The sequence below is a fragment of the Copadichromis virginalis genome, linkage group LG18, assembly GCF_057382275.1.
Source record: "Copadichromis virginalis isolate Kocher_CV1m ecotype Utaka linkage group LG18, C_Virginalis_male_GT1.1, whole genome shotgun sequence".
NCBI classification, from domain to species: domain Eukaryota; kingdom Metazoa; phylum Chordata; class Actinopteri; order Cichliformes; family Cichlidae; genus Copadichromis; species Copadichromis virginalis.
Genome location: NC_140635.1, coordinates 37,872,848 through 38,011,414, shown reverse-complemented (window position 1 = coordinate 38,011,414; position 138,567 = coordinate 37,872,848). Strand labels below are relative to the sequence as shown.

At 44.4% G+C, this 138,567-nt stretch overlaps 1 protein-coding gene, 1 long non-coding RNA gene and 52 other non-coding genes across 57 annotated transcripts in view; 1 reads left to right on the top strand and 53 right to left on the bottom strand.

Moving 5' to 3' along the window:
* Positions 1 to 30,691, bottom strand: part of agla (amylo-alpha-1, 6-glucosidase, 4-alpha-glucanotransferase a) — a 42,892-nt gene extending 12,201 nt beyond the window's left edge. The window contains exons 1-29 of one of the 4 annotated variants that reach the window (XM_085438774.1): positions 30,619 to 30,691; positions 27,227 to 27,355; positions 24,946 to 25,156; positions 21,217 to 21,386; positions 20,750 to 20,953; positions 18,814 to 18,995; positions 17,566 to 17,677; positions 17,260 to 17,386; positions 16,003 to 16,105; positions 14,907 to 15,004; positions 14,169 to 14,308; positions 13,835 to 14,022; positions 12,875 to 12,998; positions 10,517 to 10,680; positions 10,333 to 10,434; positions 9,714 to 9,869; positions 9,468 to 9,618; positions 8,657 to 8,781; positions 8,459 to 8,571; positions 8,242 to 8,376; positions 7,618 to 7,748; positions 7,396 to 7,532; positions 6,391 to 6,524; positions 6,079 to 6,254; positions 5,906 to 6,008; positions 5,681 to 5,804; positions 4,891 to 4,992; positions 3,908 to 4,019; positions 3,613 to 3,748 (exon numbers count right to left, since the gene is read on the bottom strand). In XM_085438774.1, coding sequence (XP_085294900.1) covers positions 3,613 to 3,748; positions 3,908 to 4,019; positions 4,891 to 4,992; positions 5,681 to 5,804; positions 5,906 to 6,008; positions 6,079 to 6,254; positions 6,391 to 6,524; positions 7,396 to 7,532; positions 7,618 to 7,748; positions 8,242 to 8,376; positions 8,459 to 8,571; positions 8,657 to 8,781; positions 9,468 to 9,618; positions 9,714 to 9,869; positions 10,333 to 10,434; positions 10,517 to 10,680; positions 12,875 to 12,998; positions 13,835 to 14,022; positions 14,169 to 14,308; positions 14,907 to 15,004; positions 16,003 to 16,105; positions 17,260 to 17,386; positions 17,566 to 17,677; positions 18,814 to 18,995; positions 20,750 to 20,953; positions 21,217 to 21,386; positions 24,946 to 25,156; positions 27,227 to 27,314 — 3,848 coding nt within the window. In that variant the 5' untranslated portion in view covers positions 27,315 to 27,355; positions 30,619 to 30,691. Of the gene's footprint in view, positions 1 to 3,612; positions 3,749 to 3,907; positions 4,020 to 4,890; positions 4,993 to 5,680; positions 5,805 to 5,905; positions 6,009 to 6,078; positions 6,255 to 6,390; positions 6,525 to 7,395; positions 7,533 to 7,617; positions 7,749 to 8,241; positions 8,377 to 8,458; positions 8,572 to 8,656; positions 8,782 to 9,467; positions 9,619 to 9,713; positions 9,870 to 10,332; positions 10,435 to 10,516; positions 10,681 to 12,531; positions 12,656 to 12,874; positions 12,999 to 13,834; positions 14,023 to 14,168; positions 14,309 to 14,906; positions 15,005 to 16,002; positions 16,106 to 17,259; positions 17,387 to 17,565; positions 17,678 to 18,813; positions 18,996 to 20,749; positions 20,954 to 21,216; positions 21,387 to 24,945; positions 25,157 to 27,226; positions 27,356 to 30,417; positions 30,486 to 30,618 lie in introns of those variants that run through there. The other 3 variants (XM_085438773.1, XM_085438775.1, XM_085438776.1) reach the window with 3 other exon arrangements.
* A 114-nt stretch (positions 30,692 to 30,805) lies between these two features.
* Positions 30,806 to 34,352, top strand: LOC146688586 (uncharacterized). The gene is made up of 2 exons (XR_014916346.1): positions 30,806 to 33,664; positions 33,754 to 34,352. It is a non-coding gene; the product is annotated as an uncharacterized LOC146688586 (long non-coding RNA).
* Positions 34,353 to 41,864: 7,512 nt separating this feature from the next.
* trnap-agg (transfer RNA proline (anticodon AGG)) lies at positions 41,865 to 41,936 on the bottom strand. The gene has a single exon. It is a non-coding gene; the product is annotated as a tRNA-Pro (tRNA).
* Positions 41,937 to 42,818: 882 nt separating this feature from the next.
* Positions 42,819 to 42,890, bottom strand: trnap-agg (transfer RNA proline (anticodon AGG)). Its single transcript has one exon. It is a non-coding gene; the product is annotated as a tRNA-Pro (tRNA).
* Positions 42,891 to 51,996: 9,106 nt separating this feature from the next.
* On the bottom strand, positions 51,997 to 52,068 carry trnap-agg (transfer RNA proline (anticodon AGG)). Its single transcript has one exon. It is a non-coding gene; the product is annotated as a tRNA-Pro (tRNA).
* Positions 52,069 to 52,949: 881 nt separating this feature from the next.
* Positions 52,950 to 53,021, bottom strand: trnap-agg (transfer RNA proline (anticodon AGG)). Its single transcript has one exon. It is a non-coding gene; the product is annotated as a tRNA-Pro (tRNA).
* Positions 53,022 to 53,894: 873 nt separating this feature from the next.
* trnap-ugg (transfer RNA proline (anticodon UGG)) lies at positions 53,895 to 53,966 on the bottom strand. The gene has a single exon. It is a non-coding gene; the product is annotated as a tRNA-Pro (tRNA).
* Positions 53,967 to 54,841: 875 nt separating this feature from the next.
* Positions 54,842 to 54,913, bottom strand: trnap-ugg (transfer RNA proline (anticodon UGG)). Its single transcript has one exon. It is a non-coding gene; the product is annotated as a tRNA-Pro (tRNA).
* An 873-nt stretch (positions 54,914 to 55,786) lies between these two features.
* trnap-ugg (transfer RNA proline (anticodon UGG)) lies at positions 55,787 to 55,858 on the bottom strand. Its single transcript has one exon. It is a non-coding gene; the product is annotated as a tRNA-Pro (tRNA).
* A 1,834-nt stretch (positions 55,859 to 57,692) lies between these two features.
* trnap-agg (transfer RNA proline (anticodon AGG)) lies at positions 57,693 to 57,764 on the bottom strand. The gene has a single exon. It is a non-coding gene; the product is annotated as a tRNA-Pro (tRNA).
* Positions 57,765 to 59,590: 1,826 nt separating this feature from the next.
* trnap-agg (transfer RNA proline (anticodon AGG)) lies at positions 59,591 to 59,662 on the bottom strand. The gene has a single exon. It is a non-coding gene; the product is annotated as a tRNA-Pro (tRNA).
* Positions 59,663 to 61,489: 1,827 nt separating this feature from the next.
* trnap-ugg (transfer RNA proline (anticodon UGG)) lies at positions 61,490 to 61,561 on the bottom strand. Its single transcript has one exon. It is a non-coding gene; the product is annotated as a tRNA-Pro (tRNA).
* Positions 61,562 to 62,436: 875 nt separating this feature from the next.
* trnap-ugg (transfer RNA proline (anticodon UGG)) lies at positions 62,437 to 62,508 on the bottom strand. The gene has a single exon. It is a non-coding gene; the product is annotated as a tRNA-Pro (tRNA).
* A 4,677-nt stretch (positions 62,509 to 67,185) lies between these two features.
* On the bottom strand, positions 67,186 to 67,257 carry trnap-agg (transfer RNA proline (anticodon AGG)). The gene has a single exon. It is a non-coding gene; the product is annotated as a tRNA-Pro (tRNA).
* Positions 67,258 to 68,139: 882 nt separating this feature from the next.
* Positions 68,140 to 68,211, bottom strand: trnap-agg (transfer RNA proline (anticodon AGG)). The gene has a single exon. It is a non-coding gene; the product is annotated as a tRNA-Pro (tRNA).
* An 891-nt stretch (positions 68,212 to 69,102) lies between these two features.
* On the bottom strand, positions 69,103 to 69,174 carry trnap-agg (transfer RNA proline (anticodon AGG)). Its single transcript has one exon. It is a non-coding gene; the product is annotated as a tRNA-Pro (tRNA).
* A 4,351-nt stretch (positions 69,175 to 73,525) lies between these two features.
* Positions 73,526 to 73,597, bottom strand: trnap-agg (transfer RNA proline (anticodon AGG)). The gene has a single exon. It is a non-coding gene; the product is annotated as a tRNA-Pro (tRNA).
* Positions 73,598 to 74,478: 881 nt separating this feature from the next.
* trnap-agg (transfer RNA proline (anticodon AGG)) lies at positions 74,479 to 74,550 on the bottom strand. The gene has a single exon. It is a non-coding gene; the product is annotated as a tRNA-Pro (tRNA).
* An 881-nt stretch (positions 74,551 to 75,431) lies between these two features.
* trnap-agg (transfer RNA proline (anticodon AGG)) lies at positions 75,432 to 75,503 on the bottom strand. Its single transcript has one exon. It is a non-coding gene; the product is annotated as a tRNA-Pro (tRNA).
* Positions 75,504 to 76,378: 875 nt separating this feature from the next.
* trnap-ugg (transfer RNA proline (anticodon UGG)) lies at positions 76,379 to 76,450 on the bottom strand. The gene has a single exon. It is a non-coding gene; the product is annotated as a tRNA-Pro (tRNA).
* Positions 76,451 to 77,325: 875 nt separating this feature from the next.
* On the bottom strand, positions 77,326 to 77,397 carry trnap-ugg (transfer RNA proline (anticodon UGG)). The gene has a single exon. It is a non-coding gene; the product is annotated as a tRNA-Pro (tRNA).
* A 1,820-nt stretch (positions 77,398 to 79,217) lies between these two features.
* Positions 79,218 to 79,289, bottom strand: trnap-agg (transfer RNA proline (anticodon AGG)). The gene has a single exon. It is a non-coding gene; the product is annotated as a tRNA-Pro (tRNA).
* An 881-nt stretch (positions 79,290 to 80,170) lies between these two features.
* Positions 80,171 to 80,242, bottom strand: trnap-ugg (transfer RNA proline (anticodon UGG)). The gene has a single exon. It is a non-coding gene; the product is annotated as a tRNA-Pro (tRNA).
* Positions 80,243 to 81,114: 872 nt separating this feature from the next.
* trnap-agg (transfer RNA proline (anticodon AGG)) lies at positions 81,115 to 81,186 on the bottom strand. The gene has a single exon. It is a non-coding gene; the product is annotated as a tRNA-Pro (tRNA).
* An 882-nt stretch (positions 81,187 to 82,068) lies between these two features.
* On the bottom strand, positions 82,069 to 82,140 carry trnap-agg (transfer RNA proline (anticodon AGG)). The gene has a single exon. It is a non-coding gene; the product is annotated as a tRNA-Pro (tRNA).
* Positions 82,141 to 83,021: 881 nt separating this feature from the next.
* trnap-agg (transfer RNA proline (anticodon AGG)) lies at positions 83,022 to 83,093 on the bottom strand. Its single transcript has one exon. It is a non-coding gene; the product is annotated as a tRNA-Pro (tRNA).
* Positions 83,094 to 83,975: 882 nt separating this feature from the next.
* trnap-agg (transfer RNA proline (anticodon AGG)) lies at positions 83,976 to 84,047 on the bottom strand. Its single transcript has one exon. It is a non-coding gene; the product is annotated as a tRNA-Pro (tRNA).
* An 882-nt stretch (positions 84,048 to 84,929) lies between these two features.
* On the bottom strand, positions 84,930 to 85,001 carry trnap-ugg (transfer RNA proline (anticodon UGG)). The gene has a single exon. It is a non-coding gene; the product is annotated as a tRNA-Pro (tRNA).
* Positions 85,002 to 86,810: 1,809 nt separating this feature from the next.
* Positions 86,811 to 86,882, bottom strand: trnap-agg (transfer RNA proline (anticodon AGG)). Its single transcript has one exon. It is a non-coding gene; the product is annotated as a tRNA-Pro (tRNA).
* Positions 86,883 to 89,665: 2,783 nt separating this feature from the next.
* trnap-agg (transfer RNA proline (anticodon AGG)) lies at positions 89,666 to 89,737 on the bottom strand. The gene has a single exon. It is a non-coding gene; the product is annotated as a tRNA-Pro (tRNA).
* Positions 89,738 to 90,619: 882 nt separating this feature from the next.
* On the bottom strand, positions 90,620 to 90,691 carry trnap-ugg (transfer RNA proline (anticodon UGG)). The gene has a single exon. It is a non-coding gene; the product is annotated as a tRNA-Pro (tRNA).
* A 1,836-nt stretch (positions 90,692 to 92,527) lies between these two features.
* trnap-ugg (transfer RNA proline (anticodon UGG)) lies at positions 92,528 to 92,599 on the bottom strand. Its single transcript has one exon. It is a non-coding gene; the product is annotated as a tRNA-Pro (tRNA).
* A 1,835-nt stretch (positions 92,600 to 94,434) lies between these two features.
* trnap-agg (transfer RNA proline (anticodon AGG)) lies at positions 94,435 to 94,506 on the bottom strand. The gene has a single exon. It is a non-coding gene; the product is annotated as a tRNA-Pro (tRNA).
* An 882-nt stretch (positions 94,507 to 95,388) lies between these two features.
* Positions 95,389 to 95,460, bottom strand: trnap-agg (transfer RNA proline (anticodon AGG)). The gene has a single exon. It is a non-coding gene; the product is annotated as a tRNA-Pro (tRNA).
* An 882-nt stretch (positions 95,461 to 96,342) lies between these two features.
* Positions 96,343 to 96,414, bottom strand: trnap-ugg (transfer RNA proline (anticodon UGG)). The gene has a single exon. It is a non-coding gene; the product is annotated as a tRNA-Pro (tRNA).
* Positions 96,415 to 97,295: 881 nt separating this feature from the next.
* On the bottom strand, positions 97,296 to 97,367 carry trnap-agg (transfer RNA proline (anticodon AGG)). The gene has a single exon. It is a non-coding gene; the product is annotated as a tRNA-Pro (tRNA).
* A 2,783-nt stretch (positions 97,368 to 100,150) lies between these two features.
* On the bottom strand, positions 100,151 to 100,222 carry trnap-agg (transfer RNA proline (anticodon AGG)). The gene has a single exon. It is a non-coding gene; the product is annotated as a tRNA-Pro (tRNA).
* An 882-nt stretch (positions 100,223 to 101,104) lies between these two features.
* trnap-ugg (transfer RNA proline (anticodon UGG)) lies at positions 101,105 to 101,176 on the bottom strand. The gene has a single exon. It is a non-coding gene; the product is annotated as a tRNA-Pro (tRNA).
* Positions 101,177 to 102,050: 874 nt separating this feature from the next.
* trnap-ugg (transfer RNA proline (anticodon UGG)) lies at positions 102,051 to 102,122 on the bottom strand. The gene has a single exon. It is a non-coding gene; the product is annotated as a tRNA-Pro (tRNA).
* Positions 102,123 to 104,911: 2,789 nt separating this feature from the next.
* On the bottom strand, positions 104,912 to 104,983 carry trnap-ugg (transfer RNA proline (anticodon UGG)). The gene has a single exon. It is a non-coding gene; the product is annotated as a tRNA-Pro (tRNA).
* Positions 104,984 to 105,864: 881 nt separating this feature from the next.
* trnap-agg (transfer RNA proline (anticodon AGG)) lies at positions 105,865 to 105,936 on the bottom strand. The gene has a single exon. It is a non-coding gene; the product is annotated as a tRNA-Pro (tRNA).
* An 882-nt stretch (positions 105,937 to 106,818) lies between these two features.
* On the bottom strand, positions 106,819 to 106,890 carry trnap-ugg (transfer RNA proline (anticodon UGG)). The gene has a single exon. It is a non-coding gene; the product is annotated as a tRNA-Pro (tRNA).
* Positions 106,891 to 107,771: 881 nt separating this feature from the next.
* On the bottom strand, positions 107,772 to 107,843 carry trnap-agg (transfer RNA proline (anticodon AGG)). The gene has a single exon. It is a non-coding gene; the product is annotated as a tRNA-Pro (tRNA).
* Positions 107,844 to 108,725: 882 nt separating this feature from the next.
* On the bottom strand, positions 108,726 to 108,797 carry trnap-ugg (transfer RNA proline (anticodon UGG)). The gene has a single exon. It is a non-coding gene; the product is annotated as a tRNA-Pro (tRNA).
* An 875-nt stretch (positions 108,798 to 109,672) lies between these two features.
* trnap-ugg (transfer RNA proline (anticodon UGG)) lies at positions 109,673 to 109,744 on the bottom strand. The gene has a single exon. It is a non-coding gene; the product is annotated as a tRNA-Pro (tRNA).
* An 874-nt stretch (positions 109,745 to 110,618) lies between these two features.
* On the bottom strand, positions 110,619 to 110,690 carry trnap-ugg (transfer RNA proline (anticodon UGG)). Its single transcript has one exon. It is a non-coding gene; the product is annotated as a tRNA-Pro (tRNA).
* An 875-nt stretch (positions 110,691 to 111,565) lies between these two features.
* Positions 111,566 to 111,637, bottom strand: trnap-ugg (transfer RNA proline (anticodon UGG)). Its single transcript has one exon. It is a non-coding gene; the product is annotated as a tRNA-Pro (tRNA).
* Positions 111,638 to 112,518: 881 nt separating this feature from the next.
* trnap-agg (transfer RNA proline (anticodon AGG)) lies at positions 112,519 to 112,590 on the bottom strand. Its single transcript has one exon. It is a non-coding gene; the product is annotated as a tRNA-Pro (tRNA).
* Positions 112,591 to 113,472: 882 nt separating this feature from the next.
* Positions 113,473 to 113,544, bottom strand: trnap-ugg (transfer RNA proline (anticodon UGG)). The gene has a single exon. It is a non-coding gene; the product is annotated as a tRNA-Pro (tRNA).
* Positions 113,545 to 114,419: 875 nt separating this feature from the next.
* On the bottom strand, positions 114,420 to 114,491 carry trnap-ugg (transfer RNA proline (anticodon UGG)). Its single transcript has one exon. It is a non-coding gene; the product is annotated as a tRNA-Pro (tRNA).
* An 874-nt stretch (positions 114,492 to 115,365) lies between these two features.
* Positions 115,366 to 115,437, bottom strand: trnap-ugg (transfer RNA proline (anticodon UGG)). Its single transcript has one exon. It is a non-coding gene; the product is annotated as a tRNA-Pro (tRNA).
* An 875-nt stretch (positions 115,438 to 116,312) lies between these two features.
* Positions 116,313 to 116,384, bottom strand: trnap-ugg (transfer RNA proline (anticodon UGG)). The gene has a single exon. It is a non-coding gene; the product is annotated as a tRNA-Pro (tRNA).
* Positions 116,385 to 117,266: 882 nt separating this feature from the next.
* On the bottom strand, positions 117,267 to 117,338 carry trnap-agg (transfer RNA proline (anticodon AGG)). Its single transcript has one exon. It is a non-coding gene; the product is annotated as a tRNA-Pro (tRNA).
* Positions 117,339 to 119,173: 1,835 nt separating this feature from the next.
* Positions 119,174 to 119,245, bottom strand: trnap-agg (transfer RNA proline (anticodon AGG)). Its single transcript has one exon. It is a non-coding gene; the product is annotated as a tRNA-Pro (tRNA).
* Positions 119,246 to 138,567: the final 19,322 nt, after the last annotated feature.

Below are 138,567 nucleotides of genomic sequence, written 5' to 3'. Positions count from 1 at the left end.
TCTGGTGGCCGGGCCTTAGTCCATGGGGCCCGGCCGGGCACAGCCCGAAAAGGAGACATGGGCCCATCTTCCCGCAGGCCCACCACCCGCAGGAGGCGCCATAGGGGTTGGGTGCATTGTGTGCCGGGTGGCGGCCAGGAGCGGAGGCCCTGGCGGACTGACCCCCGGCTGCCAAGACTGGCAATAGGGACATGGAATGTCACCTCTCTGGTGGGGAAGGAGCCTGAGTTAGTGCGTGAGGTTGAGAGGTACCGGCTAGATATAGTCGGGCTCACCTCTACGCATGGCTTGGGCTCTGGAACCAGTCTCCTGGAGAGGGGCTGGACTCTGTCTCAGTCTGTAGTTGCCCCTGGTGAGAGGCAGCGGGCTGGGGTGGGTATTCTAATATCCCCTCGGCTTGCTGCCGGTACGTTGGGGTTTTTCCCGGTGGACGAGAGGGTTTGTTCCCTGCGCCTTAGGGTCGGGGAACGGGTCCTGACTGTCATCTGCGCTTATGCGCCGAGTGGCAGTTCAGAGTACCCAGCCTTCTTAGAGTCCTGGAGACTCTGTTGTCCTGCTGGGAGACTTCAATGCTCACGTGGGTAACGACAGCGAGACCTGGAGGGGCGTGATTGGGAGGAACGGCCTCCCTGATCTGAACCCGAGTGGTGCTTTGTTATTGGACTTCTGTGCTAATCACAGTTTGGCCATAACGAACACCCTGTTCGAACATAAGAGTGTCCATAAGTGCACGTGGCACCAGGACGCTCTAGGCCGTAGGTCGATGATCGATTTTGTAATCATATCAGCAGACCTGCGACCATATGTTCTGGACACTCGGGTAAAGAGAGGGGCTGAGCTGTCAACTGATCACCACCTGGTGGTGAGTTGGATCAGGTGGCGGGGGAGGACGCTGGACAGACCTGGTGCACCTAAACGCGTAGTGAGGGTGTGCTGGGAACGTCTAGCAGAGGCCCCAGTCCGCGAGATCTTCAACGCACACCTCCGGCAGAGCTTCAACAGCATTCCGAGGGAGACTGGGGACATTGAGTCCGAATGGACCATGTTCAGCGTCTCCATTGCCGAAGCTGCTGCACTGAGCTGCGGCCGCAAGGTGGTTGGTGCCTGCCGTGGTGGTAATCCCCGAACCAAATGGTGGACACCAGAGGTGAAGGGAGCCACCAGGCTGAAGAAGGAGTCCTATCGGGCTTGGTTAGCCTGTGGGACTCTGGAGGCAGCCGACAGGTATCGACAGGCCAAGCGGAATGCGGCTCGGGCAGTGGCTGAAGCAAAAACTCGGGTGTGGGAGGAGTTCGGAGAGGCCATGGAAAAAGACTTTCGGACTGCCTCGAAGAGATTCTGGCAAACCGTCAGAGGTCTCAGGAGGGGAAAGCGGTGCTCTACCTGCACTGTGTATAGTGCTGGCGGAGCGCTGCTGACGTCGACTGAGAAAATTGTCAGGCGGTGGAAGGAATACTTCGAGGACCTCCTTAATCCCACTGACACGTCTTCCGAGGAGGAAGCAGAGTCTGGGGATGAGGGGAATGACCCGCCAATTTCCGGGGGCAAGGTCACTGAGGCAGTTAAACAACTCCTTGGTGGCAGAGCCCCTGGTGTTGATGAGGTCCGCCCCGAGTTCCTGAAGGCTCTGGACGTTGTAGGGCTGTCCTGGTTGACACGCCTCTGCAATGTTGCGTGGAGATCAGGGGCAGTACCTGTGGACTGGCAGACCGGGGTGGTGGTCCCCATCTTTAAGAAGGGGGACCGGAGGGTGTGTTCCAACTACAGGGGGATCACACTCCTCAGCCTCCCTGGGAAAGTCTATGCCAGAGTGCTGGAAAGGAGAGTTCGTCCGTTAGTCGAACCTCGGATACAGGAGGAACAATGCGGTTTTCGTCCTGGTCGCGGAACACTGGACCAGCTCTTTGTCCTCTCCAGGATACTTGAGGGTGCATGGGAGTTTGCCCAACCAGTCTACATGTGTTTTGTGGACTTGGAGAAGGCATTCGACCGTGTCCCTCGGGGTGCCCTGTGGGAGGTGTTGCGGGAATATGGGGTGTCTGGCCCATTGCTACGGGCCATTCGATCCCTATACAACCGTTGCAAGAGCTTGGTTCGCATTGCCGGCAATAAGTCGGACTCGTTCCCGGTGGGTGATGGGCTCCGCCAGGGCTGCCCTTTGTCTCCGGTTCTGTTCATAATTTTTATGGACAGGATTTCTAGGCGCAGCCAAGTGGCGGAGGGCTTTCGCTTTGGTGGCCTCAGAATCTCATCTCTGATTTTTGCAGATGATGTGGTTCTGTTGGCTTCATCGGGTGAGGGCCTCCAGCTCGCACTGGAACGGTTCGCAGCCGAGTGTGAAGCAGCGGGAATGAGGATCAGCACCTCCAAATCTGAGGCCATGGTTCTCAGCCGGAAAAGGGTGGAGTGCCCACTCCGGGTCGGGGATGAGTTCCTGCCCCAAGTGGAGGAGTTCAAGTATCTCGGGGTCTTGTTCGCGAGTGATGGGAGAAGGGAGCCGGAGATCGACAGACGGATTGGGGCTGCAGCTGCAGTAATGCGGACGCTGCACCGGTCCGTCGTGGTGAAGAGGGAGCTGAGTGTAAAAGCGAAGCTCTCAATTTACCGGTCGATCTACGTCCCTACCCTCACCTATGGCCACGAGCTGTGGGTAGTGACCGAAAGAACGAGATCGCGGATACAAGCGGCAGAAATGAGCTTCCTCCGAAGGGTGGCTGGCCTCTCCCTTAGAGATAGGGTGAGAAGTTCGGCCATCCGGGAGGGGCTCAGAGTAGAGCAGCTGCTGCTCCACATCGAAAGGAGCCAGCTGAGGTGGTTCGGGCATCTGACAAGGATGCCCCCTGGGCGCCTCCTGGGTGAGGTGTTCCAGGCATGTCCCACCGGGAGGAGGCCCCGGGGCAGACCCAGGACACGCTGGAGAGATTATATCTCTCGGCTGGCCTGGGAACGCCTTGGTATTCCCCCGGATAAGCTGGAGGAGGTGGCTGGGGAGAGGGAGGTCTGGGCCTCTTTGCTTAGGCTGCTGCCCCCGCGACCCGGCCCCGGATAAAGCGGATGAAGATGGATGGATGGATGGATGAATTGAGCCACATTTAGAAGGACCGTGGATCTGTGGGTTACACCTGTGGACAACACCAAATGATCTCAGCAGCTTCCTATGCTCCTGTTTATTGTGTTAGATGATTGAAGCCTGAAGAAACTAGATAGTTTATTTATTCTGATACATTATTACCATCCCAACCCGTGTGTGTGTGTGTGTGTTTCATAATAGCCAGCAGAGTGCACCATGATGAGACCCAGAAACTAAATATTGTGTGTGGCACCCCCACCCCACCCCCACCACAGAGAGCTGGACACCAGCAGCAGGGAGGACCCTGGGAAAGTTTCACAGAGGAGCCCGAACACCAAGCTCTGCTGTTTCGATGTGGCACTCTGTGAGGGCTGCTGTCTCAGCATGTTTAATATGTTACTTATACAACTTTGAACCTGATGGAGGGCTTCAGCGAAGTCTTTTTTGATGATTTGACTTCAGTAAAAACAGTAGAGACAGTAGAATGTGAGCAGCTGGAGTCTGCGGGTCACTTACTGCACAGCGTGAGGAGTTTGTGTTACCTTGGAGTAGCAGGCATGCCTTTGTTCCTGGCTCTCTCACTCTCTCCCATCTTGTCCATCCATGTGCCGCAGTTAAAGCGGTTTCCTCCGCTCACAAAACCTGTGGCGGGGTCGACCCGAGCAACGACGCTGAACCCTGCAAAGAGCAAAAGGTTGTGAGGTGCAGTACCCGAAAAATCTTTGTAGTAAGAACTTAGTAAAACCAGATGATGTCATCGGCTTATCAGCTGTTAGAAATTACTTTCTTAAAATGTGTATAAGTACTCTGAATACGCAACTCATTTAACACACACACCTTCATCTCTCATTTTCATGTCTATTTTGGGTCCAGCGTTTCTCTCTCTGAAGGAAATGCCCTCCAAGTGGCGCCGCAGAGCTTCATGGATCACATCATACAGAGGCTGCTCCTGCACATGTATGAACACACAGAACGTTCGGGGCATAAACACACAACACTCAGCATCTGTGTGGGCCACTCCAGTATTTGGTGACTGCCAGCAGTCGCATTAAAGAGACGCCGATGCTGCTGGAACACAGGAGGAGCAGGTGTACCAGTCCAGGTGTACACCTGTTAAATGTACTATTAGTGCTCTGATTAATAAGAGGAGCAGCTCGTTAGGATCGTGGTCTTTGTAGTTTAGCCTCCTGTTGGGTCAAAGGTTACACATCAGCTAGCTATGACGGTATGTCAGTGTGCGAGTGCTGACTGCTTTGTTAAATTGTTTGCAGTGTTTAGTGAAGCCCTGAGATAAGCATGCCGCCTGAAAATGAACTTAAGGAAAATATTTTCAGTACTGTGCAAAAATCTTGAGCCACCCCCTCATTTCTTCATATTTTAGGGACAATAGGTGCAGAGATTCATTTAAATGTCCAGAAATACAGTCAAACAGCACAAAGTGAGTATTTGGTACGATCCCTGTAACACAGCCTGAACAGCTCGTCTAAGTAACCCTAAAGAACATTTCTCTGTTCCACTCAGTCATGATGATCCCACACGAACGCTTCATGAACACAGTCTGCATCCTGTTGTACACAGGGCCACAGTCACTGGTGTCATGCCTGACTGTGCTTACAGAGGACAACTTGGACCACAAAGTCCAAAAGACCTGGTGCCACTGATGTTCCTGTCACAGCTCAGCCTTCTCTGCCCGTTTCCCTTAAGAACGGCGTAGAAATGTAGAGAGACTAATACTGGCTGAAGGGCCAGGGGTGAGCTCCAGCCTGAGGTGTGTGTGTGTGTGTGTGTGTGTGTGTGTGTGTGTGTGTGTGTGTACATACCACCTCTCCAGGTTTACAAGGCTCGCAGTCATCAGTGGGGTACATGCGTGTGACAGGGCAGCTAAGGATTTCATGCCCTCTGGGAACCTGGGTAGTGTAGTCCTGAACACAAGCACGAATGCACAAAGGTGTTTGTTTAGACACAGATTTAATGAGCAGCTTGAAAGTTAAACATTGACGTTTAGCATCATTGATCCCCCATCTCATTGAAGGGCTTTCAGTACTGTTCCACACATGAAGTTTTTAAGTCCTCACTCCGGGCGCCGTACCCTCACTCCTCACTCGTACCCGCACTCCTCACTCGTACCCGCACTCCTCACTCCCGGCGCTGTACCCTCACTCGTACCCGCACTCCTCACTCGTACCCGCACTCCTCACTCCCGGCGCCGTACCCTCACTCCTCACTCCGGGCACCGTACCCGCACTCCTCACTCGTACCCGCACTCCTCACTCGTACCCACACTCCTCACTCCGGGCGCCGTACCCGCACTCCTCACTCGTACCCACACTCCTCACTCGTACCCTCACTCCCGGCGCCGTACCCGCACTCCTCACTCGTACCCGCACTCCTCACTCGTACCCGCACTCCTCACTCGTACCCGCACTCCTCACTCCCGGCGCCGTACCCTCACTCCTCACTCCCGGCGCCGTACCCTCACTCCTCACTCGTACCCCCACTCCTCACTCCCGGCGCCGTACCCTCACTCCCGGCGCCGCACTCCTCACCCCGCGCGCCGTACCCGCACTCTGCTCTCTCTTGTTTCTAGTTTAAGTTCACAGCAGCTCCCACCTGGATGCACTGCAGCCACCACCACACAGCGTCCCTGCAGTTGTATCTGGCACATCGACCCTCCCCCAGCAGGTTGGGGATCAAACCGTGGCGCAATGTCCCTGCAAAGGCCAGGATGATGTTGCTATGGAGACCATGATAAGGAATTTAGTTTGTAAGGAAATGTAATATAATTAATACACTCGTGTGTCATGAGAATCAGATGAGGTGCACGGGGTCACGCACCGAGCCTCGACGTGTCTACCAGTGAGGAGCAGCAGTCCCCTGAGAGCGATGAAGGTGTCTCTGCCCCAGCAACGGAAAATCCCCGCAGAGAAATGAGGAAGACCTGACAAAGAGACGTGACTCAAAACAAGATTTCATCGGGAAACACAGCATCAGATGTGTGTGACTGTTACCTGCAGCCAGCGAGGCGCAGCACTGCTCCTTCTGGCCCGTGATTGGACTGATGCGGTACGGGACGTCGTCTAATTGAGCAGAAACAGGAGGCAGAGCAGGAAAGCGTCCAACGCTGCACATCTGAACCGAACCGAGCGCCAGGTGACGAACAAAGGTAGAGCCGTTCTGGACAAAGCTGTTTTCAGACGGAGGACAGGTACACGTCATCGCTCGACCGCAGCGAACCGGACACAGAGATGAAGATGAGCTGTACACTAACATTTCAGTACAACAAAGAGATCTGCTGTGTCGACAGACACAGCACAGCCTACCTGGACATGAGTTTGTAGGTGGCATCGAGGGCTGTGGTGTAGGTGGAAACTAGGATAGCATCAAAGTAGCAGGGGATGAGGTAGCGGGGCATGTGTTTGAGGAAATTAAACATGGCTGCCAACCAGCGACCCACCTGCAGACACACAGAAGATGAAGACTTGTGTCTGACAGAAACAAGCAGCCGTGTTTGAGGAAGAACGAGTATAAGGAGGAGACGCAGGAAGGCTCAGTACTCAGCAGCACCTGCCTCAAACAACTATGGTCCAGGGCAGGGACAGAAATATCTAAGCTTGTGTCTCAGTCAGCTGGGTCGCACACGGGCCTGAGCAAATGACTCGGTAGCATTAGCACTTTGTAGGATTAGCGCTTTGTAGGATTAGCGCTTTGTAGCTAGCAGCCTGTGAGTTCAGGTTTTTGGAGCACAATTTAAGGAGTCAGTCATGTTGCAGACGTTTCCTCCAGTGCTAATGTGGATTTCATTGAGCTTTAGTCAGCTTAGGCTTTTAACTTATTTTAGTGTTAGCCGACTAAATATCATTAGATTGTTGGAGAGTATAAAGTTTGTCATGTTTTTACCAGTGACAGTTTACAGAGTCTGTATGCACGCTTCTCTTCTTCTGCAGTACTGACTTTATGGGGTTTCATGAGAAACAGTATGGCAGATAGTCGTTTCACTTCCACACACCCTCCTTTATGTTCATCTTGTTTTTATTCGGTGATTAAAGTCTCAAATACATTTCATCCATTCATGGTTTTCTGTCATGTTTGTTCTCAAACAGCTGCTCCAGTCCTTTAGCACACTCAGTATTTCATCGTTATCTAAATGAACATTAGTGGCGATTCCCTCCGACAGAGTCTCTGAAGTACTGGGACCAACAGGAACAGGAAGAATGTGAAAACTGCACACAGAAAACTCAAACCCAGAAGCCGGCGGCCTGTGTGAGGTGGCCTGTGGTGGTAAGAGGTCATCACAAACAGGAGCCTTAAACCAGTCCCAGTCTCACCTCTGCCAGTGGCCCCTCCCTGTGCATCAGCCTATTGGCGACGAAGTCTATGAGCCAGTCTCCGTCTCTGAGGTTGGCACACAAAGGATGGCCCAGGTCGTTGTTGGGACGAACATCAGCAAACACAGACATCAGACCTGCAAACACAGCAACACTTTAGTAACACTCATTTGGTCTCCATCCTAGATGAGGTACAGACTGGACTGAAGAACATAAAGTTACCCTGAAGTCCTGCGTATTTGAGAGTTTCCCAGCCTGGGATACTGTAACAGCCTCCGCCTTCCTCTTTTTCCTCCGTGTCGCAGCAAAACAGCAGGACATTCATGTCTGCCAGCGTCAGCTTAGACATGAGCCTGTTAAACACAGTCTCAATAAGAAGCTGCTACAGGCCATCACCTAAAGCTAAAAGCATGAACATAAACAGCAGCGTTCATCTATCCCGTCACATTTCCCTGATGATTTTATGTTCCTACTAACTGATGGATGATCAGAGTACAGCAACCTACTAATGATGTGACTGACACCTGTTTGACAAGTCCTGGTTTTACACCATAGCTCGTGACAGCTGGTATCCAATTATATCCATCAAGCTATGACGACAAAAGCGCTCAATCTTTGGGTCTGTGTGGGTACAGAGTATGTAAGAGGTGTGTGTGCTAGCAAAAATACTGTACTACTAACAGGATGAAGTACTCTGCATATCTGTGTGTCTGATATACTAGCTTCACCTTTCTGAGTGTACCCTGCAGCTCGCACCGTTGCATCTCATCTTAGCGAGACACGTTCTGTCAGTCCCATTTCATCCATACCACAAAAAGGCCTGTGTTGAGTATGTGGTGTGCTCACTGTGCCAGGGGCTTCTTCAGTGCGTCTGGTGGGTTTTCATCTGCTACGCTGCCTCTCCTGTACTTTGGGCTAAACTGGGACAGATAGTACCTCAGCAGTCCCACCAGCTTCTGGGCTTTGGGATCCAAACTGACCCTGACAAGGAGAGAAAAGAGAAACGCGAGTCTGAAAAGTGACCATAACACACAATCACGCGTGACGTTTGTGTGTGTGCTACCTGAAGGCGATGATGCTGCCGGGTGTCAGCTTCTGGAAAGTGATCTCGTGCACAAACTCTGAACGCCCTTTTGACGTCACTCCAGCTTTCTTCATCACTGTACTCTCATCCACCTGTGCACACAGCAGAACCAGTTTAACACCGTCCGTCTGCCACTAACGCTCAGAAACACACCTGTGTTAAACACGACGCGCTCACCGAGATGTGCTCTTTCATTTCCACTGTGTATTCTGGCATGCCGTTGATGTAGTTCTCATCCTTCTTATATTTCCCGGTGCTCCTTTCCACCATCCTTGCCTCCAGCACCACCTCCTCTATTTTCCCTGGGAGAGGGAAAAGGTGGCAGCATGCACTGTGAATCCATCCAAACTACACACCTAACATGTTGTGACAAATTTTCCAGATCCGACTTTGCAGGTAACACACACACACCATATGCACTGCCTTTATGTAAAAATGTGTTCTCAAAATACACTGAAAACAATAAATAAGTAAAAGTCAGTATCAAGTAATTATGGTCCTCATGTCTCTGAACAGGACAGACTCTGGGCTCATCCAGTTCTCATGAGAAGCAGGGAGAATTTCATGGTTTGATGCAGATGTCGAAGGTGTATCAGTGTGGGACCATATCTGAGACCAGGACAGCGTTTTTAAACCAGGATTTTATCGTCTGCATCTCTTCACATATTTAGTACTGTTGGGTTACAAGACTGAACGGGGTCCTATCATGTTGTTGTTGATGTGTGTGGCTTGCAGCAGCAGCGCTGCAGCCGAGTGTGCACAGCAACGTGAATAAAGAGATGCTGCAAAGCATGAACGTGCACCCGGGTCTGCTAGCAGTACCTGATCTGAGTGAGGAGCGCACTTGTTTTCAAATGCAATGATAAGATTATTCAGATCCAACTAATCGAAAAAAATAAATCAATGAAAATAATAAAAAACAAACAAACGTGGTGGGTGTGCACAGCTGCACTAAGATTCAAAATCCACAGTAATGATGTTGTTCTACCAGGAATGAACATGGGCGGGACACTGGTGCTGTACTGGTGGGTTTTGGGATCCCAGAAGGCGGTCCTGCTCACGGTTACCACAGACTGGTGGGTGCTGGGACAGTGACGAGTCACTGCAACGATGTCTGCATCCACCTGGTCCACGTACACCTGGACAGGAGGAGTTGGACAAACTGTACCAAAAGGTTTTAGCATCGAAGCATCGGCTTTAGCACAGAAACCACTTCCTGTGTGTGTGTGTGTACCTGTGTGAATCCCTGTGCAGCTAGCTCCTGGTGCAGCTTGTTTACTGCCCCTTTCCCAGCTACGATGCCGGTACAGGAGCTAACCTCACCAGGAGAGGATGGGACTGCTGACGGGTTCCACTTGGGATAGAAGCGCTCCTCCTTCACCACAGAGATCTGTGCACAGGTAAGCATGGAGTCGGTGTGTGCTCTTATTGCAGCGCCTCTCACAGGGCCTCAAAGTAACACTTTTATTTTCTTTATTTGATGAACTGCCTCGTGAATTAGCACTATTTAAACTGGAAGTATAAAGGAATGAGGGTTGACTTGAAATTTTGGATTTTATTATATATGTGACAGATTTATCCAGTGAATCTAAATTCACTGGAACATCAGCATTAACAAAGGAAAAATCCAAAACTATAAAGTGAACTTACGATGTATGTCTGTCATGTTAAGTTTGCTTCTGCTGTTTTAGATTCTAAAGACCGTTTGTGTCCACAAAAACTCCACAAAGGACCAAAGACAGGCTGAGCTTGTGTTAATGAGCAGTTAGGCACATTTTTACAAATACGCCCCATTATTGGAGACTTTGTTCTGTCGTGTTCAGCAAAATGCTGTCAGATAAATATATAATAACCTGATGTGGCACCAGTTCATCGTATCCACGGGTGGAGCCAGTAGCGCAGCACGCCATGGCCACGATAGCAGAACTGGGCAGAGCGTCGAAGGCTGAGCGGAGCTGTAAACGACACACCCGACAATTAACCATCGTACAACAGCTCGACTCCAAGCTCACTGTCAGCTGATCTCAAGAGACCCACCTGGATAGGACACTCGTTGTCATGGGTTACATCAAGAAACATGGCGTGTGCAATGGAGGGTGTCAGTGGGCGGAGACTGGGCTGAACAAAAGCTCCTACTGGCTCACCGCCGTAACGATACACCAGGCGGCCCTCCTCGTGGCTGTCACCAGCTGACATCGCCTCTGATGATCGAGTGAAGGGGGAAAACCAAAGTAAGCGCTCGCAGACACAGGTGGACACACGCCATGCTGCATCACTGACAGGTGAGCTCACACACTCAGTTACATTTGTTTCCATGTGAATCCAAACTGAGTACAAATGACATCAGAACCATGATGGGGATGAAAAGTTGAATCTGTGCAAACGGTCCAGCAACATCCATCCATCCATCCATCTTCATCCGCTTTATCCGAGGCCGGGTCGCGGGGGCAGCAGACTAAGCAAAGAGGCCCAGACCTCCCTCTCCCCAGCCACCTCCTCCAGCTTATCCGGGGGAACACCAAGGCGTTCCCAGGCCAGCCGAGAGATATAATCTCTCCAGCGTGTCCTGGGTCTGCCCCGGGGCCTCCTCCCGGTGGGACATGCCTGGAACACCTCACCCAGGAGGCGCCCAGGGGGCATCCTTGTCAGATGCCCGAACCACCTCAGCTGGCTCCTTTCGATGTGGAGCAGCAGCTGCTCTACTCTGAGCCCCTCCCGGATGGCCGAACTTCTCACCCTATCTCTAAGGGAGAGGCCAGCCACCCTTCGGAGGAAGCTCATTTCTGCCGCTTGTATCCGCGATCTCGTTCTTTCGGTCACTACCCACAGCTCGTGGCCATAGGTGAGGGTAGGGACGTAGATCGACCGGTAAATTGAGAGCTTCGCTTTTACACTCAGCTCCCTCTTCACCACGACGGACCGGTGCAGCGTCCGCATTACTGCAGCTGCAGCCCCAATCCGTCTGTCGATCTCCGGCTCCCTTCTCCCATCACTCGCGAACAAGACCCCGAGATACTTGAACTCCTCCACTTGGGGCAGGAACTCATCCCCGACCCGGAGTGGGCACTCCACCCTTTTCCGGCTGAGAACCATGGCCTCAGATTTGGAGGTGCTGATCCTCATTCCCGCTGCTTCACACTCGGCTGCGAACCTGACAGTGCGAGCTGGAGGCCCTCACCCGGTCACCTGATCATAACTGCACAGGGTTGTTGGAGTTTATCTGGTTTGATTCCAGGATTTGACAGAGTTGTGTTTGTCAGTGGGTCACACAGCTGTGGATGAAGATCCATGAAAGCCGTGACTTTGGTAACCTGCACAGAGTCACGCAGGCCTGCAGTGTACACACCTGAATAATAAACACCTGCGTTTTGTGTTTGCCTGTGTTATCTTTGTCTAACATTTACATTTGTTTCATGAAGTGTGAGAAATGTGCAAAAAATATGGAACCAGGAAGGAAGCAAACCAGGACACAGTTATTACTGTGACCTCCAACAGGTGCAGCTCTGTGACGGGGTTTGGTGCAGTGGGGTTTGGACCTCACTACATATTAAAGCTACTTCCTATACAAGTAGTTTTTAGTACCACAACTACAAGTACTGAAAGATGTCACTGAATGCCAAAAAAAAATCTAGTTATAATTCCTGAGTTTACATTTTTGGTTTTTACTTCAAGCTTTGGGCGTGCTCCAGGAACAGCGCCACAACAAGCAGAGTTCAGCACGACTGAAATGTGGCTGATCTCCCCTTCGATGCTGGGATGTCCAGAAGTGCTCAGAATTCATTTCGGATCATCTACACAGCACGCTCTGACTTCATCACAGGCTCCACACTTTGTGCACAATCCCAGCTCATCACCAGTGACGAGAGCGGGACTCCTGGAACAGCTGAGCTCTCAGCAGTTTCAGGAGTCTGAATGTGTTTACATGGATTTATTCAAGCTGACTTGAGGATGTTCTGAAGATGTGGAATTGATACAAATATTTAAACATGAATGAAGTCAGCAGTTAACGAACATGCTGTATTTGTAGGTGTGTTATAGACACGGTACTTTACCTCGTATGAGTGATGTAATCCCTAGCTTGGTAACAAAGACATTATCCAGCTCCTCGCTGCCGGTGAACAGCTCAGCCACCACATACAGGTCAGGACGCACCGTTCTGGCCACATCCAGCATGAACTAACAAACCACAGCATGACAAACCAGTGCGGGGGGGCATGCATGAAAGAAAGATTGAAGGAGGAAGAGGAGGAGAATGAAAGTGAAGGGGACTCAGCCAGTTAGAATGGTGCAGTCAAAGAACACACGGAGAGGTGGAGTGTTTGGAGACATGCAGAACAATGCAGTGGGGAGAGAAGAAAGACAGTCACACATTTAGCTTGCACATCAGTGCTGTACCTCGTATGAGACTGCTAATTCCCAGCCGGTTAACAAAAACATTGTCAAGGAGCTCGCTGCCTGTAAAGAGCTCAGCTATCACATACAGATTGGGTCTGACCGCTCTGGCTGCGTCTAACATGGCCTGGACGACAAACATCACGGACAAGGAGAGAGAGAGCTGCTGTTAGCAGGGACACGCTCACACGGGACAACATGGCTGTAATGACGCTGCGTCTTCTCTTTGTACATGCTTGAACTCAGCATTAATCATATTTGTCACTACAGTTAGGACCGTTACAGTGTAGCACAGACGTCCTGAGATCGTTTCACTGAATCTCACTGATAATGTGTGTCGAAGCAGAAGGGTGCGCCACAGCAGCATTTGCTCGCACCTGGACTAGACTCACTGAGGCCACATCACAGTATTACTTCAACACTTGCAGATGGAACAAGCCGGCTCTCAAATGGAGCCGAAACCAGAACAAGTTCCAGAAGGACACGGTGACGTCTGGAAATACAGTTAACACGCTAAGAAGTGGCTATCCTTCCAACATCCTCTGCAAAACACAAGACAGCCAGGACATCCAATAATAATTTGCCTGGGTTATTTATATGGTGGCTACTGTAACAAAGCCCCAAAAATTCAGACCCCTCCCACAGGGCGGGTCAGCACAGGGCCACACAGCGACCTCTCTGCTGTTATCACAGATGTCTGTCTATTCAAACTGTGGCACATCAGTGATTTAAATAAACACTTTCATGCTTTGAGACTAACACAAACATGTCGTGTGTCCTCGACATGTCTGTAGAACAGTTCAACAGTGACGTTCGGCCCCAGTGAGACATCAAACATATTTCTAACATGTAAGCCTGCAGAACAACTTTACTGCAACATGGAGCTAAAGTGTTACGTGTCCTGGATTTAAACGTAGAATAATTGACATGAAGTGTGTGATGTACAGTGAGGTGTGGCGATACCTCAGCAACATGTAAAGGTGTGGAATGGCAGTTGTCCAGGCGGACTCCGTGGAAATACTTGGCTGTGATTTGCGTGTATTTCTTCATGTGATCCCACAGGTAGGGACAGTCGTCAGGCGTGTTGCCGTATCGTAGTTTGACACTGTCACCCCAGGCGATCAGCTCCCGACGAATGTACACGTTGGAGCCTTTATGGAGCAGAAGCACTTCAGTACTGATACGGTCACTTTATTACTCCCAGGTCGCAGCAACAACAGTCACTGACAGGTTAAAGCAGCATCATATTCAACATTTAGTCTTTTTTTTAACCACTTGTGTGGCTCATCCTGTTTACCTGGTTCAGCAAAGTTCCTGAGTGGATCGTCGCCCATCACCCAACCGTTGTGGGCCAGGAAATGGCACATCTTGTCTGGCTGGTCCAGCAGCTGCATTTCCTGGTCCAGAGTCATGTCCTGATAGGGGAAGGTGAAATACCTGACCGGAAGATGGGAACATGGCATTATGGCTGCCCGGGTGATGTGAACGTAGTGCAGCTGTGGACACTTTGTGTCAAAGCACTTCATGTTAGACAATGGATCATTTGATGGATCCTATTCAGTGAGGATCAATGAGTTTGTCACCAACATCCACGCTTTTCAAAGAAAACATGAATCCAACTGACTGCTACTGGATATAAAGCTTTCTATGTAGTTTGAGCCTCATTTACCTGTCAGCACATTCATCCAAGTGCTTTATTGAAATAAGCCTGAATACTTTTATCTTAATGCTCACATACTTTGATGTATGTGGAACAACTCGGGGTTCAGCATCTTGCCCTGAGTTTGACACACAGGTTGGAGAACCAGGGGTTGAGCCACCCACCTTCTAATTGGTATACAGCTCACTGACTTCTGAGACAGCGCCACCCCTAATACGTACTTATAGTATGGGCCATGATAATATCTTAGCATTATGAAGTGTTCAGCTAACCTGCCTCGTGTCTTTGTTAAAGCTTTAGTAAATGTCCTGAGTTATTAACACACTTCACTGTACTCTGTCTTCCTCTCATTAGTCAGCTCTTTAAACTGGTTACCTGGTGACCATTGGGTTTGTCCTGGTAACAGGGCCCAGCCTGGGACCGTGCTCAGCAAGTCGTTCATAGACGATGTTTCCAATAAGACAGTTGACAGCCTGGAGGGACAAAGAAGAAGGTTGTGACAGAGCAAAAGACAAATCAGACACTTGTTCGAAAACAAAGTACCCGCACACACGTTAAAGATTTTACATGTCACAGAGAAGGTGTTTGCTGAAAATGACCATGTATAGAAACAGTCCACACAGGAGCCCAGCGATGGCGACAGTTCATCTTACAGAGCAGTTATCAAACAGCTAACAGATCAATGGTTAATCTGGAGTTGCAGTCAGGTTTCAGAGCTCATCACTGTACAGGAGGCTGAAGGTTATGAAGACCTTACAGCCTCTGACCGTGGACCTCAGTGCAGTGGTCCATACGTTATTACAGCGCTGTTAGTGTTAGAGGTGCTGTGCTGCAGTGGTTTGACCTGAATCACCTGCAGCTTCCTGCTTTGACATTCAAATGAAAGCGACGTTTCTTGTAAACAGCCACAAACATCAGGATAGCATGAACTTTGCCTCCACGCTGAGCCATGTTCATTCATATTTTTATCAATCTAACATTTTATTTCATTTCACTAACGAAATGTTAGGAAACCCCTGAGCTCGTGCGGTACACCCCACGGCCCCCTTTAGCTCCGCCCCTGTTTGCAGCAGGGTCCTGTGTCCTGCCGTCAGCGTTCAGCATGCTGCCTGTCTGTATCAGTTAAACGTAACTTCTGCAAACAGCGGTGGCTGGAGCAGCTTTACACTTCTGTTGAACAGGTGCTTTGAAGGACTACTACCAGCTTTTTCATGTGAAGCTTTTAATGGTGATTACTGGTCACAGCTCCGCCTCTTTGCTCTTCACGGCGTGTCCTCAGACTCTGGCTCCAAGTTAAAGTGACAGCATCGTCTCAGGCGTAGCTGTTATCAGTCGTTTTGCTCTAAACCTGGGGCTGCATTGGCCCGATGCTGACTGACAGACGGACGTTAATTCACAGGTTTAACAGCTTTCGATGCTTTTCCCCTCTAGCTAACACGTCAGGTGTGGCCCTGTACAGTGGCAGCCTTACCTGCTCCTGATGCTGGTGCACTATGTGATACTGCTCTGCATTCAGGTCAGTCAGTTTCTGATTGAGCCAACCGCAGCACTCCTCGATGTGTTGAGGTGACAAGCTACAGAGGGAAGCAACATTACATCACACTGCTGTGTGCCGCACACACAGATATACACACTTTACATTAACTACACTGGTCCATGTCAGCGTCACAGAGGTAACTCATATCTGAACAATGAAGAAACATTACAATGTAGTTTTTAAATGTTTGTGGGCTTATTTTTTTCAACCACGCTGTGCTGAGTGATGAGCATGGAGGAACAGGGATGTGCTCCCTACAGATGCAAACATCAGTCTTCTTTTCACAACAGAGGTCCTGATTCATTTAATACTGAACTAACGTTCACACTAAGTCAAAGGGACTGTGTGGCGTCACCTGAATGACTTATTTTGGACTGGAAACCAAACAGAACCATCATATTTAAGAACAAATCCTTTCACACACTCTGGACGATCGTCAGCCAATCACAGGGGTCCATGGGTCTGAAATGCAGGGTAAGCTGTACCCACACACGGTGTGTCAGATTAGCTTGCTGAATGTGGTTAATGCTAACACGCAAGGACAGGAGGCTGCTGCTTTTATCCCCACACAGGTCCACACCTGTGCAGGATAAGGTTACACATTGGTCTAATCGGGTGGTGATGTCACCTGACTCTGTCCACATTGCATGTTTAAAACTTCCTGTTGCAGCTCTAATGTGATGGCTGCGTAACATCTTCGAGCCAACTGTCAACTGCATACTTACAATGCTGTGAAAGCAGAGTTCTTACATTTGAGCAATATTTGTCACGTTTTTCTTTAATATTAGACAAAAATAACCCATTTAAATACAAAACGCTGTTTCTGAATGATGAGGCAAAAAGACCTGGTCCGATGTGATTGTTGAGCTCACTTTGTCAGACAGACATTAAAGTTACGTCCTGATTGAACAGGCGTGGCTCGTTAATCAGTTCATTCGTTCGTTCCACACATGGCGGGATGGGTTTGGACAGCTTCATTTCCCCTTAATAAATGTAATCTTAATTTAAAAATACTTTTATAAATGCCAACAGTCTTTTACGACTGTCGGGTGAAAACAGCACATTTACTCAGCTCATCTTTGTCCAGGATTAAAAACGTGTTTGACGATCTGAAAAGAACAAAGAAACTCAATCGCAGCACGTTGACCAGCAGCCCAACATCACACTCGTGCCGTGGACCCCGAGTCTCACCTGTGAGGCACAAACGTCTCCAAAGCAGAGTCCATGTCTGCTGTGTTGCCATAGCGACGGTATTGTGGATCCTGAATGATCCTGAGGCCCGTCTGCCCTCCAGTCTTGCTGTGGTCTGGCTTGGTACCTGATGGCAGGCACACACATGTTAACGACACAGTGAATGTGGTTTAACCCTCTGCTCATCTTTGCACACACCGTAAACACAAGTTCTTTTTTGGGGCTTCAAACTGAAAACATGCTGATGAGTTTTTGAAGCTCACATAACGACTCTTGGCTTTGGGACGTCTGTGTGGATTTACACACCGTTTTGCAGCAGGGTCCTAAACTCCTCCACAGCACTGTCCACTTTGACTTGGTAGAACTCCCACAGTTTGATCTGAGGGAACACGTCCTGCCACATCACACTACGGACGGCCTGAAACACAACAAATCAAACACACGTTACACAAACGCGTCTTTAAAGCGTGTACGATGCTGCTGAGAGAAAGTGCCTTTAACCATCTGATGAACTGACCCAGCTCAGTTCATCTGCATAGACATGAGGTTCATTATTACCTGGTTTATTCTGAGGAATTCTACAAACCCTCTTTTAGGTCAGGACTTCTGTGAGCCACTGAAGTAGTAACACACACACACACTTCAAACTAGCAAAGATTTATGCACCAAATTACAGCTTGCAAGGTAAACGCGGCTTGGTGCTCGGTTTTGGTTGTCTTAACTGTCGGGTGTAAGAGTAAAAAAATAAGGGGCAATGTGCAAATGTATATAAATAAATGACAAAATGATTATCTTTACTATAAAATAAAATCTAAATATAGAAACTGAGTATTCTCCACAGGCGTTACTCAGCAGTGCAGACCGTCAGGTGCAATAGTTTATGTCTCTGTAAAAACAGGTTATTTTTTTAATTGACATGTAAAAGTTTAACAAAAATTTTATTGAAATTGTGTCTAGAAATGTCACACAAGATATGTTCTGCTGTTTTACAGCAGGCCAGGAAAACGCCCCTTAGCTTTGATCGAAATCCCTCATAAGTTACTCAGTAAAAAAAAAATAAAAAAATAGTAAATGGCCTGTATTTATATAGCGCTTTACTAGTCCCTAAGGACCCCAAAGCGCTTTACATATCCAGTCATCCATACATTCACACACTGGTGATGGCAGCTACATTGTAGCCACAGCCACCCTGGGGCGCACTGACAGAGGCGAGGCTGCCGGACACTGGTGCCACCGGGCACTCTGACCACCACCAGTAGGCAACGGGTGAAGTGTCTTGCCCGAGGACACAACGACCGAGACTGTCCAAGCCGGGGCTCAAACCGGCAACCTTCCGATTACAAGGCGAACTCCCAACTCTTGAGCCACGATCGCCCTGATACTACTGAGTAACTTAAAGAAACATTTTTAAAAAAGCTAGCTGCCTTTGGTGATGAGGCTGTGGATAAGATTTCAATTCATGCTCTCAGGCAAGGCTGTCATTGGCTCACACCACAGCCTGTGACATTTGTGAAAGTTCAAAGGTGAATGAATGTGCAGGAACCCAGAACTCACATTCAGATGACTCTCCGTGGTAATGTCAGCAGGAAGTCCTTTAGCTTTGTAGCGTCCCTCTGCTACTCTGGTGGTTAAATGCCACAGAGCTCTGTCTAAAACCCAGGCTGGGCGCAGGTGAGGAGAGTTCACCAGGTTGTATCCACATTCTGGATGCTCCCTTATCCACACGCTGTTAGCAGCTGTGCAGGAACACAGACAAGAAACCATTGAGCTGTTTAAATACTTTATTCATCAATGTTTTACTCTTTTTACAGATCTAATAATAGTCTGACAGTGAGTCACACATACTGTATAAATCAGAGTTCAGTCTGTATTTAACCTTCATATCAGGCTCATTTTACTGCTCGACCTTTCCTGAGCGAGGATGAGAGGGATCCACGGGTGGTCACTGCCAGCAGGACAGCACAAACACTTTGATACAACGAGCATGTCAAATGAAAAGTCTCGACCTGAAAAAACACTTTCAGAGTAACTGTTAACCAGTTTTGCTATAAGATGTTTTACCAACAACCTAAACCATACCCAGCTAACTTTTTAGTGGTCTTTAAATCTTGACCTGATTCTAAATAGATTTCAAGTGAAAGCCTTAGACAAGGCTACAGCAAGAGTACGGGAGCGTGAGCAAACCTTAACCCTGACAAAGTGTGGCAAAAATGGCACTTTTAAAGCTTAGTGTATCGCGTTAACTGCCATGTTGGACACTGTGGCGTGAAGATTTCTCCTGTTTTGGCTTCCCTTCATTGGCTCCCTGTTAAATCCAGAATTCAAAATCCTGCTCCTCACATACAAGGTCTTAAATAATCTTCTGTGCAAACTACAGATGACCAAAATGATCACAAGGACTTTGGTGCAGCAACCTCTTTGCAAACAGTTTCATCCAGCAGCAGCCAGCGACTGGCAGAAACCATCTGCCAACCAGTCAGATGCATATTCCTGCCTTGCACCTCGTGGTTATAGTGTGTGCTTGAGGTCAGGGAAGAAACCTGTGAGGCTACACTTCCACAGAGGCCGTACTGAGCCCACTATAAGAAAGCAAATGTTTCCAGTCCTCCCCACAGCACAGTGTTCACCTGCTGTGCTTCAAAGGTAACAAAACCAAACGGCTTCTTTACTTCCCTTTATGATTGTGAGTCAACAACAATCTTTCCTGTTCTGTCGAACTTCACAGGATAAGGGTAACGATCTGTCTGAAAGTCCTGCCTTTGGGACAGTTTAATGACACTTTCAATCCTTGGAACTGTGCAGACTCTCGGTGAAAGCATGTGTTGTTGTGAAACCTCTCGTACTATAACATGTGGTGGAACAAAGACATGTGATTGCATAAATGTTCAGGCCAAATAAAAGTGAGTGTGTGCAGCATAACAAACCATGAGCTGTAAACAAAGATCACAATAAAAGAACGTGTTGCATGTACGCTGAGTGCACACATGTCGACTTCTCCATCCTTAGTCCATAATCGAGTCCATGCATTATGAAAAGTGATGCACAGGATGTTCCGTCAGTGATCGGCTCCATGGACTGGCTCAGGAAGCCTTGTGATTCACTTCCCCTGCTATCCTTTAAGGCAAGAAAACAGGTGCATTTTTGCTCTTTGTTAACCAATTAGCACTCTTCAGTAACATGTTCTGCTGTTGGTGTGCCTAGTTAAGTTAGCTGCTGTGGGTAACTTGAAGCGTTTAACTTGGTTAGTGGTTGGTACGAGCCAACCATGAAATTTCTGAAGGATGTCGCGTCGCTGCAGTCAAAACAATATTTGGTACGTCTGATTGCAAAGCACAGGGTAGAACGCTTAGAGGGGAGATGTCAGAATCTAAAGACAGCAGTGAACAGCAGCCGTCTCACATCAGATGCAGGAGGTGGCCTTTTACCTTCGAAGGGAAGGAAGCGGTGTTGCAGTACACTAATGAACGGCCCTCCTCATGGCTCAACTCACCAGTATGGTTATACACCACATCTGTGATGCACAGCATGTCCCACTCTGTCTTTAGCTTCTCCACCAGCCCCCCCACATCTGTCCAGTCGTAGCTGCGACCCGCTGGGCTGAACTCTGGGTTGACGCTCAGCTGGTCAGCTAAGGAGTAGCAGGACCTGGACTCCCCCAGAGTCTGCACTGGAGTGAAGTGGATCATGTTGTATCCTGGAAGACAAACCCACAGACGTACTATTAATCCTTCTATACGGCATTTTGTTTGATAGTCCTGACATGTGATGAATCCCCTCACACACTGCACTGTCCATGTGATGTAGTACCTGCACACACAGGAGGATTGATTCAGAGAGTTTAGGCCGATGACAGGAACCATGGTCGTCAATAACAACCAGAAGTGACCGAGTTTGCATTTTATGATTGAACACAAAAGAAAGAACCAGAGTCCGTGTGGGCGTGCCGTGCTAACCTACCCGACTCCTTGGCCACTCTAAGTCTATCTGGCCAGTCGTCCAAGTGTCCCAGACATTTGGACAGGTAGGTCTGGATGGTGATGCAGTCTAACGGCAAAGTATGGTCGTCGGCCCCGACACGGAGAACTGGATCCACCACAATATAACCTCCTCCTATACGCTCCGAGTCTCTGATGGAATTTAACAAAGTACAGCAGGTTAAGGAAATATACAAACGTGTCATATCACAATATGATTGATAGACTGACACCATGTATTTACTTTCTCTAGATAACAACAGTGAGACAAGCGCAGGCTTATCTGAGAGCCACGAGTCCGTTTCAGATGATGATGGAGTACCTAACAGTGAGGAAGAGGAGGTGATACTTGTAGCTGCTGATATGCAACCCAAAAGCAAACAAAGCGTTTAAGAGAGTGTTGCTGGAGCACTTCCTACTTAGAGTCCATGACAGGAGGAGCAGAAAGGTGGATGAAATGACTGATGTGGCTACACGATGGGAACGGAGGGCAAGTGGTTAAAACGCCTGAGCCAAGTAGCCACATCGCTGGGAGAAGTTTCACTTTAAAAATATGATTCCGACTGGGTGACATCACTTTAGATATTTTAATACTTAAAGTGTTAAGCAGTTATCTTACAGTTTTTCTTCATTTGCTGGGAAAAACTCAGTGCAGCGTTTAATACTTGACCATAATATTTTATTACGATATCAGAAAATCCCACAGGTACTGTAGTACTGCAGTGCTTTGAATCATACCCATCTAATAGAGTCCAGTTTGTTAATGTAAACGTGGAGGCTGCTTCATATACAAAGGCTAACTGTGGCTTCCACGGGTTGCTGTGGGCTTTCCTTAGTATTAGGTATAGATACGCGATTCCCACTTTTATCTATCCATGAAGCAAAATAACACACATCACTACTACTTCTAGATTCAACTCTTGTAATTCATCGTTAAAAAAGCCTCCAGTTGATTCACGGTGCTGCAGGATAAGTACTGACAGGGACTACAAACAGCACATTTCTCCTGTATTGGCTTCTCTTCATTGAATCTAACTTAAAATCCTTCTCACATACAAGGTCTTAAATAATCAGGCCCCATCTTATCTTAATGACCTTGTAGTACCATATCACCCTATTAGAGCACTTCGCTCTCGCTCTGCAGGCCTACTTGTTGTTCCTAGAGTATTTAAAAGTAGAATGGGAGGCAGAGCCTTCAGTTTTCAGGCCCCTCTTCTGTGGAACCAGCTTCCAATCCTCCCTTAGTTATGCTGCAAGAGGCCTCTCTTGGTGGAACGGAGCTTTGAGTCAGTGAACTGGACCTTTCAAGCACACCTGTTGTTGGTGCCTCTTGGAAGATTTGATATCGACTGCTGAGCGGTACAGAGTTCCACAATTAAAACGATCTGTTAGAATGAATCTGCAGGATGTCTGTGCATTGCACCAGTACACTTTGTGCATGAACCCTGTCGAGTAAACTATACTGGTTAGTACTTGGCACTCCACCCACTGCTCTAAATGTTGTCTGAATATTACTGGATCCTTTCTGGATGGCGTTACACAGAAAAGCTAACTGAGGTTTCGAGATGTCAGAAACCATTTGGTGACATCAAAGTGGCGACATCCATTTTTCATTTACATGCTATAGTAAACATGAGGGCAATCCCAAAAGTAAGGTGTCCTATTGTTTTAGAAATACAAGCAACCGTTTATTTTCCATAGTATGTGCAGCATTTTAAAGCTTAAAGACTCATTTTCCTACATAATCGCCATTTCGGTCGATGCGTTTTTGTAGACGCTGTGACAGTTTTACAAAGCCCACGTCATAGCCGCTCGCCGCAGAATCACCTTCCTGACAAATGTTTCTTTGGGAACAGGTGGTAGTCACTGGGTGCGAAGTCTGGACTGGTGGCTGATGATGTTTAGGGATGGGTACCGGTGTCCGGTGCCATGATGGCACCGGTTCTGACATAAACGGTAGTAACCAGACCGAAAAGCAGCGCACATTTCGGTGCTTTATTTCGGTGCTTTTTTTTCCTGAGCTGTGATACACTTCTAGCCAATCATTTTACGTTTCCGAGAATAGTAGGCGGGCCCAGGTACGTACGTTCTTTTAGAGCAAACTCAGCAGCAACAAGTGCTTTAAGCTGATACTGTGATACTGTCAAAGGAGGTAACACCTCAAATCCGATGAAACACCTGGCGACGCATAGCGTTTTTTTTTAAAGCCCAGAAATGCGCCGTATTTGATAGCTTGCTGCGAGACCTCACACCGAGCACATCTACTGCGGGTGGGTTGCCTGTTATGCAACATCCCCCAAAAACACGAAGAGGAGAGTCCTGGCCCCTAGCCCTGCCAGTGTAGCATAAATGATGACGGATGATGATGGCAGCAGCAGCCGCTCTTCTCTGCGTGAGTAGCTAAATGTTGTTCGTGTGCAATTTAAGTTGAGTAGGCTAACCACGTTATTATATTAATGCATGTAAGGTGAACTAGCAAACATCATCATAGCTACATGCGGCTGTCTTCTTGTTTGATGGCAGATACTCCCTTCACCCTGGCCAAAAAGGCTAAAATGACCAAAGAAAAAGTGGAAAACAGTTAAACATGAGAGGTTTTTGGACAAAGTTTGTGTTTTTTCCATTGTTTAAGCACTGCTTCCAGCCAAGAGTGATACCATATATGCCCCATAGCTGCAGGAAAGGCACATATTGTTATCTTTTTACAAAAAAACAGCTGAGCATGAGAGGTTTTTGGACAAAGTTTGTGTTCTCTATTCTTTAAGCACCGGTTTGAGCACCGTTTGAGCACCGGCACCGTTTCAAAAGTACCGATTTGGCACCGGTATCGGATAAAACCTAAACGATACCCATCCCTAATGATGTTCCAACCAAAGTTTTGCAGGAGAGCGACAGGTGGACGGGTGACGTGTGGACACGTGGTATAACTGCAAATGAACGGTTCATATGCAGCTCCAGTTAAATAAAGACAATAAATGTAATATTCTTAACATTGTCTCTAAATGTTACAAACCTGAAAGTGCTCAAATTAGTTAAACTCAATTGTATTTATACAGCACCAAATCACAATTACCCCAAGGTGCTTTATATTTTAAGGTCGACCCTACAATAATGCATCCAGAGAAAACCCAACAATCATATGACCCCCTGTGAGCAGCACTTTGGTGACAGTGGGAAGGAAAAACTCCCTTTTAACAGGAAGAAACCTCCAGCAGAACCAGGCTCAGGGAGGGGCGGGGCCATCTGCTGTGATTGGTTGAGGTTGCTGCTCTAGTCTGCATGCCAAATATCCTTGGGCCAGATACAAACCCCAAGTGCTCTGGGAGATTGCTTTCAGCTGGAATATTAATTTATAACCTAAAAAATAGTAATAATTAGTTCCTGGTTTGATTTCCACCTAGCCAGACCTATTCAGCATCTTATTCCGGGACTGGCCGGCATCTCTGACTGACACCTTTATCACGCTGTTTCACAAAGTATTCACTTCTTAAACAATTTATAGAGTTCTACAATAATTTTTAATAAACATGGACAAATGAAGAACAGACTGTCTAACATAAAGACATGCTATCACAGGCTTTAGTGATAGCGTGGATGATTCCAACAAAATGATTTAACTGTTGGAATATTTTCCACTGCCATTTCCTGAATTCAGCTTTGACATTGAAACCCCGGATTTATAAAATGTGGGCGACTGTCAGGAGGGTCTTACACATATCCAAAGTAGTACTGATAGGACCCAGCCAACTTGAGGTCCAGAGAGCAGAACTTATCAGAGTCTTCTTCCTTTCCTGTTGGGTAGGTCCATGGCAAAACACGGAAGTTGTTTCGGTCAAACAGCTGTCCTTCAAGTGGATAGTTGGTGTGCACCATAACCTTCTTTCCCTGAAGGCTTGGACCGAGACGGAACTGCAGCTCAAACCCTGGGCAGACAGAAAAGTACGACACAAACTGAACAAACTGTGTTGGGAATTTGAATTGTAAGGAAAATTCCACTTTGTCTTCACCCTGTTAAAATGTCACAACTGTTTGTGTCTCAACAAGTCTGAAAAGATTCCCCTCTTGCAGTAATCATTACTGCTACCCACTCACAAGACAATCCCACATCCCTGACACACACACGCACACAGTCATTAGCAGAAAACTGTAGGTCTTGTTGGTCCTCCAGAGTTAGGACAGAGTTTAATTGTCTGTCTATAAATAGTCCCATATGACAGGCAGCCAACAAAATCCTTATCAGATGCAGAGCCCTCTAAATGCCAAGTGGCACATCTCTTCAACCCTTTCAGCCAAGCCGACACGCACACAAACATTTCACGCATGCACAAACGTGCATACACGGTGCATCCCAACAGAAAGGCCACACTGTTTTCTGCACAGCACTCAGCCAGCAGCTGTGCTGACTGCAGAGATGCTCAGAGCAAACTACAGAGATCATTTTAGCAAAGTTACACAATGATTTAAATCATTCTGCTGACCACCAATTGACACATTATTGCTGATGTGAATTACAAGTTTACCTGACCTGTGTTTCCCCTCAGACAGCAGTTTCAATGCTCTGACCCCGGGAATACATTTGACTGATTCTCTAGTTTCACACTTCAGAGAACAGAGTCACCAATAACCAGAGTTTGTTCCTGGTGTTTGTGTTGTCAAATGAGGAAAATCAATTTTAACAGTGGACAGGCTGACTGTAGGGCTACAATACCTCCTCAGTTACCTAGCTTGTTTCCCGACTGCGCGGGATGATTTGCTAGGGAACAGCTTATGGTGGCTTATCTACCATTGCCCTCACCTAGCTAGCTGCAGGATTTTTGAGGGCGAGAAGCCAGGTCTCCAATTCACTGAGCTTGGCCTCCAAAGCTGGAAACGCATCTTTAACACTAAATGAGGCTGAGGAATAACTACACATTTGATACACCGAGTCAGAAAGTGATGAAAGGTCACATGACAAAGCCACACCCAACTGATTTCAGCTAAGAATTAAGCTAAAAGCTATGCTGCACTAACAAATCCAAAAGACAACATGAGAAATAAGATGAATATAATTTTCAGGAAGTGTATTTCTGAGAAAGCATGTGAAGGCTGCACTATGAAATAAGACGTAGGAATGAGTGGACACGGGAACAAAATGAAATGGCTTTGGTTTATATTTTCTACATGACTTTGTATACATTCAGAAAAGCCCTTCCTAACTTGTGATTTTTTTTTTTTTTTTTAATGAAACTGAGTGTTGAAGCTGAACCTTGGTACCTTCCACATAAAACAATGGTTCCCTCAATTGCTTTCCTCAGAGTGAGGACTATAGCTCATCAGTATAACACTGGTTCCTTATGCAAACAGAAAAAGATTGGATCAGTGCATCCCTACACTTAATATATAACCACCTGCAACTGCATCTGCTTACAGTAATGCAATCACCACCATTCTTCCAATGCAGACGTCTGTGCCATTTTCTCACCGTCATAACTCTGACAGGCCACACATGACTGTTTCAGTCTTATCCCCTTATTATGTTTCATTTAAACTGTTTAACCTACATTTATTTGAGCCATGTCCAACATGAACAAATATAAATGCAACTAACAAACAAACAAAACACAGATTTTTGCATTTGTAGGGATTGTTGCAGAATTTTTAAAGGTTTATGCTTCGTCTTGCATTGAAACCAAGGAACAGTGTCTACACTGTGTGTGTGGATAGGTCTTCAGCAGTGATTTACCGACTATTTGGCTTAATATTAATACAAATATATATGTGGATTGAACATTTCCGACCTTTTCAACCGAAACAACAGCAAGACACACACATTCAAATTTTCAATGTATAAGATTAGTAGCATATAAAAACATTATCAACCAACTTAGCAGCTTAGTAGATGGAGCCACTGCAGCATAATCCCACTGCATAATATTAAACATTAAATGCAGGATTTTATAAAGTAACTGCTATTGAACAGTGCAGTACATTCAGTAATACAGTCAGGTTCTTACCTTGCTCGAGTCTGAACAGAGTTCTCTCTAAATTCTGCTTGTCGTTGAGCATGAGGACTCTAATCTGCTTCAGGTGTTGAGGCAACATACTGGGAGAATCGGTTCAGATTTAGACTGATCCCTGCCCTCCTGTCAGGACAAAAACAGGCAGGTTACTACGTGACCTACCGTGAAACACACTTTCTAACTAAACACAGTGAGAGCCATCTGTCCAATCAGCACCAGCGGGAATCTTAATATTGGAAGTGTATGTGCCATATCAGCATCGCAGTCCAACTGGCCTCAGGTAGCACCAAGTGTAATGGAAAAACCCAAGTTCAAAACTTTGGTTTAATAACTACAAAGTTCTTAAACACTGTATTGACAGAGAGGTGCAGGGTCTTAAAGGCTTGTCTTTGTGCCTGCCGTCCTTAAACTGGCTGATGTTGATGATTAAAAAAAAAAAATCAGTTTGTTTTTTCCTCCAGGAAAGATGATTTTATAAAAAGTGTCAACTCAATAAATAAACACTTTTTCCAGCTATTCATTGGAAATGTGTCACAGATATACAGCACTCACTGGTATCTTTAAATGGCATCTCATTTTCCAGTATGCCACTATCAGACTGAAGGGTGAGTTTCTTCATCCCTACTGTGAACCTCTAAAGGTTAAATACAATCAGTGCTTTCAGAGTGTAGTTCCTCACTGCCACTGTGGTCATATTCACATTCAATTTTGTTATTTACCAATAAATTTCAACAGGTATCAAAATCTTTTCCAACAAACAGCAGATAATGTTTCAGTAACTGAAAAGCATGACTGCTAACATATACTACTTTACATTTACTGTGAGTTTGGTTTCAGCACTTTCTAATCTTTGTTACACGCCATGTTACAAAAGCAGGATCACAGGGATTCCCGGATGGCAAACAGAGAGAAAACCAAGATATCAGCAACAAGTCCTTCAAGTCCCGGGAACGGTGAAGCCTGGGTTCCATGGATCCCACATGTTTAGGGCTGGGTATCGTCACTGATTCCTAGAATCGATTCGAATCGAGGAAATTTTGCCTCAGAAAGTCAGAAATAATATAATTCAGATCAGTACATTTACATATTTTTCTATCTATAAAAAGGAAGCTGACACTTTCCAGACTTTATCAAAGGTGTGAGCATCACAGCAGAGGCCTTTGTGTCAAAGTCGCTGAAGATAAAACACAGAAACACATGATTTTCCTGGCCTGGGATTTTATAAAAATATTCTGCAGTACATCAAAAATGAAAGAAAACCATTAATCAGCATATGAACATCACCTCCGAAGTTACAGCGGTTTTATTAGAGACACGGCTAAGCGTTTTGCATTTTGTATAATTTTAAAAAGTTTACATTTGTTCAGAAGCCTGTTGAACAGCAGAAATTAGGTTTTCTTTTCAGAAGTAAGTAAAAACAACATCGGCCGACAGCCTGTAAACAACGGTAGACTTGTGCGTAACAAGCAAGCGAATAATGCAGGAGAGAGAGAGAGCGCAACAGCCAAAGTCAGAGTGAATTCATGACGATGTTTATGTGAAGCGTAGTTTGGATCTTCTTTTGCTGCTGGTTCAGTCAATATTGTTTGGAGAGAGATCAGACTAACAGCTTTAGAATCGGCGCAAAAAGGGCGTAAATGCCGACGCATCAGAATCAGCGAGCTGTCGGCTTTCACCCCCGACCGTGTCCGTGCCGTCGGTGAGAAAGACAACATCTCACCGATTCTGCTCCGCGCTGTGTGTTTACGTCTTTGTGCAGAAGCCGTGTTCCTGCTCTCATTCACTGTCTTAGCTGTTTGGTGGTTGTTGAAATTTTGTGACGTTTCACCTGAGATTTTGGAATTTTGGGCAAAATACATTTATATTAAAAAAAAAAAATCGATTCAGGATTTTAATGAATCGATAGCACGTTATCCAAGCCAGAATCGATTTTAATCGATGAATCGATTATTAAAACCCACCCCTGCACATGTTTTTAAGAGTTGCTTGATCAGGAACAGATTTGGGGAGTTAGGAAGCAAAGTAAACAACTCCCTCCTGTCTCCTGCACATACACAAATCCACTGTTCTGTCTGTACTACTACACACTCAGTAATTAGTCTTGCAGTTAGTGGATGGCACTGCAATAATCATGGTGATTCGGGTTTCCCTGGCAACTGGCATGATGACAACAAAGGGTGATGTGGTTAAAAGGGAAAAACAAACACTTCAGGTAGTGAGTTTATTAAGACATGCTTTAAGCAATCCATTCTTACACAAAGTGAGGAAGTTCGGGCCTCATTTCACATAACATACAGCAAGTAACTACAGTTAGTTTAAAGTGACAACGACTCATGAATTTGGACATCAACTATCCTCTGTGAACTGTGAACCTTGTTTTTTTACACCATAAAAAATATATTTTTAAAAGAATATTTCACAGCACGTCCTACCAATCAGATCTACAGGATAACATACATGTTTAACTGAGTGCAAAATGAAGCCCATTAAACACCCGACAGAGACACTACAGTACGCGGATATAGTGAGTCTTAATATTCCTGCTAGGTTTGAATTCAGGGATTACTGCGATGTAACTGCAAACCTCGCTCTGCACTGACAGGAGCAGGTTAACGCGTCTGAAGTCACTGAACCCCACTGACCTCTCTTCCGAGTCTGCGCAGTGCTTCGAGGTGGCCAGGATAAGGTCAGGAATTCTGCCGTTAATGTCACAGCATCTATTTTTAAAAGCGTCCAGCTCATTCGGTACATTGGGTCCACGCCATTACAAACTCAGAGACATGGACATTTACATCAAGTTAATAAGCATTTGCAACGGAAAAACACGAGTCTGCACAGCTAACGTCCTTCATGTGGCTGCGCTCAGTTTAAAGGCGAGCTCGTTTCTTGTTGCCTCGCTTTGCTGCACAGCACCAGTGTTTAACTATTTCACAGTTCGGCACAGCGTGTCTGAAGAAACACGGTCAACAAAACAGCGGAATCATTGTGTTTCACACGGTGTGACAGCCTGCACACACACACCGTCAGCCAGTAGCACAGCGCGCTGTAGTGGGCGCTGCTGTCAAGCGACAATTTCACTGCGGAAAATAACACAGTAGAGCGATTTGGCCCCAATACTTCAATAATAATCCGCATTTACAAGCTAACGAGGTCAGCGGGGACAGAAGAATGAAAATGCTGTTTACCAGCAAACAGCTGACACTCCGTTTAACCACAGCAGGCTCCAAAAGTGAACAGACAACTGCAACGTGAAAAGGGTCACGTTACAAATAACATCACAGCCGTTAGTTAAGCAAACGCCGCTGAGCTAACGTAGCTAGCAACTTGTCTTCCAAGCTAGCATCGTCATCGTCTAACAACACGAGCAAAGGCAAAACGCCGTTCACCTGTCCGTTGTGTGTCCGGGGTCCGTCACAGCAACAGAACAGTTTGTGGTATTTTCCCGGATAGACAGCAGCTGTAGGGAAGGGGCGTGGCTACAGACCGTACAGTTTAGTGCTTTCACCGTAATGATGCGAAAAAACGAGCAATAAACGTGTAAAGCGAATTTTCCGTTTTGAAAGCCCTATTTAACAAAAACAGCACACAAAGATTTGAGCTAAAGTAGAAGTCTGGGTTTGTCTTTATATGTAGCACTGTGCAAAAGCTTTATGTTTTGTTTCCCACAGCCAGCGTCCGCAGCACAACACCGCCTAAACTTGTTAGTTTGAAGTGTTGTGGTGAAGTTTACAGTGTTGGGCTGGTACAAGGCAGGCTGCGGTGTTAATGGCCAGTATTAGGTATTATAATACAAGACTGGTATTTATGCTGATCTGTCTGTTTTTATCCTGTTGGATTTACCTAATCCACAAAGAGCAGTAAACACAGCGGGTTAGTCTGTATGCAAAGAAGAAAAATATAGAGGAGTTCACATTATACATATTTATATGTTTTATTTTTATTTATTTGCTGCACACCAGCTGTTAGGTTTTCCCCACCCACTAATTCCCAGGTTAACCCCTGGGCACAATGTATCTGCTCCTGTTAACACTGGTGTCTGAGACTGCTGCTGACACTTTTAAGAGATGCTGATAATAAAAGCTTTATTTTGTGGCATGTCTACTTTATTGGGCAGAAGCAGTAGTAGACAGAAGACACAGCAGAGACCTGTGGGACATGACCTGCAGGAAAGAGCCGATACTGGACTCGATCCATGGCCACTGCAAAAACAATATGTGGTACATGTTCTACCAGCTGTTGGTATTGTTATTTGGAACATTTGCAATGAAAAGAGTGAAAGAGTTTATGCTTCTTTAACTTAGGAGCATGTATGTCCCTCTGTCTTCTTTCATCTCTTGTCTCACCTTCACTTCTCACTGGGTTTGCCAGTAGTTAACATTTATTTTGTCATATCTACCCTTCGGATCAGGTACTAGTCTTGTCAAGGATAAATAGATGTAAGTGATTGAATTGAGTTCAGTGTATGATAATGTAATAACAGATCTTTAGGTTTATCTGCTTTTGTAAGCACTGTGTAGCCATTTCATGCTCAGTTTATGCATCTAATGAGATTTACACAGTGCCAGTGTTGTCCATTATAGTCCCTTTATCCAACTGTCTTGGGCCTTTTCGGTCACCTACTATATTAAAGATATATTAGTCTTTAATGGAGACTTAATGGAGCAGCTTTGTCCACTTACTACAGATCCACAGGTTGTGCTGGGGGCATTGCAACTGTTCATGAGAATCACCTCCGTCCTGTCTTTTTTCTGCTTCAATTTCTAACAAACATTTACAGTGGTGTGAAAAAGTGTTTGCCCCCTTCCTGATTTCATATTTCGTTTGTATGTTTGTCACACTTCAATGTTTCAGATCATCAAAAATTTGAATATTAGACAAAGATAACAGAAGTCAACACAAAATGCAGCTTCTAAATGAAGGTTTTTATTATTAAGGGGGGAAAAAATCCAAACTTACATGACCCTGTGTGAAAAAGTGAAACCAGTTCATCAGAAATTCTGCTCCCAAATGAACAAAATGAACATAAGAAATACACAGTACATATAGTTATAATTATAGAAGTTATAGTATATTATACTGTATATAAATGTACCTGTCCACTTGTTAGTTACATACTCACGTGGAGGCAGGGACCTCGCAGAGGAAGCATTACTCCCAACCTATCATAAGATTGTGTTGTACATTGTTATATGTAGTTTTTTTTTTTATTAATAAAAACATCAAGAAGTCACAAACAACAGTAGAACACACCATGGTACATGATTAAACAAGGAAGGCTTATTCATCAAAATTATTTATTATTAAAATAGACACAACATCATTTTTTCACCCCAAAAAACACATGTTCAAAACACCAGCCAGATACCAGACAAGCTGTTACATGATATCAAACAGAAGCTGTCAACTCAGCTCTGTGGGCAATCATAATGAAGCAGTTCATTAGAAGTTGTAGATTCAAGCTGCTCTTCATACCTTTGGCCACCAGATGTCACCAAAGAGGCTTGTGTTGAAAAGCTTGGCGTAATGAACCACTTTTCTCTACAAACGTCAGTGTTTCAGCCTCATTTGGCCATCACTGCGGTAAACTAAAAACCTTTATTGCACTGTAGCAAATATACTAAAGAAAAAAACCAAAAACAGGAAACAGTAACAGAAATCTGGAAACTAGCAACTATGGATATAACACACACACAGAACAATAAGGAGAACCAAGACCAAGAATAACAACAAATCAAAGACTATAACTTCAACTAGAATCATACTGGGTCACAGACCCAGTAGACCCAGTAGTCGTAGTCGCTCAGCAGGATCGTTGATATGATGGAAGCACACAGGTGGTATCAGATCAGACGCTATCTGTAATTGGATGCATCGAATTTTCCGTTATAACTTATGACATGTTTATTTATAAGGTTAGCCATTATGCTAGGAACATTAAAAGCTTCCTTCACAAACAGTCTTGGTTTTTTTTCCTCATCAGCATCATGTATCTAGATTGCTGTTCGTGGTTTCAGTGTTGTTTCTTGCAGTTTTGATGAACATTTGAAAATTAATATTAACACAGATATTTTGTGCATTCTTTTCTAGGAGGGTTGTAGTGACCTGTGTATTAAAAAAGGAAAAATTCTATACATTCAGGACTTATATGTGGTCTAAATGAAACTTTGTTTGAGGGATGTGACAAATATGAAAGATTTGTTTAACTGAGATGGAAATACCACAACATACAATAATACAATTATAATAACAATAGCAGCATGTATTTTTAACCAGCATATTATAGCATAATGCTAAAGTATTTTACTTATTTTACTGTAGTTTTTTCATTTTGCTCTCTCTCTATCTGTTTGAGTGTTGGTGTTGTGTTTCAGGGACAGGTGCTCCTCTGGTTTCCCACCCTTGAATTCAGCATAACTACAAACACATCTGTTGGTAATGACCTGATTCTTACTGTCTTCATACCTGCCTCTTGCTTTATTTTTGCTCTGCTCTTATCTTACTTTCTTTTCTCACCTGTGCAGAAAACCTCAGAAGCAGAATCTGACTGAGCTGTAGGAGAGAGATTCCCGAGAGGAGATCATACTGTGCATGTGTCTGTGGGAGCCCGGGCCTTGCTAACTCAAACTTCCTAAATGCACCTTTAACTATTGCACATAAACGTGATGAACTTTTCTTCCACACTAAGCCCATACTGGTTATGACAGAACAATTAGGTCAGAAAATGACCTCTGCAGAGTGCTCGCTGTGTAAGTCTGTGAAGGTTCTCAGTCATCCAGGTCATCGTAGTCAAAGGTGAAACGTCTTCAAGTAACTTAAAGAAGTCCAGACGCTTTTCTTTGCAAGGTCCTTTGGCTCGCTCTGTAAGAACACCAGCTAAAATTCAGGGAATTTAAAATAGAAAGTAGCTCGTCCACAGAAGGACTGGTAGCTCCCCTTACGATGAGGGTTCAGATCGCGCAAACAGGTGTGAAATGTGTGTTTAGTTAGTTTGTTTGTTTGCTTGTGTTAATCAATTTTAAATCATACTTTTTATTTGTTTTTGTTTCTAATGTCTCTGTAAAGCACTTTGAATCACCTTGTTGTTGAATTGTGCTATACAAATAAATTTGCCTTGCCTTGCCTTGCCTTGCCTAAAATATGCGCCGTCACAGCTGTAGACAATAGGATGTAATTGGAGGTATGTTAATATCGTCAGCTGCAGTCAGTACCCAGCCTCAGCTTTTGTTTGCGACCACCTGAACATCTAGGGAGAGCTCGTCCCACTCCAGAAGTACTCAGTGGTGAGTTGGATGAAGGTGGAGGATTCTCAGTGTTTTTGGTGTTTAGACAACAGAATCAAACCTATGCTCCATATAGTGCAAAGACTGCCTTCCTGGTGGTGTTGTTGCGTGGACATGCTTTGAGGTGGGTAGCTTCACTACCAGGTCCTTTCTCTGTCCACGTGCTCACCTGACTTCGATCCCGAGTAAAATTCCCGGATGGCAGCCTGGCTGCTAAATTAAACATCCCATTGGAGGATTTACGTGGACCCTTACAGGTTTCAGCACCTTCTTGGTATCGCTCACAGAACACAGTCTCTCTCTCTCTCTTTGTCTGTTAATCACTCATATCAGATGCAGTTATACATTTTTGAAGCCCCTAATTCACCTGTTATAACCGGCAAAGACGGGGCAGATGTGCATCTGTCTGTTTTACTGGATTACACATAGTTGCAGTCCAAAGTCACAACTGTCCTTGCTAATGTATCAAATGATTTTACAACTTGGTGACATTCAGTTTCCAACATGGCCACGGTGGTTAGCAAGATGAAACTCATCAGTGTCAGGCCAAATCACTGAGGCTTGTTTACTTGCTAATGCTAGCTGTGCTTCCATACAAAGTGCAGATTGTTACTGATCTTAGATCAGTGAAAGCTGAGCACCAGCAGCTTGCCTCCCAGCAGTTTAGAATAAAAGACCAGTGCTTTATCCACAAGTTTATGTGCAAGCCACCAGAACAAAGCTAATGGGCTCTCAGCTTACTCAGGTGTAGTCTTTGTTGATGGGAGAAGGACACATCTGTATGACAGAGAGAGCTTCAGTTACCTATGGGATTGAAATAAGCATAGCTTTCAGTGACAGTAGACGACTGTGGCTAAAGGCTGGTTGCATATATTAACTGACAGACAAGAAGGTTCATGAAAGCACTGCTTCGGATGAAAGGAGATGGCTTTGGCCATGTCCACAGTTACGTTTTCGTTTGAAAACGCATCTTTTTCTCTCCGTTTTGGCCTCCCATCCACACTGAGACGGCATTTTCAGTCAAGGAAAACGCAGCGTTTTGAAAACGCTCTCCAAAGCGGATACATTTGAAAATGCTGTTTTCACATCACAGTGTGGACAGTGAACCCAGAGCCTTTTTGAAAACAATGACACATGTCATGTGACCAATTAAACTAAGATAGCAGAGGGCATTATACAGCAGTTGTTTTGTTTGCTCTCAATTTTGACAACCCTATTAAAGATTAATATCAGTTTGTACATGCTCCAGATATGTCATGGTTCTCAATATCTGGAGAGGTTGAGGTGTGTTTTTTGTCTTCGCCTCTCCCACCAGGGCGGAACTGGACCTTGATTCCCCGCCTCTGAACCTGTCCTGAACACACACCACACATTTACACTGATGCTGGCAGACTACTTAAGATGGCATGAGAGCCTGCTTTTTCACCGGATTGTCACACTACCCAACTGTCCGTGACAGAACGACTCACCCATAATGAACCCAGCTGACAGAGCACAGAGGAAAATGTTCTGGACTTGTAGCTGGTGATGTCAAAACAAAGCTTTATGAAGCTCTGAGGCTTTTTGAAACACGGTGTCACAATGGCCACGGGCCGATAGCTAAATTGGACTCAATTGCAGATAACCACAAACAGAGACGGCTCAAACGTTTTGCAGTGTTTATTATTTAGTCATCAAGTGAATTCGTGACAAGGTGTTGCTAACGATGTAGCCGTGGGTCAGTGGGGGTGAACGTTGATTTAACAGGTTGCGACGGGAACAGAGTGGTTGCATCTGGGAAGAGAACAGGGTTAAGAAGGCGGCAGGTTCAGGGTATCCTAGCAGAGGTGGAACTGACTGATAGCGCTTACTGGTGACCGGCGTGAACCTCGCTTTGAGGGAGAGGTGGTGATAGTCCAGGGGAGTAGTGGAAAGGCTGGCAGACCTGAGTTCCGCTGTGTCCAAGGTGGTGAGGCTGGAGGGCAGGCAAGTGAGGGTCCTTGTATTCTTCCTGAATATGAAGATAATCCAAGGAGAGCTGGGGTTGAGGGTGATGACAAAGAAGGTCCAGAAAATGTGAGGTCGTTGAAGAACTGGCGGTGAAGGAGAGTCTGAGGGGGCCTTAAATCCTCAACCTGATTGCCCCGAATCAGTCTCAGGTGTGCAGGACTGCAGCAGGGATGATGGCTCCGCCTAGGGGTGGAGACCAAGGAACTCAGGTGCCTGATAGAACTTTCCAGTCGAGTCTCCAGATCCTGACAGTACCCCTCCCTCAAGGGACGCCTACAGGCAGCCGACCTGGCTGCAGACTCTGTCGTGACCTGTAGAAATCAGAAATCAGAGCGTGGTCAAGAATAAAAGAGCGAGGAACCCATGAGCGCTCCTCAGGACCGTAGCCCTTCCAGTCAACCAGGAACTGGCGACCTCTGCCACGCTGGCGCACATTAATGATCCTCCGGACTGTATGAGCTGGGTGACCATCGATGAGTCGGGCAGGTGGAGGGGTGTTGGAAGGTGGGCACAAAGGACTGGTGTGGACGGGTCGAATCTGCGAAACATGGAAAACTGGATGGATCTGTAGAGATGCCGGAAGGGTGAGTTTGACTGCACTGGGAGAAACAATAGAGTGAATGGTGTACGGTCCTACGAACCGAGGTGCCAGTTTACGGGATGACACTTTGAGAGCAATGTCCTTAGCCGCCAACCATACCTTCTGCCCCGGGGCGTATCTAGGTGCTGGAGTTCGACGGCGGTCCGTGTATTCGCGTTTAGGGGTGGGTTTTAATAATCGATTCATCGATTAAAATCGATTCTGGCTTGGATAACATGATATCGATTCATTAAAATCCTGAATCGATTTTTTAATATAAATGTATTTTGCCCAAAATTCCAGAATCTCAGGTGAAATGTCACAAAATTTTGACAACCACCAAACATTTAAAACAGTGAATGAGAGCAGGAACACGGCTTCTGCACAAAGACGTAAACACACAGCACGGACACGGTCGGGGCTGAAAGCTCTCTCTCTCTCGCCGTGTCTCTAATAAAACCGCTGTAACTTCAGAGGTGATGTTCATATGCTGATTAATGGTTTTCTTTCGTTTTTGATGTACTGCAGAATATTTTTATAAAATCCCAGGCCAGGAAAACCTTCATGTGTTTCTGTGTTTTATCTTCAGCGACTTTGACACAAAGGCCTCTGCTGTGATGCTCACACCTTTGATAAAGTCTGGAAAGTGTCAGCTTCCTTTTTATAGATAGAAAAATATGTAAATGTACTGATCTGAATTATATTATTTCTGACTTTCTGAGGCAAAATTTCCCAGATTCAAATAGAATTGAATTGAATTGAATCGAATCGAATCAAATCGTGGATCGAATCGATTCAGGACCTTTTGAATCGGAATCGAATCGATTCTAGAAATCAGTGACGATACCCAGCCCTATTCACGATGGCAGGCGGCAGCTTTCTTCAAGGCTTCACGGGTTTGGGTCCACACATTCCGGCAACGCTGGAGATGGTGTTGGACCGAGGGCACAGCCAAATCAGCCTCTTCGGTAGGAAACAGTGGAGGTTGGTAACCTAGGGAAGCTTCGAAAGGGGAAAGACCCGTTGAAGCTGAGACATGAGAATTGTGTACATACTCGACCCATGGTAGGTGTGCAGCCCAGGTAGCCGGGTTATGGTTGGTGACACAGCAAAGGGCAGCCTCCAATTCTTGGTTTAGTCTCTCTGTTTGACCGTTTGTTTGCGGGTGGTAACCGGAGCTGAGATTGACTTGAGCACCCATGGCAGAGCAAAAAGATCTCCAGACCTGAGAGGTGAACTGGGGTCCTCTGTCTGATGTGATATATGCAGGGATTCCATGGACGCTGGACGGATCAATCGGTGGCCGCGTTACAGGACGCACTCGATGACGCAGGCTGGGGCATGTTCAGAAACAGCTCCGATGATGATGTCAACGTGTTTACGGAAGTGGTTGTGGGATTCATCGGGAAACTAGCGGATGATACCGTGGAGACAAAGACTATCACAACGTTTCCCAACCAGAAGCCGTGGGTGGATAAAACCATCCGCAACGCTCTGAGATCCCGCACTGCTGCCTACAACATGGGACTCACGACGGGGGACATGGACCCGTACAAAGCCGCGTCATATAACGTGCGGAGGGCGGTGAAAGAGGCGAAGCAGCGCTACGGGAGGAAACTAGAGTCACAACTCCAACAGAGTGACTCTAGGAGCCTGTGGCGGGGACTAAGGACAATAACGGACTATAAAGCACCAACAACCGGTATGACGAATGCGGCCGTGACTGTGGCAGACGAGCTGAACACTTTCTATGCTCGCTTCGAGGCTGCAGCTAAGGACTCCAACAATGCTAGTGCTAGCGGCGCTAACGGCTGCAGACAGGAAGATACTGCCAGCACCGGAAACGTGCTCGTCATCTCCGAGCATGAAGTAAGGAGAGCCTTCAAGAGAGTGAACACCAGGAAAGCAGCAGGACCAGACGGCATCCCAGGTCGTATCCTAAGAGACTGCGCATACCAGCTAGCTCCTGTGTTCACTGAGATATTCAACATCTCTTTATCTCAGTCGGTGATCCCCACATGCTTCAAAGAGTCCATCATTGTTCCTGTCCCGAAGAAACCCCACCCTGCTTCTCTCAATGACTATCGCCCTGTAGCCCTCACCTCAGTAGTGATGAAGTGCTTTGAACGCCTGGTCAGAGACTTCATCATTTCTTCACTACCAGACACACTGGACCCACTACAGTTCGCTTACCATCCAAATCGTTCCACAGACGATGCCATCTCTCATCTCCTCCACACATCACTCACTCACTTGGACACTAGAAGGGGGAATTATGTTAAAATGCTCTTCATAGACTACAGCTCTGCATTTAACACCATAATTCCCTCCACACTCACCACCAAGCTGGAGCATCTGGGACTCAGCTCATCTATGTGTCAGTGGATCTCCAACTTCCTAACTGGCAGACCACAGGCAGTAAGGATGGGTGGACATGTCTCAGCCTCCACCACTCTCAGCACTGGAGCCCCCCAGGGGTGTGTTCTGAGCCCCCTGCTGTACTCTTTGTACACATATGACTGTGTGGCCACTACCAGCTCCACCACCATCATCAAGTTTGCTGACGACACCGTCGTGGTGGGCCTGATCTCTGATAACAACGAGACGGCCTACCTGAAGGAGATTAGGAATCTGGAGAACTGGTGCCAGAGGAACAACCTCCTTCTAAACGTCAGTAAGACAAAGGAGCTGATAGTGGACTTCAACACTAAGCAGGAGAGGAACTACCAGACCCCCGTCATCAACGAGTGCCAGTGGAGAGAGTGGACAGCTTCAAATACCTCGGAGTTCACATCACGCAGGACCTGTCATGGTCCTGTCACATCAACACCGTGGTGAAAAGGACTTTTGGAAAGATGTTATCAAATATCTGTCTGAAGTGTTTAAGGTAAAAATCCCTTTAAAAGGAAAACTCTCTGTACTTGGAATATATCCAAGGGAATTTAAGCAATCGGGGAAAAAACTGAATTACTGGACTATGGACTACCTCAAGCCAGAAGAGCCATTGCGCTATGTTGGAAGAGTATGGATGCTCCCTCCATGGGACTCTGGAAGAAGGAAATTGCAGTCTCTCTAGGCCTGGAAAGACTAACATATATTGCCAAGGGCAAACAATGGGACTTTGTGAATATGTGGAAGCCATATATGGATATTTTAGGGAGTGGAGGTGAAGGACATTTATGAAAAAGAAGAAAAGGAAGAAAGGAAGGAGGGGAGAATCTTGTCTATCCTAACCCATTGTATTTTTGTATTACTGTGAGAACTATGCTCATTTCTACATTTGAATGTGAGGTAGGCAGGTTTGATGTATGGATGGATGTGTGAATGTGAGGGTGTTCAACATTTGTTTGTATTGTACTATAAAAAATTTCAATAAAAATATATGGAAAAAAAAACACCGTGGTGAAAAAGGCCCGTCAGCGTCTCTACCACCTCAGACGCTTGAGAGACTTCCAATCATCTTAACCTGGTTCGGGAACAGCACCACGCAGGACAGACGAGCTCTACAGAGGGTTGTGCGGTCAGCTGAGCGCACCATCCGCTCCGAGCTCCCTGACCTGCACTCAATCTACAGCAGGCGGTGCTGGACCAAGGCCAGGAAGATCGTGAAGGACCTCAGCCATCCCAACAACAGACTGTTCTCTCTGCTGAGGTCAGGAAAGCGATTCCGCTCCCTGAAGACCAACACAGAGAGACTGAGGAGGAGCTTCTTCCCGCAGGTGATACGGTCTCTCAATAACACCACCACACAGTACTGACCCACACATATGGTTCTTACACACACACTGGACTTTCTGGACATTGTTTTCACTTCATCACTTAAATCACTTTAAGCATATTTGCACTGCACAAGACATAATGTGGATTGCACAACACTGGTCACTATATTCTTCATTTCCAGTTAATACTTGTACAGCTGCTGTTATTGTGTATATATTTACTTATATTTCTTCATACATTCTTATATAGTTCTATATTGTGTATTTTGTTGTACAGTTATTTTATTTTCAACTTTAATTTATATTTTTTATCTTATTCTTTCCCAGTTAAATTTACCCTTCATTCTAATTTGTGTTGTACAGTTATTTCATTTTTAACCTTAATTTATATTTTATTCCTTCCTAGTTAAATTTACCCTTTTTAATTTTTCATATTTATTTCCTATCTTATTCATAGCCTTTTCCCTTTTTGTTTTCTTTAGGTCACGAGCAGTTGTCCAAGCATTTCACGACATATCGTACTGTGTAAGACTGTGTACGTGACAAATAAAATTTGAATTTGAATTTGAAAAGGGTTCCCAGTCATCCAGGTCATGGTAGTCTGATGATCTTTGAAAGAAAGCAGCTGGAATTCTCTAAGTGCCTTGAAGACCTTTCACCTCTCCTCTGAGAACCTTCGTTAGATCTAAAACTAAACGTTGGAGAGTCCCAGGTATTTAAAACCCAGCGCGGGTTGTCTTTACCAGGGTCGTTGACCAACTATGAAACACATCACATGAGCCAAGGGGTGGAAAAAAGGCGTGGGTAATTATCAGCAGAGGTGAAACCATTATGAGACCTTCACATATGTAGTTTAACGTCTTTACACCGAAATTGAATGGCCTCAATTTCGATCAGAGTTTGTGATCTCTAACGCTTTTCCACTTGCACCTACCTAGCTTGGCTTAACTTGACTCAGCTCAATCTTTAAAGTTTCCATTAGGCACACAACACATTTACAATGCCCCAGAAGGAATGTGTCTTACCAAAGAATTCCATGAAGGTAAGAGCTTGTGATCTTAAGGGGGCTCGTCCGGGATTTGAACCCGGGACCTCTCGCACCCTAAGCGAGAATCATACGCCTAGACCAACGAGCCACAGGAAGCCTGTGTTTAAGTCTGGAACTCTGAAAGGATAGACTTAAATCGGCCTTCAAATTCAAGCAGGAATGGTGTTAAGCTCTCTTCAGTATTCATTTTTGTACCTTCAGGCCTTTGCTACTGACAAGCTCCAACAGGGATGACTCCAGAGGGACTGCACACAGTGAATGAGAAAAAAGGGTTCCCAGTCATCCACGTCATGGTAGTCTGATGAGCTTTGAAAGAAAGCAGCTGGAATTCTCTAAGTGCCTTGAAGACCTTTCACCTCTCCTCTGAGAACCTTCGTTAGATCTAAAACTAAACGTTGGAGAGTCCCAGGTATTTAAAACCCAGAGCGGGTTGTCTTTACCAGGGTCGTTGACCAACTATGAAACACATCACATGAGCCAAGGGGTGGAAAAAAGGCGTGGGTAAATATCAGCAGAGGTTTCAGGTGAAACCATTATGAGACCTTCACATATGTAGTTTAACGTCTTTACACCGAAATTGAATGGCCTCAATTTCGATCAGAGTTTGTGATCTCTAATAGCCCTTTTCCACTAGCACCTACCTAGCTTGGCTTAACTTGACTCAGCTCGATCTTTAAAGTTTCCATTAGGTGATAGTACCTGGTTACAGGAATTTTTTAGTACCTGCCCAGTAAGGTTTCCAAGGCAATCTCAAAATGTGACATATACAGATTGCGTGGCAGGGACTGTGCAGTCAATGGCATCACTCAATGAGTCATGAGAGTGACTCCTTCACAAACGTTGTTTTAGAAAGACAAATTGGTGTCACACATCACATTGAACGGTTTGGCACACAACACATTTACAATGCCCCAGAAGGAATGTGTCTTACCAAAGAATTCCATGAGGGTAAGAGCTTGTGATCTTAAGGGGGCTCGTCCGGGATTTGAACCCGGGACCTCTCGCACCCTAAGCGAGAATCATACGCCTAGACCAACGAGCCACAGGAAGCCTGTGTTTAAGTCTGGAACTCTGAAAGGATAGACTTAAATCGGCCTTCAAATTCAAGCAGGAATGGTGTTAAGCTCTCTTCAGTATTCATTTTTGTACCTTCAGGCCTTTGCTACTGACAAGCTCCAACAGGGATGACTCCAGAGGGACTGCACACAGTGAATGAGAAAAAAGGGTTCCCAGTCATCCACGTCATGGTAGTCTGATGAGCTTTGAAAGAAAGCAGCTGGAATTCTCTAAGTGCCTTGAAGACCTTTCACCTCTCCTCTGAGAACCTTCGTTAGATCTAAAACTAAACGTTGGAGAGTCCCAGGTATTTAAAACCCAGAGCGGGTTGTCTTTACCAGGGTCGTTGACCAACTATGAAACACATCACATGAGCCAAGGGGTGGAAAAAAGGCGTGGGTAAATATCAGCAGAGGTTTCAGGTGAAACCATTATGAGACCTTCACATATGTAGTTTAACGTCTTTACACCGAAATTGAATGGCCTCAATTTCGATCAGAGTTTGTGATCTCTAATAGCCCTTTTCCACTAGCACCTACCTAGCTTGGCTTAACTTGACTCAGCTCGATCTTTAAAGTTTCCATTAGGTGATAGTACCTGGTTACAGGAATTTTTTAGTACCTGCCCAGTAAGGTTTCCAAGGCAATCTCAAAATGTGACATATACAGATTGCGTGGCAGGGACTGTGCAGTCAATGGCATCACTCAATGACTCATGAGAGTGACTCCTTCACAAACGTTGTTTTAGAAAGACAAATTGGTGTCACACAGCACATTGAACGGTTTGGCACACAACACATTTACAATGCCCCAGAAGGAATGTGTCTTACCAAAGAATTCCATGAAGCTAAGAGGTTGTGATCTTAAGGGGGTTCGTCCGGGATTTGAACCCGGGACCTCTCGCACCCTAAGCGAGAATCATACGCCTAGACCAACGAGCCACAGGAAGCCTGTGTTTAAGTCTGGAACTCTGAAAGGATAGACTTAAATCGGCCTTCAAATTCAAGCAGGAATGGTGTTAAGCTCTCTTCAGTATTCATTTTTGTACCTTCAGGCCTTTGCTACTGACAAGCTCCAACAGGGATGACTCCAGAGGGACTGCACACAGTGAATGAGAAAAAAGGGTTCCCAGTCATCCACGTCATGGTAGTCTGATGAGCTTTGAAAGAAAGCAGCTGGAATTCTCTAAGTGCCTTGAAGACCTTTCACCTCTCCTCTGAGAACCTTCGTTAGATCTAAAACTAAACGTTGGAGAGTCCCAGGTATTTAAAACCCAGAGCGGGTTGTCTTTACCAGGGTCGTTGACCAACTATGAAACACATCACATGAGCCAAGGTGTGAAAAAAGGCGTGGGTAATTATCAGCAGAGGTGAAACCATTATGAGACCTTCACATATGTAGTTTAACGTCTTTACACCGAAATTGAATGGCCTCAATTTCGATCAGACTTTGTGATCTCTAATAGCCCTTTTCCACTTACACCTACCTAGCTTGGCTTAACTGGACTCAGCTCGATTTTTAGAGTTTCCATTAGGTGATAGTACCTGGTTACAGGTATTTTTTAGTACCTGCCCAGTAAGGTTTCCAAGGCAATCTCAAAATGTGACATATACAGGGACTGTGCAGTCAATGGCATCACTCAATGACTCATGAGAGTGACTCCTTCACAAACGTTGTTTTAGAAAGACAAATTGGTGTCACACATCACATTGAACGGTTTGGCACACAACACATTTACAATGCCCCAGAAGGAATGTGTCTTATGTTAAGGTTCAAAATTGAGGAAGGAGAGTACAAACCACCCTTGTTCCAGAAGCTCTTGGTCAAACAATGATTTTTAATGAATACACACGTGTGGGAAGAACACTCTGTGCGCAGACAGCAAGTGGTCTTCAACTTACTCAAAGCATACACAGATTTTTATACTGTCAGGGCTTAAATTTAATGACGCCCCTTTAACGTCACAGATACATTTTATACATAGATCAGATCAACACCACAATGACTTTTAACCCAATTTGAAAGAACATCATCTTCTATTTTCATAGCCGGCACTTCCTTTCTACCTTTCAGTTTCTCTTTCTTGCCGAGACGACAAGGACGGTTCCTCTTTTACCGAGACACTTTCGCAGTTCCAACCAGACATGACGAACCTCTTTCCTATAAATAATTCTAACTCATGTGTGTGTGTCACGACCTCACTCAGCCTCTATGTCACCTCTCGCACTTCTGACCTTTTACCAGACCAGAGGCTCATCCTTATGTGTTACAACCTAACTGAGACTATGTATATGTCCTCTACTAAATAAATGTTTTAACCAAGAACCTCTGCTAAAACCTTAATATAAAATGACCTGATATAAGTGTTTTGTAAGCATGTATTGCAATTCCTTCTATGTTCTAGTTTTCCCTCAGCATGTATCACCTGAACAGTCACGTCAGTGAAGCTTAAGACCTTTAAAGAACCTGAACATCAACTCAAATAAGCACAGATATGCAATGTGTACAAAATAGCCATAACTGCACCTGAAATACAAAGTTAACATCATCATAAACATCTTAAGGCCATCTTAAAGCTATCTGTTACATTGTTAAAGCAATGATCGTCTTAGCCTGCTGCTCAAAATAACTTCCTGCTTTCACTTCTGCAAACTCTCTGCAACTTCCTGTCAGCCTGCCACTTAGTCTTTCTGAAAGACACACACTGTTCAACCTCTGAATGCAATATCCATGCTGCAGATTATATTTATTATTTAACAATAGCAGTAAAATAATTTCCCTGCTCCACACTCCCTCTCTCGACCTCTGGAACACCAGAGGTCGCAATACATTGCGTCCTCGCTCTGCAAATCAGACAACCTCATGTCATCTAATTGGTCCGGTAATAAACACCAGCTCCCCTTCGAGAACACTCCATGTGTAAGCTTTAGGTTTTCTCGGTCCCTCTCTTGTGGTTCATCAGGCCTCGGACCTCCCTGTGGTCGCCGAGATCTTCTGCAAAGGAAGCAAAATACCTTTTCCTGCACCTCCCTAACTTATCCTATTTGGGACTCTTTAATCAAAAGCATGATCCTAATTATCTTCTTTAACTTATTGACTTGTATTTATGTATATTCTTCAACGTTACTCATCACCTTAAAACTCTTTAAGCGCTGCTTTCACGTCCGGTTGCTTGCTCTATTTTCCCTTATCTGATCATCAACATCCTGTACACACAAACTGTCGCTGCTGCAAGTGCCTTCACTCTGATCTTAAGTCACCTTTTTAACAAGAAAATCATTATAAGCGCCTATTCTACTAAAAGCTCCAAAAGAAAACAACCACTTTAATCAATTAAGTTTAAGCATATAAGCAATTACTCCTGTATACATTTCATCATAGTTAAATGCTGCCTTGAAACAACTCCTGTGTGTTAACTTCATCTTAACCTCACATTTCCTATGTTATAACCCGTTTTGGTATAGCCTTTTTATTTCATTTGCTCCTTTTAATGTAACAATACCTTCTAATTCTAGTTTATCAGACTTAACCAAAATATATGCTTTCCTTCCTCTTTGGTCCTTCTTTAAGTTCAGTTAAAAGCTAAATGAATTTGAGGCCTTTTGCCTGGAATCAATACTGTCATGTGTGTTTCTGTGTAATATCTGTCTGTGTAAGCCTACATTATAACCACTACTTCTAGAAATCAAAAGAAATCAAACCTGTTCTCCTCCTTCAACCCTCACTAATTTTCCCCAAAGGATATCTTTTTGTCAACGTGTCCCACAATTTCCCTCTAAGATTTGTACACAGCTTTAAAACCCTGGTATTGTATCTTCTAAACAGGATTCAGTTCTTTAATCCTTTAACCTTAACATAAAAATAACTGTTTCAGTTTTACCATACCCAAATGACCAAAAACCCCAAAAAGTCCTAAAATGATCCTAAATTATTAAACAATTATTAAACCCTAAATTCCCCCTTTATTTTGACACATGAAATGTGTCACAATACTATACAAAACTTAAAATGCTCAGTTTTCCCCACTCATGATCCAATCTGTGTCTTACAAATAAACTTAAAACAGAACAATTATCAGTCATGTGTTCCTCCAATTAAGAAAATGTTTCCCCTTTAACATTTGGCATTCTCCCAACCATATACTATAATCCCATAATCTAACCCCAGTCAACAAAACAGAAATTTTCTCTGGTAAAAGCCAATTGTTTGTCCACATTTATTCATCCCCCGTCATCCAGCCACACATTCACATGCAGTCACACCATATATTGCTAATAATGGAGCAAGTGATCAGATTCTCCACCCTCAGCAAAATGAGCTCAGTCATTTTTTATTTTCCATAGGAAAATATTTCTTTATGCTTTTGGACTGGATTGACTCGCATAAAATCCTTTTTACAGGGACTTACGACCTGAATAGTCCCCACAGGTAGCTTTCTCCTCAGCCAATTGTAATCTGGAAAGCCCCCTTATATTTGCTCTTCCCGAGAATTTTCAGCGCCGTTACTCACTGTTGCAGGCCTGCTTAAAACAGAAATGAAAAAAATAGAGCTGATTATTAGCTCACAAAACACAAAACAAAATCACCTGACAGGTTTTCTTTAAGTGCACTGTTACAAAATAATGGGCCCAATTTTAGACATGTCGATGTTTCCTAAAACTCCCTCTATTAAAAACAAAAACAACAACCCAAACCTAACTGACAGAATCAACCCATCACCACAACAACCTCAACAACCTTAAGCACACAAAAGTTTTGCCATCACATAATTTCACCTCCTCAATACACCGAAAGTCTCGTTAAAACCACACAATTTGCACACAAAAATCACCCCCTTTAACATACTTAAATTCAGCATAAAACCCCCTTACGACAACATATAATCACTAAACTATAAACTATTTCCTACCCAAATCTGTACTTCTCTTGTCTGCCATGCTTCCTCTTCTGAAAGTCACTTCCTCAGTCACACACACACACACAGGAAGTTCCTCCGTCACCACTCACTCCAGCTAATTTGCATACTGAGTCATCTCTCAATGAGTTGCTGTAACAACAGAAACATATGTTTAAACATTACCACCTTATTAAATCATTTTATTTCTTTCTACAGTGATCACTGGTTTTGATCACTCAGTACGAGAGAGCACTCCTAAGTCACTCTTTTTAAAACTACTTTAATCACTTTTATTTTCATAACTCCCTTTGTCATATAGCTTCTTTGAGTTATTCCTCAACTACAAACTCAAATGTATTCTATTAACCAGTCACACCATTCTACCACTCATATAAGTAGCAAGCTGATCTTCATTACATATCTTTGTGTTCTAAGCCAGGTTTAATCAGTATCTATACAAATAATCATCATGAGCTTGTCTTGTCTTTATAAGGTTAATGCATTTTATGTTTGTGTATGTTGCTTTTGCAGTGTGTCAGACTCCTTCATAATTCTCCACTTAAGCCGTCAGTTTCTTTCCCAAATTTACTAACCCTCATTTTGATTTCCCCTTAAATAACAGCATTCCTTGTCCTCAGCCAGAAGTTAGGGCTCCACTTGCCACTTACCCCCTCCGCCTTAGCCCAGCGGCTTTACCCTTGAGGTCCCGTCTTCTTCACTTCATCTCACCAGTGAGTCTGAGCTCACAGGGACTGAGTGAGGCCGAGTAATCGTGACTGTGCCTGCCTTAGGTTGTCCCAGGGTTTCGAGGTGGGATCTTACCCGTCATGGGCTATCCAGCCTTCCATACTCGCCTGATACGGGGCCCAAGTGGGCAGGGGAGGGAACACACTGGCTCTGGAAATTAAAGGAGTGTAAGCTGCTTCCTTCATTGCATCTTATATTAAACTATCTCACTTCTGATTCCTTCCTAGAATAATTTCACATATGGCACTTTGTGTATGTGTGTTTTCTATTCATTAATGTAATTGTCAGTTATTTTCTCTCTTCATTTTACTTTTTTATCTGTTTGTTTGTAACGTTCTACTTTGGTTCTACTAAATCTTCATGTAAAAACAATACACCCTTATTTCACGCAGACACACTCTGCAGACTTCCTCTGTTCACACACTCGCCTATGAGTTATTATTATTAGTTATTTATTATTTTGTTCAAATCACACAGAATCATTCAAATCGAGTACTCACAGCATTCACATCACAACCTTCAACGTGCTCACTTTCAATCCTGCAAGACGCAGAGATGGACATCTCCTTCACCTAACATAAACTAAATTACCATATCAACATACAATTACTGAAATTCAGACTCAAATACACCGTCTGTTTTAATAAAGTCAAAGAGTAAACGGGTGTACCAAGTGTATGTACTTATGCGTTCTTGAACTGAAAGAAAAAGAAACTCAAACTCTTATAACATCACTCATGCCTCTCTCAAATTAAAAACACTTTCAAACTTTAAAACATCCTACTTTACATCACCAAAGAAATACCTCTCACACCTTTATTCCTCATTCAAAACCTTCTAGTCACCGCATTCACACTTAAACTGTGACCAGAGTTGAGGAATATAACTCAAAACACACTTTCCTAAGAGTATTTTAGACATACTTGTCATAATCAAAAAGAGCAAGTAAAAAACAAACAAAAAATGGAAACCTCCATTAATTCTCACCGCACACACAAGAAATTGAAAAATAAAACACACCAGCAACTATTGCTGGAAAGAAGTAATATGTTAGTCTTAAGTCTAAACAGTGCCCTCACTATATTTATATATCTACATCCAAATTCAGTCAATTACTATACATCCACTACGGCAACTCAAAACTTTATTTATAGTCCTCTAATAAACATAAATGGCATCTTAAACACACACTCAACAATGTTTGCAGCAGTATTTGTAAAACCAACTGTGGTTTAAACAGTTCACTACTTACTCATTTGCATTTTCACACTCACACACACCGTCTAAAAATAGCAGCAGACAGTCAGTGCATTACTGACTCGACACACAGCCTCCTCTCACTTTATATTACAAAGACGTCTTATATTTACAACTACTGCCAGATCTGTCAGCTTTAGCGCCTACACAATTTCGACAAATTTAAGTTAACGGTCCCACCGAAAAAGTCCAACTTTTTTGTAATCAATTAACCAGTATCTGTCCAACAGTTTCTGGCCTCATCTCTAAAGTCCCTAACTCAATTTAAAAGCGTCAACCAACCCAAACTTTGCCTGAAGCTCTATTTTTTGGCGTTTCACAGCCAAGGCTTACCCCGAAGTGTTAAGTTAAAGTTACACGCCCGAAGTCCAACTTCTTCTGACCAAAAAAACGCAGGTACCGTTCCAAACGGTAAGGAGACTCTAACTCCTAGTTATTCTGGAGTGCCCCAAGCTCCACAGTGACCAACTGACTATCCCTCTTCGAGGACAATGCCTAAGCGTCCTTGGCATTGGCAAGCGTTACCTCTGAGCACTGCGCTTCCTAGCAGACTCTAACTGCCGTTCTAGAATAATTTATAATACTTTGAAACAACAATCAACACCCAAAACAAGTGTATGACTGAGGCAGATCTACCCTGATGGACAATGGGGACTCTAACCCACAAATTGACCAACAAAGGTCTGACCTAATGACCAACCGGGACTTTAACCCACAAAATGACCAAATTCCCTACCAAACTACTTGAGACTCTAACTCAATTTCTTTGGGACTTCAACCCAGTATTTAAACTTTTCCTCGCAGACTCAAACTGCTTTAGCAGACTCTAACTGCTTTCATTTCTTCTTAGCAGAACTCTAACTGCTTCAACTCATGAGATTTTTCATCAAAATCAAAACAGACATCCACCAGTAACTTCAGTGAGTAGACTTAAATTTTATCATATCCAATTTGGCACACTTTGGAAATAATTCAACAGGTAGTGCCTTACCTTTGGATAAGCCGGCTTATGCCCACTCACTTCGACCACTGGAATTCATGTCTGCCCGTCAGACCACCTAAGACCAAATTTCTCCATCTACACCTCCAATTCTCCCTCCTCAACCACTGGACGAGCCCCCAAATGTTAAGGTTCAAAATTGAGGAAGGAGAGTACAAACCACCATGGTCCAGAAGATCTTGGTCAAACAATGATTTTAATGACTACACACGTGTGGGAAGACAACTCTGTACGCAGACAGCAATTGATCTTCAACTTACTCAAAGCATACACAGATTTTTATACTGTCAGGGCTTAAATTTAATGACGCCCCTTTAACGTCACAGATACATTTTATACATAGATCAGATCAACACCACAATGACTTTTAACCCAATTTGAAAGAACATCATCTTCTATTTTCATAGCCGGCACTTCCTTTCTACCTTTCAGTTTCTCTTTCTTGCCGAGACGACAAGGACGGTTCCTCTTTTACCGAGACACTTTCGCAGTTCCAACCAGACATGACGAACCTCTTTCCTATAAATAATTCTAACTCATGTGTGTGTGTCACGACCTCACTCAGCCTCTATGTCACCTCTCGCACTTCTGACCTTTTACCAGACCAGAGGCTCATCCTTATGTGTTACAACCTAACTGAGACTATGTATATGTCCTCTACTAAATAAATGTTTTAACCAAGAACCTCTGCTAAAACCTTAATATAAAATGACCTGATATAAGTGTTTTGTAAGCATGTATTGCAATTCCTTCTATGTTCTAGTTTTCCCTCAGCATGTATCACCTGAACAGTCACGTCAGTGAAGCTTAAGACCTTTAAAGAACCTGAACATCAACTCAAATAAGCACAGATATGCAATGTGTACAAAATAGCCATAACTGCACCTGAAATACAAAGTTAACATCATCATAAACATCTTAAGGCCATCTTAAAGCTATCTGTTACATTGTTAAAGCAATGATCGTCTTAGCCTGCTGCTCAAAATAACTTCCTGCTTTCACTTCTGCAAACTCTCTGCAACTTCCTGTCAGCCTGCCACTTGGTCTTTCTGAAAGACACACACTGTTCAACCTCTGAATGCAATATCCATGCTGCAGATTATATTTATTATTTAACAATAGCAGTAAAATAATTTCCCTGCTCCACACTTACCAAAGAATTCCATGAAGGTAAGAGCTTGTGATCTTAAGGGGGCTCATCCGGGATTTGAACCCGGGACCTCTCGCACCCTAAGCGAGAATCATACGCCTAGACCAACGAGCCACAGGAAGCCTGTGTTTAAGTCTGGAACTCTGAAAGGATAGACTTAAATCGGCCTTCAAATTCAAGCAGGAATGGTGTTAAGCTCTCTTCAGTATTCATTTTTGTACCTTCAGGCCTTTGCTACTGACAAGCTCCAACAGGGATGACTCCAGAGGGACTGCACACAGTGAATGAGAAAAAAGGGTTCCCAGTCATCCACGTCATGGTAGTCTGATGAGCTTTGAAAGAAAGCAGCTGGAATTCTCTAAGTGCCTTGAAGACCTTTCACCTCTCCTCTGAGAACCTTCGTTAGATCTAAAACTAAACGTTGGAGAGTCCCAGGTATTTAAAACCCAGAGCGGGTTGTCTTTACCAGGGTCGTTGACCAACTATGAAACACATCACATGAGCCAAGGGGTGGAAAAAAGGCGTGGGTAATTATCAGCAGAGGTGAAACCATTATGAGACCTTCACATATGTAGTTTAACGTCTTTACACCGAAATTGAATGGCCTCAATTTCGATCAGAGTTTGTGATCTCTAACGCTTTTCCACTTGCACCTACCTAGCTTGGCTTAACTTGACTCAGCTCGATCTTTAAAGTTTCCATTAGGTGATAGTACCTGGTTACAGGTATTTTTTTAGTACCTGCCCAGTAAGGTTTCCAAGGCAATCTCAAAATGTGACATATACAGATTGCGTGGCAGGGACTGTGCAGTCAATGGCATCACTCAATGAGTCATGAGAGTGACTCCTTCACAAAATCATCAACGTTATTTTAGAAATACAAGTTGATGTCACAGATGACATAGAAAGGTTTGGCACACAACACATTTACAATGCCCCAGAAGGAATGTGTCTTACCAAAGAATTCCATGAAGGTAAGAGCTTGTGATTTTAAGGGGGCTCGTCCGGGATTTGAACCCGGGACCTCTCGCACCCTAAGCGAGAATCATACGCCTAGACCAACGAGCCACAGGAAGTATGTGTTTAAGTCTGGAACTCTGAAAGGATAGACTTAAATCGGCCTTCAAATTCAAGCAGGAATGGTGTTAAGCTCTCTTCAGTATTCATTTTTGTACCTTCAGGCCTTTGCTACTGACAAGCTCCAACAGGGATGACTCCAGAGGGACTGCACACAGTGAATGAGAAAAAAGGGTTCCCAGTCATCCACGTCATGGTAGTCTGATGAGCTTTGAAAGAAAGCAGCTGGAATTCTCTAAGTGCCTTGAAGACCTTTCACCTCTCCTCTGAGAACCTTCGTTAGATCTAAAACTAAATGTTGGAGAGTCCCAGGTATTTAAACCCTAGATGGGGTTGTCTTTACCAGGGTCGTTGACCAACTATGAAACACATCACATGAGCCAAGGGGTGGAAAAAAGGCGTGGGTAATTATCAGCAGAGGTGAAACCATTATGAGACCTTCACATATGTAGTTTAACGTCTTTACACCGAAATTGAATGGCCTCAATTTCGATCAGAGTTTGTGATCTCTAACGCTTTTCCACTTGCACCTACCTAGCTTGGCTTAACTTGACTCAGCTCGATCTTTAAAGTTTCCATTAGGTGATAGTACCTGGTTACAGGTATTTTTTTAGTACCTGCCCAGTAAGGTTTCCAAGGCAATCTCAAAATGTGACATATACAGATTGCGTGGCAGGGACTGTGCAGTCAATGGCATCACTCAATGACTTATGAGAGTGACTCCTTCACAAATGTTGTTTTAGAAAGACAAATTGGTGTCCCAGATCACATTGAACGGTTTGGCACACAACACATTTACAATGCCCCAGAAGGAATGTGTCTTTCCAAAGAATTCCATGAAGGTAAGAGCTTGTGATTTTAAGGGGGCTCGTCCGGGATTTGAACCCGGGACCTCTCGCACCCAAAGCGAGAATCATACGCCTAGACCAACGAGCCACAGGAAGCCTGTGTTTAAGTCTGGAACTCTGAAAGGATAGACTTAAATCGGTCTTCAAATTCAAGCAGGAATGGTGTTAAGCTCTCTTCAGTATTCATTTTTGTACCTTCAGGCCTTTGCTACTGACAAGCTCCAACAGGGATGACTCCAGAGGGACTGCACACAGTGAATGAGAAAAAAGGGTTCCCAGTCATCCACGTCATGGTAGTCTGATGAGCTTTGAAAGAAAGCAGCTGGAATTCTCTAAGTGCCTTGAAGACCTTTCACCTCTCCTCTGAGAACCTTCGTTAGATCTAAAACTAAACGTTGGAGAGTCCCAGGTATTTAAACCCTAGATGGGGTTGTCTTTACCAGGGTCGTTGACCAACTATGAAACACATCACATGAGCCAAGGTGTGAAAAAAGGCGTGGGTAATTATCAGCAGAGGTGAAACCATTATGAGACCTTCACATATGTAGTTTAACGTCTTTACACCGAAATTGAATGGCCTCAATTTCGATCAGAGTTTGTGATCTCTAATAGCCCTTTTCCACTAGCACCTACCTAGCTTGGCTTAACTTGACTCAGCTCGATCTTTAAAGTTTCCATTAGGTGATAGTACCTGGTTACAGGTATTTTTTTAGTACCTGCCCAGTAAGGTTTCCAAGGCAATCTCAAAATGTGACATATACAGATTGCGTGGCAGGGACTGTGCAGTCAATGGCATCACTCAATGACTCATGAGAGTGACTCCTTCACAAACGTTGTTTTAGAAAGACAAATTGGTGTCCCAGATCACATTGAACGGTTTGGCACACAACACATTTACAATGCCCCAGAAGGAATGTGTCTTTCCAAAGAATTCCATGAAGCTAAGAGCTTGTGATTTTAAGGGGGCTCGTCCGGGATTTGAACCCGGGACCTCTCGCACCCAAAGCGAGAATCATACGCCTAGACCAACGAGCCACAGGAAGCCTGTGTTTAAGTCTGGAACTCTGAAAGGATAGACTTAAATCGGTCTTCAAATTCAAGCAGGAATGGTGTTAAGCTCTCTTCAGTATTCATTTTTGTACCTTCAGGCCTTTGCTACTGACAAGCTCCAACAGGGATGACTCCAGAGGGACTGCACACAGTGAATGAGAAAAAAGGGTTCCCAGTCATCCACGTCATGGTAGTCTGATGAGCTTTGAAAGAAAGCAGCTGGAATTCTCTAAGTGCCTTGAAGACCTTTCACCTCTCCTCTGAGAACCTTCGTTAGATCTAAAACTAAACGTTGGAGAGTCCCAGGTATTTAAAACCCAGAGCGGGTTGTCTTTACCAGGGTCGTTGACCAACTATGAAACACATCACATGAGCCAAGGGGTGGAAAAAAGGCGTGGGTAATTATCAGCAGAGGTGAAACCATTATGAGACCTTCACATATGTAGTTTAACGTCTTTACACCGAAATTGAATGGCCTCAATTTCGATCAGAGTTTGTGATCTCTAACGCTTTTCCACTTGCACCTACCTAGCTTGGCTTAACTTGACTCAGCTCGATCTTTAAAGTTTCCATTAGGTGATAGTACCTGGTTACAGGTATTTTTTTAGTACCTGCCCAGTAAGGTTTCCAAGGCAATCTCAAAATGTGACATATACAGATTGCGTGGCAGGGACTGTGCAGTCAATGGCATCACTCAATGACTCATGAGAGTGACTCCTTCACAAACGTTGTTTTAGAAAGACAAATTGGTGTCCCAGATCACATTGAACGGTTTGGCACACAACACATTTACAATGCCCCAGAAGGAATGTGTCTTTCCAAAGAATTCCATGAAGGTAAGAGCTTGTGATTTTAAGGAGGCTCGTCCAGGATTTGAACCCGGGACCTCTCGCACCCAAAGCGAGAATCATACGCCTAGACCAACGAGCCTCAGGAAGCCTGTGTTTAAGTCTGGAACTCTGAAAGGATAGACTTAAATCGGCCTTCAAATTCAAGCAGGAATGGTGTTAAGCTCTCTTCAGTATTCATTTTTGTACCTTCAGGCCTTTGCTACTGACAAGCTCCAACAGGGATGACTCCAGAGGGACTGCACACAGTGAATGAGAAAAAAGGGTTCCCAGTCATCCACGTCATGGTAGTCTGATGAGCTTTGAAAGAAAGCAGCTGGAATTCTCTAAGTGCCTTGAAGACCTTTCACCTCTCCTCTGAGAACCTTCGTTAGATCTAAAACTAAACGTTGGAGAGTCCCAGGTATTTAAAACCCAGAGCGGGTTGTCTTTACCAGGGTCGTTGACCAACTATGAAACACATCACATGAGCCAAGGGGTGGAAAAAAGGCGTGGGTAATTATCAGCAGAGGTGAAACCATTATGAGACCTTCACATATGTAGTTTAACGTCTTTACACCGAAATTGAATGGCCTCAATTTCGATCAGACTTTGTGATCTCTAACGCTTTTCCACTTGCACCTACCTAGCTTGGCTTAACTTGACTCAGCTCGATCTTTAAAGTTTCCATTAGGTGATAGTACCTGGTTACAGGTATTTTTTTAGTACCTGCCCAGTAAGGTTTCCAAGGCAATCTCAAAATGTGACATATACAGATTGCGTGGCAGGGACTGTGCAGTCAATGGCATCACTCAATGAATCATGAGAGTGACTCCTTCACAAAATCATCAACGTTATTTTAGAAATACAAGTTGATGTCACAGATGACATAGAAAGGTTTGGCACACAACACATTTACAATGCCCCAGAAGGAATGTGTCTTACCAAAGAATTCCATGAAGCTAAGAGCTTGTGAGTTTAAGGGGGCTCGTCCGGGATTTGAACCCGGGACCTCTCGCACCCTAAGAAAGAATCATACGCCTAGACCAATGAGCCACAGGAAGTATGTGTTTAAGTCTGGAACTCTGAAAGGATAGACTTAAATCGGCCTTCAAATTCAAGCAGGAATGGTGTTAAGCTCTCTTCAGTATTCATTTTTGTACCTTCAGGCCTTTGCTACTGACAAGCTCCAACAGGGATGACTCCAGAGGGACTGCACACAGTGAATGAGAAAAAAGGGTTCCCAGTCATCCACGTCATGGTAGTCTGATGAGCTTTGAAAGAAAGCAGCTGGAATTCTCTAAGTGCCTTGAAGACCTTTCACCTCTCCTCTGAGAACCTTCGTTAGATCTAAAACTAAATGTTGGAGAGTCCCAGGTATTTAAACCCTAGATGGGGTTGTCTTTACCAGGGTCGTTGACCAACTATGAAACACATCACATGAGCCAAGGGGTGGAAAAAAGGCGTGGGTAATTATCAGCAGAGGTGAAACCATTATGAGACCTTCACATATGTAGTTTAACGTCTTTACACCGAAATTGAATGGCCTCAATTTCGATCAGAGTTTGTGATCTCTAACGCTTTTCCACTTGCGCCTACCTAGCTTGGCTTAACTTGACTCAGCTCGATCTTTAAAGTTTCCATTAGGTGATAGTACCTGGTTACAGGTATTTTTTTAGTACCTGCCCAGTAAGGTTTCCAAGGCAATCTCAAAATGTGACATATACAGATTGCGTGGCAGGGACTGTGCAGTCAATGGCATCACTCAATGAGTCATGAGAGTGACTCCTTCACAAAATCATCAACGTTATTTTAGAAATACAAGTTGATGTCACAGATGACATAGAAAGGTTTGGCACACAACACATTTACAATGCCCCAGAAGGAATGTGTCTTACCAAAGAATTCCATGAAGGTAAGAGCTTGTGATTTTAAGGGGGCTCGTCCGGGATTTGAACCCGGGACCTCTCGCACCCTAAGCGAGAATCATACGCCTAGACCAACGAGCCACAGGAAGTATGTGTTTAAGTCTGGAACTCTGAAAGGATAGACTTAAATCTGCCTTCAAATTCAAGCAGGAATGGTGTTAAGCTCTCTTCAGTATTCATTTTTGTACCTTCAGGCCTTTGCTACTGACAAGCTCCAACAGGGATGACTCCAGAGGGACTGCACACAGTGAATGAGAAAAAAGGGTTCCCAGTCATCCACGTCATGGTAGTCTGATGAGCTTTGAAAGAAAGCAGCTGGAATTCTCTAAGTGCCTTGAAGACCTTTCACCTCTCCTCTGAGAACCTTCGTTAGATCTAAAACTAAATGTTGGAGAGTCCCAGGTATTTAAACCCTAGATGGGGTTGTCTTTACCAGGGTCGTTGACCAACTATGAAACACATCACATGAGCCAAGGGGTGGAAAAAAGGCGTGGGTAATTATCAGCAGAGGTGAAACCATTATGAGACCTTCACATATGTAGTTTAACGTCTTTACACCGAAATTGAATGGCCTCAATTTCGATCAGAGTTTGTGATCTCTAACGCTTTTCCACTTGCACCTACCTAGCTTGGCTTAACTTGACTCAGCTCGATCTTTAAAGTTTCCATTAGGTGATAGTACCTGGTTACAGGTATTTTTTTAGTACCTGCCCAGTAAGGTTTCCAAGGCAATCTCAAAATGTGACATATACAGATTGCGTGGCAGGGACTGTGCAGTCAATGGCATCACTCAATGACTTATGAGAGTGACTCCTTCACAAACGTTGTTTTAGAAAGACAAATTGGTGTCCCAGATCACATTGAACGGTTTGGCACACAACACATTTACAATGCCCCAGAAGGAATGTGTCTTTCCAAAGAATTCCATGAAGCTAAGAGCTTGTGATTTTAAGGGGGTTCGTCCAGGATTTGAACCCGGGACCTCTCGCACCCAAAGCGAGAATCATACGCCTAGACCAACGAGCCACAGGAAGCCTGTGTTTAAGTCTGGAACTCTGAAAGGATAGACTTAAATCGGTCTTCAAATTCAAGCAGGAATGGTGTTAAGCTCTCTTCAGTATTCATTTTTGTACCTTCAGGCCTTTGCTACTGACAAGCTCCAACAGGGATGACTCCAGAGGGACTGCACACAGTGAATGAGAAAAAAGGGTTCCCAGTCATCCACGTCATGGTAGTCTGATGAGCTTTGAAAGAAAGCAGCTGGAATTCTCTAAGTGCCTTGAAGACCTTTCACCTCTCCTCTGAGAACCTTCGTTAGATCTAAAACTAAACGTTGGAGAGTCCCAGGTATTTAAAACCCAGAGCGGGTTGTCTTTACCAGGGTCGTTGACCAACTATGAAACACATCACATGAGCCAAGGGGTGGAAAAAAGGCGTGGGTAATTATCAGCAGAGGTGAAACCATTATGAGACCTTCACATATGTAGTTTAACGTCTTTACACCGAAATTGAATGGCCTCAATTTCGATCAGAGTTTGTGATCTCTAACGCTTTTCCACTTGCACCTACCTAGCTTGGCTTAACTTGACTCAGCTCGATCTTTAAAGTTTCCATTAGGTGATAGTACCTGGTTACAGGTATTTTTTTAGTACCTGCCCAGTAAGGTTTCCAAGGCAATCTCAAAATGTGACATATACAGATTGCGTGGCAGGGACTGTGCAGTCAATGGCATCACTCAATGAGTCTTGAGAGTGACTCCTTCACAAAATCAACAACGTTATTTTAGAAATACAAGTTGATGTCACAGATGACATAGAAAGGTTTGGCACACAACACATTTACAATGCCCCAGAAGGAATGTGTCTTTCCAAAGAATTCCATGAAGCTAAGAGGTTGTGATTTTAAGGGGGCTCGTCCGGGATTTGAACCCGGGACCTCTCGCACCCTAAGCGAGAATCATACGCCTAGACCAACGAGCCACAGGAAGTATGTGTTTAAGTCTGGAACTCTGAAAGGATAGACTTAAATCGGCCTTCAAATTCAAGCAGGAATGGTGTTAAGCTCTCCTCAGTATTCATTTTTGTACCTTCAGGCCTTTGCTACTGACAAGCTCCAACAGGGATGACTCCAGAGGGACTGCACACAGTGAATGAGAAAAAAGGGTTCCCAGTCATCCACGTCGTGGTAGTCTGATGAGCTTTGAAAGAAAGCAGCTGGAATTCTCTAAGTGCCTTGAAGACCTTTCACCTCTCCTCTGAGAACCTTCGTTAGATCTAAAACTAAACGTTGGAGAGTCCCAGGTATTTAAAACCCAGAGCGGGTTGTCTTTGCCAGGGTCGTTGACCAACTATGAAACACATCACATGAGCCAAGGGGTGGAAAAAAGGCGTGGGTAAATATCAGCAGAGGTTTCAGGTGAAACCATTATGAGACCTTCACATATGTAGTTTAACGTCTTTACACCGAAATTGAATGGCCTCAATTTCGATCAGACTTTGTGATCTCTAATAGCCCTTTTCCACTAGCACCTACCTAGCTTGGCTTAACTTGACTCAGCTCGATCTTTAAAGTTTCCATTAGGTGATAGTACCTGGTTACAGGTATTTTTTAGTACCTGCCCAGTAAGGTTTCCAAGGCAATCTCAAAATGTGACATATACAGATTGCGTGGCATGGACTGTGCAGTCAATGGCATCACTCAATGACTCATGAGAGTGACTCCTTCACAAACGTTGTTTTAGAAAGACAAATTGGTGTCACACATCACATTGAACGGTTTGGCACACAACACATTTACAATGCCCCAGAAGGAATGTGTCTTACCAAAGAATTCCATGAAGCTTAGAGCTTGTGATGTTCAGGGGGCTCGTCCGGGATTTGAACCCGGGACCTCTCGCACCCTAAGCGAGAATCAGACGCCTAGACCAACGAGCCACAGGAAGTATGTGTTTAAGTCTGGAACTCTGAAAGGATAGACTTAAATCGGCCTTCAAATTCAAGCAGGAATGGTGTTAAGCTCTCTTCAGTATTCATTTTTGTACCTTCAGGCCTTTGCTACTGACAAGCTCCAACAGGGATGACTCCAGAGGGACTGCACACAGTGAATGAGAAAAAAGGGTTCCCAGTCATCCACGTCATGGTAGTCTGATGAGCTTTGAAAGAAAGCAGCTGGAATTCTCTAAGTGCCTTGAAGACCTTTCACCTCTCCTCTGAGAACCTTCGTTAGATCTAAAACTAAACGTTGGAGAGTCCCAGGTATTTAAAACCCAGAGCGGGTTGTCTTTACCAGGGTCGTTGACCAACTATGAAACACATCACATGAGCCAAGGGGTGGAAAAAAGGCGTGGGTAATTATCAGCAGAGGTGAAACCATTATGAGACCTTCACATATGTAGTTTAACGTCTTTACACCGAAATTGAATGGCCTCAATTTCGATCAGAGTTTGTGATCTCTAACGCTTTTCCACTTGCACCTACCTAGCTTGGCTTAACTTGACTCAGCTCGATCTTTAAAGTTTCCATTAGGTGATAGTACCTGGTTACAGGTATTTTTTTAGTACCTGCCCAGTAAGGTTTCCAAGGCAATCTCAAAATGTGACATATACAGATTGCGTGGCAGGGACTGTGCAGTCAATGGCATCACTCAATGACTTATGAGAGTGACTCCTTCACAAATGTTGTTTTAGAAAGACAAATTGGTGTCCCAGATCACATTGAACGGTTTGGCACACAACACATTTACAATGCCCCAGAAGGAATGTGTCTTTCCAAAGAATTCCATGAAGGTAAGAGCTTGTGATTTTAAGGGGGCTCGTCCGGGATTTGAACCCGGGACCTCTCGCACCCAAAGCGAGAATCATACGCCTAGACCAACGAGCCACAGGAAGCCTGTGTTTAAGTCTGGAACTCTGAAAGGATAGACTTAAATCGGTCTTCAAATTCAAGCAGGAATGGTGTTAAGCTCTCTTCAGTATTCATTTTTGTACCTTCAGGCCTTTGCTACTGACAAGCTCCAACAGGGATGACTCCAGAGGGACTGCACACAGTGAATGAGAAAAAAGGGTTCCCAGTCATCCACGTCATGGTAGTCTGATGAGCTTTGAAAGAAAGCAGCTGGAATTCTCTAAGTGCCTTGAAGACCTTTCACCTCTCCTCTGAGAACCTTCGTTAGATCTAAAACTAAACGTTGGAGAGTCCCAGGTATTTAAACCCTAGATGGGGTTGTCTTTACCAGGGTCGTTGACCAACTATGAAACACATCACATGAGCCAAGGTGTGAAAAAAGGCGTGGGTAATTATCAGCAGAGGTGAAACCATTATGAGACCTTCACATATGTAGTTTAACGTCTTTACACCGAAATTGAATGGCCTCAATTTCGATCAGAGTTTGTGATCTCTAATAGCCCTTTTCCACTAGCACCTACCTAGCTTGGCTTAACTTGACTCAGCTCGATCTTTAAAGTTTCCATTAGGTGATAGTACCTGGTTACAGGTATTTTTTTAGTACCTGCCCAGTAAGGTTTCCAAGGCAATCTCAAAATGTGACATATACAGATTGCGTGGCAGGGACTGTGCAGTCAATGGCATCACTCAATGACTCATGAGAGTGACTCCTTCACAAACGTTGTTTTAGAAAGACAAATTGGTGTCCCAGATCACATTGAACGGTTTGGCACACAACACATTTACAATGCCCCAGAAGGAATGTGTCTTTCCAAAGAATTCCATGAAGCTAAGAGCTTGTGATTTTAAGGGGGCTCGTCCGGGATTTGAACCCGGGACCTCTCGCACCCAAAGCGAGAATCATACGCCTAGACCAACGAGCCACAGGAAGCCTGTGTTTAAGTCTGGAACTCTGAAAGGATAGACTTAAATCGGTCTTCAAATTCAAGCAGGAATGGTGTTAAGCTCTCTTCAGTATTCATTTTTGTACCTTCAGGCCTTTGCTACTGACAAGCTCCAACAGGGATGACTCCAGAGGGACTGCACACAGTGAATGAGAAAAAAGGGTTCCCAGTCATCCACGTCATGGTAGTCTGATGAGCTTTGAAAGAAAGCAGCTGGAATTCTCTAAGTGCCTTGAAGACCTTTCACCTCTCCTCTGAGAACCTTCGTTAGATCTAAAACTAAACGTTGGAGAGTCCCAGGTATTTAAAACCCAGAGCGGGTTGTCTTTACCAGGGTCGTTGACCAACTATGAAACACATCACATGAGCCAAGGGGTGGAAAAAAGGCGTGGGTAATTATCAGCAGAGGTGAAACCATTATGAGACCTTCACATATGTAGTTTAACGTCTTTACACCGAAATTGAATGGCCTCAATTTCGATCAGACTTTGTGATCTCTAACGCTTTTCCACTTGCACCTACCTAGCTTGGCTTAACTTGACTCAGCTCGATCTTTAAAGTTTCCATTAGGTGATAGTACCTGGTTACAGGTATTTTTTTAGTACCTGCCCAGTAAGGTTTCCAAGGCAATCTCAAAATGTGACATATACAGATTGCGTGGCAGGGACTGTGCAGTCAATGGCATCACTCAATGACTCATGAGAGTGACTCCTTCACAAACGTTGTTTTAGAAAGACAAATTGGTGTCCCAGATCACATTGAACGGTTTGGCACACAACACATTTACAATGCCCCAGAAGGAATGTGTCTTTCCAAAGAATTCCATGAAGGTAAGAGCTTGTGATTTTAAGGGGGCTCGTCCAGGATTTGAACCCGGGACCTCTCGCACCCAAAGCGAGAATCATACGCCTAGACCAACGAGCCTCAGGAAGCCTGTGCTTAAGTCTGGAACTCTGAAAGGATAGACTTAAATCGGCCTTCAAATTCAAGCAGGAATGGTGTTAAGCTCTCTTCAGTATTCATTTTTGTACCTTCAGGCCTTTGCTACTGACAAGCTCCAACAGGGATGACTCCAGAGGGACTGCACACAGTGAATGAGAAAAAAGGGTTCCCAGTCATCCACGTCATGGTAGTCTGATGAGCTTTGAAAGAAAGCAGCTGGAATTCTCTAAGTGCCTTGAAGACCTTTCACCTCTCCTCTGAGAACCTTCGTTAGATCTAAAACTAAACGTTGGAGAGTCCCAGGTATTTAAAACCCAGAGCGGGTTGTCTTTACCAGGGTCGTTGACCAACTATGAAACACATCACATGAGCCAAGGGGTGGAAAAAAGGCGTGGGTAATTATCAGCAGAGGTGAAACCATTATGAGACCTTCACATATGTAGTTTAACGTCTTTACACCGAAATTGAATGGCCTCAATTTCGATCAGACTTTGTGATCTCTAACGCTTTTCCACTTGCACCTACCTAGCTTGGCTTAACTTGACTCAGCTCGATCTTTAAAGTTTCCATTAGGTGATAGTACCTGGTTACAGGTATTTTTTTAGTACCTGCCCAGTAAGGTTTCCAAGGCAATCTCAAAATGTGACATATACAGATTGCGTGGCAGGGACTGTGCAGTCAATGGCATCACTCAATGAATCATGAGAGTGACTCCTTCACAAAATCATCAACGTTATTTTAGAAATACAAGTTGATGTCACAGATGACATAGAAAGGTTTGGCACACAACACATTTACAATGCCCCAGAAGGAATGTGTCTTACCAAAGAATTCCATGAAGCTAAGAGCTTGTGAGTTTAAGGGGGCTCGTCCGGGATTTGAACCCGGGACCTCTCGCACCCTAAGCAAGAATCATACGCCTAGACCAATGAGCCACAGGAAGTATGTGTTTAAGTCTGGAACTCTGAAAGGATAGACTTAAATCGGCCTTCAAATTCAAGCAGGAATGGTGTTAAGCTCTCTTCAGTATTCATTTTTGTACCTTCAGGCCTTTGCTACTGACAAGCTCCAACAGGGATGACTCCAGAGGGACTGCACACAGTGAATGAGAAAAAAGGGTTCCCAGTCATCCACGTCGTGGTAGTCTGATGAGCTTTGAAAGAAAGCAGCTGGAATTCTCTAAGTGCCTTGAAGACCTTTCACCTCTCCTCTGAGAACCTTCGTTAGATCTAAAACTAAATGTTGGAGAGTCCCAGGTATTTAAACCCTAGATGGGGTTGTCTTTACCAGGGTCGTTGACCAACTATGAAACACATCACATGAGCCAAGGGGTGGAAAAAAGGCGTGGGTAATTATCAGCAGAGGTGAAACCATTATGAGACCTTCACATATGTAGTTTAACGTCTTTACACCGAAATTGAATGGCCTCAATTTCGATCAGAGTTTGTGATCTCTAACGCTTTTCCACTTGCGCCTACCTAGCTTGGCTTAACTTGACTCAGCTCGATCTTTAAAGTTTCCATTAGGTGATAGTACCTGGTTACAGGTATTTTTTTAGTACCTGCCCAGTAAGGTTTCCAAGGCAATCTCAAAATGTGACATATACAGATTGCGTGGCAGGGACTGTGCAGTCAATGGCATCACTCAATGAGTCATGAGAGTGACTCCTTCACAAAATCATCAACGTTATTTTAGAAATACAAGTTGATGTCACAGATGACATAGAAAGGTTTGGCACACAACACATTTACAATGCCCCAGAAGGAATGTGTCTTACCAAAGAATTCCATGAAGGTAAGAGCTTGTGATTTTAAGGGGGCTCGTCCGGGATTTGAAACCGGGACCTCTCGCACCCTAAGCGAGAATCATACGCCTAGACCAACGAGCCACAGGAAGTATGTGTTTAAGTCTGGAACTCTGAAAGGATAGACTTAAATCTGCCTTCAAATTCAAGCAGGAATGGTGTTAAGCTCTCTTCAGTATTCATTTTTGTACCTTCAGGCCTTTGCTACTGACAAGCTCCAACAGGGATGACTCCAGAGGGACTGCACACAGTGAATGAGAAAAAAGGGTTCCCAGTCATCCACGTCATGGTAGTCTGATGAGCTTTGAAAGAAAGCAGCTGGAATTCTCTAAGTGCCTTGAAGACCTTTCACCTCTCCTCTGAGAACCTTCGTTAGATCTAAAACTAAATGTTGGAGAGTCCCAGGTATTTAAACCCTAGATGGGGTTGTCTTTACCAGGGTCGTTGACCAACTATGAAACACATCACATGAGCCAAGGGGTGGAAAAAAGGCGTGGGTAATTATCAGCAGAGGTGAAACCATTATGAGACCTTCACATATGTAGTTTAACGTCTTTACACCGAAATTGAATGGCCTCAATTTCGATCAGAGTTTGTGATCTCTAACGCTTTTCCACTTGCACCTACCTAGCTTGGCTTAACTTGACTCAGCTCGATCTTTAAAGTTTCCATTAGGTGATAGTACCTGGTTACAGGTATTTTTTTAGTACCTGCCCAGTAAGGTTTCCAAGGCAATCTCAAAATGTGACATATACAGATTGCGTGGCAGGGACTGTGCAGTCAATGGCATCACTCAATGACTTATGAGAGTGACTCCTTCACAAACGTTGTTTTAGAAAGACAAATTGGTGTCCCAGATCACATTGAACGGTTTGGCACACAACACATTTACAATGCCCCAGAAGGAATGTGTCTTTCCAAAGAATTCCATGAAGCTAAGAGCTTGTGATTTTAAGGGGGTTCGTCCGGGATTTGAACCCGGGACCTCTCGCACCCTAAGCGAGAATCATACGCCTAGACCAACGAGCCACAGGAAGTATGTGTTTAAGTCTGGAACTCTGAAAGGATAGACTTAAATCGGCCTTCAAATTCAAGCAGGAATGGTGTTAAGCTCTCTTCAGTATTCATTTTTGTACCTTCAGGCCTTTGCTACTGACAAGCTCCAACAGGGATGACTCCAGAGGGACTGCACACAGTGAATGAGAAAAAAGGGTTCCCAGTCATCCACGTCATGGTAGTCTGATGAGCTTTGAAAGAAAGCAGCTGGAATTCTCTAAGTGCCTTGAAGACCTTTCACCTCTCCTCTGAGAACCTTCGTTAGATCTAAAACTAAACGTTGGAGAGTCCCAGGTATTTAAAACCCAGAGCGGGTTGTCTTTACCAGGGTCGTTGACCAACTATGAAACACATCACATGAGCCAAGGGGTGGAAAAAAGGCGTGGGTAATTATCAGCAGAGGTGAAACCATTATGAGACCTTCACATATGTAGTTTAACGTCTTTACACCAAAATTGAATGGCCTCAATTTCGATCAGAGTTTGTGATCTCTAACGCTTTTCCACTTGCACCTACCTAGCTTGGCTTAACTTGACTCAGCTCGATCTTTAAAGTTTCCATTAGGTGATAGTACCTGGTTACAGGTATTTTTTTAGTACCTGCCCAGTAAGGTTTCCAAGGCAATCTCAAAATGTGACATATACAGATTGCGTGGCAGGGACTGTGCAGTCAATGGCATCACTCAATGAGTCTTGAGAGTGACTCCTTCACAAAATCAACAACGTTATTTTAGAAATACAAGTTGATGTCACAGATGACATAGAAAGGTTTGGCACACAACACATTTACAATGCCCCAGAAGGAATGTGTCTTACCAAAGAATTCCATGAAGCTAAGAGCTTGTGATTTTAAGGGGGCTCGTCCGGGATTTGAACCCGGGACCTCTCGCACCCTAAGCGAGAATCATACGCCTAGACCAACGAGCCACAGGAAGTTTGTGTTTAAGTCTGGAACTCTGAAAGGATAGACTTAAATCGGCCTTCAAATTCAAGCAGGAATGGTGTTAAGCTCTCTTCAGTATTCATTTTTGTACCTTCAGGCCTTTCCTACTGACAAGCTCCAACAGGGATGACTCCAGAGGGACTGCACACAGTGAATGAGAAAAAAGGGTTCCCAGTCATCCACGTCATGGTAGTCTGATGAGCTTTGAAAGAAAGCAGCTGGAATTCTCTAAGTGCCTTGAAGACCTTTCACCTCTCCTCTGAGAACCTTCGTTAGATCTAAAACTAAACGTTGGAGAGTCCCAGGTATTTAAAACCCAGAGCGGGTTGTCTTTGCCAGGGTCGTTGACCAACTATGAAACACATCACATGAGCCAAGGGGTGGAAAAAAGGCGTGGGTAAATATCAGCAGAGGTTTCAGGTGAAACCATTATGAGACCTTCACATATGTAGTTTAACGTCTTTACACCGAAATTGAATGGCCTCAATTTCGATCAGAGTTTGTGATCTCTAATAGCCCTTTTCCACTAACACCTACCTAGCTTGGCTTAACTTGACTCAGCTCGATCTTTAAAGTTCCCATTAGGTGATAGTACCTGGTTACAGGTATTTTTTAGTACCTGCCCAGTAAGGTTTCCAAGGCAATCTCAAAATGTGACATATACAGATTGCGTGGCAGGGACTGTGCAGTCAATGGCATCACTCAATGACTCATGAGAGTGACTCCTTCACAAACGTTGTTTTAGAAAGACAAATTGGTGTCCCAGATCACATTGAACGGTTTGGCACACAACACATTTACAATGCCCCAGAAGGAATGTGTCTTACCAAAGAATTCCATGAAGCTAAGAGCTTGTGATTTTAAGGGGGCTCGTCCGGGATTTGAACCCGGGACCTCTCGCACCCTAAGCGAGAATCATACGCCTAGACCAACGAGCCACAGGAAGTGTTTGTTTAAGTCTGGAACTCTGAAAGGATAGACTTAAATCGGCCTTCAAATTCAAGCAGGAATGGTGTTAAGCTCTCTTCAGTATTCATTTTTGTACCTTCAGGCCTTTGCTACTGACAAGCTCCAACAGGGATGACTCCAGAGGGACTGCACACAGTGAATGAGAAAAAAGGGTTCCCAGTCATCCACGTCATGGTAGTCTGATGAGCTTTGAAAGAAAGCAGCTGGAATTCTCTAAGTGCCTTGAAGACCTTTCACCTCTCCTCTGAGAACCTTCGTTAGATCTAAAACTAAACGTTGGAGAGTCCCAGGTATTTAAAACCCAGAGCGGGTTGTCTTTGCCAGGGTCGTTGACCAACTATGAAACACATCACATGAGCCAAGGGGTGGAAAAAAGGCGTGGGTAAATATCAGCAGAGGTTTCAGGTGAAACCATTATGAGACCTTCACATATGTAGTTTAACGTCTTTACACCGAAATTGAATGGCCTCAATTTCGATCAGAGTTTGTGATCTCTAATAGCCCTTTTCCACTAGCACCTACCTAGCTTGGCTTAACTTGACTCAGCTCGATCTTTAAAGTTTCCATTAGGTGATAGTACCTGGTTACAGGTATTTTTTTAGTACCTGCCCAGTAAGGTTTCCAAGGCAATCTCAAAATGTGACATATACAGATTGCGTGGCAGGGACTGTGCAGTCAATGGCATCACTCAATGAGTCTTGAGAGTGACTCCTTCACAAAATCAACAACGTTATTTTAGAAATACAAGTTGATGTCACAGATGACATAGAAAGGTTTGGCACACAACACATTTACAATGCCCCAGAAGGAATGTGTCTTACCAAAGAATTCCATGAAGCTAAGAGCTTGTGATTTTAAGGGGGCTCGTCCGGGATTTGAACCCGGGACCTCTCGCACCCTAAGCGAGAATCATACGCCTAGACCAACGAGCCACAGGAAGTATGTGTTTAAGTCTGGAACTCTGAAAGGATAGACTTAAATCGGCCTTCAAATTCAAGCAGGAATGGTGTTAAGCTCTCCTCAGTATTCATTTTTGTACCTTCAGGCCTTTGCTACTGACAAGCTCCAACAGGGATGACTCCAGAGGGACTGCACACAGTGAATGAGAAAAAAGGGTTCCCAGTCATCCACGTCGTGGTAGTCTGATGAGCTTTGAAAGAAAGCAGCTGGAATTCTCTAAGTGCCTTGAAGACCTTTCACCTCTCCTCTGAGAACCTTCGTTAGATCTAAAACTAAACGTTGGAGAGTCCCAGGTATTTAAAACCCAGAGCGGGTTGTCTTTGCCAGGGTCGTTGACCAACTATGAAACACATCACATGAGCCAAGGGGTGGAAAAAAGGCGTGGGTAAATATCAGCAGAGGTTTCAGGTGAAACCATTATGAGACCTTCACATATGTAGTTTAACGTCTTTACACCGAAATTGAATGGCCTCAATTTCGATCAGACTTTGTGATCTCTAATAGCCCTTTTCCACTAGCACCTACCTAGCTTGGCTTAACTTGACTCAGCTCGATCTTTAAAGTTTCCATTAGGTGATAGTACCTGGTTACAGGTATTTTTTAGTACCTGCCCAGTAAGGTTTCCAAGGCAATCTCAAAATGTGACATATACAGATTGCGTGGCATGGACTGTGCAGTCAATGGCATCACTCAATGACTCATGAGAGTGACTCCTTCACAAACGTTGTTTTAGAAAGACAAATTGGTGTCACACATCACATTGAACGGTTTGGCACACAACACATTTACAATGCCCCAGAAGGAATGTGTCTTACCAAAGAATTCCATGAAGCTTAGAGCTTGTGATGTTCAGGGGGCTCGTCCGGGATTTGAACCCGGGACCTCTCGCACCCTAAGCGAGAATCAGACGCCTAGACCAACGAGCCACAGGAAGTATGTGTTTAAGTCTGGAACTCTGAAAGGATAGACTTAAATCGGCCTTCAAATTCAAGCAGGAATGGTGTTAAGCTCTCTTCAGTATTCATTTTTGTACCTTCAGGCCTTTGCTACTGACAAGCTCCAACAGGGATGACTCCAGAGGGACTGCACACAGTGAATGAGAAAAAAGGGTTCCCAGTCATCCACGTCATGGTAGTCTGATGAGCTTTGAAAGAAAGCAGCTGGAATTCTCTAAGTGCCTTGAAGACCTTTCACCTCTCCTCTGAGAACCTTCGTTAGATCTAAAACTAAACGTTGGAGAGTCCCAGGTATTTAAAACCCAGAGCGGGTTGTCTTTACCAGGGTCGTTGACCAACTATGAAACACATCACATGAGCCAAGGGGTGGAAAAAAGGCGTGGGTAATTATCAGCAGAGGTGAAACCATTATGAGACCTTCACATATGTAGTTTAACGTCTTTACACCGAAATTGAATGGCCTCAATTTCGATCAGAGTTTGTGATCTCTAACGCTTTTCCACTTGCACCTACCTAGCTTGGCTTAACTTGACTCAGCTCGATCTTTAAAGTTTCCATTAGGTGATAGTACCTGGTTACAGGTATTTTTTTAGTACCTGCCCAGTAAGGTTTCAATTCAATTCAATTCAATTCAATTTTATTTATATAGCGCCAAATCACAACAAAAGTCGCCTCAAGGCGCTTCATAGATACAGAGAAAAACCCAACAATCATATGACCCCCTATGAGCAAGCACTTTGGCGACAGTGGGAAGGAAAAACTCCCTTTTAACAGGAAGAAACCTCCGGCAGAACCAGGCTCAGGGAGGGGCGGCCATCTGCTGCGACCGGTTGGGGTGAGAGAAGGAAGACAGGATAAAGACATGCTGTGGAAGAGAGACAGAGGTTAATAACAGATATGATTCAATGCAGAGAGGTCTATTAATACATAGTGAGTGAGAAAGGTGACTGGAAAGGAAAAACTCAATGCATCATGGGAATCCCCCGGCAGCCTACATCTATTGCAGCATAACAAAGGGAGGATTCAGGGTCACCTGGTCCAGCCCTAACTATATGCTTTAGAAAAAAGGAAAGTTTTAAGCCTAATCTTAAAAGTAGAGATAGTGTCTGTCTCCCGAATCCAAACTGGAAGCTGGTTCCACAGAAGAGGGGCCTGAAAACTGAAGGCTCTCCCTCCCATTCTACTTTTAAATACTCTAGGAACAACAAGTAGGCCTGCAGAGCGAGAGCGGAGCGCTCTAATAGGGTGATATGGTACTACAAGGTCATTAAGATAAGATGGGGCCTGATTATTTAAGACCTTGTATGTGAGGAGCAGGATTTTGAATTCAATTCTGGATTTAACAGGAAGCCAATGAAGGGAAGCCAAAACAGGAGAAATATGCTCTCTCTTTCTAGTCCCTGTCAGGACTCTTGCTGCAGCATTTTGGATTAGCTGAAGGCTTTTCAGTGAGTTTTTTGGACATCCTGATAATAATGAATTACAGTAGTCCAGCCTGGAAGTAATAAATGCATGAACTAGTTTTTCAGCGTCACTCTGAGACAGGATATTTCTAATTTTAGAGATGTTGCGCAAATGGAAGAAAGCAGTCTTACATATTTGTTTAATATGTGCGTTGAAGGACATGTCCTGGTCAAAAATGACTCCAAGGTTCCTCACCGCGTTACTGGAGGCCAAGGTAATGCCATCCAGAGTAAGAATCTGATTAGATACCATATTTCTAAGATTTTCAGGGCCGAGTACAATAACCTCAGTTTTATCTGAATTAAGAAGCAGAAAGTTAGCGGCCATCCAGGTCTTTATGTCTTTAAGACATTCCTGCAGTTTAACTAATTGGTGTGTGTTATCTGGCTTCATGGACAGATAGAGCTGGGTGTCATCTGCATAGCAGTGAAAATGTATGCTATGTCTTCTAATGATGCTGCCTAAGGGAAGCATGTATAATGTAAACAGAATTGGTCCTAGCACTGAACCCTGTGGAACTCCATAATTAACCTCAGTGTGTGAAGAGGACTCTCCATTTACATGCACGAATTGGAGTCTATTAGATAGATATGATACAAACCACTGCAGCGCAGTACCTGTAATACCTACAGCATGTTCTAATCGCTCTAATAGGATATTATGATCAACAGTATCGAACGCTGCACTGAGGTCTAGCAGGACAAGCACAGAGATGAGTCCACTGTCAGAGGCCATAAGAAGATCATTTGTAACCTTCACTAAAGCTGTTTCTGTGCTGTGCTGAGCTCTGAAACCTGACTGAAACTCTTCAAATAAACCATTCCTCTGCAGATGATCTGTTAGCTGTTTGACAACTACTCTTTCAAGGATTTTTGATATGAAAGGAAGGTTGGAGATTGGCCTATAATTAGCTAAGACTGCTGGGTCTAGAGATGGCTTTTTGAGTAAAGGTTTAACTACAGCCAGCTTGAAGGCCTGTGGTACATAGCCGATTATTAGAGATAGGTTGATCATATTTAAGATCGAAGAATTAATTAATGGCAGGACTTCTTTGAGCAGTTTTGTAGGAATGGGGTCTAAAAGACACGTTGATGGTTTGGAGGAAGTAATTATTGAAGTTAACTCAGAAAGATCAATTGGAGAAAAAGAGTCTAACTTAATATCAATGGTACTAAGAGTAGCTGTAGATAATATTACATCTGTGGGATGATTATTGGTAATTTTTTCTCTAATGATAAAAATTTTATTTGTGAAGAAGTTCATGAAGTCATTACTAGTTAACGTTAAAGGGATGGTTGGCTCAAAAGAGCTCTGACTTTTTGTCAGCCTGGCTACAGTGCTGAAGAGAAACCTAGGGTTGTTCTTATTTTCTTCAATCAGTGATGAATAGTAAGATGTTCTGGCTTTGCGGAGGGCTTTCTTATAAAGCAGCAAACTATTTCTCCAGGCTAAATGATGATCCTCTAGATTTGTGACACGCCATTTCCTCTCCAGATTACGAGTCATCTGCTTTAGGGTACGTGTTTCAGAATTATACCACGGAGTCAGGTACTTCTGATTTGAGGCCTTAGTTTTCACAGGAGCTACAGTATCCAGAGTCGTACGTAGTGAGGAGGTGAAATTATTAACAAGATAATCGACCTCTGTTGGGGTAGCGTTCGTTTCCAAGGCAATCTCAAAATGTGACATATACAGATTGCGTGGCAGGGACTGTGCAGTCAATGGCATCACTCAATGAGTCTTGAGAGTGACTCCTTCACAAAATCAACAACGTTATTTTAGAAATACAAGTTGATGTCACAGATGACATAGAAAGGTTTGGCACACAACACATTTACAATGCCCCAGAAGGAATGTGTCTTACCAAAGAATTCCATGAAGCTAAGAGCTTGTGATTTTAAGGGGGCTCGTCCGGGATTTGAACCCGGGACCTCTCGCACCCTAAGCGAGAATCATACGCCTAGACCAACGAGCCACAGGAAGTATGTGTTTAAGTCTGGAACTCTGAAAGGATAGACTTAAATCGGCCTTCAAATTCAAGCAGGAATGGTGTTAAGCTCTCCTCAGTATTCATTTTTGTACCTTCAGGCCTTTGCTACTGACAAGCTCCAACAGGGATGACTCCAGAGGGACTGCACACAGTGAATGAGAAAAAAGGGTTCCCAGTCATCCACGTCGTGGTAGTCTGATGAGCTTTGAAAGAAAGCAGCTGGAATTCTCTAAGTGCCTTGAAGACCTTTCACCTCTCCTCTGAGAACCTTCGTTAGATCTAAAACTAAACGTTGGAGAGTCCCAGGTATTTAAAACCCAGAGCGGGTTGTCTTTGCCAGGGTCGTTGACCAACTATGAAACACATCACATGAGCCAAGGGGTGGAAAAAAGGCGTGGGTAATTATCAGCAGAGGTGAAACCATTATGAGACCTTCACATATGTAGTTTAACGTCTTTACACCGAAATTGAATGGCCTCAATTTCGATCAGAGTTTGTGATCTCTAACGCTTTTCCACTTGCACCTACCTAGCTTGGCTTAACTTGACTCAGCTCGATCTTTAAAGTTTCCATTAGGTGATAGTACCTGGTTACAGGTATTTTTTTAGTACCTGCCCAGTAAGGTTTCCAAGGCAATCTCAAAATGTGACATATACAGATTGCGTGGCAGGGACTGTGCAGTCAATGGCATCACTCAATGAGTCTTGAGAGTGACTCCTTCACAAAATCAACAACGTTATTTTAGAAATACAAGTTGATGTCACAGATGACATAGAAAGGTTTGGCACACAACACATTTACAATGCCCCAGAAGGAATGTGTCTTACCAAAGAATTCCATGAAGCTAAGAGCTTGTGATTTTAAGGGGGCTCGTCCGGGATTTGAACCCGGGACCTCTCGCACCCTAAGCGAGAATCATACGCCTAGACCAACGAGCCACAGGAAGTATGTGTTTAAGTCTGGAACTCTGAAAGGATAGACTTAAATCGGCCTTCAAATTCAAGCAGGAATGGTGTTAAGCTCTCTTCAGTATTCATTTTTGTACCTTCAGGCCTTTGCTACTGACAAGCTCCAACAGGGATGACTCCAGAGGGACTGCACACAGTGAATGAGAAAAAAGGGTTCCCAGTCATCCACGTCATGGTAGTCTGATGAGCTTTGAAAGAAAGCAGCTGGAATTCTCTAAGTGCCTTGAAGACCTTTCACCTCTCCTCTGAGAACCTTCGTTAGATCTAAAACTAAACGTTGGAGAGTCCCAGGTATTTAAAACCCAGAGCGGGTTGTCTTTGCCAGGGTCGTTGACCAACTATGAAACACATCACATGAGCCAAGGGGTGGAAAAAAGGCGTGGGTAATTATCAGCAGAGGTGAAACCATTATGAGACCTTCACATATGTAGTTTAACGTCTTTACACCGAAATTGAATGGCCTCAATTTCGATCAGAGTTTGTGATCTCTAACGCTTTTCCACTTGCACCTACCTAGCTTGGCTTAACTTGACTCAGCTCGATCTTTAAAGTTTCCATTAGGTGATAGTACCTGGTTACAGGTATTTTTTTAGTACCTGCCCAGTAAGGTTTCCAAGGCAATCTCAAAATGTGACATATACAGATTGCGTGGCAGGGACTGTGCAGTCAATGGCATCACTCAATGAGTCTTGAGAGTGACTCCTTCACAAAATCAACAACGTTATTTTAGAAATACAAGTTGATGTCACAGATGACATAGAAAGGTTTGGCACACAACACATTTACAATGCCCCAGAAGGAATGTGTCTTACCAAAGAATTCCATGAAGCTAAGAGCTTGTGATTTTAAGGGGGCTCGTCCGGGATTTGAACCCGGGACCTCTCGCACCCTAAGCGAGAATCATACGCCTAGACCAACGAGCCACAGGAAGTATGTGTTTAAGTCTGGAACTCTGAAAGGATAGACTTAAATCGGCCTTCAAATTCAAGCAGGAATGGTGTTAAGCTCTCTTCAGTATTCATTTTTGTACCTTCAGGCCTTTGCTACTGACAAGCTCCAACAGGGATGACTCCAGAGGGACTGCACACAGTGAATGAGAAAAAAGGGTTCCCAGTCATCCACGTCATGGTAGTCTGATGAGCTTTGAAAGAAAGCAGCTGGAATTCTCTAAGTGCCTTGAAGACCTTTCACCTCTCCTCTGAGAACCTTCGTTAGATCTAAAACTAAATGTTGGAGAGTCCCAGGTATTTAAACCCTAGATGGGGTTGTCTTTACCAGGGTCGTTGACCAACTATGAAACACATCACATGAGCCAAGGTGTGAAAAAAGGCGTGGGTAATTATCAGCAGAGGTGAAACCATTATGAGACCTTCACATATGTAGTTTAACGTCTTTACACCGAAATTGAATGGCCTCAATTTCGATCAGAGTTTGTGATCTCTAATAGCCCTTTTCCACTAGCACCTACCTAGCTTGGCTTAACTTGACTCAGCTCGATCTTTAAAGTTTCCATTAGGTGATAGTACCTGGTTACAGGTATTTTTTTAGTACCTGCCCAGTAAGGTTTCCAAGGCAATCTCAAAATGTGACATATACAGATTGCGTGGCAGGGACTGTGCAGTCAATGGCATCACTCAATGACTTATGAGAGTGACTCCTTCACAAACGTTGTTTTAGAAAGACAAATTGGTGTCCCAGATCACATTGAACGGTTTGGCACACAACACATTTACAATGCCCCAGAAGGAATGTGTCTTTCCAAAGAATTCCATGAAGCTAAGAGCTTGTGATTTTAAGGGGGCTCGTCCGGGATTTGAACCCGGGACCTCTCGCACCCAAAGCGAGAATCATACGCCTAGACCAACGAGCCACAGGAAGCCTGTGTTTAAGTCTGGAACTCTGAAAGGATAGACTTAAATCGGTCTTCAAATTCAAGCAGGAATGGTGTTAAGCTCTCTTCAGTATTCATTTTTGTACCTTCAGGCCTTTGCTACTGACAAGCTCCAACAGGGATGACTCCAGAGGGACTGCACACAGTGAATGAGAAAAAAGGGTTCCCAGTCATCCACGTCATGGTAGTCTGATGAGCTTTGAAAGAAAGCAGCTGGAATTCTCTAAGTGCCTTGAAGACCTTTCACCTCTCCTCTGAGAACCTTCGTTAGATCTAAAACTAAACGTTGGAGAGTCCCAGGTATTTAAACCCTAGATGGGGTTGTCTTTACCAGGGTCGTTGACCAACTATGAAACACATCACATGAGCCAAGGTGTGAAAAAAGGCGTGGGTAATTATCAGCAGAGGTGAAACCATTATGAGACCTTCACATATGTAGTTTAACGTCTTTACACCGAAATTGAATGGCCTCAATTTCGATCAGAGTTTGTGATCTCTAATAGCCCTTTTCCACTAGCACCTACCTAGCTTGGCTTAACTTGACTCAGCTCGATCTTTAAAGTTTCCATTAGGTGATAGTACCTGGTTACAGGTATTTTTTTAGTACCTGCCCAGTAAGGTTTCCAAGGCAATCTCAAAATGTGACATATACAGATTGCGTGGCAGGGACTGTGCAGTCAATGGCATCACTCAATGACTCATGAGAGTGACTCCTTCACAAACGTTGTTTTAGAAAGACAAATTGGTGTCCCAGATCACATTGAACGGTTTGGCACACAACACATTTACAATGCCCCAGAAGGAATGTGTCTTTCCAAAGAATTCCATGAAGCTAAGAGCTTGTGATTTTAAGGGGGCTCGTCCGGGATTTGAACCCGGGACCTCTCGCACCCAAAGCGAGAATCATACGCCTAGACCAACGAGCCACAGGAAGCCTGTGTTTAAGTCTGGAACTCTGAAAGGATAGACTTAAATCGGTCTTCAAATTCAAGCAGGAATGGTGTTAAGCTCTCTTCAGTATTCATTTTTGTACCTTCAGGCCTTTGCTACTGACAAGCTCCAACAGGGATGACTCCAGAGGGACTGCACACAGTGAATGAGAAAAAAGGGTTCCCAGTCATCCACGTCATGGTAGTCTGATGAGCTTTGAAAGAAAGCAGCTGGAATTCTCTAAGTGCCTTGAAGACCTTTCACCTCTCCTCTGAGAACCTTCGTTAGATCTAAAACTAAACGTTGGAGAGTCCCAGGTATTTAAAACCCAGAGCGGGTTGTCTTTACCAGGGTCGTTGACCAACTATGAAACACATCACATGAGCCAAGGGGTGGAAAAAAGGCGTGGGTAATTATCAGCAGAGGTGAAACCATTATGAGACCTTCACATATGTAGTTTAACGTCTTTACACCGAAATTGAATGGCCTCAATTTCGATCAGACTTTGTGATCTCTAACGCTTTTCCACTTGCACCTACCTAGCTTGGCTTAACTTGACTCAGCTCGATCTTTAAAGTTTCCATTAGGTGATAGTACCTGGTTACAGGTATTTTTTTAGTACCTGCCCAGTAAGGTTTCCAAGGCAATCTCAAAATGTGACATATACAGATTGCGTGGCAGGGACTGTGCAGTCAATGGCATCACTCAATGACTCATGAGAGTGACTCCTTCACAAACGTTGTTTTAGAAAGACAAATTGGTGTCCCAGATCACATTGAACGGTTTGGCACACAACACATTTACAATGCCCCAGAAGGAATGTGTCTTTCCAAAGCATTCCATGAAGCTAAGAGCTTGTGATTTTAAGGGGGTTCGTCCGGGATTTGAACCCGGGACCTCTCGCACCCAAAGCGAGAATCATACGCCTAGACCAACGAGCCACAGGAAGCCTGTGTTTAAGTCTGGAACTCTGAAAGGATAGACTTAAATCGGTCTTCAAATTCAAGCAGGAATGGTGTTAAGCTCTCTTCAGTATTCATTTTTGTACCTTCAGGCCTTTGCTACTGACAAGCTCCAACAGGGATGACTCCAGAGGGACTGCACACAGTGAATGAGAAAAAAGGGTTCCCAGTCATCCACGTCATGGTAGTCTGATGAGCTTTGAAAGAAAGCAGCTGGAATTCTCTAAGTGCCTTGAAGACCTTTCACCTCTCCTCTGAGAACCTTCGTTAGATCTAAAACTAAACGTTGGAGAGTCCCAGGTATTTAAAACCCAGAGCGGGTTGTCTTTACCAGGGTCGTTGACCAACTATGAAACACATCACATGAGCCAAGGGGTGGAAAAAAGGCGTGGGTAATTATCAGCAGAGGTGAAACCATTATGAGACCTTCACATATGTAGTTTAACGTCTTTACACCGAAATTGAATGGCCTCAATTTCGATCAGACTTTGTGATCTCTAATAGCCCTTTTCCACTAGCACCTACCTAGCTTGGCTTAACTTGACTCAGCTCGATCTTTAAAGTTTCCATTAGGTGATAGTACCTGGTTACAGGTATTTTTTAGTACCTGCCCAGTAAGGTTTCCAAGGCAATCTCAAAATGTGACATATACAGATTGCGTGGCAGGGACTGTGCAGTCAATGGCATCACTCAATGACTCATGAGAGTGACTCCTTCACAAACGTTGTTTTAGAAAGACAAATTGGTGTCCCAGATCACATTGAACGGTTTGGCACACAACACATTTACAATGCCCCAGAAGGAATGTGTCTTACCAAAGAATTCCATGAAGCTAAGAGCTTGTAATTTTAAGGGGGCTCGTCCGGGATTTGAACCCGGGACCTCTCGCACCCTAAGCGAGAATCATACGCCTAGACCAACGAGCCACAGGAAGTGTTTGTTTAAGTCTGGAACTCTGAAAGGATAGACTTAAATCGGCCTTCAAATTCAAGCAGGAATGGTGTTAAGCTCTCTTCAGTATTCATTTTTGTACCTTCAGGCCTTTGCTACTGACAAGCTCCAACAGGGATGACTCCAGAGGGACTGCACACAGTGAATGAGAAAAAAGGGTTCCCAGTCATCCACGTCATGGTAGTCTGATGAGCTTTGAAAGAAAGCAGCTGGAATTCTCTAAGTGCCTTGAAGACCTTTCACCTCTCCTCTGAGAACCTTCGTTAGATCTAAAACTAAACGTTGGAGAGTCCCAGGTATTTAAAACCCAGAGCGGGTTGTCTTTACCAGGGTCGTTGACCAACTATGAAACACATCACATGAGCCAAGGGGTGGAAAAAAGGCGTGGGTAATTATCAGCAGAGGTGAAACCATTATGAGACCTTCACATATGTAGTTTAACGTCTTTACACCGAAATTGAATGGCCTCAATTTCGATCAGAGTTTGTGATCTCTAACGCTTTTCCACTTGCACCTACCTAGCTTGGCTTAACTTGACTCAGCTCGATCTTTAAAGTTTCCATTAGGTGATAGTACCTGGTTACAGGTATTTTTTTAGTACCTGCCCAGTAAGGTTTCCAAGGCAATCTCAAAATGTGACATATACAGATTGCGTGGCAGGGACTGTGCAGTCAATGGCATCACTCAAGGAGTCTTGAGAGTGACTCCTTCACAAAATCAACAACGTTATTTTAGAAATACAAGTTTATGTCACAGATGACATAGAAAGGTTTGGCACACAACACATTTACAATGCCCCAGAAGGAATGTGTCTTACCAAAGAATTCCATGAAGCTAAGAGCTTGTGATTTTAAGGGGGCTCGTCCGGGATTTGAACCCGGGACCTCTCGCACCCAAAGCGAGAATCATACGCCTAGACCAACGAGCCACAGGAAGCCTGTGTTTAAGTCTGGAACTCTGAAAGGATAGACTTAAATCGGCCTTCAAATTCAAGCAGGAATGGTGTTAAGCTCTCTTCAGTATTCATTTTTGTACCTTCAGGCCTTTGCTACTGACAAGCTCCAACAGGGATGACTCCAGAGGGACTGCACACAGTGAATGAGAAAAAAGGGTTCCCAGTCATCCACGTCATGGTAGTCTGATGAGCTTTGAAAGAAAGCAGCTGGAATTCTCTAAGTGCCTTGAAGACCTTTCACCTCTCCTCTGAGAACCTTCGTTAGATCTAAAACTAAACGTTGGAGAGTCCCAGGTATTTAAAACCCAGAGCGGGTTGTCTTTACCAGGGTCGTTGACCAACTATGAAACACATCACATGAGCCAAGGGGTGGAAAAAAGGCGTGGGTAATTATCAGCAGAGGTGAAACCATTATGAGACCTTCACATATGTAGTTTAACGTCTTTACACCGAAATTGAATGGCCTCAATTTCGATCAGAGTTTGTGATCTCTAACGCTTTTCCACTTGCACCTACCTAGCTTGGCTTAACTTGACTCAGCTCGATCTTTAAAGTTTCCATTAGGTGATAGTACCTGGTTACAGGTATTTTTTTAGTACCTGCCCAGTAAGGTTTCCAAGGCAATCTCAAAATGTGACATATACAGATTGCGTGGCAGGGACTGTGCAGTCAATGGCATCACTCAATGAGTCTTGAGAGTGACTCCTTCACAAAATCAACAACGTTATTTTAGAAATACAAGTTGATGTCACAGAAAGGTTTGGCACACAACACATTTACAATGCCCCAGAAGGAATGTGTCTTACCAAAGAATTCCATGAAGCTAAGAGCTTGTGATTTTAAGGGGGCTCGTCCGGGATTTGAACCCGGGACCTCTCGCACCCTAAGCGAGAATCATACGCCTAGACCAACGAGCCACAGGAAGTATGTGTTTAAGTCTGGAACTCTGAAAGGATAGACTTAAATCGGCCTTCAAATTCAAGCAGGAATGGTGTTAAGCTCTCTTCAGTATTCATTTTTGTACCTTCAGGCCTTTGCTACTGACAAGCTCCAACAGGGATGACTCCAGAGGGACTGCACACAGTGAATGAGAAAAAAGGGTTCCCAGTCATCCACGTCATGGTAGTCTGATGAGCTTTGAAAGAAAGCAGCTGGAATTCTCTAAGTGCCTTGAAGACCTTTCACCTCTCCTCTGAGAACCTTCGTTAGATCTAAAACTAAACGTTGGAGAGTCCCAGGTATTTAAAACCCAGAGCGGGTTGTCTTTGCCAGGGTCGTTGACCAACTATGAAACACATCACATGAGCCAAGGGGTGGAAAAAAGGCGTGGGTAAATATCAGCAGAGGTTTCAGGTGAAACCATTATGAGACCTTCACATATGTAGTTTAACGTCTTTACACCGAAATTGAATGGCCTCAATTTCGATCAGAGTTTGTGATCTCTAATAGCCCTTTTCCACTAGCACCTACCTAGCTTGGCTTAACTTGACTCAGCTCGATCTTTAAAGTTTCCATTAGGTGATAGTACCTGGTTACAGGTATTTTTTAGTACCTGCCCAGTAAGGTTTCCAAGGCAATCTCAAAATGTGACATATACAGATTGCGTGGCAGGGACTGTGCAGTCAATGGCATCACTCAATGACTCATGAGAGTGACTCCTTCACAAACGTTGTTTTAGAAAGACAAATTGGTGTCCCAGATCACATTGAACGGTTTGGCACACAACACATTTACAATGCCCCAGAAGGAATGTGTCTTACCAAAGAATTCCATGAAGGTAAGAGCTTGTAATTTTAAGGGGGCTCGTCCGGGATTTGAACCCGGGACCTCTCGCACCCTAAGCGAGAATCATACGCCTAGACCAACGAGCCACAGGAAGTGTTTGTTTAAGTCTGGAACTCTGAAAGGATAGACTTAAATCGGCCTTCAAATTCAAGCAGGAATGGTGTTAAGCTCTCTTCAGTATTCATTTTTGTACCTTCAGGCCTTTGCTACTGACAAGCTCCAACAGGGATGACTCCAGAGGGACTGCACACAGTGAATGAGAAAAAAGGGTTCCCAGTCATCCACGTCATGGTAGTCTGATGAGCTTTGAAAGAAAGCAGCTGGAATTCTCTAAGTGCCTTGAAGACCTTTCACCTCTCCTCTGAGAACCTTCGTTAGATCTAAAACTAAACGTTGGAGAGTCCCAGGTATTTAAAACCCAGAGCGGGTTGTCTTTACCAGGGTCGTTGACCAACTATGAAACACATCACATGAGCCAAGGGGTGGAAAAAAGGCGTGGGTAATTATCAGCAGAGGTGAAACCATTATGAGACCTTCACATATGTAGTTTAACGTCTTTACACCGAAATTGAATGGCCTCAATTTCGATCAGAGTTTGTGATCTCTAACGCTTTTCCACTTGCACCTACCTAGCTTGGCTTAACTTGACTCAGCTCGATCTTTAAAGTTTCCATTAGGTGATAGTACCTGGTTACAGGTATTTTTTTAGTACCTGCCCAGTAAGGTTTCCAAGGCAATCTCAAAATGTGACATATACAGATTGCGTGGCAGGGACTGTGCAGTCAATGGCATCACTCAAGGAGTCTTGAGAGTGACTCCTTCACAAAATCAACAACGTTATTTTAGAAATACAAGTTTATGTCACAGATGACATAGAAAGGTTTGGCACACAACACATTTACAATGCCCCAGAAGGAATGTGTCTTACCAAAGAATTCCATGAAGCTAAGAGCTTGTGATTTTAAGGGGGCTCGTCCGGGATTTGAACCCGGGACCTCTCGCACCCTAAGCGAGAATCATACGCCTAGACCAACGAGCCACAGGAAGTATGTGTTTAAGTCTGGAACTCTGAAAGGATAGACTTAAATCGGCCTTCAAATTCAAGCAGGAATGGTGTTAAGCTCTCTTCAGTATTCATTTTTGTACCTTCAGGCCTTTGCTACTGACAAGCTCCAACAGGGATGACTCCAGAGGGACTGCACACAGTGAATGAGAAAAAAGGGTTCCCAGTCATCCACGTCATGGTAGTCTGATGAGCTTTGAAAGAAAGCAGCTGGAATTCTCTAAGTGCCTTGAAGACCTTTCACCTCTCCTCTGAGAACCTTCGTTAGATCTAAAACTAAACGTTGGAGAGTCCCAGGTATTTAAAACCCAGAGCGGGTTGTCTTTGCCAGGGTCGTTGACCAACTATGAAACACATCACATGAGCCAAGGGGTGGAAAAAAGGCGTGGGTAAATATCAGCAGAGGTTTCAGGTGAAACCATTATGAGACCTTCACATATGTAGTTTAACGTCTTTACACCGAAATTGAATGGCCTCAATTTCGATCAGAGTTTGTGATCTCTAATAGCCCTTTTCCACTAGCACCTACCTAGCTTGGCTTAACTTGACTCAGCTCGATCTTTAAAGTTTCCATTAGGTGATAGTACCTGGTTACAGGTATTTTTTAGTACCTGCCCAGTAAGGTTTCCAAGGCAATCTCAAAATGTGACATATACAGATTGCGTGGCAGGGACTGTGCAGTCAATGGCATCACTCAATGACTCATGAGAGTGACTCCTTCACAAACGTTGTTTTAGAAAGACAAATTGGTGTCCCAGATCACATTGAACGGTTTGGCACACAACACATTTACAATGCCCCAGAAGGAATGTGTCTTACCAAAGAATTCCATGAAGCTAAGAGTTTGTGATTTTAAGGGGGCTCGTCCGGGATTTGAACCCGGGACCTCTCGCACCCTAAGCGAGAATCATACGCCTAGACCAACGAGCCACAGGAAGTGTTTGTTTAAGTCTGGAACTCTGAAAGGATAGACTTAAATCGGCCTTCAAATTCAAGCAGGAATGGTGTTAAGCTCTCTTCAGTATTCATTTTTGTACCTTCAGGCCTTTGCTACTGACAAGCTCCAACAGGGATGACTCCAGAGGGACTGCACACAGTGAATGAGAAAAAAGGGTTCCCAGTCATCCACGTCATGGTAGTCTGATGAGCTTTGAAAGAAAGCAGCTGGAATTCTCTAAGTGCCTTGAAGACCTTTCACCTCTCCTCTGAGAACCTTCGTTAGATCTAAAACTAAACGTTGGAGAGTCCCAGGTATTTAAAACCCAGAGCGGGTTGTCTTTGCCAGGGTCGTTGACCAACTATGAAACACATCACATGAGCCAAGGGGTGGAAAAAAGGCGTGGGTAAATATCAGCAGAGGTTTCAGGTGAAACCATTATGAGACCTTCACATATGTAGTTTAACGTCTTTACACCGAAATTGAATGGCCTCAATTTCGATCAGAGTTTGTGATCTCTAATAGCCCTTTTCCACTAGCACCTACCTAGCTTGGCTTAACTTGACTCAGCTCGATCTTTAAAGTTTCCATTAGGTGATAGTACCTGGTTACAGGTATTTTTTAGTACCTGCCCAGTAAGGTTTCCAAGGCAATCTCAAAATGTGACATATACAGATTGCGTGGCAGGGACTGTGCAGTCAATGGCATCACTCAATGACTCATGAGAGTGACTCCTTCACAAACGTTGTTTTAGAAAGACAAATTGGTGTCCCAGATCACATTGAACGGTTTGGCACACAACACATTTACAATGCCCCAGAAGGAATGTGTCTTTCCAAAGAATTCCATGAAGCTAAGAGCTTGTGATTTTAAGGGGGCTCGTCCGGGATTTGAACCCGGGACCTCTCGCACCCAAAGCGAGAATCATACGCCTAGACCAACGAGCCACAGGAAGCCTGTGTTTAAGTCTGGAACTCTGAAAGGATAGACTTAAATCGGCCTTCAAATTCAAGCAGGAATGGTGTTAAGCTCTCTTCAGTATTCATTTTTGTACCTTCAGGCCTTTGCTACTGACAAGCTCCAACAGGGATGACTCCAGAGGGACTGCACACAGTGAATGAGAAAAAAGGTTTCCCAGTCATCCACGTCATGGTAGTCTGATGAGCTTTGAAAGAAAGCAGCTGGAATTCTCTAAGTGCCTTGAAGACCTTTCACCTCTCCTCTGAGAACCTTCGTTAGATCTAAAACTAAATGTTGGAGAGTCCCAGGTATTTAAACCCTAGATGGGGTTGTCTTTACCAGGGTCGTTGACCAACTATGAAACACATCACATGAGCCAAGGTGTGAAAAAAGGCGTGGGTAATTATCAGCAGAGGTGAAACCATTATGAGACCTTCACATATGTAGTTTAACGTCTTTACACCGAAATTGAATGGCCTCAATTTCGATCAGAGTTTGTGATCTCTAATAGCCCTTTTCCACTAGCACCTACCTAGCTTGGCTTAACTTGACTCAGCTCGATCTTTAAAGTTTCCATTAGGTGATAGTACCTGGTTACAGGTATTTTTTAGTACCTGCCCAGTAAGGTTTCCAAGGCAATCTCAAAATGTGACATATACAGATTGCGTGGCAGGGACTGTGCAGTCAATGGCATCACTCAATGACTCATGAGAGTGACTCCTTCACAAACGTTGTTTTAGAAAGACAAAGTGGTGTCACACATCACATTGAACGGTTTGGCACACAACACATTTACAATGCCCCAGAAGGAATGTGTCTTACCAAAGAATTCCATGAAGCTAAGAGCTTGTGATGTTAAGGGGGTTCGTCCCGGGACCTCTCGCACCATAAGCGAGAATCATACGCCTAGACCAACGAGCCACAGGAAGCATGTGTTTAAGTCTGGAACTCTGAAAGGATAGACTTAAATCGGCCTTCAAATTCAAGCAGGAATGGTGTTAAGCTCTCTTCAGTATTCATTTTTGTACCTTCAGGCCTTTGCTACTGACAAGCTCCAACAGGGATGACTCCAGAGGGACTGCACACAGTGAATGAGAAAAAAGGGTTCCCAGTCATCCACGTCATGGTAGTCTGATGAGCTTTGAAAGAAAGCAGCTGGAATTCTCTAAGTGCCTTGAAGACCTTTCACCTCTCCTCTGAGAACCTTCGTTAGATCTAAAACTAAATGTTGGAGAGTCCCAGGTATTTAAACCCTAGATGGGGTTGTCTTTACCAGGGTCGTTGACCAACTATGAAACACATCACATGAGCCAAGGGGTGGAAAAAAGGCGTGGGTAAATATCAGCAGAGGTGAAACCATTATGAGACCTTCACATATGTAGTTTAACGTCTTTACACCGAAATTGAATGGCCTCAATTTCGATCAGAGTTTGTGATCTCTAATAGCCCTTTTCCACTAACACCTACCTAGCTTGGCTTAACTTGACTCAGCTCGATCTTTAAAGTTCCCATTAGGTGATAGTACCTGGTTACAGGTATTTTTTAGTACCTGCCCAGTAAGGTTTCCAAGGCAATCTCAAAATGTGACATATACAGATTGCGTGGCAGGGACTGTGCAGTCAATGGCATCACTCAATGACTCATGAGAGTGACTCCTTCACAAACGTTGTTTTAGAAAGACAAATTGGTGTCCCAGATGACATTGAACGGTTTGGCACACAACACATTTACAATGCCCCAGAAGGAATGTGTCTTACCAAAGAATTCCATGAAGCTAAGAGCTTGTGATTTTAAGGGGGCTCGTCCGGGATTTGAACCCGGGACCTCTCGCACCCTAAGCGAGAATCATACGCCTAGACCAACGAGCCACAGGAAGCCTGTGTTTAAGTCTGGAACTCTGAAAGGATAGACTTAAATCGGCCTTCAAATTCAAGCAGGAATGGTGTTAAGCTCTCTTCAGTATTCATTTTTGTACCTTCAGGCCTTTGCTACTGACAAGCTCCAACAGGGATGACTCCAGAGGGACTGCACACAGTGAATGAGAAAAAAGGGTTCCCAGTCATCCACGTCATGGTAGTCTGATGAGCTTTGAAAGAAAGCAGCTGGAATTCTCTAAGTGCCTTGAAGACCTTTCACCTCTCCTCTGAGAACCTTCGTTAGATCTAAAACTAAACGTTGGAGAGTCCCAGGTATTTAAAACCCAGAGCGGGTTGTCTTTGCCAGGGTCGTTGACCAACTATGAAACACATCACATGAGCCAAGGGGTGGAAAAAAGGCGTGGGTAAATATCAGCAGAGGTTTCAGGTGAAACCATTATGAGACCTTCACATATGTAGTTTAACGTCTTTACACCGAAATTGAATGGCCTCAATTTCGATCAGAGTTTGTGATCTCTAATAGCCCTTTTCCACTAGCACCTACCTAGCTTGGCTTAACTTGACTCAGCTCGATCTTTAAAGTTTCCATTAGGTGATAGTACCTGGTTACAGGTATTTTTTAGTACCTGCCCAGTAAGGTTTCCAAGGCAATCTCAAAATGTGACATATACAGATTGCGTGGCAGGGACTGTGCAGTCAATGGCATCACTCAATGACTCATGAGAGTGACTCCTTCACAAACGTTGTTTTAGAAAGACAAATTGGTGTCCCAGATCACATTGAACGGTTTGGCACACAACACATTTACAATGCCCCAGAAGGAATGTGTCTTTCCAAAGAATTCCATGAAGCTAAGAGCTTGTGATTTTAAGGGGGTTCGTCCGGGATTTGAACCCGGGACCTCTCGCACCCAAAGCGAGAATCATACGCCTAGACCAACGAGCCACAGGAAGCATGTGTTTAAGTCTGGAACTCTTAAAGGATAGACTTAAATCGGCCTTCAAATTCAAGCAGGAATGGTGTTAAGCTCTCTTCAGTATTCATTTTTGTACCTTCAGGCCTTTGCTACTGACAAGCTCCAACAGGGATGACTCCAGAGGGACTGCACACAGTGAATGAGAAAAAAGGGTTCCCAGTCATCCACGTCATGGTAGTCTGATGAGCTTTGAAAGAAAGCAGCTGGAATTCTCTAAGTGCCTTGAAGACCTTTCACCTCTCCTCTGAGAACCTTCGTTAGATCTAAAACTAAACGTTGGAGAGTCCCAGGTATTTAAAACCCAGAGCGGGTTGTCTTTACCAGGGTCGTTGACCAACTATGAAACACATCACATGAGCCAAGGGGTGGAAAAAAGGCGTGGGTAAATATCAGCAGAGGTTTCAGGTGAAACCATTATGAGACCTTCACATATGTAGTTTAACGTCTTTACACCGAAATTGAATGGCCTCAATTTCGATCAGAGTTTGTGATCTCTAATAGCCCTTTTCCACTAACACCTACCTAGCTTGGCTTAACTTGACTCAGCTCGATCTTTAAAGTTCCCATTAGGTGATAGTACCTGGTTACAGGTATTTTTTAGTACCTGCCCAGTAAGGTTTCCAAGGCAATCTCAAAATGTGACATATACAGATTGCGTGGCAGGGACTGTGCAGTCAATGGCATCACTCAATGACTCATGAGAGTGACTCCTTCACAAACGTTGTTTTAGAAAGACAAATTGGTGTCCCAGATCACATTGAACGGTTTGGCACACAACACATTTACAATGCCCCAGAAGGAATGTGTCTTTCCAAAGAATTCCATGAAGCTAAGAGCTTGTGATTTTAAGGGGGTTCGTCCGGGATTTGAACCCGGGACCTCTCGCACCCAAAGCGAGAATCATACGCCTAGACCAACGAGCCACAGGAAGCATGTGTTTAAGTCTGGAACTCTTAAAGGATAGACTTAAATCGGCCTTCAAATTCAAGCAGGAATGGTGTTAAGCTCTCTTCAGTATTCATTTTTGTACCTTCAGGCCTTTGCTACTGACAAGCTCCAACAGGGATGACTCCAGAGGGACTGCACACAGTGAATGAGAAAAAAGGGTTCCCAGTCATCCACGTCATGGTAGTCTGATGAGCTTTGAAAGAAAGCAGCTGGAATTCTCTAAGTGCCTTGAAGACCTTTCACCTCTCCTCTGAGAACCTTCGTTAGATCTAAAACTAAACGTTGGAGAGTCCCAGGTATTTAAAACCCAGAGCGGGTTGTCTTTACCAGGGTCGTTGACCAACTATGAAACACATCACATGAGCCAAGGGGTGGAAAAAAGGCGTGGGTAATTATCAGCAGAGGTGAAACCATTATGAGACCTTCACATATGTAGTTTAACGTCTTTACACCGAAATTGAATGGCCTCAATTTCGATCAGAGTTTGTGATCTCTAATAGCCCTTTTCCACTAGCACCTACCTAGCTTGGCTTAACTTGACTCAGCTCGATCTTTAAAGTTTCCATTAGGTGATAGTACCTGGTTACAGGTATTTTTTAGTACCTGCCCAGTAAGGTTTCCAAGGCAATCTCAAAATGAGACATATACAGATTGCGTGGCAGGGACTGTGCAGTCAATGGCATCACTCAATGAGTCATGAGAGTGACTCCTTCACAAACGTTGTTTTAGAAAGACAAATTGGTGTCCCAGATCACATAGAAAGGTTTGGCACACAACACATTTACAATGCCCCAGAAGGAATGTGTCTTACCAAAGAATTCCATGAAGCTAAGAGCTTGTGATTTTAAGGGGGCTCGTCCGGGATTTGAACCCGGGACCTCTCGCACCCTAAGCGAGAATCATACGCCTAGACCAACGAGCCACAGGAAGCCTGTGTTTAAGTCTGGAACTCTGAAAGGATAGACTTAAATCGGCCTTCAAATTCAAGCAGGAATGGTGTTAAGCTCTCTTCAGTATTCATTTTTGTACCTTCAGGCCTTTGCTACTGACAAGCTCCAACAGGGATGACTCCAGAGGGACTGCACACAGTGAATGAGAAAAAAGGGTTCCCAGTCATCCACGTCATGGTAGTCTGATGAGCTTTGAAAGAAAGCAGCTGGAATTCTCTAAGTGCCTTGAAGACCTTTCACCTCTCCTCTGAGAACCTTCGTTAGATCTAAAACTAAACGTTGGAGAGTCCCAGGTATTTAAAACCCAGAGCGGGTTGTCTTTGCCAGGGTCGTTGACCAACTATGAAACACATCACATGAGCCAAGGGGTGGAAAAAAGGCGTGGGTAAATATCAGCAGAGGTTTCAGGTGAAACCATTATGAGACCTTCACATATGTAGTTTAACGTCTTTACACCGAAATTGAATGGCCTCAATTTCGATCAGAGTTTGTGATCTCTAGTAGCCCTTTTCCACTAACACCTACCTAGCTTGGCTTAACTTGACTCAGCTCGATCTTTAAAGTTCCCATTAGGTGATAGTACCTGGTTACAGGTATTTTTTAGTACCTGCCCAGTAAGGTTTCCAAGGCAATCTCAAAATGTGACATATACAGATTGCGTGGCAGGGACTGTGCAGTCAATGGCATCACTCAATGACTCATGAGAGTGACTCCTTCACAAACATTGTTTTAGAAAGACAAATTGGTGTCCCAGATCACATTGAACGGTTTGGCACACAACACATTTACAATGCCCCAGAAGGAATGTGTCTTACCAAAGAATTCCATGAAGCTAAGAGCTTGTGATTTTAAGGGGGCTCGTCCGGGATTTGAACCCGGGACCTCTCGCACCCAAAGCGAGAATCATACGCCTAGACCAACGAGCCACAGGAAGCCTGTGTTTAAGTCTGGAACTCTGAAAGGATAGACTTAAATCGGCCTTCAAATTCAAGCAGGAATGGTGTTAAGCTCTCTTCAGTATTCATTTTTGTACCTTCAGGCCTTTGCTACTGACAAACTCCAACAGGGATGACTCCAGAGGGACTGCACACAGTGAATGAGAAAAAAGGGTTCCCAGTCATCCACGTCATGGTAGTCTGATGAGCTTTGAAAGAAAGCAGCTGGAATTCTCTAAGTGCCTTGAAGACCTTTCACCTCTCCTCTGAGAACCTTCGTTAGATCTAAAACTAAACGTTGGAGAGTCCCAGGTATTTAAAACCCAGAGCGGGTTGTCTTTGCCAGGGTCGTTGACCAACTATGAAACACATCACATGAGCCAAGGGGTGGAAAAAAGGCGTGGGTAAATATCAGCAGAGGTTTCAGGTGAAACCATTATGAGACCTTCACATATGTAGTTTAACGTCTTTACACCGAAATTGAATGGCCTCAATTTCGATCAGAGTTTGTGATCTCTAATAGCCCTTTTCCACTAGCACCTACCTAGCTTGGCTTAACTTGACTCAGCTCGATCTTTAAAGTTTCCATTAGGTGATAGTACCTGGTTACAGGTATTTTTTAGTACCTGCCCAGTAAGGTTTCCAAGGCAATCTCAAAATGTGACATATACAGATTGCGTGGCAGGGACTGTGCAGTCAATGGCATCACTCAATGACTCATGAGAGTGACTCCTTCACAAACGTTGTTTTAGAAAGACAAATTGGTGTCCCAGATCACATTGAACGGTTTGGCACACAACACATTTACAATGCCCCAGAAGGAATGTGTCTTTCCAAAGAATTCCATGAAGCTAAGAGCTTGTGATTTTAAGGGGGTTCGTCCGGGATTTGAACCCGGGACCTCTCGCACCCAAAGCGAGAATCATACGCCTAGACCAACGAGCCACAGGAAGCATGTGTTTAAGTCTGGAACTCTTAAAGGATACACTTAAATCGGCCTTCAAATTCAAGCAGGAATGGTGTTAAGCTCTCTTCAGTATTCATTTTTGTACCTTCAGGCCTTTGCTACTGACAAGCTCCAACAGGGATGACTCCAGAGGGACTGCACACAGTGAATGAGAAAAAAGGGTTCCCAGTCATCCACGTCATGGTAGTCTGATGAGCTTTGAAAGAAAGCAGCTGGAATTCTCTAAGTGCCTTGAAGACCTTTCACCTCTCCTCTGAGAACCTTCGTTAGATCTAAAACTAAACGTTGGAGAGTCCCAGGTATTTAAAACCCAGAGCGGGTTGTCTTTGCCAGGGTCGTTGACCAACTATGAAACACATCACATGAGCCAAGGGGTGGAAAAAAGGCGTGGGTAAATATCAGCAGAGGTTTCAGGTGAAACCATTATGAGACCTTCACATATGTAGTTTAACGTCTTTACACCGAAATTGAATGGCCTCAATTTCGATCAGAGTTTGTGATCTCTAATAGCCCTTTTCCACTAACACCTACCTAGCTTGGCTTAACTTGACTCAGCTCGATCTTTAAAGTTCCCATTAGGTGATAGTACCTGGTTACAGGTATTTTTTAGTACCTGCCCAGTAAGGTTTCCAAGGCAATCTCAAAATGTGACATATACAGATTGCGTGGCAGGGACTGTGCAGTCAATGGCATCACTCAATGACTCATGAGAGTGACTCCTTCACAAACGTTGTTTTAGAAAGACAAATTGGTGTCCCAGATGACATTGAACGGTTTGGCACACAACACATTTACAATGCCCCAGAAGGAATGTGTCTTACCAAAGAATTCCATGAAGCTAAGAGCTTGTGATTTTAAGGGGGCTCGTCCGGGATTTGAACCCGGGACCTCTCGCACCCAAAGCGAGAATCATACGCCTAGACCAACGAGCCACAGGAAGCCTGTGTTTAAGTCTGGAACTCTGAAAGGATAGACTTAAATCGGCCTTCAAATTCAAGCAGGAATGGTGTTAAGCTCTCTTCAGTATTCATTTTTGTACCTTCAGGCCTTTGCTACTGACAAACTCCAACAGGGATGACTCCAGAGGGACTGCACACAGTGAATGAGAAAAAAGGGTTCCCAGTCATCCACGTCATGGTAGTCTGATGAGCTTTGAAAGAAAGCAGCTGGAATTCTCTAAGTGCCTTGAAGACCTTTCACCTCTCCTCTGAGAACCTTCGTTAGATCTAAAACTAAACGTTGGAGAGTCCCAGGTATTTAAAACCCAGAGCGGGTTGTCTTTGCCAGGGTCGTTGACCAACTATGAAACACATCACATGAGCCAAGGGGTGGAAAAAAGGCGTGGGTAAATATCAGCAGAGGTTTCAGGTGAAACCATTATGAGACCTTCACATATGTAGTTTAACGTCTTTACACCGAAATTGAATGGCCTCAATTTCGATCAGAGTTTGTGATCTCTAATAGCCCTTTTCCACTAGCACCTACCTAGCTTGGCTTAACTTGACTCAGCTCGATCTTTAAAGTTTCCATTAGGTGATAGTACCTGGTTACAGGTATTTTTTAGTACCTGCCCAGTAAGGTTTCCAAGGCAATCTCAAAATGTGACATATACAGATTGCGTGGCAGGGACTGTGCAGTCAATGGCATCACTCAATGACTCATGAGAGTGACTCCTTCACAAACATTGTTTTAGAAAGACAAATTGGTGTCCCAGATCACATTGAACGGTTTGGCACACAACACATTTACAATGCCCCAGAAGGAATGTGTCTTTCCAAAGAATTCCATGAAGCTAAGAGCTTGTGATTTTAAGGGGGTTCGTCCGGGATTTGAACCCGGGACCTCTCGCACCCTAAGCGAGAATCATACGCCTAGACCAACGAGCCACAGGAAGCCTGTGTTTAAGTCTGGAACTCTGAAAGGATAGACTTAAATCGGCCTTCAAATTCAAGCAGGAATGGTGTTAAGCTCTCTTCAGTATTCATTTTTGTACCTTCAGGCCTTTGCTACTGACAAGCTCCAACAGGGATGACTCCAGAGGGACTGCACACAGTGAATGAGAAAAAAGGGTTCCCAGTCATCCACGTCATGGTAGTCTGATGAGCTTTGAAAGAAAGCAGCTGGAATTCTCTAAGTGCCTTGAAGACCTTTCACCTCTCCTCTGAGAACCTTCGTTAGATCTAAAACTAAACGTTGGAGAGTCCCAGGTATTTAAAACCCAGAGCGGGTTGTCTTTACCAGGGTCGTTGACCAACTATGAAACACATCACATGAGCCAAGGGGTGGAAAAAAGGCGTGGGTAATTATCAGCAGAGGTGAAACCATTATGAGACCTTCACATATGTAGTTTAACGTCTTTACACCGAAATTGAATGGCCTCAATTTCGATCAGAGTTTGTGATCTCTAACGCTTTTCCACTTGCACCTACCTAGCTTGGCTTAACTTGACTCAGCTCGATCTTTAAAGTTTCCATTAGGTGATAGTACCTGGTTACAGGTATTTTTTTAGTACCTGCCCAGTAAGGTTTCCAAGGCAATCTCAAAATGTGACATATACAGATTGCGTGGCAGGGACTGTGCAGTCAATGGCATCACTCAATGAGTCTTGAGAGTGACTCCTTCACAAAATCAACAACGTTATTTTAGAAATACAAGTTGATGTCACAGATGACATAGAAAGGTTTGGCACACAACACATTTACAATGCCCCAGAAGGAATGTGTCTTACCAAAGAATTCCATGAAGCTAAGAGCTTGTGATTTTAAGGGGGCTCGTCCGGGATTTGAACCCGGGACCTCTCGCACCCTAAGCGAGAATCATACGCCTAGACCAACGAGCCACAGGAAGCCTGTGTTTAAGTCTGGAACTCTGAAAGGATAGACTTAAATCGGCCTTCAAATTCAAGCAGGAATGGTGTTAAGCTCTCTTCAGTATTCATTTTTGTACCTTCAGGCCTTTGCTACTGACAAGCTCCAACAGGGATGACTCCAGAGGGACTGCACACAGTGAATGAGAAAAAAGGGTTCCCAGTCATCCACGTCATGGTAGTCTGATGAGCTTTGAAAGAAAGCAGCTGGAATTCTCTAAGTGCCTTGAAGACCTTTCACCTCTCCTCTGAGAACCTTCGTTAGATCTAAAACTAAACGTTGGAGAGTCCCAGGTATTTAAAACCCAGAGCGGGTTGTCTTTGCCAGGGTCGTTGACCAACTATGAAACACATCACATGAGCCAAGGGGTGGAAAAAAGGCGTGGGTAAATATCAGCAGAGGTTTCAGGTGAAACCATTATGAGACCTTCACATATGTAGTTTAACGTCTTTACACCGAAATTGAATGGCCTCAATTTCGATCAGAGTTTGTGATCTCTAATAGCCCTTTTCCACTAACACCTACCTAGCTTGGCTTAACTTGACTCAGCTCGATCTTTAAAGTTCCCATTAGGTGATAGTACCTGGTTACAGGTATTTTTTAGTACCTGCCCAGTAAGGTTTCCAAGGCAATCTCAAAATGTGACATATACAGATTGCGTGGCAGGGACTGTGCAGTCAATGGCATCACTCAATGACTCATGAGAGTGACTCCTTCACAAACGTTGTTTTAGAAAGACAAATTGGTGTCCCAGATCACATTGAACGGTTTGGCACACAACACATTTACAATGCCCCAGAAGGAATGTGTCTTACCAAAGAATTCCATGAAGCTAAGAGCTTGTGATTTTAAGGGGGCTCGTCCGGGATTTGAACCCGGGACCTCTCGCACCCTAAGCGAGAATCATACGCCTAGACCAACGAGCCACAGGAAGTTTGTGTTTAAGTCTGGAACTCTGAAAGGATAGACTTAAATCGGCCTTCAAATTCAAGCAGGAATGGTGTTAAGCTCTCTTCAGTATTCATTTTTGTACCTTCAGGCCTTTGCTACTGACAAGCTCCAACAGGGATGACTCCAGAGGGACTGCACACAGTGAATGAGAAAAAAGGGTTCCCAGTCATCCACGTCATGGTAGTCTGATGAGCTTTGAAAGAAAGCAGCTGGAATTCTCTAAGTGCCTTGAAGACCTTTCACCTCTCCTCTGAGAACCTTCGTTAGATCTAAAACTAAACGTTGGAGAGTCCCAGGTATTTAAAACCCAGAGCGGGTTGTCTTTGCCAGGGTCGTTGACCAACTATGAAACACATCACATGAGCCAAGGGGTGGAAAAAAGGCGTGGGTAAATATCAGCAGAGGTTTCAGGTGAAACCATTATGAGACCTTCACATATGTAGTTTAACGTCTTTACACCGAAATTGAATGGCCTCAATTTCGATCAGAGTTTGTGATCTCTAATAGCCCTTTTCCACTAGCACCTACCTAGCTTGGCTTAACTTGACTCAGCTCGATCTTTAAAGTTTCCATTAGGTGATAGTACCTGGTTACAGGTATTTTTTAGTACCTGCCCAGTAAGGTTTCCAAGGCAATCTCAAAATGTGACATATACAGATTGCGTGGCAGGGACTGTGCAGTCAATAGCATCACTCAATGACTCATGAGAGTGACTCCTTCACAAACGTTGTTTTAGAAAGACAAATTGGTGTCCCAGATCACATTGAACGGTTTGGCACACAACACATTTACAATGCCCCAGAAGGAATGTGTCTTTCCAAAGAATTCCATGAAGCTAAGAGCTTGTGATTTTAAGGGGGCTCGTCCGGGATTTGAACCCGGGACCTCTCGCACCCAAAGCGAGAATCATACGCCTAGACCAACGAGCCACAGGAAGCCTGTGTTTAAGTCTGGAACTCTGAAAGGATAGACTTAAATCGGCCTTCAAATTCAAGCAGGAATGGTGTTAAGCTCTCTTCAGTATTCATTTTTGTACCTTCAGGCCTTTGCTACTGACAAGCTCCAACAGGGATGACTCCAGAGGGACTGCACACAGTGAATGAGAAAAAAGGGTTCCCAGTCATCCACGTCATGGTAGTCTGATGAGCTTTGAAAGAAAGCAGCTGGAATTCTCTAAGTGCCTTGAAGACCTTTCACCTCTCCTCTGAGAACCTTCGTTAGATCTAAAACTAAACGTTGGAGAGTCCCAGGTATTTAAAACCCAGAGCGGGTTGTCTTTACCAGGGTCGTTGACCAACTATGAAACACATCACATGAGCCAAGGGGTGGAAAAAAGGCGTGGGTAATTATCAGCAGAGGTGAAACCATTATGAGACCTTCACATATGTAGTTTAACGTCTTTACACCGAAATTGAATGGCCTCAATTTCGATCAGAGTTTGTGATCTCTAACGCTTTTCCACTTGCACCTACCTAGCTTGGCTTAACTTGACTCAGCTCGATCTTTAAAGTTTCCATTAGGTGATAGTACCTGGTTACAGGTATTTTTTTAGTACCTGCCCAGTAAGGTTTCCAAGGCAATCTCAAAATGTGACATATACAGATTGCGTGGCAGGGACTGTGCAGTCAATGGCATCACTCAATGAGTCTTGAGAGTGACTCCTTCACAAAATCAACAACGTTATTTTAGAAATACAAGTTGATGTCACAGATGACATAGAAAGGTTTGGCACACAACACATTTACAATGCCCCAGAAGGAATGTGTCTTACCAAAGAATTCCATGAAGCTAAGAGCTTGTGATTTTAAGGGGGCTCGTCCGGGATTTGAACCCGGGACCTCTCGCACCCTAAGCGAGAATCATACGCCTAGACCAACGAGCCACAGGAAGTATGTGTTTAAGTCTGGAACTCTGAAAGGATAGACTTAAATCGGCCTTCAAATTCAAGCAGGAATGGTGTTAAGCTCTCTTCAGTATTCATTTTTGTACCTTCAGGCCTTTGCTACTGACAAGCTCCAACAGGGATGACTCCAGAGGGACTGCACACAGTGAATGAGAAAAAAGGGTTCCCAGTCATCCACGTCATGGTAGTCTGATGAGCTTTGAAAGAAAGCAGCTGGAATTCTCTAAGTGCCTTGAAGACCTTTCACCTCTCCTCTGAGAACCTTCGTTAGATCTAAAACTAAACGTTGGAGAGTCCCAGGTATTTAAAACCCAGAGCGGGTTGTCTTTGCCAGGGTCGTTGACCAACTATGAAACACATCACATGAGCCAAGGGGTGGAAAAAAGGCGTGGGTAAATATCAGCAGAGGTTTCAGGTGAAACCATTATGAGACCTTCACATATGTAGTTTAACGTCTTTACACCGAAATTGAATGGCCTCAATTTCGATCAGAGTTTGTGATCTCTAATAGCCCTTTTCCACTAGCACCTACCTAGCTTGGCTTAACTTGACTCAGCTCGATCTTTAAAGTTTCCATTAGGTGATAGTACCTGGTTACAGGTATTTTTTAGTACCTGCCCAGTAAGGTTTCCAAGGCAATCTCAAAATGTGACATATACAGATTGCGTGGCAGGGACTGTGCAGTCAATGGCATCACTCAATGACTCATGAGAGTGACTCCTTCACAAACGTTGTTTTAGAAAGACAAATTGGTGTCCCAGATCACATTGAACGGTTTGGCACACAACACATTTACAATGCCCCAGAAGGAATGTGTCTTTCCAAAGAATTCCATGAAGCTAAGAGCTTGTGATTTTAAGGGGGTTCGTCCGGGATTTGAACCCGGGACCTCTCGCACCCAAAGCGAGAATCATACGCCTAGACCAACGAGCCACAGGAAGCCTGTGTTTAAGTCTGGAACTCTGAAAGGATAGACTTAAATCGGCCTTCAAATTCAAGCAGGAATGGTGTTAAGCTCTCTTCAGTATTCATTTTTGTACCTTCAGGCCTTTGCTACTGACAAGCTCCAACAGGGATGACTCCAGAGGGACTGCACACAGTGAATGAGAAAAAAGGGTTCCCAGTCATCCACGTCATGGTAGTCTGATGAGCTTTGAAAGAAAGCAGCTGGAATTCTCTAAGTGCCTTGAAGACCTTTCACCTCTCCTCTGAGAACCTTCGTTAGATCTAAAACTAAACGTTGGAGAGTCCCAGGTATTTAAAACCCAGAGCGGGTTGTCTTTACCAGGGTCGTTGACCAACTATGAAACACATCACATGAGCCAAGGGGTGGAAAAAAGGCATGGGTAATTATCAGCAGAGGTGAAACCATTATGAGACCTTCACATATGTAGTTTAACGTCTTTACACCGAAATTGAATGGCCTCAATTTCGATCAGAGTTTGTGATCTCTAATAGCCCTTTTCCACTAGCACCTACCTAGCTTGGCTTAACTTGACTCAGCTCGATCTTTAAAGTTTCCATTAGGTGATAGTACCTGGTTACAGGTATTTTTTAGTACCTGCCCAGTAAGGTTTCCAAGGCAATCTCAAAATGTGACATATACAGATTGCGTGGCAGGGACTGTGCAGTCAATGGCATCACTCAATGACTCATGAGAGTGACTCCTTCACAAACGTTGTTTTAGAAAGACAAATTGGTGTCCCAGATCACATTGAACGGTTTGGCACACAACACATTTACAATGCCCCAGAAGGAATGTGTCTTTCCAAAGAATTCCATGAAGCTAAGAGCTTGTGATTTTAAGGGGGTTCGTCCGGGATTTGAACCCGGGACCTCTCGCACCCAAAGCGAGAATCATACGCCTAGACCAACGAGCCACAGGAAGCATGTGTTTAAGTCTGGAACTCTGAAAGGATAGACTTAAATCGGCCTTCAAATTCAAGCAGGAATGGTGTTAAGCTCTCTTCAGTATTCATTTTTGTACCTTCAGGCCTTTGCTACTGACAAGCTCCAACAGGGATGACTCCAGAGGGACTGCACACAGTGAATGAGAAAAAAGGGTTCCCAGTCATCCACGTCATGGTAGTCTGATGAGCTTTGAAAGAAAGCAGCTGGAATTCTCTAAGTGCCTTGAAGACCTTTCACCTCTCCTCTGAGAACCTTCGTTAGATCTAAAACTAAATGTTGGAGAGTCCCAGGTATTTAAAACCCAGAGCGGGTTGTCTTTACCAGGGTCGTTGACCAACTATGAAACACATCACATGAGCCAAGGGGTGGAAAAAAGGCGTGGGTAAATATCAGCAGAGGTTTCAGGTGAAACCATTATGAGACCTTCACATATGTAGTTTAACGTCTTTACACCGAAATTGAATGGCCTCAATTTCGATCAGACTTTGTGATCTCTAATAGCCCTTTTCCACTAACACCTACCTAGCTTGGCTTAACTTGACTCAGCTCGATCTTTAAAGTTCCCATTAGGTGATAGTACCTGGTTACAGGTATTTTTTAGTACCTGCCCAGTAAGGTTTCCAAGGCAATCTCAAAATGTGACATATACAGATTGCGTGGCAGGGACTGTGCAGTCAATGGCATCACTCAATGACTCATGAGAGTGACTCCTTCACAAACGTTGTTTTAGAAAGACAAATTGGTGTCCCAGATCACATTGAACGGTTTGGCACACAACACATTTACAATGCCCCAGAAGGAATGTGTCTTACCAAAGAATTCCATGAAGCTAAGAGCTTGTGATTTTAAGGGGGCTCGTCCGGGATTTGAACCCGGGACCTCTCGCACCCTAAGCGAGAATCATACGCCTAGACCAACGAGCCACAGGAAGTATGTGTTTAAGTCTGGAACTCTGAAAGGATAGACTTAAATCGGCCTTCAAATTCAAGCAGGAATGGTGTTAAGCTCTCTTCAGTATTCATTTTTGTACCTTCAGGCCTTTGCTACTGACAAGCTCCAACAGGGATGACTCCAGAGGGACTGCACACAGTGAATGAGAAAAAAGGGTTCCCAGTCATCCACGTCATGGTAGTCTGATGAGCTTTGAAAGAAAGCAGCTGGAATTCTCTAAGTGCCTTGAAGACCTTTCACCTCTCCTCTGAGAACCTTCGTTAGATCTAAAACTAAACGTTGGAGAGTCCCAGGTATTTAAAACCCAGAGCGGGTTGTCTTTGCCAGGGTCGTTGACCAACTATGAAACACATCACATGAGCCAAGGGGTGGAAAAAAGGCGTGGGTAAATATCAGCAGAGGTTTCAGGTGAAACCATTATGAGACCTTCACATATGTAGTTTAACGTCTTTACACCGAAATTGAATGGCCTCAATTTCGATCAGAGTTTGTGATCTCTAATAGCCCTTTTCCACTAGCACCTACCTAGCTTGGCTTAACTTGACTCAGCTCGATCTTTAAAGTTTCCATTAGGTGATAGTACCTGGTTACAGGTATTTTTTAGTACCTGCCCAGTAAGGTTTCCAAGGCAATCTCAAAATGTGACATATACAGATTGCGTGGCAGGGACTGTGCAGTCAATGGCATCACTCAATGACTCATGAGAGTGACTCCTTCACAAACGTTGTTTTAGAAAGACAAATTGGTGTCCCAGATCACATTGAACGGTTTGGCACACAACACATTTACAATGCCCCAGAAGGAATGTGTCTTTCAAAAGAATTCCATGAAGCTAAGAGCTTGTGATTTTAAGGGGGCTCGTCCGGGATTTGAACCCGGGACCTCTCGCACCCAAAGCGAGAATCATACGCCTAGACCAACGAGCCACAGGAAGTTTGTGTTTAAGTCTGGAACTCTGAAAGGATAGACTTAAATCGGCCTTCAAATTCAAGCAGGAATGGTGTTAAGCTCTCTTCAGTATTCATTTTTGTACCTTCAGGCCTTTGCTACTGACAAGCTCCAACAGGGATGACTCCAGAGGGACTGCACACAGTGAATGAGAAAAAAGGGTTCCCAGTCATCCACGTCATGGTAGTCTGATGAGCTTTGAAAGAAAGCAGCTGGAATTCTCTAAGTGCCTTGAAGACCTTTCACCTCTCCTCTGAGAACCTTCGTTAGATCTAAAACTAAATGTTGGAGAGTCCCAGGTATTTAAACCCTAGATGGGGTTGTCTTTACCAGGGTCGTTGACCAACTATGAAACACATCACATGAGCCAAGGTGTGAAAAAAGGCGTGGGTAATTATCAGCAGAGGTGAAACCATTATGAGACCTTCACATATGTAGTTTAACGTCTTTACACCGAAATTGAATGGCCTCAATTTCGATCAGAGTTTGTGATCTCTAATAGCCCTTTTCCACTAGCACCTACCTAGCTTGGCTTAACTTGACTCAGCTCGATCTTTAAAGTTTCCATTAGGTGATAGTACCTGGTTACAGGTATTTTTTAGTACCTGCCCAGTAAGGTTTCCAAGGCAATCTCAAAATGTGACATATACAGACTGCGTGGCAGGGACTGTGCAGTCAATGGCATCACTCAATGACTCATGAGAGTGACTCCTTCACAAACGTTGTTTTAGAAAGACAAATTGGTGTCCCAGATCACATTGAACGGTTTGGCACACAACACATTTACAATGCCCCAGAAGGAATGTGTCTTTCCAAAGAATTCCATGAAGCTAAGAGCTTGTGATTTTAAGGGGGCTCGTCCGGGATTTGAACCCGGGACCTCTCGCACCCAAAGCGAGAATCATACGCCTAGACCAACGAGCCACAGGAAGCCTGTGTTTAAGTCTGGAACTCTGAAAGGATAGACTTAAATCGGCCTTCAAATTCAAGCAGGAATGGTGTTAAGCTCTCTTCAGTATTCATTTTTGTACCTTCAGGCCTTTGCTACTGACAAGCTCCAACAGGGATGACTCCAGAGGGACTGCACACAGTGAATGAGAAAAAAGGGTTCCCAGTCATCCACGTCATGGTAGTCTGATGAGCTTTGAAAGAAAGCAGCTGGAATTCTCTAAGTGCCTTGAAGACCTTTCACCTCTCCTCTGAGAACCTTCGTTAGATCTAAAACTAAACGTTGGAGAGTCCCAGGTATTTAAAACCCAGAGCGGGTTGTCTTTACCAGGGTCGTTGACCAACTATGAAACACATCACATGAGCCAAGGGGTGGAAAAAAGGCGTGGGTAATTATCAGCAGAGGTGAAACCATTATGAGACCTTCACATATGTAGTTTAACGTCTTTACACCGAAATTGAATGGCCTCAATTTCGATCAGAGTTTGTGATCTCTAACGCTTTTCCACTTGCACCTACCTAGCTTGGCTTAACTTGACTCAGCTCGATCTTTAAAGTTTCCATTAGGTGATAGTACCTGGTTACAGGTATTTTTTTAGTACCTGCCCAGTAAGGTTTCCAAGGCAATCTCAAAATGTGACATATACAGATTGCGTGGCAGGGACTGTGCAGTCAATGGCATCACTCAATGAGTCTTGAGAGTGACTCCTTCACAAAATCAACAACGTTATTTTAGAAATACAAGTTGATGTCACAGATGACATAGAAAGGTTTGGCACACAACACATTTACAATGCCCCAGAAGGAATGTGTCTTACCAAAGAATTCCATGAAGCTAAGAGCTTGTGATTTTAAGGGGGTTCGTCCGGGATTTGAACCCGGGACCTCTCGCACCCTAAGCGAGAATCATACGCCTAGACCAACGAGCCACAGGAAGTATGTGTTTAAGTCTGGAACTCTGAAAGGATAGACTTAAATCGGCCTTCAAATTCAAGCAGGAATGGTGTTAAGCTCTCTTCAGTATTCATTTTTGTACCTTCAGGCCTTTGCTACTGACAAGCTCCAACAGGGATGACTCCAGAGGGACTGCACACAGTGAATGAGAAAAAAGGGTTCCCAGTCATCCACGTCATGGTAGTCTGATGAGCTTTGAAAGAAAGCAGCTGGAATTCTCTAAGTGCCTTGAAGACCTTTCACCTCTCCTCTGAGAACCTTCGTTAGATCTAAAACTAAACGTTGGAGAGTCCCAGGTATTTAAAACCCAGAGCGGGTTGTCTTTGCCAGGGTCGTTGACCAACTATGAAACACATCACATGAGCCAAGGGGTGGAAAAAAGGCGTGGGTAAATATCAGCAGAGGTTTCAGGTGAAACCATTATGAGACCTTCACATATGTAGTTTAACGTCTTTACACCGAAATTGAATGGCCTCAATTTCGATCAGAGTTTGTGATCTCTAATAGCCCTTTTCCACTAACACCTACCTAGCTTGGCTTAACTTGACTCAGCTCGATCTTTAAAGTTCCCATTAGGTGATAGTACCTGGTTACAGGTATTTTTTAGTACCTGCCCAGTAAGGTTTCCAAGGCAATCTCAAAATGTGACATATACAGATTGCGTGGCAGGGACTGTGCAGTCAATGGCATCACTCAATGACTCATGAGAGTGACTCCTTCACAAACGTTGTTTTAGAAAGACAAATTGGTGTCCCAGATCACATTGAACGGTTTGGCACACAACACATTTACAATGCCCCAGAAGGAATGTGTCTTACCAAAGAATTCCATGAAGCTAAGAGCTTGTGATTTTAAGGGGGTTCGTCCGGGATTTGAACCCGGGACCTCTCGCACCCTAAGCGAGAATCATACGCCTAGACCAACGAGCCACAGGAAGTTTGTGTTTAAGTCTGGAACTCTGAAAGGATAGACTTAAATCGGCCTTCAAATTCAAGCAGGAATGGTGTTAAGCTCTCTTCAGTATTCATTTTTGTACCTTCAGGCCTTTGCTACTGACAAGCTCCAACAGGGATGACTCCAGAGGGACTGCACACAGTGAATGAGAAAAAAGGGTTCCCAGTCATCCACGTCATGGTAGTCTGATGAGCTTTGAAAGAAAGCAGCTGGAATTCTCTAAGTGCCTTGAAGACCTTTCACCTCTCCTCTGAGAACCTTCGTTAGATCTAAAACTAAACGTTGGAGAGTCCCAGGTATTTAAAACCCAGAGCGGGTTGTCTTTGCCAGGGTCGTTGACCAACTATGAAACACATCACATGAGCCAAGGGGTGGAAAAAAGGCGTGGGTAAATATCAGCAGAGGTTTCAGGTGAAACCATTATGAGACCTTCACATATGTAGTTTAACGTCTTTACACCGAAATTGAATGGCCTCAATTTCGATCAGAGTTTGTGATCTCTAATAGCCCTTTTCCACTAGCACCTACCTAGCTTGGCTTAACTTGACTCAGCTCGATCTTTAAAGTTTCCATTAGGTGATAGTACCTGGTTACAGGTATTTTTTAGTACCTGCCCAGTAAGGTTTCCAAGGCAATCTCAAAATGTGACATATACAGATTGCGTGGCAGGGACTGTGCAGTCAATGGCATCACTCAATGACTCATGAGAGTGACTCCTTCACAAACGTTGTTTTAGAAAGACAAATTGGTGTCCCAGATCACATTGAACGGTTTGGCACACAACACATTTACAATGCCCCAGAAGGAATGTGTCTTTCCAAAGAATTCCATGAAGCTAAGAGCTTGTGATTTTAAGGGGGCTCGTCCGGGATTTGAACCCGGGACCTCTCGCACCCAAAGCGAGAATCATACGCCTAGACCAACGAGCCACAGGAAGCCTGTGTTTAAGTCTGGAACTCTGAAAGGATAGACTTAAATCGGCCTTCAAATTCAAGCAGGAATGGTGTTAAGCTCTCTTCAGTATTCATTTTTGTACCTTCAGGCCTTTGCTACTGACAAGCTCCAACAGGGATGACTCCAGAGGGACTGCACACAGTGAATGAGAAAAAAGGGTTCCCAGTCATCCACGTCATGGTAGTCTGATGAGCTTTGAAAGAAAGCAGCTGGAATTCTCTAAGTGCCTTGAAGACCTTTCACCTCTCCTCTGAGAACCTTCGTTAGATCTAAAACTAAACGTTGGAGAGTCCCAGGTATTTAAAACCCAGAGCGGGTTGTCTTTACCAGGGTCGTTGACCAACTATGAAACACATCACATGAGCCAAGGGGTGGAAAAAAGGCGTGGGTAATTATCAGCAGAGGTGAAACCATTATGAGACCTTCACATATGTAGTTTAACGTCTTTACACCGAAATTGAATGGCCTCAATTTCGATCAGAGTTTGTGATCTCTAACGCTTTTCCACTTGCACCTACCTAGCTTGGCTTAACTTGACTCAGCTCGATCTTTAAAGTTTCCATTAGGTGATAGTACCTGGTTACAGGTATTTTTTTAGTACCTGCCCAGTAAGGTTTCCAAGGGAATCTCAAAATGTGACATATACAGATTGCGTGGCAGGGACTGTGCAGTCAATGGCATCACTCAATGAGTCTTGAGAGTGACTCCTTCACAAAATCAACAACGTTATTTTAGAAATACAAGTTGATGTCACAGATGACATAGAAAGGTTTGGCACACAACACATTTACAATGCCCGAGAAGGAATGTGTCTTACCAAAGAATTCCATGAAGCTAAGAGCTTGTGATTTTAAGGGGGCTCGTCCGGGATTTGAACCCGGGACCTCTCGCACCCTAAGCGAGAATCATACGCCTAGACCAACGAGCCACAGGAAGTATGTGTTTAAGTCTGGAACTCTGAAAGGATAGACTTAAATCGGCCTTCAAATTCAAGCAGGAATGGTGTTAAGCTCTCTTCAGTATTCATTTTTGTACCTTCAGGCCTTTGCTACTGACAAGCTCCAACAGGGATGACTCCAGAGGGACTGCACACAGTGAATGAGAAAAAAGGGTTCCCAGTCATCCACGTCATGGTAGTCTGATGAGCTTTGAAAGAAAGCAGCTGGAATTCTCTAAGTGCCTTGAAGACCTTTCACCTCTCCTCTGAGAACCTTCGTTAGATCTAAAACTAAACGTTGGAGAGTCCCAGGTATTTAAAACCCAGAGCGGGTTGTCTTTGCCAGGGTCGTTGACCAACTATGAAACACATCACATGAGCCAAGGGGTGGAAAAAAGGCGTGGGTAAATATCAGCAGAGGTTTCAGGTGAAACCATTATGAGACCTTCACATATGTAGTTTAACGTCTTTACACCGAAATTGAATGGCCTCAATTTCGATCAGAGTTTGTGATCTCTAATAGCCCTTTTCCACTAGCACCTACCTAGCTTGGCTTAACTTGACTCAGCTCGATCTTTAAAGTTTCCATTAGGTGATAGTACCTGGTTACAGGTATTTTTTAGTACCTGCCCAGTAAGGTTTCCAAGGCAATCTCAAAATGTGACATATACAGATTGCGTGGCAGGGACTGTGCAGTCAATGGCATCACTCAATGACTCATGAGAGTGACTCCTTCACAAACGTTGTTTTAGAAAGACAAATTGGTGTCCCAGATCACATTGAACGGTTTGGCACACAACACATTTACAATGCCCCAGAAGGAATGTGTCTTTCCAAAGAATTCCATGAAGCTAAGAGCTTGTGATTTTAAGGGGGCTCGTCCGGGATTTGAACCCGGGACCTCTCGCACCCAAAGCGAGAATCATACGCCTAGACCAACGAGCCACAGGAAGCCTGTGTTTAAGTCTGGAACTCTGAAAGGATAGACTTAAATCGGCCTTCAAATTCAAGCAGGAATGGTGTTAAGCTCTCTTCAGTATTCATTTTTGTACCTTCAGGCCTTTGCTACTGACAAGCTCCAACAGGGATGACTCCAGAGGGACTGCACACAGTGAATGAGAAAAAAGGGTTCCCAGTCATCCACGTCATGGTAGTCTGATGAGCTTTGAAAGAAAGCAGCTGGAATTCTCTAAGTGCCTTGAAGACCTTTCACCTCTCCTCTGAGAACCTTCGTTAGATCTAAAACTAAACGTTGGAGAGTCCCAGGTATTTAAAACCCAGAGCGGGTTGTCTTTACCAGGGTCGTTGACCAACTATGAAACACATCACATGAGCCAAGGGGTGGAAAAAAGGCGTGGGTAATTATCAGCAGAGGTGAAACCATTATGAGACCTTCACATATGTAGTTTAACGTCTTTACACCGAAATTGAATGGCCTCAATTTCGATCAGAGTTTGTGATCTCTAACGCTTTTCCACTTGCACCTACCTAGCTTGGCTTAACTTGACTCAGCTCGATCTTTAAAGTTTCCATTAGGTGATAGTACCTGGTTACAGGTATTTTTTTAGTACCTGCCCAGTAAGGTTTCCAAGGCAATCTCAAAATGTGACATATACAGATTGCGTGGCAGGGACTGTGCAGTCAATGGCATCACTCAATGAGTCTTGAGAGTGACTCCTTCACAAAATCAACAACGTTATTTTAGAAATACAAGTTGATGTCACAGATGACATAGAAAGGTTTGGCACACAACACATTTACAATGCCCCAGAAGGAATGTGTCTTACCAAAGAATTCCATGAAGCTAAGAGCTTGTGATTTTAAGGGGGCTCGTCCGGGATTTGAACCCGGGACCTCTCACACCCTAAGCGAGAATCATACGCCTAGACCAACGAGCCACAGGAAGTATGTGTTTAAGTCTGGAACTCTGAAAGGATAGACTTAAATCGGCCTTCAAATTCAAGCAGGAATGGTGTTAAGCTCTCTTCAGTATTCATTTTTGTACCTTCAGGCCTTTGCTACTGACAAGCTCCAACAGGGATGACTCCAGAGGGACTGCACACAGTGAATGAGAAAAAAGGGTTCCCAGTCATCCACGTCATGGTAGTCTGATGAGCTTTGAAAGAAAGCAGCTGGAATTCTCTAAGTGCCTTGAAGACCTTTCACCTCTCCTCTGAGAACCTTCGTTAGATCTAAAACTAAACGTTGGAGAGTCCCAGGTATTTAAAACCCAGAGCGGGTTGTCTTTGCCAGGGTCATTGACCAACTATGAAACACATCACATGAGCCAAGGGGTGGAAAAAAGGCGTGGGTAAATATCAGCAGAGGTTTCAGGTGAAACCATTATGAGACCTTCACATATGTAGTTTAACGTCTTTACACCGAAATTGAATGGCCTCAATTTCGATCAGAGTTTGTGATCTCTAATAGCCCTTTTCCACTAGCACCTACCTAGCTTGGCTTAACTTGACTCAGCTCGATCTTTAAAGTTTCCATTAGGTGATAGTACCTGGTTACAGGTATTTTTTAGTACCTGCCCAGTAAGGTTTCCAAGGCAATCTCAAAATGTGACATATACAGATTGCGTGGCAGGGACTGTGCAGTCAATGGCATCACTCAATGACTCATGAGAGTGACTCCTTCACAAACGTTGTTTTAGAAAGACAAATTGGTGTCCCAGATCACATTGAACGGTTTGGCACACAACACATTTACAATGCCCCAGAAGGAATGTGTCTTTCCAAAGAATTCCATGAAGCTAAGAGCTTGTGATTTTAAGGGGGCTCGTCCGGGATTTGAACCCGGGACCTCTCGCACCCAAAGCGAGAATCATACGCCTAGACCAACGAGCCACAGGAAGCCTGTGTTTAAGTCTGGAACTCTGAAAGGATAGACTTAAATCGGCCTTCAAATTCAAGCAGGAATGGTGTTAAGCTCTCTTCAGTATTCATTTTTGTACCTTCAGGCCTTTGCTACTGACAAGCTCCAACAGGGATGACTCCAGAGGGACTGCACACAGTGAATGAGAAAAAAGGGTTCCCAGTCATCCACGTCATGGTAGTCTGATGAGCTTTGAAAGAAAGCAGCTGGAATTCTCTAAGTGCCTTGAAGACCTTTCACCTCTCCTCTGAGAACCTTCGTTAGATCTAAAACTAAACGTTGGAGAGTCCCAGGTATTTAAAACCCAGAGCGGGTTGTCTTTACCAGGGTCGTTGACCAACTATGAAACACATCACATGAGCCAAGGGGTGGAAAAAAGGCGTGGGTAATTATCAGCAGAGGTGAAACCATTATGAGACCTTCACATATGTAGTTTAACGTCTTTACACCGAAATTGAATGGCCTCAATTTCGATCAGAGTTTGTGATCTCTAATAGCCCTTTTCCACTAGCACCTACCTAGCTTGGCTTAACTTGACTCAGCTCGATCTTTAAAGTTTCCATTAGGTGATAGTACCTGGTTACAGGTATTTTTTAGTACCTGCCCAGTAAGGTTTCCAAGGCAATCTCAAAATGTGACATATACAGATTGCGTGGCAGGGACTGTGCAGTCAATGGCATCACTCAATGACTCATGAGAGTGACTCCTTCACAAACGTTGTTTTAGAAAGACAAATTGGTGTCCCAGATCACATTGAACGGTTTGGCACACAACACATTTACAATGCCCCAGAAGGAATGTGTCTTTCCAAAGAATTCCATGAAGCTAAGAGCTTGTGATTTTAAGGGGGCTCGTCCGGGATTTGAACCCGGGACCTCTCGCACCCAAAGCGAGAATCATACGCCTAGACCAACGAGCCACAGGAAGCATGTGTTTAAGTCTGGAACTCTGAAAGGATAGACTTAAATCGGCCTTCAAATTCAAGCAGGAATGGTGTTAAGCTCTCTTCAGTATTCATTTTTGTACCTTCAGGCCTTTGCTACTGACAAGCTCCAACAGGGATGACTCCAGAGGGACTGCACACAGTGAATGAGAAAAAAGGGTTCCCAGTCATCCACGTCATGGTAGTCTGATGAGCTTTGAAAGAAAGCAGCTGGAATTCTCTAAGTGCCTTGAAGACCTTTCACCTCTCCTCTGAGAACCTTCGTTAGATCTAAAACTAAATGTTGGAGAGTCCCAGGTATTTAAACCCTAGATGGGGTTGTCTTTACCAGGGTCGTTGACCAACTATGAAACACATCACATGAGCCAAGGTGTGAAAAAAGGCGTGGGTAATTATCAGCAGAGGTGAAACCATTATGAGACCTTCACATATGTAGTTTAACGTCTTTACACCGAAATTGAATGGCCTCAATTTCGATCAGAGTTTGTGATCTCTAATAGCCCTTTTCCACTAGCACCTACCTAGCTTGGCTTAACTTGACTCAGCTCGATCTTTAAAGTTTCCATTAGGTGATAGTACCTGGTTACAGGTATTTTTTAGTACCTGCCCAGTAAGGTTTCCAAGGCAATCTCAAAATGTGACATATACAGATTGCGTGGCAGGGACTGTGCAGTCAATGGCATCACTCAATGACTCATGAGAGTGACTCCTTCACAAACGTTGTTTTAGAAAGACAAATTGGTGTCCCAGATCACATTGAACGGTTTGGCACACAACACATTTACAATGCCCCAGAAGGAATGTGTCTTTCCAAAGAATTCCATGAAGCTAGGAGCTTGTGATTTTAAGGGGGCTCGTCCGGGATTTGAACCCGGGACCTCTCGCACCCAAAGCGAGAATCATACGCCTAGACCAACGAGCCACAGGAAGCATGTGTTTAAGTCTGGAACTCTGAAAGGATAGACTTAAATCGGCCTTCAAATTCAAGCAGGAATGGTGTTAAGCTCTCTTCAGTATTCATTTTTGTACCTTCAGGCCTTTGCTACTGACAAGCTCCAACAGGGATGACTCCAGAGGGACTGCACACAGTGAATGAGAAAAAAGGGTTCCCAGTCATCCACGTCATGGTAGTCTGATGAGCTTTGAAAGAAAGCAGCTGGAATTCTCTAAGTGCCTTGAAGACCTTTCACCTCTCCTCTGAGAACCTTCGTTAGATCTAAAACTAAACGTTGGAGAGTCCCAGGTATTTAAAACCCACAGCGGGTTGTCTTTACCAGGGTCGTTGACCAACTATGAAACACATCACATGAGCCAAGGGGTGGAAAAAAAGCGTGGGTAATTATCAGCAGAGGTGAAACCATTATGAGACCTTCACATATGTAGTTTAACGTCTTTACACCGAAATTGAATGGCCTCAATTTCGATCAGAGTTTGTGATCTCTAATAGCCCTTTTCCACTAGCACCTACCTAGCTTGGCTTAACTTGACTCAGCTCGATCTTTAAAGTTTCCATTAGGTGATAGTACCTGGTTACAGGTATTTTTTAGTACCTGCCCAGTAAGGTTTCCAAGGCAATCTCAAAATGTGACATATACAGATTGCGTGGCAGGGACTGTGCAGTCAATGGCATCACTCAATGACTCATGAGAGTGACTCCTTCACAAACGTTGTTTTAGAAAGACAAACTGGTGTCCCAGATCACATTGAACGGTTTGGCACACAACACATTTACAATGCCCCAGAAGGAATGTGTCTTTCCAAAGAATTCCATGAAGCTAAGAGCTTGTGATTTTAAGGGGGCTCGTCCGGGATTTGAACCCGGGACCTCTCGCACCCAAAGCGAGAATCATACGCCTAGACCAACGAGCCACAGGAAGCCTGTGTTTAAGTCTGGAACTCTGAAAGGATAGACTTAAATCGGCCTTCAAATTCAAGCAGGAATGGTGTTAAGCTCTCTTCAGTATTCATTTTTGTACCTTCAGGCCTTTGCTACTGACAAGCTCCAACAGGGATGACTCCAGAGGGACTGCACACAGTGAATGAGAAAAAAGGGTTCCCAGTCATCCACGTCATGGTAGTCTGATGAGCTTTGAAAGAAAGCAGCTGGAATTCTCTAAGTGCCTTGAAGACCTTTCACCTCTCCTCTGAGAACCTTCGTTAGATCTAAAACTAAACGTTGGAGAGTCCCAGGTATTTAAAACCCAGAGCGGGTTGTCTTTACCAGGGTCGTTGACCAACTATGAAACACATCACATGAGCCAAGGGGTGGAAAAAAGGCGTGGGTAATTATCAGCAGAGGTGAAACCATTATGAGACCTTCACATATGTAGTTTAACGTCTTTACACCGAAATTGAATGGCCTCAATTTCGATCAGAGTTTGTGATCTCTAACGCTTTTCCACTTGCACCTACCTAGCTTGGCTTAACTTGACTCAGCTCGATCTTTAAAGTTTCCATTAGGTGATAGTACCTGGTTACAGGTATTTTTTTAGTACCTGCCCAGTAAGGTTTCCAAGGCAATCTCAAAATGTGACATATACAGATTGCGTGGCAGGGACTGTGCAGTCAATGGCATCACTCAATGAGTCTTGAGAGTGACTCCTTCACAAAATCAACAACGTTATTTTAGAAATACAAGTTGATGTCACAGATGACATAGAAAGGTTTGGCACACAACACATTTACAATGCCCCAGAAGGAATGTGTCTTACCAAAGAATTCCATGAAGCTAAGAGCTTGTGATTTTAAGGGGGCTCGTCCGGGATTTGAACCCGGGACCTCTCGCACCCTAAGCGAGAATCATACGCCTAGACCAACGAGCCACAGGAAGCATGTGTTTAAGTCTGGAACTCTGAAAGGATAGACTTAAATCGGCCTTCAAATTCAAGCAGGAATGGTGTTAAGCTCTCTTCAGTATTCATTTTTGTACCTTCAGGCCTTTGCTACTGACAAGCTCCAACAGGGATGACTCCAGAGGGACTGCACACAGTGAATGAGAAAAAAGGGTTCCCAGTCATCCACGTCATGGTAGTCTGATGAGCTTTGAAAGAAAGCAGCTGGAATTCTCTAAGTGCCTTGAAGACCTTTCACCTCTCCTCTGAGAACCTTCGTTAGATCTAAAACTAAACGTTGGAGAGTCCCAGGTATTTAAAACCCAGAGCGGGTTGTCTTTGCCAGGGTCGTTGACCAACTATGAAACACATCACATGAGCCAAGGGGTGGAAAAAAGGCGTGGGTAAATATCAGCAGAGGTTTCAGGTGAAACCATTATGAGACCTTCACATATGTAGTTTAACGTCTTTACACCGAAATTGAATGGCCTCAATTTCGATCAGAGTTTGTGATCTCTAATAGCCCTTTTCCACTAGCACCTACCTAGCTTGGCTTAACTTGACTCAGCTCGATCTTTAAAGTTTCCATTAGGTGATAGTACCTGGTTACAGGTATTTTTTAGTACCTGCCCAGTAAGGTTTCCAAGGCAATCTCAAAATGTGACATATACAGATTGCGTGGCAGGGACTGTGCAGTCAATGGCATCACTCAATGACTCATGAGAGTGACTCCTTCACAAACGTTGTTTTAGAAAGACAAATTGGTGTCCCAGATCACATTGAACGGTTTGGCACACAACACATTTACAATGCCCCAGAAGGAATGTGTCTTTCCAAAGAATTCCATGAAGCTAAGAGCTTGTGATTTTAAGGGGGCTCGTCCGGGATTTGAACCCGGGACCTCTCGCACCCAAAGCGAGAATCATACGCCTAGACCAACGAGCCACAGGAAGCCTGTGTTTAAGTCTGGAACTCTGAAAGGATAGACTTAAATCGGCCTTCAAATTCAAGCAGGAATGGTGTTAAGCTCTCTTCAGTATTCATTTTTGTACCTTCAGGCCTTTGCTACTGACAAGCTCCAACAGGGATGACTCCAGAGGGACTGCACACAGTGAATGAGAAAAAAGGGTTCCCAGTCATCCACGTCATGGTAGTCTGATGAGCTTTGAAAGAAAGCAGCTGGAATTCTCTAAGTGCCTTGAAGACCTTTCACCTCTCCTCTGAGAACCTTCGTTAGATCTAAAACTAAACGTTGGAGAGTCCCAGGTATTTAAAACCCAGAGCGGGTTGTCTTTACCAGGGTCGTTGACCAACTATGAAACACATCACATGAGCCAAGGGGTGGAAAAAAGGCGTGGGTAATTATCAGCAGAGGTGAAACCATTATGAGACCTTCACATATGTAGTTTAACGTCTTTACACCGAAATTGAATGGCCTCAATTTCGATCAGAGTTTGTGATCTCTAATAGCCCTTTTCCACTAGCACCTACCTAGCTTGGCTTAACTTGACTCAGCTCGATCTTTAAAGTTTCCATTAGGTGATAGTACCTGGTTACAGGTATTTTTTAGTACCTGCCCAGTAAGGTTTCCAAGGCAATCTCAAAATGTGACATATACAGATTGCGTGGCAGGGACTGTGCAGTCAATGGCATCACTCAATGACTCATGAGAGTGACTCCTTCACAAACGTTGTTTTAGAAAGACAAATTGGTGTCCCAGATCACATTGAACGGTTTGGCACACAACACATTTACAATGCCCCAGAAGGAATGTGTCTTTCCAAAGAATTCCATGAAGCTAAGAGCTTGTGATTTTAAGGGGGCTCGTCCGGGATTTGAACCCGGGACCTCTCGCACCCAAAGCGAGAATCATACGCCTAGACCAACGAGCCACAGGAAGCATGTGTTTAAGTCTGGAACTCTGAAAGGATAGACTTAAATCGGCCTTCAAATTCAAGCAGGAATGGTGTTAAGCTCTCTTCAGTATTCATTTTTGTACCTTCAGGCCTTTGCTACTGACAAGCTCCAACAGGGATGACTCCAGAGGGACTGCACACAGTGAATGAGAAAAAAGGGTTCCCAGTCATCCACGTCATGGTAGTCTGATGAGCTTTGAAAGAAAGCAGCTGGAATTCTCTAAGTGCCTTGAAGACCTTTCACCTCTCCTCTGAGAACCTTCGTTAGATCTAAAACTAAATGTTGGAGAGTCCCAGGTATTTAAACCCTAGATGGGGTTGTCTTTACCAGGGTCGTTGACCAACTATGAAACACATCACATGAGCCAAGGTGTGAAAAAAGGCGTGGGTAATTATCAGCAGAGGTGAAACCATTATGAGACCTTCACATATGTAGTTTAACGTCTTTACACCGAAATTGAATGGCCTCAATTTCGATCAGAGTTTGTGATCTCTAATAGCCCTTTTCCACTAGCACCTACCTAGCTTGGCTTAACTTGACTCAGCTCGATCTTTAAAGTTTCCATTAGGTGATAGTACCTGGTTACAGGTATTTTTTAGTACCTGCCCAGTAAGGTTTCCAAGGCAATCTCAAAATGTGACATATACAGATTGCGTGGCAGGGACTGTGCAGTCAATGGCATCACTCAATGACTCATGAGAGTGACTCCTTCACAAACGTTGTTTTAGAAAGACAAATTGGTGTCCCAGATCACATTGAACGGTTTGGCACACAACACATTTACAATGCCCCAGAAGGAATGTGTCTTTCCAAAGAATTCCATGAAGCTAGGAGGTTGTGATTTTAAGGGGGCTCGTCCGGGATTTGAACCCGGGACCTCTCGCACCCAAAGCGAGAATCATACGCCTAGACCAACGAGCCACAGGAAGCATGTGTTTAAGTCTGGAACTCTGAAAGGATAGACTTAAATCGGCCTTCAAATTCAAGCAGGAATGGTGTTAAGCTCTCTTCAGTATTCATTTTTGTACCTTCAGGCCTTTGCTACTGACAAGCTCCAACAGGGATGACTCCAGAGGGACTGCACACAGTGAATGAGAAAAAAGGGTTCCCAGTCATCCACGTCATGGTAGTCTGATGAGCTTTGAAAGAAAGCAGCTGGAATTCTCTAAGTGCCTTGAAGACCTTTCACCTCTCCTCTGAGAACCTTCGTTAGATCTAAAACTAAACGTTGGAGAGTCCCAGGTATTTAAAACCCACAGCGGGTTGTCTTTACCAGGGTCGTTGACCAACTATGAAACACATCACATGAGCCAAGGGGTGGAAAAAAGGCGTGGGTAATTATCAGCAGAGGTGAAACCATTATGAGACCTTCACATATGTAGTTTAACGTCTTTACACCGAAATTGAATGGCCTCAATTTCGATCAGAGTTTGTGATCTCTAATAGCCCTTTTCCACTAGCACCTACCTAGCTTGGCTTAACTTGACTCAGCTCGATCTTTAAAGTTTCCATTAGGTGATAGTACCTGGTTACAGGTATTTTTTAGTACCTGCCCAGTAAGGTTTCCAAGGCAATCTCAAAATGTGACATATACAGATTGCGTGGCAGGGACTGTGCAGTCAATGGCATCACTCAATGACTCATGAGAGTGACTCCTTCACAAACGTTGTTTTAGAAAGACAAATTGGTGTCCCAGATCACATTGAACGGTTTGGCACACAACACATTTACAATGCCCCAGAAGGAATGTGTCTTTCCAAAGAATTCCATGAAGCTAAGAGCTTGTGATTTTAAGGGGGCTCGTCCGGGATTTGAACCCGGGACCTCTCGCACCCAAAGCGAGAATCATACGCCTAGACCAACGAGCCACAGGAAGCATGTGTTTAAGTCTGGAACTCTGAAAGGATAGACTTAAATCGGCCTTCAAATTCAAGCAGGAATGGTGTTAAGCTCTCTTCAGTATTCATTTTTGTACCTTCAGGCCTTTGCTACTGACAAGCTCCAACAGGGATGACTCCAGAGGGACTGCACACAGTGAATGAGAAAAAAGGGTTCCCAGTCATCCACGTCATGGTAGTCTGATGAGCTTTGAAAGAAAGCAGCTGGAATTCTCTAAGTGCCTTGAAGACCTTTCACCTCTCCTCTGAGAACCTTCGTTAGATCTAAAACTAAATGTTGGAGAGTCCCAGGTATTTAAAACCCAGAGCGGGTTGTCTTTACCAGGGTCGTTGACCAACTATGAAACACATCACATGAGCCAAGGGGTGGAAAAAAGGCGTGGGTAAATATCAGCAGAGGTTTCAGGTGAAACCATTATGAGACCTTCACATATGTAGTTTAACGTCTTTACACCGAAATTGAATGGCCTCAATTTCGATCAGACTTTGTGATCTCTAATAGCCCTTTTCCACTAACACCTACCTAGCTTGGCTTAACTTGACTCAGCTCGATCTTTAAAGTTCCCATTAGGTGATAGTACCTGGTTACAGGTATTTTTTAGTACCTGCCCAGTAAGGTTTCCAAGGCAATCTCAAAATGTGACATATACAGATTGCGTGGCAGGGACTGTGCAGTCAATGGCATCACTCAATGACTCATGAGAGTGACTCCTTCACAAACGTTGTTTTAGAAAGACAAATTGGTGTCCCAGATCACATTGAAAGGTTTGGCACACAACACATTTACAATGCCCCAGAAGGAATGTGTCTTACCAAAGAATTCCATGAAGCTAAGAGCTTGTGATTTTAAGGGGGCTCGTCCGGGATTTGAACCCAGGACCTCTCGCACCCTAAGCGAGAATCATACGCCTAGACCAACGAGCCACAGGAAGTATGTGTTTAAGTCTGGAACTCTGAAAGGATAGACTTAAATCGGCCTTCAAATTCAAGCAGGAATGGTGTTAAGCTCTCTTCAGTATTCATTTTTGTACCTTCAGGCCTTTGCTACTGACAAGCTCCAACAGGGATGACTCCAGAGGGACTGCACACAGTGAATGAGAAAAAAGGGTTCCCAGTCATCCACGTCATGGTAGTCTGATGAGCTTTGAAAGAAAGCAGCTGGAATTCTCTAAGTGCCTTGAAGACCTTTCACCTCTCCTCTGAGAACCTTCGTTAGATCTAAAACTAAACGTTGGAGAGTCCCAGGTATTTAAAACCCAGAGCGGGTTGTCTTTGCCAGGGTCGTTGACCAACTATGAAACACATCACATGAGCCAAGGGGTGGAAAAAAGGCGTGGGTAAATATCAGCAGAGGTTTCAGGTGAAACCATTATGAGACCTTCACATATGTAGTTTAACGTCTTTACACCGAAATTGAATGGCCTCAATTTCGATCAGAGTTTGTGATCTCTAATAGCCCTTTTCCACTAGCACCTACCTAGCTTGGCTTAACTTGACTCAGCTCGATCTTTAAAGTTTCCATTAGGTGATAGTACCTGGTTACAGGTATTTTTTAGTACCTGCCCAGTAAGGTTTCCAAGGCAATCTCAAAATGTGACATATACAGATTGCGTGGCAGGGACTGTGCAGTCAATGGCATCACTCAATGACTCATGAGAGTGACTCCTTCACAAACGTTGTTTTAGAAAGACAAATTGGTGTCCCAGATCACATTGAACGGTTTGGCACACAACACATTTACAATGCCCCAGAAGGAATGTGTCTTTCCAAAGAATTCCATGAAGCTAAGAGCTTGTGATTTTAAGGGGGTTCGTCCGGGATTTGAACCCGGGACCTCTCGCACCCAAAGCGAGAATCATACGCCTAGACCAACGAGCCACAGGAAGTGTTTGTTTAAGTCTGGAACTCTGAAAGGATAGACTTAAATCGGCCTTCAAATTCAAGCAGGAATGGTGTTAAGCTCTCTTCAGTATTCATTTTTGTACCTTCAGGCCTTTGCTACTGACAAGCTCCAACAGGGATGACTCCAGAGGGACTGCACACAGTGAATGAGAAAAAAGGGTTCCCAGTCATCCACGTCATGGTAGTCTGATGAGCTTTGAAAGAAAGCAGCTGGAATTCTCTAAGTGCCTTGAAGACCTTTCACCTCTCCTCTGAGAACCTTCGTTAGATCTAAAACTAAACGTTGGAGAGTCCCAGGTATTTAAAACCCAGAGCGGGTTGTCTTTACCAGGGTCGTTGACCAACTATGAAACACATCACATGAGCCAAGGGGTGGAAAAAAGGCGTGGGTAATTATCAGCAGAGGTGAAACCATTATGAGACCTTCACATATGTAGTTTAACGTCTTTACACCGAAATTGAATGGCCTCAATTTCGATCAGAGTTTGTGATCTCTAACGCTTTTCCACTTGCACCTACCTAGCTTGGCTTAACTTGACTCAGCTCGATCTTTAAAGTTTCCATTAGGTGATAGTACCTGGTTACAGGTATTTTTTTAGTACCTGCCCAGTAAGGTTTCCAAGGCAATCTCAAAATGTGACATATACAGATTGCGTGGCAGGGACTGTGCAGTCAATGGCATCACTCAATGAGTCTTGAGAGTGACTCCTTCACAAAATCAACAACTTTATTTTAGAAATACAAGTTGATGTCACAGATGACATAGAAAGGTTTGGCACACAACACATTTACAATGCCCCAGAAGGAATGTGTCTTACCAAAGAATTCCATGAAGCTAAGAGCTTGTGATTTTAAGGGGGCTCGTCCGGGATTTGAACCCGGGACCTCTCGCACCCTAAGCGAGAATCATACGCCTAGACCAACGAGCCACAGGAAGTATGTGTTTAAGTCTGGAACTCTGAAAGGATAGACTTAAATCGGCCTTCAAATTCAAGCAGGAATGGTGTTAAGCTCTCTTCAGTATTCATTTTTGTACCTTCAGGCCTTTGCTACTGACAAGCTCCAACAGGGATGACTCCAGAGGGACTGCACACAGTGAATGAGAAAAAAGGGTTCCCAGTCATCCACGTCATGGTAGTCTGATGAGCTTTGAAAGAAAGCAGCTGGAATTCTCTAAGTGCCTTGAAGACCTTTCACCTCTCCTCTGAGAACCTTCGTTAGATCTAAAACTAAACGTTGGAGAGTCCCAGGTATTTAAAACCCAGAGCGGGTTGTCTTTGCCAGGGTCGTTGACCAACTATGAAACACATCACATGAGCCAAGGGGTGGAAAAAAGGCGTGGGTAAATATCAGCAGAGGTTTCAGGTGAAACCATTATGAGACCTTCACATATGTAGTTTAACGTCTTTACACCGAAATTGAATGGCCTCAATTTCGATCAGAGTTTGTGATCTCTAATAGCCCTTTTCCACTAGCACCTACCTAGCTTGGCTTAACTTGACTCAGCTCGATCTTTAAAGTTTCCATTAGGTGATAGTACCTGGTTACAGGTATTTTTTAGTACCTGCCCAGTAAGGTTTCCAAGGCAATCTCAAAATGTGACATATACAGATTGCGTGGCAGGGACTGTGCAGTCAATGGCATCACTCATGAGAGTGACTCCTTCACAAACGTTGTTTTAGAAAGACAAATTGGTGTCCCAGATCACATTGAACGGTTTGGCACACAACACATTTACAATGCCCCAGAAGGAATGTGTCTTTCCAAAGAATTCCATGAAGCTAAGAGCTTGTGATTTTAAGGGTGCTCGTCCGGGATTTGAACCCGGGACCTCTCGCACCCAAAGAGAGAATCATACGCCTAGACCAACGAGCCACAGGAAGCATGTGTTTAAGTCTGGAACTCTGAAAGGATAGACTTAAATCGGCCTTCAAATTCAAGCAGGAATGGTGTTAAGCTCTCTTCAGTATTCATTTTTGTACCTTCAGGCCTTTGCTACTGACAAGCTCCAACAGGGATGACTCCAGAGGGACTGCACACAGTGAATGAGAAAAAAGGGTTCCCAGTCATCCACGTCATGGTAGTCTGATGAGCTTTGAAAGAAAGCAGCTGGAATTCTCTAAGTGCCTTGAAGACCTTTCACCTCTCCTCTGAGAACCTTCGTTAGATCTAAAACTAAACGTTGGAGAGTCCCAGGTATTTAAAACCCAGAGCGGGTTGTCTTTACCAGGGTCGTTGACCAACTATGAAACACATCACATGAGCCAAGGGGTGGAAAAAAGGCGTGGGTAATTATCAGCAGAGGTGAAACCATTATGAGACCTTCACATATGTAGTTTAACGTCTTTACACCGAAATTGAATGGCCTCAATTTCGATCAGACTTTGTGATCTCTAACGCTTTTCCACTTGCACCTACCTAGCTTGGCTTAACTTGACTCAGCTCGATCTTTAAAGTTTCCATTAGGTGATAGTACCTGGTTACAGGTATTTTTTTAGTACCTGCCCAGTAAGGTTTCCAAGGCAATCTCAAAATGTGACATATACAGATTGCGTGGCAGGGACTGTGCAGTCAATGGCATCACTCAATGAGTCATGAGAGTGACTCCTTCACAAAATCAACAATGTTATTTTAGAAATACAAGTTGATGTCACAGATGACATAGAAAGGTTTGGCACACAACACATTTACAATGCCCCAGAAGGAATGTGTCTTACCAAAGAATTCCATGAAGCTAAGAGCTTGTGATTTTAAGGGGGCTCGTCCGGGATTTGAAACCAGGACCTCTCGCACCCTAAGCGAGAATCATACGCCTAGACCAACGAGCCACAGGAAGCATGTGTTTAAGTCTGGAACTCTGAAAGGATAGACTTAAATCGGCCTTCAAATTCAAGCAGGAATGGTGTTAAGCTCTCTTCAGTATTCATTTTTGTACCTTCAGGCCTTTGCTACTGACAAGCTCCAACAGGGATGACTCCAGAGGGACTGCACACAGTGAATGAGAAAAAAGGGTTCCCAGTCATCCACGTCATGGTAGTCTGATGAGCTTTGAAAGAAAGCAGCTGGAATTCTCTAAGTGCCTTGAAGACCTTTCACCTCTCCTCTGAGAACCTTCGTTAGATCTAAAACTAAACGTTGGAGAGTCCCAGGTATTTAAAACCCAGAGCGGGTTGTCTTTACCAGGGTCGTTGACCAACTATGAAACACATCACATGAGCCAAGGGGTGGAAAAAAGGCGTGGGTAATTATCAGCAGAGGTGAAACCATTATGAGACCTTCACATATGTAGTTTAACGTCTTTACACCGAAATTGAATGGCCTCAATTTCGATCAGAGTTTGTGATCTCTAATAGCCCTTTCCACTTGCACCTACCTAGCTTGGCTTAACTTGACTCAGCTCGATCTTTAAAGTTTCCATTAGGTGATAGTACCTGGTTACAGGTATTTTTTAGTACCTGCCCAGTAAGGTTTCCAAGGCAATCTCAAAATGTGACATATACAGATTGCGTGGCAGGGACTGTGCAGTCAATGGCATCACTCATGAGAGTGACTCCTTCACAAACGTTGTTTTAGAAAGACAAATTGGTGTCCCAGATCACATTGAACGGTTTGGCACACAACACATTTACAATGCCCCAGAAGGAATGTGTCTTTCCAAAGAACTCCATGAAGCTAAGAGCTTGTGATTTTAAGGGGGCTCGTCCGGGATTTGAAACCAGGACCTCTCGCACCCTAAGCGAGAATCATAAGCCTAGACCAACGAGCCACAGGAAGTATGTGTTTAAGTCTGGAACTCTGAAAGGATAGACTTAAATCGGCCTTCAAATTCAAGCAGGAATGGTGTTAAGCTCTCTTCAGTATTCATTTTTGTACCTTCAGGCCTTTGCTACTGACAAGCTCCAACAGGGATGACTCCAGAGGGACTGCACACAGTGAATGAGAAAAAAGGGTTCCCAGTCATCCACGTCATGGTAGTTTGATGAGCTTTGAAAGAAAGCAGCTGGAATTCTCTAAGTGCCTTGAAGACCTTTCACCTCTCCTCTGAGAACCTTCGTTAGATCTAAAACTAAACGTTGGAGAGTCCCAGGTATTTAAAACCCAGAGCGGGTTGTCTTTACCAGGGTCGTTGACCAACTATGAAACACATCACATGAGCCAAGGGGTGGAAAAAAGGCGTGGGTAATTATCAGCAGAGGTGAAACCATTATGAGACCTTCACATATGTAGTTTAACGTCTTTACACCGAAATTGCAGTTTATTCCAACATCAAAATGGGCTACAGGGCCAGACTTTTGCCACATCTGGGTCAGTCTGACCACTTGTCACTGTTTCTAATCTCTGCATATGCCCCCCTCAAGAAAACTGCTCTTACCATCACAAAGAATATTACCATATGGTCAGAGGGTGCCTCTCAGCAGCTGCAGGACTGTTTTGACAGGACTAACTGGGATATCTTTGAACATCAGGACTTGGAAATGTTCACAGACAGTGTCCTCTGCTATATAAAACACTGCATAGACACTGTTACAGCAGTCAAACGGATCCGGGCTTATCCCAACCAAAAGCCCTGGATGACCCGGGAGGTCAGGCAGCTGCTGCAGGAGAGGAACATTGCGTTCAGGTCTGGCAACAGGGATTACTACACCACAGCCCGATCCAACCTGAAGAGAGGCATCAGAGAGGCAAAGGGGGACTATAGGAGGAGGATTGAGGACCATCTGAAGAGTAATACCAGCCGGCAGGTGTGGCAAGGCATCCGGCACCTAACCAACTATAAGATCAATCTCGGAGCTGCGGACGGTGACCTGGAGCTGGCAGAGGAGCTGAATATCTTCTTCGCCCGCTTTGAGACCAGGGTACCGGAGGTATTGGAGCCACAGCAGCAACACGCCACCCATAGCTGCACCACCCTCACCCTGGAAGAGCACGAGGTGAGGCGCATGCTGCAGGCTGTTAACCCGAGGAAGGCGGCGGGTCCTGATGGTGTGCCAGGTCGAATATTGAGGGATTGTGCAGAACAGCTGGCTGGGATCTTCACCAGGATCTTCAACAAATCCCTCGCACAGGCGACTGTCCCACTCTGCCTGAAGTCCTCCACCATAGTCCCCTTGCCTAAGAAGCCCCACATCACCGGCCTGAATGACTACAGACCGGTGGCACTCACCCCAGTGGTAATGAAATGCTTTGAGAAGCTGGTCTGCAGACACATCACAGCAGCCCTGCCCCGCAGCCTGGATCCACACCAGTTTGCCTACAGAGCAAACCGGTCCACGGAAGACGCTGTAGCCACAGCACTCCATGCTGCATTAACTCACCTGGAAGAGCATGGTAGCTATGTGCGGATGCTCTTCGTGGATTACTGCTCAGCTTTTAACACCATCCTTCCACATAAACTGGTGGCCAAGCTACAAGACCTGGGGCTTCCTTAAAGCACCTGCATGTGGATCAACAGCTTCCTCTCGGGCCGTAGACAGAGAGTCAGAGTTGGCCATCACACATCCTCAGCCCTGAGTCTCAGCACTGGCTCACCCCAGGGCTGTGTGCTCAGTCCACTGCTCTACTCTCTCTACACACACGACTGCACTCCTCGCCACCACAGCAACATCTTTGTGAAATTTGAAGATGACACCACAGTGGTGGGGCTCATTACCAAGGGAGACGAGTCTACGTACAGAGACGAGGTGGAGCAGCTGACGTCATGGTGTAAGGCCAATAACCTCCTCCTCAACACTTCAAAAACCAAAGAACTCATAATAGATTTCAGAAGGAAAAAGGCAGAGATCCAACCACTATTCATAAATGGGGACTGTGTAGAAAGGGTGGCAAGCTTCCGCTTCCTGGGAGTCAATATAGAGGAGAACCTTTCCTGGAGTGTGAACACCTCCGAGCTGCTGAAAAAGGCCCAACAGAGACTGTACTTCCTGAGAATTCTCAGGAGGAATAACATCACACAGAAACTGCTGGTGTCCTTCTACAGAGCCACCATTGAGAGTGTTCTAACTTACTGCATATGTATTTGGTACACTAGCTGCACAGGGGCTCAGAGGAAAGCACTCCAAGGGATCATTAACACCGCCCAAAAGATCACTGGCTGCCCTCTCCCCACACTGGAAGTTCTACACAATGCCCACTGTTTTAAAAAGGCCCAAAACATCATAAAAGACACCTCACATCCTGGCCACTCCCTGTTCGAACTGTTGCCCTCAGGCAGACGGTACAGGGCAATCAGAGCAAGGACTAATAGACTCAAACACAGCTGTTATCCAACTGCAATAACACATCTGAATACTACAAAAAAATGTCCATCATGCCACTCTTGTGTTAATCTATGCACGGCCTGAAGCATGTGTGTGGGAATGTATGTGAATGTTTTACTGTTACATCTTATTAGTATTTTAAGTATTCTATCTATTTTATTTATTGAATTTTATTGTTTTATTTATATTTTGATATTGCTAGGGATGATGCAATGATCGGGGACCATTCTTCATTTCGTTGTTCTCGTGACAATGACAATAAAGTTTCTGATTCTGATTCTGATTGAATGGCCTCAATTTTGATCAGAGTTTGTGATCTCTAATAGCCCTTTTCCACTTACACCTACCTAGCTTGGCTTAACTTGACTCAGCTCGATCTTTAAAGTTTCCATTAGGTGATAGTACCTGGTTACAGGTATTTTTTTAGTACCTGCCCAGTAATGTTTCCAAGGCAATCTCAAAATGTGACATATACAGATTGCATGGCAGGGACTATGCAGTCAATGGCATCACTCAATGAGTCATGAGAGTGACTCCTTCACAAAAGCAACAACGTTATTTTAGAAATACAAGTTGATGTCACAGAAAGGTTTGGAACACAACACATTTACAATGCCCCAGAAGGAATGTGTCTTACCAAAGAATTCCATGAAGCTAAGAGGTTGTGATTTTAAGGGGGTTCGTCCGGGATTTGAACCCGGGACCTCTCGCACCCTAAGCGAGAATCATACGCCTAGACCAACGAGCCTCAGGAAGCCTGTACTTAACTCTGCAACTCTGAAATGATAGACTTAAATCGGCCTTCAAATTCAAGCAGGAATGGTGTTAAGCTCTCTTCAGTATTCATTTTTGTACCTTCAGGCCTTTGCTACTGACAAGCTCCAACAGGGATGACTCCAGAGGGACTGCACACAGTGAATGAGAAAAAAGGGTTCCCAGTCATCCACGTCATGGTAGTCTGATGAGCTTTGAAAGAAAGCAGCTGGAATTCTCTAAGTGCCTTGAAGACCTTTCACCTCTCCTCTGAGAACCTTCGTTAGATCTAAAACTAAACGTTGGAGAGTCCCAGGTATTTAAAACCCAGAGCGGGTTGTCTTTACCAGGGTCGTTGACCAACTATGAAACACATCACATGAGCCAAGGGGTGGAAAAAAGGCGTGGGTAATTATCAGCAGAGGTGAAACCATTATGAGACCTTCACATATGTAGTTTAACGTCTTTACACCGAAATTGCAGTTTATTCCAACATCAAAATGGGCTACAGGGCCAGACTTTTGCCACATCTGGGTCAGTCTGACCACTTGTCACTGTTTCTAATCTCTGCATATGCCCCCCTCAAGAAAACTGCTCTTACCATCACAAAGAATATTACCATATGGTCAGAGGGTGCCTCTCAGCAGCTGCAGGACTGTTTTGACAGGACTAACTGGGATATCTTTGAACATCAGGACTTGGAAATGTTCACAGACAGTGTCCTCTGCTATATAAAACACTGCATAGACACTGTTACAGCAGTCAAACGGATCCGGGCTTATCCCAACCAAAAGCCCTGGATGACCCGGGAGGTCAGGCAGCTGCTGCAGGAGAGGAACATTGCGTTCAGGTCTGGCAACAGGGATTACTACACCACAGCCCGATCCAACCTGAAGAGAGGCATCAGAGAGGCAAAGGGGGACTATAGGAGGAGGATTGAGGACCATCTGAAGAGTAATACCAGCCGGCAGGTGTGGCAAGGCATCCGGCACCTAACCAACTATAAGATCAATCTCGGAGCTGCGGACGGTGACCTGGAGCTGGCAGAGGAGCTGAATATCTTCTTCGCCCGCTTTGAGACCAGGGTACCGGAGGTATTGGAGCCACAGCAGCAACACGCCACCCATAGCTGCACCACCCTCACCCTGGAAGAGCACGAGGTGAGGCGCATGCTGCAGGCTGTTAACCCGAGGAAGGCGGCGGGTCCTGATGGTGTGCCAGGTCGAATATTGAGGGATTGTGCAGAACAGCTGGCTGGGATCTTCACCAGGATCTTCAACAAATCCCTCGCACAGGCGACTGTCCCACTCTGCCTGAAGTCCTCCACCATAGTCCCCTTGCCTAAGAAGCCCCACATCACCGGCCTGAATGACTACAGACCGGTGGCACTCACCCCAGTGGTAATGAAATGCTTTGAGAAGCTGGTCTGCAGACACATCACAGCAGCCCTGCCCCGCAGCCTGGATCCACACCAGTTTGCCTACAGAGCAAACCGGTCCACGGAAGACGCTGTAGCCACAGCACTCCATGCTGCATTAACTCACCTGGAAGAGCATGGTAGCTATGTGCGGATGCTCTTCGTGGATTACTGCTCAGCTTTTAACACCATCCTTCCACATAAACTGGTGGCCAAGCTACAAGACCTGGGGCTTCCTTAAAGCACCTGCATGTGGATCAACAGCTTCCTCTCGGGCCGTAGACAGAGAGTCAGAGTTGGCCATCACACATCCTCAGCCCTGAGTCTCAGCACTGGCTCACCCCAGGGCTGTGTGCTCAGTCCACTGCTCTACTCTCTCTACACACACGACTGCACTCCTCGCCACCACAGCAACATCTTTGTGAAATTTGAAGATGACACCACAGTGGTGGGGCTCATTACCAAGGGAGACGAGTCTACGTACAGAGACGAGGTGGAGCAGCTGACGTCATGGTGTAAGGCCAATAACCTCCTCCTCAACACTTCAAAAACCAAAGAACTCATAATAGATTTCAGAAGGAAAAAGGCAGAGATCCAACCACTATTCATAAATGGGGACTGTGTAGAAAGGGTGGCAAGCTTCCGCTTCCTGGGAGTCAATATAGAGGAGAACCTTTCCTGGAGTGTGAACACCTCCGAGCTGCTGAAAAAGGCCCAACAGAGACTGTACTTCCTGAGAATTCTCAGGAGGAATAACATCACACAGAAACTGCTGGTGTCCTTCTACAGAGCCACCATTGAGAGTGTTCTAACTTACTGCATATGTATTTGGTACACTAGCTGCACAGGGGCTCAGAGGAAAGCACTCCAAGGGATCATTAACACCGCCCAAAAGATCACTGGCTGCCCTCTCCCCACACTGGAAGTTCTACACAATGCCCACTGTTTTAAAAAGGCCCAAAACATCATAAAAGACACCTCACATCCTGGCCACTCCCTGTTCGAACTGTTGCCCTCAGGCAGACGGTACAGGGCAATCAGAGCAAGGACTAATAGACTCAAACACAGCTGTTATCCAACTGCAATAACACATCTGAATACTACAAAAAAAATGTCCATCACGCCACTCTTGTGTTAATCTATGCACGGCCTGAAGCATGTGTGTGGGAATGTATGTGAATGTTTTACTGTTACATCTTATTAGTATTTTAAGTATTCTATCTATTTTATTTATTGAATTTTATTGTTTTATTTATATTTTGATATTGCTAGGGATGATGCAATGATCGGGGACCATTCTTCATTTCGTTGTTCTCGTGACAATGACAATAAAGTTTCTGATTCTGATTCTGATTGAATGGCCTCAATTTTGATCAGAGTTTGTGATCTCTAATAGCCCTTTTCCACTTACACCTACCTAGCTTGGCTTAACTTGACTCAGCTCGATCTTTAAAGTTTCCATTAGGTGATAGTACCTGGTTACAGGTATTTTTTTAGTACCTGCCCAGTAATGTTTCCAAGGCAATCTCAAAATGTGACATATACAGATTGCATGGCAGGGACTATGCAGTCAATGGCATCACTCAATGAGTCATGAGAGTGACTCCTTCACAAAAGCAACAACGTTATTTTAGAAATACAAGTTGATGTCACAGAAAGGTTTGGAACACAACACATTTACAATGCCCCAGAAGGAATGTGTCTTACCAAAGAATTCCATGAAGCTAAGAGCCTGTGATTTTAAGGGGGCTCGTCCAGGATTTGAACCCGGAACCTCTTGCACCCAAAGCGAGAATCATACGCCTAGACCAACGAGCCACAGGTAAGGCAAGGCAAGGCAAGGCAAGGCAAATTCATTTGTATAGCACAATTCAACAACAAGGTGATTCAAAGTGCTTTACAGAGACATTAGAAACAAAAACAAATAAAAAGCATGATTTAAAATTGATTAAAACAAGCAAACAAACAAACTAACTAAACACACACATTTCACACCTGTTCGCGCGATCTGAACCCTTATCGTAAGGGGAGCTACCAGTCCTTCTGTGGACGAGCTACTTTCTATTTTAAATTCCCTGAATTTAAAATACTCTCTAGACCCAGTCTAGACCCAGCTGGGGAGCTACCCAGAGCTCTAATCCCACACCTGTTCGCGCGATCTGAACCCTTATCATAAGGGGAGCTACCAGTCCTTCTGTGGACGAGCTACTTTCTATTTTAAATTCCCTGAATTTAAAATACTCTCTAGACCCAGTCTAGACCCAGCTGGGGAGCTACCCAGAGCTCTAATCCCACACCTGTTCGCGCGATCTGAACCCTTATCGTAAGGGGAGCTACCAGTCCTTCTGTGGACGAGCTACTTTCTATTTTAAATTCCCTGAATTTAAAATACTCTCTAGACCCAGTCTAGACCCAGCTGGGGAGCTACCCAGAGCTCTAAACCCACTTAACAAACAAACAAACAAACAAAACAGTATATAAAATCAAAACAGATAAAATCAGAACAGTAGATAAAATCAGTAGTTAATGTAAGTTTGGAAATTTAAGCTTAACAAACAAACAAAACAGTATATAAAATCAAAACAGATAAAATCAGAAATAGATAAGATCAGTAGTTAGTGTAAGTTTTGAAATGTAAGCTTAAAAGTGTGGATTTGGTGCTTTATTCAAATGCAGCTGAGAATAGGTGAGTCTTCAGCCTGGATTTAAATAAACTGAGTGTTTCAGCTGATCTGAGGCTTTCTGGGAGTTTGTTCCAGATATAAGGAGCATAAAAGCTGAATGCAGCTTCTCCGTGTCTGGTTCTGACTCTGGGAACTGATAAAAGACCGGATCCATATGACCTGAGGGATCTGGAAGGTTCATACTGGGTCAGGAGGTCACTGATGTATTTTGGTCCTAAACCATTCAGAGCTTTATAGACCAGCATCAGGACTTTAAAGTCTATCCTCTGACGGACAGGCAGCCAGTGTAAAGACCTCAGAGCTGGACTGATGTGGTCCACTTTTTTGGTCTTAGTGAGGACTCGAGCAGCAGAGTTCTGAATGAGCTGTAGTTGTCTGACTGATTTTTTTAGGTAGACCTGTAAAGATGCTGTTACAGTAATCAAGCCTACTAAAAATGAATGCATGGACTAGTTTTTCCAGGTCCTGTTGAGACATCAGATCTTTTATCCTTGATATATTCTTGAGGTGATAGTAAGCTGACTTTGTTATTGTCTTAATGTGTTTTTCTAAGTTTAGGTCTGCATCCATCACTACACCCAAATTTCTCGCCTGGTTTGTGGTTTTTAGATGTATGGATTGAAGTTCTCTGGTGACCTGTAATCGTTTTTCTTTGGCGCCAAAGACTATTACTTCAGTTTTGTTTTTGTTTAGTTGGAGAAAATTGTGGCACAACCAGTCATTAATTTCCTCAATGCATTTACCAAGAGCCTGTACAGGGCCTCGGTCTCCTGGTGACATTGTGATATATATTTGTGTGTCATCTGCATAGCTGTGATAGTTTATTTTGTTGTTGTTTATAATCTGTGCCAGTGGGAGCATGTAGATGTTAAACAGAAGGGGTCCCAAGATGGAACCTTGGGGAACTCCACATGTGATACTTGTCTGCTCGGATGTGAAGTTACCTATTGATACAAAGTATTTCCTGTTTTCTAAGTATGTTTTGAACCAGTTTAGTACAGTTCCTGAAAGACCTGCCCAGTTCTCCAGTCGTTTGAGTAATATGTTGTGGTCAACTGTATCAAATGCTGCACTGAGATCCAGTAAAACTAAGACTGACATTTTTCCACTGTCTGTATTCAGACATATGTCATTAAACACTTTGGTCAGAGCAGTTTCAGTGCTGTGGTTCTGTCTAAAACCTGACTGGAAGGCATCATAGCAGTTATTCTGTTTTAAGAAGTAACTGAGCTGTTGAGAAACTGCTTTTTCAATGATCTTACTTAAAAATGGGAGATTTGAGATCGGCCTGTAGTTTTTCATTTGTGTCTTGTCAAGATTGTCCTTTTTCAGTATAGGTTTGATTACAGCAGTTTTTAGTGATTCTGGAAACACACCTGATAATAAAGAAAAGTTGACGATCTGTAACAGGTCTGACTCCAAAGTCTTTGAGACCTTTTTGAAAAAACTTGTTGGCAGGACATCTAAACAGCAAGAGGAGGAGTTCAGTTGACCTAAGATGTCCTCCAGGTCTTTGCTGTTAATCGGGTGAAACTGTTTGATGGTGTTTAAACAGTTTTTCGGTGGACACAGTACATATCCTGGATCTGCTGTTGATGTACCAACTGCTTGTCTAATCTTTTGGATTTTGTCTGTGAAGAATTTGGCAAAGTCATTGCAGGCCATGGTCGAGTTCAGCTGCCACTGGCACAGGAGGGTTTGTTAGCCTGTCAACTGTAGAAAATAAGACCCGAGCATTATGGCTGTTTTTAGTGATGATGTCAGAGAAGTAGGACCTTCTTGCACTCCTCAGTTGTAAATTATAATTGTGAAGTTTCTCTTTATAGATGTCATAATGAACCTGGAGGTTTGTTTTTCTCCATCTGCGCTCAGCTTTCCTACACTCTCTTTTTTCATTTTTCACTAGTGTGGAGTTTCTCCATGGAGACTTTTTCCTTCCAGAGATAACCTTCACCTTAATGGGAGCAATAGTGTCCATTACATTTAACATGTTAGCATTGAAGCTATTGACGAGCTCATTGACTGAACCTTTGGACAGGTCGGGTGTTAATGGGAAGACCTGGTTAAAGATCTCACTACTGTCTTCAGTTATACACCGTTTTGTGATCACTGCTGTTGATATATTTGTGTGGGCTGAGATTTTACTTTCAAAGAAAACACAGTAATGATCAGATAAGCCCACATCAGACACAGTAATGTTTGAAATGCTCAGGCCTTTGGAGATCAGTAGGTCAAGAGTGTGTCCTCTATTATGTGTGGCCTCTGTTACATGCTGAGTCAGCCCAAAGTTGCCCAGAGTGTTACTCAGGTCTTTAGTCCCTTTGTCCTGAGGGTTGTCCACATGGATGTTAAAATCCACAACAATAATTACACAGTCGAAATCAACACAGATCACAGACAGCAGTTCACTGAGGTCATTAAAAAAGTCTGTGCAGTATTTGGGAGGCCTGTAAACATTAAGAAACACAACTTTGGATGGGGCCTTCAGCTGTAAAGCCACATATTCAAAAGACTGAAAACTTCCAGGAGATAGCTGCTTACATTGAAATGATTCATTAAATAAGACAGCAACCCCTCCTCCTCTCCTGCTCGCCCTGACCTCACTGATAAAACTGTAGTTAGGAGGGGTCGTCTCGATGAGAACAGCTCCACTGTTACTTTGGTCCAACCAAGTTTCAGTTAAAAACATAAAATCAAGGCTGTGCTCAGTGATTAAATCATTAATTAAAAATGTTTTCCCAGCTAAAGATCTAACGTTTAATAAAGCCAACTTAAGTGTTTTAGAGGCATTACTTGTCCCCTCGTGTTTGGGAGCAGTCTGTGGCACACAAGGTATGTTTACTATGTTTAAAGATCTTTTAGAGTGCAGCTCTCTGTGTTTTGACCAGGCCACATGTCTCCTGTCACCTAAAAGTACAGAGATTTTAAAACCTTCAAGTAAACAGGGTCCCAGCTTCTCCTGGGAAAAGTCACCACTGCCATAATCCTCGCAGCCCGGACCCTCCACACATCACACATCAGACTGCGGAGACAAAGCATGAAGGTGGTAAGGAGGAACTAAGGGGGGCGAGGCTGGGCAATGTGACTTCGATTGCTCTGTTGAGGGTGGGGCTCGGTGGCGAACCTTTGGCTGCTTTGGTGGGGGGTTTATGGGGGACAAAGAGGGATTGGGCCGGGGGGTAGATCTGAGCCCAGCATTGACCCGCTCCATCATCTCTTCAGTGAATTTCAGGTGTGGGGAGGAGGGAGAAAGGGAGGGGGAGGAGGGTGATGGGGGTGATGGCCTGTCAGGGGTTTGGGGGACTGGGGAAGATCCTGGTCCTGGTTGTTGGTGTTGTTGAGAGAGTTGGAGGCAAATAGGGACCCCTCTTCTTGCCTCTTCTTGCCTCAGATGTCTCTCCTTTCTGAGGCTCTTCCCGGGTGGGGGCAGATGGAGCTCCTCCTCAAGGTTTCTGCTGGGCTTTGTCTGTTCTTGGAGTACTGTTTGTTCCTCTTTATGAGATAACTCCTCGTTTATCTCAGCCTTGGCTCCAAGCACAGATGGATGACGTATGGAATAAAACAAGTTGGAGGTGAACAGTTTCACCCCTGACTTGTTAAAATTAAATCCATTTGCTTTAAACAGATGCCTGCGTTCCCAAAAAATATTAAAGTTGTCAATAAAATGCACTGAGTGGTCAGCACATGCTGATATAAGCCATTTATTCAGTGTAAACAGCCTGCTGAATCTCTCGTCTCCTCCTCTGACCGGCGGTACAGGTCCACTGATGAATACAGCTGCATTCAGAGAGTTTACAGTGTTTAATAATCCAATAAAGTCCCGTTTCAGAACCTCCCATTGTTGTTTGGACACATCGTTTGACCCTGTATGCAGGACAATGTTTGTCACAGTTGGATATTCAGCCTGTGTTTAACTCTGGAACTCTGAAAGGATAGACTTAAATCGGCCTTCAAATTCAAGCAGGAATGGTGTTAAGCTCTCTTCAGTATTCATTTTTGTACCTTCAGGCCTTTGCTACTGACAAGCTCCAACAGGGATGACTCCAGGTTGTAGGAGTCTGGAAGGCCGCTGAGTCCGGGTCTTTAGCTTCAGGCACAGATCTCACATGCAGCAACATATTCCTTTGCATCGCGTTCCCAAGTTCTCCACCAAAAATGGCGCTTAAGGAGACTAATTGTGCGACCTGTTCCAGGGTGACAGGAGAAATGAGAAGTGTGGGCCCACCTAATCACTGCTGAGCGGGCAGCCGCAGGGATGACACGACCCATTCCAGGGTCTGAATGGTTTCCTCCACACTCCAAGACAGGAATCCTACCAAGCAGGAAGCAGGAAGCACAGGAGCTGGTTCAAGATGTTCCTCATCTGGACTGTATTGCTGGGAGAGGGCGTCGGCTTTTGTGTTTTTAGAGCCTGGACAGAAGAAGATTCTGAATCTGAATCGATCAAAAAACAAAGACCACCTGGCTTGGCGGGCGTTCAGTCGCTTTGCTGTCCTAAGGTAGGAAAGGTTCTTGTGATCGGTGAAGATAGTGAACGGGTGCTCCGCTCCCTCTAATATGTGGCGGAATTCTTCCAGAGCAAGTTTAATGGCTAGTAGCTCTCTGTCCCCAACATCATAGTTCCTTTCAGCTGGCGAAAACCGTCGTGAAAAGAACGTATTTTCCCTCTGGGGCCTGTGTGGGGATTGGGATTGGACAGCTCCTACACCGATGTCTGAAGCGTCTACTTCAATGACAAATGGCCTTCTGAGGTCTGGTTGGATCAACACAAGAGCTGAGGTGAAGAGATGTTTCAGTCTTTGAAAAGCAGCCTCAGCTTCAGACGTCCAGGAGAACTGGCGCTTTACAGAGGTGAGTGTGGTGAGTGATGTGGCTACCTGACTGTATTTCCTTATGAAGCGCCGATAGAAGTTAGCGAAGCCCAGAAAGCGTTGTAGCTGCTTGCGAGTGGTGGGTGTGGGCCATTCCTGAACTGCCCGGATCTTGGCTGGGTCCGTCTTCACCTGCCCTCCAGCTAAAACGTATCCCAGAAATGTGACAGAAGGTGCATGAAACTCGCACTTCTCAGCCTTGACGTAGAATCTATTTTCTAACAGACGCTGTAGCACGGCCCGAACATGGACCTTGTGTTCTTGGAGGTTCCTGGAAAAGATTAGAATGTCATCTAGGTAGACATAGACAAAGCGGTTCAGAAAGTCCCGTAGCACATCATTGACCAAGCTTTGGAACACGGCTGGAGCGTTGGTTAACCCAAAGGGCATGACCAGGTATTCAAAATGGCCTAGCAGGGTGTTGAAAGCTGTTTTCCATTCGTCACCCTCCCTGATACAGACCACATGCTAAGCATTGCGGAGATCTAATTTAGTGAAAATAGTGGCCCCCTGCAGGGGCTCAAACGCGGCACTGATGCGTGGCAGGGGGTATTTGTTCTTGACGGTGATAGCGTTGAGACCTCTGAAGTCAATACATGGACGGAGGCTCTTGTCCTTCTTAGCCACAAAAAAGAATCCTGCGCCTACAGGAGAGGATGAAGGCCAGATGATCCCTGCTGCCAGAGAATCATGAATGTATTTCTCCATTGCCTCTCTTTTGGGCTTGGAAATGTTGAACAGACGGCTGGAGGGAAGTGGAGCGCCAGGTAAGAGATCAATGGCACAGTCATATGGTCTATATGGCAGAAGCGAAAGTGCTTTGTCTTTACTGAACACCTCTTGGAGGTCATGATACCCGAGAGGGACAGTGGTAAGGTCTGGGATGTCGATGTGGGAGTCATCTTCCTTCATGGATCCAGGTGGCAGGGCTGACAAAAGACAGTGGGCAAGCCAGAACAAACTCCAATTGATAATTTTATTCCCTAACCAGTCTATATGGGGATTGTGTTTCTGGAGCCAGGAGTAACCTAAAATGAGTGGCGACTCTGGTGGGTGAAGGTGAACAGTGTAAGACTTTCTCTGTGATTACCCGATGTGAGAAGAGTGACTGGACCAGCTCGGCACACGGTGTCAAAACTTGGTTCTTTACTGAGAGCTTTACTCTTTGCACTCATGGGTGTCATCTAGTTCAATTCAATTTTATTTACATAGTGCCAAATTGCAACAACAGTCTCCTCAAGGAGCTTTATATCTAGTGGCAGCATTGGTTGTTGCACAGCCAAAGGAATCCTTGCACTTGTGATTCACATTTCAAATGTATTATAAAATCCAAACTAATGGAGGGAGAACGACTCAAATATCCTGGAAATATGACCTTTTATTTTATTTTTTTTTAGGTTTTTGCATCCCGTATTAAAGAATCTACCTGAGTAATCTATAAAATAATCAAATAGACCAAAACATTGTAAATTACATAATGGACAGTGAAAATGTTTTTACATAATGCAAAGGCTTTTTTATTTATTTAGTTCTGACTTTGTTTGGTGTACTGGATATTTTCTTTGGTACTGTGTTTGGGGTACTGGATGTGTGTGCTTATATAACTCAGGTGTTTTGACTGAGAAATAATAACCATTCCACAGTGGATGGGCTTACATGGTATCTCCCTTGCTGAGACAACTTCCCCAGCATTTGAGAACCATTTTTTTTACAAGGACCAGAAGAAGCTGGTGTCACCAGGAACTGTTTGGCCAACTGAAGCAAGCATCTGCAGTTGCACGTCTGGACCAAGAAGTGTCCACAGGTTCATACAGTTTATCAGTTGGTATTCTGCTTAAATTTTGATCAAGGTCTTTCACCATGTCATTTATGGACTAGTTTAACATTTTATTGAGGGCATTTCTGCCATTGCTGACCTACGACCGATCCACCCGAGAAAACTAAATTAAAATGGACTGAAGCAAAGTAGAAACCTGTTCTGTGGTCAGATTAACTGAAATGTGAAATTCTTTTGGGAAAAATTTCCTATGTCCTTTGGAGTAAACAGGCTATCAGTGGTGCATCTCTGATGGAACTGAAACACATTAGTACTTAGAGTTGCTTTCTTATTTTACTGTTTGTATTTAAAGAGAAGTTATCTTTAAATCTCGTTGTTGTAATAATAATGGATTGGATTTATATAGCGCTTTTTCAAGGGACCCAAAGCGCTTGACAATGCCACTATTCATTCACTCTCACATTCACACACTGGTGGAAGCAGCTACGGTTGTAGCTACAGCTGCCCTGGGGCAGACTGACAGAAGCGAGGCTGCCATATCGCACCATCGGCCCCTCTGGCCAACAACAGTAGGCGGTAGGGAAAACTGTCTTGCCCAAGGACACAACGACCAGGACAGAGAGCCTGGGGATCAAACCAGCGACCTTCGGGTTACAGATACACTTCCCAACCCCCTGAGCCACGGTCTTTATTGTCATTGTACTGTGTACAATGACAATAAAGGATTTCAGTTCAAACATAAGATCCAGTTCAGATGCTTAATATTGTGAGAACAACACAGAAGAGGGCCTGCGGTGTGTTGGTTATACTAAATACTCCTTCAGGACACTTTCATCATGGTGACAGCTTAATGTTTTATTTCATATCACTGATATTTTCATGTTCCATCCTGAGGCCTGGCTGACACTCTCTGTTACTATTCTGAATTCAGAAAAAAACCTCCATTGATGTGCTTGACGTGACATCAGAGATTATATAACATTCTTAACCCAACATTACATAGAAACCAGCACGTAAGTACCAGCTTTTTCAAGCCTTACATGAAGCACAAGGACTGCAAGGAAACTTTAAACATAAAATCATTCAATCTCAGCGTTGCAGGGACCATGCGTTGCCAGGAGATTATCAAGTTTTAACATACAAAAATCCTCTGGCTGGATGAGAGTAGCAGATGACAGATGTGCCTCTCTCTCTGTTGGAGAAAGAGAGACAGAGACAGAGAGAGCATCGTTTGCTATGTAGCCTGTAAAAAGTGAGTCAGTATGAGAGTGTGAGGCTGAACATGTGTGTGCCACCAGTGTCGCAAAGGCTGCTGTTTTCTGATTGGCTGCTGCCCACACATACTCAGAATGCACCCTGCTGGCAGTGAGATATATGGACGAGAGAACGAGAGACTCGGGGTTAGAGTGAACGTGGAAAGACCAGAATAACATCAGGGGCGACAGAAAGAGTTAAAGAAGCAGAAAGATAAGATCATTTATCAGTTTCAGAGTAGTCTTATCAACCACAATCAGCACTCCAACAGCAGGAAAAGCAGGTAAGAATCAGCCCTTCTTCAATTTTCTGCCTGCCTTTAAAGTTTTCTGAAAGCCTGATCGCATGCTGACAACAATGTGAACTAACAGGTGCTGAAATTATTCTTTGTTGGGACCAGGGATTTTTCTATTTTCAGTAAGAACTCCATCTCAAGTGTTGTGAAGCTGAAAAGTCCCGTAAGTGTAAGAGAAAAAGTAGTATTTGAATATTATTTTGTATTGTAGGTCTGTGTTTAATTGATAACTGAAGTTGATGGAACAGAGCTGATGGAAGAAGAATAAAATAAACAAAGATAAACATAAAATAAAATATATACAGAATTAGAAGCACAGACAGTGCAGCTGTGGAGCCGAGGAAAGTTACAAAGAGCTGAAGTGAAACTGAGTGTAAAACACAAAAAAATGTGTCCACTGGAGCCACTGTTGTAGTTTTCATACAGTATTTTTAATCTTGGATGTTTTTATTATATTATGTATTAGTGGATTTTTAAACACTAGGGATCTCTATTCTAAGTCTCTGTTAGCACATGAATGAATAACTGATCAACAATCGATTTAGTCTGCCTTACAGAAACCTGGTTACAGCAGGATGATTATGTTAGTTTAAATGAATCAACAGTTATATAAATGTCAGAATCCTCGAACCCTCACAGGACAGAAGGGGGCGGTGTGGCAGCAATCTTCCACTCCAAGTTATTAATCGACCAAAGACCCAGACAGAGTCTGAATTCATTTGAAAGCCTGATGCTTCGCATTTCCACCCCAGCTGGAAATATCAAAAAACGTTTTTGTTTTGTTTTGTTGTTGATATCTATCGTCCACCTGGGCCTCAGTCAGAGATTTCTCAGACTTGGGTGATTTTACCATTCATGTAGATGCTAAAAATGACAGCCTCAACATTTAATCTGTTATTAACAGATTTAATCACACTCTAGATCTTGTTCTCAAATATGGCAT